Below are 144,179 nucleotides of genomic sequence, written 5' to 3'. Positions count from 1 at the left end.
CTTCTTGGCCTTAGTGTTATTGCTTCCTGGGGCTTGGCTCTAGGTGCCTCCAGCCATCCCCAAACTGCTCGATCCCATTACCAGCAGATGAGCAATGCTGAGGAGCAGCCGGCTGTGGGTTTTATTTTGTTAAATAGACAGGATGGTGCAGGATTGGAGATGGCTGGTTTTCAAATACTCTAGTTTCTGCCCACCATCCTAGGCAGCTAAGACACACCACCACAATGCTATCACACGCTTAGTAGCATTTGTTTCTTTTTTCCTACTCCCCCTTTATCTGTGATTGTTACTAAGAAAACTCTCTCTCTTCATCCTTCACTTTCTTCTTTCCTTAGTCACTAGTACTGAGGTTTTCTCTGTTTGTTCCTCAGGTTCCCCGGTCTGTCTGCAGTGAGAGTTGTACCCCTGGATACAGAAAGGCTGCTAGAGAGGGGGAGCCCGTGTGCTGCTTTGACTGTGTCCCATGTGCACAAGGAGAAATCAGCAATGTCACAGGTGGGCGTGGATTTTGAATGATATTATTGTCCCACAAATTATATGTTAATTATATAGGCTGCATATTTGTTTTGCCTCCTAGCAAGTGTTGGTTCTTGAATGGGGCACAGGGCACTAGGAGCAAGTGTTAAACCTGTATATGGAAAGCCCTTACATGATCTTGACTGAGAGCTGCAGTGGCTATTTCTTTGCTTGAGCCTCATGTGCGTATGTTGCAGAGGACCTCACATTGATCCCCATTATAGCTAGACTGCTAGGATAAGTGTTCTTGGCTATAGAGGCCTACCCGTGTTGTATCGGTGTCCTCTTTTAATTCATGAAAGGTTTTCATAACAGAGATACACATGGGAAGCTGGCATTACCTGCCACTGTGATCTTCTAAAGGTGCCATGGACAATGAATACCATCTGTGTCCTGTGCTTCGATTTGTCTCAATGTAGTGACAACCATCACCATGTGCTCAATGACCCACTTACCATTGTGCATCTTACATGAAATGTAATTGTAGTTTTATAAGTTTAAAGTATTTGCATGAATTCAATTATAGTTTCAACAATCTCTGTGAGTTATATACTAAGATGTTGGATGGATAGGTGGGCAGCTTTGGACACTTGGGTGCTGCACCATCACTACATTCTAATGGCAATAAACTGATGCAATGCTTTGCATCACCGTACACTGATTCGCATCGCTTTGCACAATGTGCAAACCTTAATACATAACCTCCATAGATCTCTAATTGATGTCCATAAAGTTCCCTTGGAAAGTTTGTCCTAACATTAGCTTCCTGAGACGTCCAAAGAGATGGTGGTTTGTAGGAGGATTACCTGGGTGTTCATTACTTAGAGGTCAATGGTTTAGCCGTACATTGAGCCAGCTACAGAGCTCCAACAGCAGCCCAGAGAGACTCTGCCACATTCCTCTGACTCCCAAGTGACCTGACTGCTGGCCACCAGCAGCTAGAGCACGTGCAAATGAAGTTGTAGGTTGGGGCTGTAATTATATTTTAGGAAGTTTGGCATAATATTTAGGCTTCTCCAGAATTTCGGGATATGTAATTGCCACACTGGGGTAGAAGGAGTTTTCCAAACCGGTACAACAGCAACTTAGAGTGGCTTGAACACACGCCAATGATGTTGTGGTTGGTCATAAGTAGGGCTTCCGGTTTTATGGTATTTATTTTTTTGACATTTCTGTCTGTATTTATCCATATTTGTTTTGTGCTCATTTTATCTGTATTTATCCATATTTACTTTCGGTTTAGTTAAAAAACAAAGCTTAAACTGGTATATTTCCACATTTATTTAACGTATAAATAAGCACTCACGCCTGAATGCCTGCCGAGTTTCAGTGATATGAACAACTGCAGAACATAAATCAATGCCCTTATATGAGACTATGCCAAGTTCTTTTTAACCATGTGTATATCTACTGTTGTTTAAGCATCTTTACTAAACCTTATTTATTTTTTAAGTCCCTCACCTACTAATCCACACAGCTATTGGCCTGGCAGTCATGGTGGAGAGTATTGAGAATCACTCAAAAACCAACTCAATTTCTGTTTTTATTCACATTTAAAAATAAATACAGACAAGGAAATAGAGGGTATACTAGCAAGAACCTCGTTAAAATTATGGCCGTTTTAGGGGCAGGAAACTGCCGCTAAAATGGCGATAATGGACTTGCTAATATGCGTGATAGAATTCCAAAAGAAGCCCAGGTTAGATGTCCTGCATATTTAACCTGGGCTTCTATTGGAATTCTTTAACACATATTAGCAAGCCCATTATTGCCATTTTAGCTGCATTTTCCTGCCGCTAAAACGGCGATAATTTTAATGAGGTTCTTGCTTATATATCCCTAAATGTTTTTTGTCAGTAAAAACAGAAAACAGGGAGCCTTAGTCCTAGACTTATCTTCAGACCTTTCACTTAGGACTAAGGCCTGAAGATAAGTCTAAGTGAGAGACCGGCTGTAAACTTGGTACAGAATTTGTGAGAATCAAATTCTTCAATATGCCAAGATGATGGAGAATGACTTTTCCCACTTCATTTATGCTACGTAAAATCAAATGCAAGCCTGCCCCATGTAAGAAAAAATCCAAATTTACTCCACTGATTCCTTTACAAAATTACACTTTTTTGTTTTAATTGTGATCTGATTCTTGCCCCATCTTGAATTATTTTTCAAATATTACCTTTATATTTCTTCTGCGAAGAAGAAAATATCAATTTTTCATTCAAATGGAAGACACATTATTTGTTCAAATGACCATAAAATGAAGTGACTGCATCAAATATAGGTAGAGATTGGTGAACGGGGATGAGGCTGTGTTGCTGATGAGGTGGAGCTTCTCAGCCTGTGGCACGTGACCCATCGGGGAAAGACCATGCCTCTAGCAGTAATTGCTCCGGCAGGAGAGAATGGTGGCTTTTTGAATGCAACACACCAAAACTAGTCCAGCAGAGAGAGTAACTCCACTCAGTGGACTCCCCAGTTAGACCCCCTGGCTCACAGCAAGCATGCATAAGTCCAACAAAATGGATCTGGAATCTGTAAAGCAGTAGTGTTACTAACTTCTTGCGCATGTCAGGCAGCTGCTGATGGGCAAAGGAGCTCCACAGAAGACACACAAGCCTGGAACTGTGAATGCTACCACGTGACTGAAGTATGAGTACTCCCCAACATAGGCCACCTATACTCAGCAATTGGAAGCCATTCCCGAGGGGTCAAATTGTGAATGTGCTGAGCTGGCCAATCTTTTGGAGATAATATTTTGCTCTGATTTTAGTCCCAAAGATCCACACTCTCAGTGTAGAGGTTGCAAAAATGTTTCTCTCAGGTTAATACATTATTAAAAGGCTTGCTAGTATCAAGGACAATGAATGTGTATATCCTAAGAAAGAAAAATTGAATCCTATTATACCCCGATATAACAGGAATAAAATAATTTTCTACTTGCAAAATGTTTCCATGAACCATCTCTAGAGGAAGTATCCCATAACTGGGACTATGCCACTTGAAGAATATGAAAGCAATGAAGATATATGTATAGAAGCTTTTATACAAAGGGAGTACCCATCACTTAAATTAAGAACATCGAAAGAGAGAGGAAATAACATAAAACAAAACTGAACTATTAATAACCAATCAAGGTAAACAGAAAAAAAACATTATTGTAGCATAGAGATTGATAAGGAGACTCAATACCACGTCATGAAAGAAAAAATACTTCTTATCCTATGCCTAGGCATTATGATGAAGTCAATGGAATGAAACATGAATCTTTGAAATTTGTTGAACAAAGAGAAAGAGGAAGCATTGGATTGACTACGGCAGATAGAGTCACACCTTGCATCCTTATGTACATAATGCAGAAACTAAAATGGATGTCCAGTTAAAAAAAAGGAATTTATTTGGTAAAAGGGTATAACTACAATGGCTGAAATGAAAGTACCAAATAAAGGGGAATGGAATTAAGAAAAATTAAGTACTATTGATTAATGATAAAGTGATTATTACTTGCGTGGCTATTTAATATAGCAGAATTTAGAAACAATATTTCCCACAAACAATTAGGTTAATGCATCAAATCATAGACAATGGACTCAATGAACTGATTTTTAAGTGAAAATATTATATACATGCACACGTTTTTGGGGATGAAATCCGCTGGCACCTGTTTTGAATGACATTTTTGTATTGTTATTAAATAAAAAAGAAATTGTGATTTATTTCAGAGGTGGATTGATATTTTATTACTTTTGTGCCTGACAAGTACTTTGGAGAACGTTTGTAAAATATATTGTATTGAAGACTGTAAAAATGATTGTCAATATTTATTAATTATAAGTGAGGTCCTTGAAGCCCTAACAAGCTCGGGATAGGCACTTTATATGTGATTAAAAGACTACACATTATGCCTTGCATAGAAATTGAGTTACTGGTTGGGAGGAGTGAAACCTTACTCAAGCAGCAACTATAATTTCAGTCCAGGCGAAGTCACAAGCAAACCCCAAACTAGAAAATGTTTAACCTTCTGGTGACTTGGCACAAAAGCAATCAGGCTGAACCTAGAGGAAATGTTTAAAAGTATTTATGCAGCACTTTGATCTAGCGCTCCTGTAGAAGAACTGTCTCACAAACGCTATCTATCACCTCAATACTCACCATTAATTATGAAACACTCAAACAGGCCCATAACACCAAAGAGACAATTTTTGACCAACTGAATCATGTGGTCTGATTAATAAATTCTCTCACCTAATATTTACACTATTATATACAACTGCAGTTTATCATCTTTACCATAGTTTAAAACATTTATTATTTATTAAACAGATCACTAAGGCGATTGGATCAACTGATAGTAACTAGACCATGAATAAACAAGACCAGCTTGTCTTTTCGAATCTAATTTTTATTGACTTTATTTTTCATAAAGAAAGAGCATTTACGTTTTAGAATCTTTATTTTAAAAGCAAATAAGAAAGCAGCATTTTATTAGGAAATGAATTATTAAACTGATATTTATTAAAGCAAGATCAGAAACATGAAGTATTAGCAAATAACAGTTTCCATACCCTAATTCTATTTCCCTGTCTATTTCTCACTTCACCTGAAAAGGAAAATATCATTTAAAATCTGCTGTCCTTACGTGCGCCAAAAGTCCATCAGCACGTCATTCAGGAATCGGGAAGCAAGCTTTTTGCCCTGCTCATCATGTCAGGTTTTATACCTTTTCTCTATCTAAACTCTCTACATTCTACATTCTTTCAACAAAATCCAGACTTTTCATTGGCTGAGCCATGTCAGTCCACCGTTAGGTCATCTTCGAAATTTGACCAAGACTGGGCTTTTACATAAGCCCTATTGTTCATTCAATTTCACGTTTCTCCGTTTCCTCAGAAATGTTACATTTTTCGAGCTCAGAACATTACTTCCTAAACTTGGCAGACACATCTTCTTCCTGTTCTTGGGCCTTCTCTCCATGAGCACATTTTATTCAAGCAAAAGTCTTTTCTTTTTATTAATAATGTTTGTGCAGCAAAAATCTCCATTACGTAAATGCAAGGCTCCACTATGGACAAGTTTCACGTCTGTATCTCTGTCAGCCATATTTTCCCAAGCCACTTTTCAGGCCTCACTTTGGAAACTATTATTAAACAAACACAAGACATCAATTAATTAAAGAATTGATACCCATTCTGTTACCCGCCCCCCTTCTAATAATTAACCAGGTCAATTATGTTACCTAGCAGAAACAAAGTCAGGCAGCTTTTATAATTACTATTCCTCCAGGAACTGGCGAACTCCATGAGCTTTTGTCACAAAAGAACATAACATAAGCACATATAATAAGCACATGCCATTAGTTAAACAGCCGCATTTAATACTGACAAAGACAATAGACAAGGTTAGTTTATTATTTTCTTTTTTGCATTTGCAACATAAAGCACATTAGTTAATCCCATACGTAATGTTTTCAATTTTAAACTAAGTTGATTAATACTTTCACCACATGCTTATTAGTCAACTTATATATTATGGGAGGTTAACTTCACAGGTTAGAACAACATTTTGCTCTTCACCCTGCTCCATCAAGTCCCTCATCTGGTAATTTCAAAATCACCAAACAATACCCAAAAAATTATACATTTTTAACCCTTGAACATGTTTTGGACTTTCTTGATATTAGTATTTCTAAACCTTAGACTCATCTGTTTTTCTGCATGTTTCATATTGTGCTCTCCGAAACTCTTCTAATTCTATTTTCTTTCTCCTTTCTGAGTTTGTAAATTCTTTTCTGTTCTATTAAGTGTTTTCTTCTCTTGTGTATCATGCAACTAATTTTAAACAAAAGTGTTATTATAGCTATAACTATTAAAGGAAAAACTATTTTACCTATAATTGAACTACCAATCTCTTGAAACCAGCGTTTAATTGTTGCAAATCTTTTAGCCAAGCGCTTTGAAAAACTTTCATCTTCTATGGGTACTATCTCACTATGTAACTCAGTAATGTTTTTTATATACATCTCTATATTCTGACTCTTATCAGGAATATATGTGCAGCAATGTTGAACATGCAATATCCCACAGACTCCACCCTCTTTAGCTAGCAGAATGTCTACTGCAAGACGATTCTGCATTACCATGGATCTCATTTCAACAAGTTCTGGGTCAACTAATTGGAATCCACCTGCAGTATCTGTTGGCAATCTATCAATTATTGTGGACATCTTTCTAATTTGGTTTGCATTCAGGGTTATTCCTACCATAGGTATTAACGCACCAAATATGTCTCCCAAAATTTCTGAAAAGCTTTCTCTTCTAAATCTACTCAGGTGATTACCAATTTCAAATGAACCCTTTGCATTTCTATCTACATGAAAATTTTTGGGAAAAACGAAACCTACAAAACATGTCCCGTACCAGTGGTCAGGAAGACTGTAATAAGCTTTATCCCCACAAATGAAATAAATAAATGGAAAAATTGGATCTTTACCTCCTTTAATCCCCAACCCCCTACAATACGATAGGTATCTTCACATTGACTTGCACCAACAAAGTAATTTTCAAATTGGGTATTATCTCTCCTTATACAAAGTTTTCCACTAACAGGTTTATCTATGTGAATTGCGACATTTACATTTCCACCATTTAACTTTTCATCTTCCAACTGCCAAAATTTAGACTTTGTCTGTTTCGTCATCTCATTTCGCTTATAAATTGCCCTCCTCTCTTCCACCACATTTAAAAATGTTTTCTCTTCTGTTCTCAATTTACATGTTAGATTATTCTTAAAAGCATTCTCATAAGTAAGTTCACTAGTCACTAAGAAAAATTCCCTCATCTGTTTAGCATCCTTCACTTTATTCAAGCTTTTTACAATTTTTAAATTTGCAAAAATCTCATCAAAGTCAGAATAATAATATTCGAGACGTCCAGTTTAATAAAACAAACTAGCTATTACACTACATGTCACACCGTAAGTAAGAGGAAGCATATTATATGTCACAGAAGTTGGTAATTTCATACATACATAACAATCTTTTGCATTCATCACCTTAACGTATTCAGATAAAAGTCTTGAAAAAGTATTTCTAGAAAAATCTCCCACAGATCTAAATTGATGAATCTCTGGTTTATGTACAATGACCTTATTAGGGTCATCAATTTTGTCATGATTGACCACAGCTTTACTAGTCATATTAGCTTTATACATCTCTTTATCTATTCCAAAAGGAAAAATGACAGCTAAAATTAACCAAAACTAAAATTATCAAAATTACACATATTAAAGACAATTTGCAACATCTTTTGAGAATTGAGCATGTCGAATTATTATTATAAGAAGGCATCTTTACTAAAAAATAAAAATTGAAAAATCACTAAATATACCCCGTATTTTTTTTTAATATCAGATAACTTTGTTTTCTAACAGCTTTTCTTCGACCTTATGTCATACATCAAATGTGTTTTTAAGCTAACACAATTTCTTCGACCTTGTGTCTCCTAACACAATTTTTTCGACCTTGTGTCACTTCAAGGAAAATCAATCATTGTCACTTTCATCGCGTAATTAATCTGACTACTACTAATTTCTATTAATGGTGGGATCACTATGTAGGACCACTCAGGTGACTTATACTTCTGATTTGGTTTTATTGTTCGCTTTGGCCTATTACTGATCACTTCTATTCTTTTCTCTGTTTGCTTTTTCTTATTCAAGTCTTCTTCTTTTTGACTTGTAATCTCATTCACCTGCTCTTTTGCTCTATTCACTAATTTGAATTTCAGGCCTTCGTTTTCACTTGGCCAATTGTCTCCTTTTCTTGTTAACCTCATTTTTGGCTCTGTCAGGTTATATTCTACTCTCCAAGCTCTTTTCCTTGATCTTTTCACTTTTGATTCATCTCCACTGTCATCTGTTTCACTTTCTGTGTTATCAGCTGATTCATTAATTATCCGTTTTTCTGCATCAGATTCTTCTTCAGATTCAGGTACTTCTTTACTCAGCAGTTTCACTTTGTTAGGAACAGCATCCTTATAGCTGGTACTTGGAATTTCTTCTTCTTCTTCGATTACTTCCAATCCACCAGTTTCAGAATTTTCGTTCCTTCTTCCAAAGTTTCCAATCTGCTTTTCAATACTCTCCTGATCTTGATTTTGAATCACTTCGTGTTCAGTTTGCTCTTCTGCTACTTGGTCTAGAAGATCATTTTCATTTTCTTCTTCGGAATCTTGTATCACAACTTTATTATTCTCTTCATTCAATGCTTCATTCGCATTTGAATCTTCCAGATCTCGACTTTTTTGTCGATCTTCAGTATCTGGATTTCTCTCGGGTTCTTCTTCTGAATCTGAATCAGCTGTTGTATCACCTTCTTTGTCAGGATTTTCAGGTGGAGGGACTCGTATGGTATGACTAGCATGGATCCATCTTTTCAGTCCCCTACACTTTATTGCATTTGTTGTGACCAGTATCACCTGTCTTGCCTTTTGCCACCTTGGTACCAGGCAATTCCTTCTTCAATGTACCTTTGTGCTCACCCAGTCTCCTGGCAATAGATCATGAGCCTGTTCTTTCTCTTTTGAAAGTACTTCAGTTCCTACCTGGTGGAACACAGAAGTCACCACGTCAGATAGATTTTTGCAATAATCCATAATGGCACTATCATTTATGCTCAGTAGTTTATCAACTGGAAGAAATGCTTTTCTCATGACCCTTCCCATTAAGATTTTGTGGGGACTCAAACCTGTTTTTCTGTCTGGAATGCTTCTCAAAGTCATCAAAACAAGTGGAAGTGCATCTGTCCACTTCATTCCTTTTGCTAAACACATCTTAGCTAACCTGTTTTTTATCGTACCATTCACTTGCTCAACAACTCCTGATGCCTCTGGTCTGTAGGCACAAAGCAATTTTTGCTTTATTCCTAGTGCTTCACAAATCAGTTTTAGCAATCTGTTTTCAAAATGTGTGCCACGATCTGTCTCAATCGACACTGGAAAACCATACCTTGGTATGAGTTCTCTCAAAAGAAATTTTGCCACAGTAATTGAATGATTGTGACATGTTGGAAAAGCTTCCACCCATCTTGAAAACAAACAGACTATCACCAATACATATTTGAGTTTGTTTAGAGGTGGCATTTCAATGAAATCAATCTGTATTCTGGTAAATGGACCACCCTCCCGTCCTATGGTTCCCATGCTTACAACAGTCTTTCTGTTTGGGTTAATCTGTTGGCATATAAGGCATCTCTGGCAAAAAGACTCTGCAATTATTCAGAATTTTGGATTGTACCAAGTTTGCCTAAACAATCTAATCATAGAGTCTCTTCCGATATGTCCTGGACCATGGTACATGCGTGCCATGTCAGAAATCATGCTGTCTGGCATTACTGGTCTGTCATCTTTGTAAACCCAGATCTCATCTTCCTCTCTTTGCCTGCAACCTGCTTTTAGCCATGTGTCTTTTTCCTCATCACTTGCCTCATCTTGTAACTGTTTTACTCCTTGCCAAGTTTCAACTACAGATATTAGCATAAGTGAGTTCAAAACATGTTCATTATTTTTTTCCCGATTTACAAACACATTTTGTCTTGCGCAAAATTTTGCTATTGCATCAGCATATGCATTTCCCAAAGTTATATAATCCACTCCCTTTTTGTGGGCTGTGCATTTCACCACAGCAATCTTTTCTGGAAGCTGAATTCCGTCTATTAGTCTTTTAATCAACTGAGCATTTCTTATTGGTGATCCTGCAGAAGTTAAATAACCTCTTTGAGACCAAAGCTGGCCATAGTCATGGACTACGCCATAACCATACTGACTATCAGTCACTATAGTAATCTTCTGATCTTTTCCCAGTTCACATGTACGAATAAAAGCAATTAATTCTGCCACTTGAGCTGAACAAATTCCTTTGAGGCTGGAAGCTTCAATTACATCTGCAACAGTGCACACTGAATATGCTGCAATCAGAACACCATCATCTGTTCTTAAGCATGAACCATCAACAAACAAAACAAGATCTGATTCAGGCAACGGGACATCCTTAATATCCTGCCTTGGTTTTGTACAATACTCTAATACATCCAGGCATTCATGATCAACCTCATCTCTGACTTCTGTTTCAGTAGTGTCAGGTAGTAATGTGGAAGGATTTAAATTCACACATCTCGAAATTGAAACGTTATCTGATCCCAGAATAACTTTTTCATATTTTGACAACCTGTTGTTTGTCAAATGCTGTGTTTTGCTTCTGGTGAGGAGAATCTCAACTGAATGTGGGACGTAAACTTTAACTGGAAATCCCATTATTATTCCTTCACTTTGTTCCAAACTCACACTTGTTGCAGCTACTGCTTTTAAGCAACCTGGTAATGCTTTTGCAACAGGGTCAAGAACAGCTGAGAAATATGCTATTGGCTTTCTCAGTCTTCCATGTCTTTGAATCAGAACTGATAATGCACAACCTTCTCTCTCACTGCAATACAGCTCAAACTCTTTTTCGTAATCAGGCATTCCCAATGCTGGAGCTTCACAAAAACTTCTCTTTAACTGTTCAAAAAGCCTCTAATTCAGTTTTTGTTAATTTAATTGGGTCTTTTATGTCTGCTTTTGTCAGTCTCTGCAGTGGTTTTGCAATTACTGAAAATCCACTAATCCATTGCCGACAATAACCTACCATTCCTAGAAACATTCTAACCTGTCTCTGTGTTTTTGCAGGTTGCATTGCTTGAATCATTTTTATTCTTTCTGTTGTCACTTGTCTGATTCCTTTTGCAATTCTGTGACCAAGATATTTTACTGCTTGTTTGCAAAACTGTAATTTTGCAGGTGACACTTTATGTCCCTAATCTGCCAGGTGATTTAAAAGAGTAATGGTATCTGTTACGCAGTTATCTCTTGTTTTTGCGGCTACAAGGAGATCATCAATATACTGCACTAACGTAGATCTTCCAGGTAATTCTAGATCTTCCAAGGATTTCTTTAGCAACTGAATAAAAATAGACAGACTCTCAGTGTACCCTTGTGGGATTCTACACCATGCTAATATGCGCTCTTTGAACCGGAACGCAAAAATGTGTTGGCTTTATGGATGCAATGGAACATTAAAGAATGCATTGCATAGATCAATAACTGTATACCATTCTGCATCATGCGGAATCTGATATAAAATTATCGCTGGGTTTGGTACAACTGGACAACATGGGACAACAATTTTGTTTACCTTTCTCAGGTCCTGAACAATTCTGAAGGTACCATTTGGCTTTTTAATTCCAGTAATCGGTGAGTTGCATGGGCTACTCTCGATTTCTCCTAGAACTCCTTGTTTTATAAATTTTTCTATTACAGGAGTAACTCCTTCAATCACTTCTGGTTTCATCTTATACTGAGGAATCTTTGGGTAATCTGCTCCTTGTTTTACTGTTATTTGTACTGGATCTACATTTTTCATTAAACCCATTTCATCTCCAGTGAAGTCCCATATTTTAACATTCACTGTGTCTTTTAATTCTTCAGGCAAATTATTTTTATCAAACACAGGAAATAATTTGCTTTCTTCTGCCTCAACCATTGACATTGTTAATGTGTAAAGTCCATCCTCTTCTAAAGTTTAGAGGTCTATACCATCCGGTGAGCAGTATATTTTGCAATTCATCTTGCATAGAATATCCCTTCCTAATAGATTTACAAGACTGCTATAACAAACTACACATCTATGCATGTCCTTAAATTTACAGGTTTCAACTTCAACTGGTTCAGTTAAATCTGTTTTAATTTGCTGATTAGCTACACCTACTACTTGGATCTTGTCACCAGAGAGAGGCAGGTTTTCTTTTTCCACTGATGTAACAGTAGAACGGGTAGCACCTGTATCCACTAGGAAAGTAATTTCTACATCATTCACTTTACCATTTACAATGGACCAGATTGATCTACCTCAAGAGTGGCTCCAAGCACACACTCTTCCTCCTCTCTCAGGCACCGTCAGAAGTAATCCTCAGATTCGCTCTCATCCTTTTTCATCCAAAATTGTTGAGACACATTTGACAGATTCACTCTCGGTGATCTGTTTACCTGTTCACCTCCGCAGAATCCTGTTTCTGTATTGTGTCTCTGCACATTTACACAGTTTGGAAGTGGCGATTGTGGTATCTGACTTTGCTGATTCACTATGTGTCGCTGTAGCTGTTGCTGCTCATTTATCTCATTCTGCATCTGTGGATTTATTTTTTACAAAATTTCTGGGTGGATTTTTACACTCAAGCTTCCAGTGTCCAATTTCGCCGCAATTAAAACATGGGAGTTTCTTTTTTAACTCTTCGATGCTTCCCATCAATTTTGGTTTATTATAATTACCTTTAGATTTCCCTTGATTCTGATCAACATTTTTGTTCGAATTTGCTATTTGCTGTTCAGCCACTTTTACCTGTGCCCACATAGCTTTTTCTTTCTGCTTCTTTTGTTTCACATCTAATTCATCACTGCATTATTTTGCTTTTCTCAAAATATCATCCACTGTGAGTGACTGCCAGTCAACAATTCCAGATCTTATCATCTCACCAATTTCAGGTCTTAAGCCATATACAAATCTGTATATGAAATGGCTCATATCCTTTTCACTTAAATGCTCATAACCACTGTATTGTTTAAATACCAGAAGTAATCTTTCATAGAATGAATGCACTGGTTCTTTCGGCTCTTGGGTTGTTCTGTCTATTTGAACCCAATATACTTCTTTTGGGGGAATCAAGTTTTTCAAAAACACAATTACTTTATCATACATTTTCATTACATTTGGTGAAGGAGCTCCTGTTACCTTATCTCGAGAGGGTTCTCTCTAGGCCAATCTATGGAAATTTTACATTCCGTCCACAGATCTGATGGGACAACTATGTCAAAGAATCCTTCAAGATCAACCCACAGGACTTTTGAAACTTTCACAAATCTGTCTACCTGACGATACTATTCTACAGGTTTTTCTCTTGATCGGGGAAAATCATTGGTGAACATTAGAATGTCCTGCCTTGTCCAAGGAACATGCACATAACCTCCTCCTGCTATTTCTCTCATTGGAAACGCTTTTGCCTCTTTTTCTTTGTCTCTGATAGGGAAAGCTAGGGTTATTGTGTCTTCATCTTTCTTCTTTGCCCATTTTGCTCTCCATTTACTTAATTCACCCCATTTTCTCAGGATCACAATTAAATCTTTTATATGAGTTATTCTTCCTGCATTATTCAAATTTTCAATGTCTTTTTCAGAAAAATCCACTCTAGAATTTCTCTGCAAACTCTTCTGCTTGCTTAAATCTATTTCTAATTCAAAAGCCATTTCCTCTAATTGGTCATATTTGTTTATCGTTTTCCATGTTATGCTTTTGCAAATGAATAATAATTCATCATCCTGATGTGCTTTTAATCTGTCAGTTCCAATTGTTCCAATTATTAATTCCTCTATGTCTGCTTTCAATTTTGCAACATCAAGTAATTTACATTCTGGGGTTTGCGTTAAATCTATTTTACTCAAACTTGTTACCGGAGATCCGGAATCAGAATCTGCACCAGTTGGGGTTTTACATGACAAACTTTGATTAAAAGTTAAGTCTGGCATCATCATTTTTTCTCGATGTATTTCGCCTAAATCTGAATAAAAATTTTCAGTCACTTTCTGTATTTCTGAATTTAATGGAACAGATAAAGCTGAATGTCTAATTTCTTTTTGATCAAACACTGGGAGAACAGGTCCAATTGTTACAGGCACTGTTACTGCTTCCATGCTTTTAGTTAACTGCTGTATTCATTCATTCGCAGAATGAATGTATTCTGAAGTATCTGGCAATCCCTCATGTCTTTCTGTTCTATTTCCATTTCTTGGGGTTTAATTTCTTTGAACAGGAGTTTCAGTGAAATTACTATCTTCTCCTGATATATTCGAATTACATCCTGTTTCTATCCTCTCAGGTGTTTTTCTGTTGCCCTGATTTGTCTCTGGAGATGTCTCTACTCTTTCAGGCGTTCTTTTAAAATTCAGATTTGTTTCGGGAGATGTCTCATTAATTATTTCCCTTGAAGGGGCACTTGGAGAAGTCCATATACCATCTGGTTGATAAGGTGGTGGCTTTCAGGTATAAATTTCTTCTATACCGCATCTTCCGAATCACTTTCCTCTCTAACATGTTTTTTTCTTTTGGGAACCCTTTTTACCAGATGTCTCATCAATTAGTCTCACTGGGTACAAACCATCACACATGTCTGCCTTTCTCCATCGACGCATTCTATCCTCATGTGTCTCTCTCTCAAAACCTAATCCTGTTTGCTTTGGTATGCCCCTACTTTCTTGTTCTTATTCAAACATTTCATCCTCCCATTCAATTAAAGCTTCAAATTGAGTAAGTCTAGGCTTTGGTACAAGTTTCATCATCCTTTCTCTTAAGTTTCTCAAGACCGCTATGTTAAATGATCCATCTTCTGGCCATGCTAAAATACCATCATTTTCAGTATATTTCATCCAATTCTCAATTCAAAGACAAGTACGGTAACCATATTCACCTAACATATAAGCTGCTGGTGTTTTATACTTATGAATTAATCTTCCGTTTCGCGTTGACATTTAACATTTTTCTTGTCAGGTTTAATTTTATTTTTCAACTTCTGAAACCATGTAAGTTTCTTTTTTCCTTTAATGCAATAATAATCCATGTCTTTTAAACAAATTTTTCCTGCTTTGGTAAAGATCGTAATAACTTTCTTGTTATTCCGCCACACCAACCAATCCTTGCGCGAAACTCACTAACTAACCAGTCAGGTTAAGCTACGTCACTGTTCTGCTCAACCAATAGAATTACTGTTTTTCAGGATAAGCCAATCAGCTGTAAGCTCATTTTGTCACGTGAACTATTCTGTGCCCGAATACTGTGACATATGTTAGCCAATCACAGCGCGACTCTTGTGACGTATGCTACCGCTGCAGCTTCTGTCTCTCCCTTCGCTCCTTACACTGACACCTCCTTTACAAAAAATGTTCACAGCGCCATATTTACAAACCTTTCGATTGAATTCAGTTAGTAACACCACAAAAACAAACTATTTGTCTGTTTCACTAAATAAAGTGATAGCTTTTCAAACAATCAAGTATTCTTTTGCGTGAAATAGACGACGCTATTTTCACAGAATATTTAAATTCGTAGATAAAGGAAGGCTACTTTACCCATTCATTTACGCACATTCATACGGAAAGGATCCCTAACCATTCATACACAAATCTTTAGTAGGACTTCAACCTACTAACAGAAATACTCATTCGCCAGTAAGATAGACGACGCTTCCTTACCCTTCACTCAAGCTTAGATAAATTCTACTCTTTTCACAGTGAGTTTTAAAACAGGACAGAAGTATCCCTATACTCGAAAGCTACGATTTCATAGACAATCCTCGCTATACATTCTACCTTTCACACCTAAAATCCCTAAACTTATGCTGTACGTCCACAACACTTGTGACATACGACGATACCACTATTTGGAAACAGAACAAATGCACTGTGTAACTTCACCTGTCACACTACTCAGGCCGGCACAACTAGGAGTTTTCACACTGCTGGAAAAAACCTTTCGACTACATGTAACAACTGAACAAACTTAACATGTTTTAGACATGTATCCTATGTATTTCCATGTAACATGTCAGTTACCATAGTAACCAAACTCTGCTACCAAGTAATTGATCCAGCGCTCCTGTAGAAAAACTGTCTCACAAACGCTATCTATCACCTCAATACTCACCATTAATTATGAAATACTCAAACAGGCCCTTAACACCAAAGAGACAATTTTTGAGCAACTGAATCATGTGGTCTATTAATAAATTCTCTCACCTAATATTTACACTATTATATACAACTGCAGTTTATCATCTTTACCATAGTTTAAAACATTTATTATTTATTAAACAGTTCACTAAGGCGATTGGATCAACTGATAGTAACTAGACCATGAATAAACAAGACCAGCTTGTCTTTTCATTTACGTTTTAGAATCTGTATTTTAAAAGCAAATAAGAAAGCAGCATTTTATTAGGAAATGAATTATTAAACTGACATTTATTAAAGCAAGATCAGAAACATGAAGTATTAGCAAATAACAGTTTCCATACCCTAATTCTATTTCCCTGTCTATTTCTCACTTCACCTGAAAAGGAAAATATCATTTAAAATCTGCTGTCCTTACGTGCGCCAAAAGTCCATCAGCACGTCATTCAGGAATCGGGAAGCAAGCTTTTTGCCCTGCTCATGATGTCAGGTTTTATACCTTTTCTCTATCTAAACTCTCTAGATTCTACATTCTTTCAACAAAATCCTGACTTTTCATTGGCTGAGCCATGTCAGTCTACCGTTAGGTCATCTTCGAAATAAGCCCTATTGTTCATTCAATTTCACGTTTCTCCATTTCCCAGAAATGTTACATTTTTTGAGCTCAGAACATTACTTCCTAAACTTGGCAGACACATCTTCTTCCTGTCCTTGGGCCTTCTCTCCATGAGCACATTTTATTCAAGCAAAAGTCTTTTCTTTTTATTAATAATGTTTGTGCAGCAAACATCTCCATTACGTAAATGCAAGGCTCCACTATGGACAAGTTTCACGTCTGTATCTCTGTCAGCCATATTTTCCCAAGCCACTTTTCAGGCCTCACTTTGGAAACTATTATTAAACAAACACAAGACATCAATTAATTAAAGAATTGAGACCCATTCTGTTACCCGCCCCCCTTCTAATAATTAATTGGGTTAATTATGTTACCTAGCAGAAGCACAGTCAGGCAGCTTTTATAATTACTATTCCTCCAGGAACTGGCAAACTCCATGAGCTTTTGTCACAAAAGGACATAACATAAGCACATATAATAAGCACATGCCATTAGTTAAACAGCCTCATTTAATACTGACAAAGACAATAGACAAGGTTAGTTTATTATCAAGTCAAGTCAAGTCAATGCAAGCTTTATTCGATTAATTAAAATCATAAAAGCAATTCCATCACATATATAAAAAAGGCAATTCATGTGTTAAAAACAATTCATGTATAAAAACAGTTATTACATTTAAAAAGAGCATTTAAGAGAACAATTTCATATATTTACATAGGATAGAGCGTTTCATCGGTAGAACTAATGGATAGTAATTATTAACACATATCATAGAACTTTTAGCCTCAGTTTTTCAGACTTAATACGCATAGCAGCAACCAAGGAACTTGCGACCCCAAATATTACTCTGGTGCTGCTCAAGAGCTGTAGGTAACGGAGAGCGGGCCGGACTTGTGTGAACCCTGCTTCTTTCAAAATAGGTAATAAAAACTGTTTCCTACATTCCTCATAATGGCCACAGAACATAATAAAGTGCATCAGTGTCTGTTCGGAGAAACTATCACAGCTACAGGGGATAGATGGATCTGATTTCCCCCATACTGGATAGTTCCCCAAGGAATACTGGATGATATTAAGTCTAAATCTCACAAGGAGATTACGATGGAAGGGCCGGGTCACAATATTCAGATAGGGTTCCAATTTAGGGGTAGTCTGAAGTATGTAATTAGCTCTAACTCCCGTTTTTGGACCTCTATTTCCTCCCGTTCCATCTCCACACGTCCCAAAAAGTTGTTCTTAATCCACAGTACGTCACCCTTCTTGATGGTACTCGGGGCAAAGTATAGTTCAGGCCTCCCCAGTTTACAAAGAGTGTTTTTAATGTAAACCAACCATGGGATTTTATTGACTTTATCCAGTGCTATACTGTTTTAAGGATAGAATGGTTTAAGCTAATTTCAGGGTTCAGCCAGGTCTTGGCCCAACAGGTCAGAGGTGCTAGCTGTAACTGGTCACTGATGAAGCCAAGACCCAGCTCTGTATGGAATGAGAGTACTAGGGTTAATTGGGGGACCACTAGCAGGGATCTAAGGAACTTATTTTTCGCCACCTGGAGTTTGCCTTGTGGTAGATAACCCCATAGGGAAGCACCATACTTTGCTATTGAAAGGCTTTTTGACTTATAAACTGTCAACAGTGCTTCTACTGGGCGCGATCCCAGTTGTTTTGCAAAGCTCAGTAAAGCAGAAGTTGATCTGGTGACAGCTAAGCCTTTGGCATTTAATTGTGGCCTCCAAGTGCCCCTTTCGTCAAATATGACGCCCAAGTAGGTAAAAACCGGGACCCTGGAGATTTCTTTGCCGTTGCATAGAAACTTTCTTATCTTTACAGTTTTTGGGCGTTTCCCTGCAACCATAACGTGTGATTTTTTGTTATTTATCTGTAGATCCAGGGAGGTCATAAATACCCCAAAATCGTCCAAGAGTCTCTGCAGACCTACCCTGGTGCGGGCCAGCAGTGTTAGGGGTGTTCTGATCTGACCACATTCATGAGTGTTCAACGTAGATTCCTCAGGGCTGCGTAGAGTGCTCCTTTCCGCATTCGTTATTGTACCCCTGAGATCTTTTGCTGACATTCCCTAATTCTCTTACTGCATTATGTTACAGTATTTTGAGACGCTCCCTAACTAGCAGAAAAGAGAGTTTCACCCGCGAATCCTTGCTGGGCTTACTGCTTGGTTAGTGACCACTCCCCCTCTACTCAGCGTCCTGCTCCGTGAGGTTCCCGTAGCGTTCATGGATCCTGTCTGCCTTCACGTTCCCGTTTTGCTCCTTTTCTGAACTTGTGGTATTTGCCCTTGATTACCTGTTATGTTCCCGGTATTCCTTTTCCTTACCCGTATCCTTCCCATTACCTGAACCTCCCGCCCTTTTCAGAAGCCTTGCTTCCAACCAGCTTCTCCTTTCCCGGCACCTCCTTCCCCGGTGCCTTTCTCTCCCTTCCGCATTGTTTACCTGCCGGTCATTCACTCCCCGTTTCTGTTAGTGAGACTGGCGCTTCAGCCCTGATTTTCTCGCCGTTCCTCTCTGACGTTTAATTGCAGAGTGAACAGAGGGATTCCATGTGTGTTTGTTTATGTGCTCCACTCCGGCTTCAGTTTACGAGTGGAACGCTTGTACGTCTTTCTTGCATTGTATTGTTGTATGTACACCCGCTCCGCTCCGTCATAAGTTTAAGAGTCGGACGTGGTGTGTGTATTGTGTGTATTGTTTGTGTTGTGTGTTATTTGTTCCTCACTCCGCTCTGTCTTAAGTTTATGAGCTGGAAGTGGGAGTTTGCCGTGTCACTTTGTCTTTAGCTCTATAAGTGATACAAGCTTGTCAACAGCTGCTCGTGTGGCCCAGTCTTGTTCTGTCTTAAGTTTAGGAGCAGGACTGGAATTGTATACATTCTTCCTTGGAGATATCTTTGCTGGTAGTTATCCAGGTTCCCTTCTGTACCTCCTGGGTTTTGAATTGACTACTAGCTTAAAGCCCTGACGCTCACCTTTTGAGGTAAGTGGAATGCTATGTTGAACACTTATGTATTAACCCTGTAAACTACTGGTGAGGTTAGTATTGTTGTACGTTTATTTTCCAGCCATCTCCTGCCATCGAGACTGCAGCTACATCGTCCTTGCTGGGTGAGAGTGGTATACTCCCTGGGAAAATTCCCCCCACACTTTTTGGTAGCAACTGACTTTGAGCGAGTTATCTCTTCTCGCTTAGGTCGTTGCTGTCTGGAAGTGTGTGGGACATTCATCTTTGCTCCTGTGGATAAACATCCTCCTCTACAGGGGGGGATCCGTGACAAGCAGTACCGCGTCATCCTCGCAGAGGAGTACCGGCACCGTGTACTTCCCCACGCGTGGGACGTCAGATGAGGACCCCTTCAAGGTTGATTCAAGGGAATTTATGTATAAGGTGAATAGGAGGGGTGCCAAGATACACCCCTGCCTTACGCCTCGTTTTGATCTAAAAAAGCTAGTAGTTCCACCCTCTCTGTTGGTTCTAATAGTGGCACGCAGATCTTGATGCAATGCCGCTAAATAGTTTACTAAAGTCAGGTCTATCCGTATGTTGATTAAAACCGCCCAGAGTTTGGTGCGATTGACCAAATCAAAGGCCGATGATAAGTCCATAAAGGCCATATATAACAGACCCTCCTTAGCCAAGGTGTATTTGCTAATTAACATGTGGAGGTTGAGGCATTGATCGAGAGTACCCCTTTTGGCCCTAAACCCGTATTGTAATTCAGAAAGGACCCTCCTCTCTTCCAGGTGTTCACTGAGTCTCTGCAGAATGACTCTGCCCAAGATTTTGACGGCAGAGTCAATCAGAGAGATCGGCCTGTAACAGGCAGGGACAGTTCTTGAGCCTTTTTTTTTTAAACGGGTATTATAGACCGTCTGGGCCCGAAGCCTTATTTTTCGTCATCTCTACAATAGCCCTTTGTACCTCTGCCTCATTAAATCGCGGAAGGGGGGCTACACCATTGTCTGTGGGAACCGACATTGATATATGATCCTCCGCACTATTGTATATTTTGCTGAAATGGGCAACCCATGTCTCATCAGGGATCACAGAGTCCATCACCATGTTGTTTGTATCAGCAAAATAGGGGTGGTTAATTACAGCCCAAAATTTAGAACTATCTCTAAGTACATCAATTGACATAAGAATTTCCCATGCCTCATTTTTATGCAATTTTTACGATTAGCTATGGTAAGTTTGTAATTTTTTCTAAGTACAGCCACTAGCTCCTGATTTCTTGATTTTTGTTTTAGTGCATACATTAGTTCTTTATGAGCTTTTGAACATGTCTCATCAAACTACCTTGGTTGGTTGGACCATCCCTTTTCTTGTTACACTTTAGGTCAAGTCTGACTTGAGCGCAGATATTTGTAAAGGAATTTATGACCTCTTTCCCATCCGCCAAATTATCTAGGCATATTACCATGTCCTCTTTTACTTTGTGCTCTAACTCCTGCATAAAAGTGTCTGGGACCACCTTGGCCCAATTGAGCCTCCTCCCCAAGTCTTTAGGAACAAGTTTGTCGAAATTACATTCCTCATTTTCCTTCTGGCTGTGTGCAGCCCCCCCCTTGTGTAAGGACAAAATCAGAGGGTTGTGGTCGCTGAAGGCCGAGACTACGACCTCAAAAGAGGAACCCGCGTGAACTATGCCAGGGGAAACAAAAATATAATCAATTACTGTCTCTGCCTCTCTACGTATGAAAGTCGGGGCCCTTTCCTCCCCTCCACTTCCCTCAACTTCGTATAAGTTAATGTTTGCAAGGAGTTCTTCCAGCAACTCACCTTGAGGCGATTGTTCGAAGTGAGTGGAGATTGAGCCAGGTGGGCCTATGTGATGTTTAACCAGACAATCCCAGGCACAGGGGTGTATGTTAAAGTCACCCATTAGGATTATATCGAATAAAGCATTTTGTGTTGACTTATAAACTTCTAAAAAGGAAGCCAGTGTATTCAGGTGTATATTTTGTGTATCCTTCTCTGGCGAGTTATAAAAGTTCAGAATTAAAATCTTTGGGTATTTAGGACGGATCCATTCTAATCCTTGTAAATTTACTGAATTAATCCCCAATTTGGTAAATGAGCCTGGGAGTCTAAGTGAATTTAGAATGCATAAGCCACCTTTAGGTCTCCCTCCCAGACCAGGGGTGGCCTTAACTTGGAAACTACAATAACCATCAAAATAAAATAGATCACTTGTGTCTCAGGTCTCTTGTAAAGCAATAATCTCATGTTGTGCCACAAAATGTAACCATCTGTCATCCTTTACTTTCTTACTCAGCCCCGCCACATTCCAGCTAAATATTTTGTAGGAGGGGTGGCATAGTAGCTGCTTATTCTGCTCATTATTGGGCATGTTAACAGTATCAATGGGTAGTTGTCAATCATTAATGTTCAGACTCGATAAGACAGAAAATCTATTTGTTAGTGTTAGTTCTGATTTGGGTCCTACACCAGTCTTGTCGGTCGTGACCGTTTTTACTGCCCTCAAGGAGGCCTGTTGAAATTGATACGAATAGCGTTTTGTGTTGTTAACATTCAGGGTAGAACAATGAGTCAGAGGAACTATAGGCAAACATGCTAGGGGTTGTGGGAAAGAGGGTGGAGGATAAAAGTACCCCAGAGGAAGTGGCCTGATACCATGACCATCAAGCTCTGAGCCATCCCATAACAAAGTGTCCACAATATTTGCTCTATTAAAATTAACAACGACACAATCTGCTGGAATGGTCTTTTTCTGTTTCCCCACCCACTCAACCCTTCTGGCCGTAATAATACTCGAGGCAATATCAATGCTCCCACTGCTAAACTGTGAGCACCACCTTCTAGTTCTGTCCAGAAGTTAATTCTCATTTTCCACGACACCATTTTTTAGGGATGGAATTCCAGACAGAATTACCACTAAAGGAGCAGCTTGCGGGGGAAGATGTAATGTGGGTAATTTTGAGGTATGGAGATCATGAGTGTGTCGATCTTTGCCTGGGGACCTTGATTGTATAACCTCAACGGGTAAGAGATGTCGTTGAACCCCCAGGGTTGATTTCATCCTCATTTCTTGATGTCTAGATCTTTCTGAATTACTCTGCATGTCCTCACCCAGGGGGGAATCCGTATCTATTTCCTGACTGGTCGCCCTAGTTTGGTTTGCACATATGGCACTGCCTTCATTGGAACCTGTAAGACGAGCCCTCAGATCCTTCAGGAATTTGTCAATGTTTTTGCATTTCTTAACAATATTTAAGACACAAAGATTCAAAGAGTCCACTAGATCCTTGCCAATTTTCACAAGTACAGGCTCCAGATGAGATTCAATTAGTTCCTCCATCAACTCCAATACATTAGTTGGGAGGCCAAGGTTCGATGTTGTAGCCACACCCCCTTTGGTCTGGTTAAGGGGTTTCTTCCTTTTAGTACCTTTACTAGTCGCTTTTGTGTTTTCATCGTGTATCCTCGTCACCCCCGAGCTGGCTCTCTGAGAAGTGTCTGCAGAGACCGGGTTATCCGGGACAACCTGAAGCGGGTTAACTACAGTAAAGTCTGGCTCTAAGGGGATGGGGGGTGCAATACTTGGAGATGTCTCAACATTCAAAGTGGACACTGTGTCTGTAAGTAAATCAAGTCCCAATTCCTTCTCTACGTTAGCAATTTGGTCGTTTAATGTCCCCACAGTAGAAGTTAAATAAGAAATAATAGTCTCCGATTTTTGGGGCACCTTGGCCATCTTACCTTCCCCTTCACTGGAGTTTAGTTTGCGCTTCCCCATCCTGCTGCCAAGGGGGGTGGCCCGACCCGACCTCTGCTGGCCCCTGATGGCCACAGATGGCCCGCCCTCTGCCCGGGCTCAGCCCGGCGCCGCCCGCGCGCGTCCCGCGGGACGGGAGGCGTGCCCTTCTCTGAATGCGCCGCAGGGCGCGTTGTTGACGTTGCTCCCGCTGCGCCTGACCCGGGGCTGCTGGGAGTTGTGGTTCAGCCCCTTAGTGGGACCGGCGTGCTTGTCTCTGGGCCGTTTCCCTCACGGCACAGTGCGCGAAGATGGAGGATAAGCCGTTGCCCTCACGGCAGGGGAGGAAAGGAAAGTGCAGGTATGACAGCCGTTCCCCTCACGGCGCGATGTGTTCTTTGCATTTGCAACATAAAGCACGTTAGTTAATCCCGAGTGTAATGTTTGCAATTTTAAACTAAGTTGATTAAAACTTTCACCACATGCTTATTAGTCAAGTTATATATTATGGGAGGTTAACTTCACAGGTTAGAACAAAATGTTGTTCTTCACCCTGCTCCATCAACTTCAAACAGACTAAAGTGAAACAAAAACCCAATAAAAATGCCACACCAATTTACCAATTTACAAGAGTGAAATTGAATACATTATTTTGGACCAGTGCAACAAAACGCAACCAGTAAAACCGGAGATATGCAATTTTAAAGATTTAAGTGAAAATAGTGCCTACAAGCACCAAATTCCAACTGTGGTTATTAGGTTGCACCAGCAAAACCAAAGGGGATGATGGACGGAGTGTTGAACATTGCAAGCACTCACCCCCAGTCAGCTGATCTGGGTTTAATCAATTATCATTCTTTGGCTCACTCCGCCAGCCCAGTTCAGAATTGCCCATATGCAAATCAGTCTGACCCTGTGCTTCATGGAAACAGTCCAGCCCGAACTGCCAAGCCATGTCTTCCCTGGACCAGAAACAAGCATCCTGCGACCGGTTTCTGGCTAATCAGCCGTCATCAGGCAGGCTAGCTTGAATCCAGTGGTAAAGTGAGCAAGGGACCCACGTCTGGGCATACCCTGCCAATTAGAGCGAACAAAGCAAAACCAAAGGGGATGATAGACGGAGTGTTGAACATTGCAACTCCTCAACCCCAGTCAACTGATCTGGGTTTAATCCATCATCATTTTTTAGCTCACTCTGCCACCTCTGTTCAGACATGGCCATATGCAAATCAGTCTGCACCAGACCTGGACAAAGCCACAATTTCAGGCCAACTGCAATGGAGCATGGGCTGGATACATGAGCCTAGTTAGTTCTGCTGCATAAAGTACCTTTAATATTGGCTGCATGGCATTGAGAAATCCCACCTCATGGATGCATTGTGCAGAACCTGGTCCGATTAGATGCAGCAGTGATGCGAAGTCCAGAGTTGATGATGTGTAGTACAGCGGTGGTTCAGAGGAAGCCATCGGCGAGGCTTGCTATGCAAGGTCCTTTGCTTGGTGACCGCTCAGCTCTCCTCAGGGCATGGTCGCTCCACCCTCTGCTGCCGCTCCTGCCTGCCTTGCCTTGCCGCCTCCTGCCTGCAGTTTCCTTCGAGCGCCGCCCGCAGCTCCTGGGATCCCTGCTGCCCGCAGACCCTTGGATTTCCCGCCGCTGCCTCTCTGCGGCCCCGCCCCCCTGCGACTCCATTCGCCGCCCCGCTCCCGCCACCCAGCTGCTCCTCCCTCCCGGCTCCTCACTTATGACGCCCCCTGAGCGACCGCGCAGCGGACGCGTGCAGCGGGAGCACCGATTGAGCGCCGAAGGTGCGCCAAAGGTAAGTCCGTCTGCGCCCGTCCGTGCCTAGACCGCGCCCAGTGCCAGGACCCCTGGCCCCCGCCGAAGCAAGACGACCCGACGGACCTACGATGCCGCAACACTCAACGCACTCAACACTGGCCGGAACCCTGCCTGCTACCGAGCCACCCCGAGACGCAACCACGGACCCATCGCCTGCCAAGCCTGCCGTTTCTCCTGCTACCGGACCTGCACGGCCCCCGCCAAGCCCTGCACCAGCAGCAACCACCTGAAGTGCATCCTGCTCAACACCCGCTCCATCCACAGGCACGCCGTAGAACTCTGGGACCTGCTCGACACGACAGCACCGGACGTCGCCTTCCTCACCGAAACCTGGATGAATGCCTACTCAGCGCCCGACATCGCCATAGCCACCCCGGACGGATACAAGATCACCCGGAAGGACCGCGTCAACCAGACGGGAGGAGGCATCGCCATCGTACACAAGAACACCATCCGCATCCCAACTAACTCCGACGAAACCTTCACCGCCACTGAACACCTGCACTTCCAGATTTACACTGACCCCAAGACCACCCACCGCGGCACCCTCATCTACAGACCACCGGGACCACGACCACAATTCAGCGAAGACATCGCAGACTTCATCAGCCCGCACGCCCTTCCCTCCGCCAACTACATCCTCCTAGGAGACCTCAACTTTCCCCTGGAGAACAACAACGACAGAAACACCAACGCCCTGCTGGACAACCTCGCCAACCTCGGACTCAAGCAGCTAGTGAACACCCCCACCCACTACGCCGGCCACACGCTTGACCCAGTCTTCTCATCCAGCAAGCACATCTCCTTCAGCCACGCCACCGGACTCCACTGGACCGACCACAGCTGCGTCCACTTCAGCTTAAAAAAAACTACGACCCACCACCACCCGCAACAGGTCCCCCGCCGATGCTGGAGCAAGATCACCGCCGAGCAGCTCACCGCCTCCCTCAGCCAGAACACTCCCACCAGCACAACGGACCCCAACGAAGCAGCCAGCAACCTCACCAAGTGGCTGACCGCCTGCGCCGATGACCTCGCACCACTAAAGAACCCTCCCAGCAGACACGGCAGCAAGAAAACCCCCTGGTTCACTGACAAACTCAAGGAATCCAAGAAGAACTGCCGCACCCTCGAGAAAGCCTGGCGGCTTGACCACACCACAGACAACAGGACCGCCCTCAAGCACGCCATCCGCAAACACCATCAGCTGATACGCGCCACCAAGAAGACGGCACTCAAAGAACGACTGGACAACAACACCCATGCCAACAAGGAACTCTTCAGCATCGTCAAAGAGTTCTCCAACCCCAGCGCCGGAAACAACGACATCACTCCCTCGCAAGACCTCTGCAACTCACTCGCCTCGTTCTTCCACCGCAAGATCGCCGACATACACAACAGCTTCGACGCACAGACCACGCACCCTACCACCGAACCAACGCCCGCCACCACCACCCTCTGCAACTGGACCCCGATCAGCACCGAAGACACCACCCGCACGATGAACTCCATCCACTCCGGATCACCAACCGACCTGTGCCCACACCACGTCTTCAACAAAGCCGACGCCACCATCGCACCCCATCTCCGAGACACCATCAACTCCTCCTTTCACACAGCCACCTTCCCGGAGAGCTGGAAGCACGCCGAGCTGACCGCCCTCCTGAAGAAACCAACGGCGGACCCCACCGACCTCAAGAACTACCGTCCCATCTCACTCCTTCCTTTTCTGGCCAAAGTCATCGAGAAGACCGTCAACAAACAGCTGGCCGCCTTCCTCGAGACGAACGGATCCCTCGACCCCTCACAGTCCGGGTTTCGGGTCAACCACAGCACCGAGACCGCCCTGATCGCAGCCACCGACAACATCAGAACCCTGATCGACAACGGGGAAACAGCGGCCCTCATCCTCCTGGACCTCTCTGCGGCATTCAACAGCGTCTGCCACCGAACTCTAGTGAAGCGCCTCAGCAACATCGGAATTTGAGAAAAAGCACTGGAATGGATCATCTCGTTCCTCACCGGAAGAACCCAGAGAGTCCCCCTCCCTCCGTTCAGATCAGAGGCCACCGAAGTCATCTGCGGCGTACCACAAGGATCTTCACTCAGCCCAACCCTCTTCAATGGCTACATGAGCCCCCTCGCAGCCATCGCACGCCAGCACAACCTCAACATCATCTCCTACGCCGCTGACACCCAGCTCATCCTCTCCCTCACCAGCGACCCCACCACCGCCAGAGCCAACCTACACGAAGGGATGAAAAACGTTGCCGACTGGATGAGGAACAGCCACCTTAAACTGAACTCGGACAAGACGGAAGTCCTCATCCTGGGATCATCACCCTCCGCCTGGGACGACTTCTGGTGGCCCCCGGCCCTGGGCTTCATCCTGGACTCCTCCCTGTCAATGACCAGACAAGTCAACGCCGTCTCATCCTCGTGCTACAACACCCTGCGCATGCTCCGCAAGATCTTCAGATGGATCCCGACGGAAACCAGGAAGACCGTCACCCAGGCACTCGTCACCAGCCGACTGGACTACGGGAACACCCTCTACGCCGGAACCACAGCAAAACTTCAAAAAAGACTCCAACGCATCCAGAACGCCTCCGCCCGACTCATCCTCAACATCTCCCGACACAGCCACATCACCGAACACCTGAGAGACCTGCACTGGCTCCTCATCAGCAAGAGAATCACGTTCAGACTCCTCACCCACGCACACAAGGCTCTCCACCACCTGGGCCCCAAGTACTTCAACGACCGCATGACCTTCTACACGCCCACCCGCCAGCTACGATCGACCGGCCACGCACTCGCCACCATACCACGCACCTGCAGAGCCACCGCCGGAGGAAGATCCTTCTCCTACCTGGCGGCCAAGACGTGGAACTCCCTCCCCACCCACCTTCGGCGAACCCAAGACCATCTTGCCTTCAGGAAGCAGCTCAAGACCTGGCTGTTCGAGCAGTAACTTTCCCCTCCCCCAGCGCCTTGAGACCCTCCCGGGTGAGTAGTGCGCTATACAAATGACGTGATGGATTTATTGATTGAAGGTCCTGCATCGTTGTCATGGATGCCTTAGACAGAGGCTTGCAATGCAAAGACCTGCGTTGGGGATGCACTGTGCAGTGATTGTTCCAAGGATCTGTGGGCTGTGATGAGAGGTCATGCTTCAGGAATGCATTGCGTAGCAGCATTTCTGATGTAAAGCTGTAAGGAGATGCAGTGCGGTTCATTGTTTCTGCCCAAGAGACAACTACTGGACAAGCTGGGCACTGTCAGTCCCACTTCCAAGAGCCCGGCACTAATGTAGCACGAATTGGGGACAAGACTCAAAGCTTGCTGAGACCAGGTGCTGGGTACAAGGTGATTGAAGCCTTTTCTGTCCCTGATGCTCTGATCAGCCCTTGGAGACAGTCTGATGGTCCTGAGTTCAAGATGTAGGTCCAGTCCTTTTCACTTGGGATGCAGGTAGGAGAATAGAAGTATAGTTGGGCAGCGGAGTAGCAGTCCTTCTCACAGCAAAGCAGCACAGTAGTGCTTCTGTGTCTTCTACAGGTTCAGAGGTGTAATGAAGAGTTGCATCTGAGGGGCATATATTTACACTTGGTGCCAGCTTTGTAGTGAAGGGTCCGGAGTGTTCCACACCCATAGGTGTTTGGAATTTCCTTCCTTTCTGCCCTGGCCCTAACATGTCTGGGGGCACTAGACTAGTGTGAAACATTTTGTGAGTGTGCACAGGCAGAGTCTTTATGAAGTGCAAGTGTGGTATGTGACAGCACCCCCTCATCAAACAAGAGATGGCCAATCTTTACAACATCTATTTTCTCTTTGTCTCACTGTCTGGGAAAAATACACCAAGGCCAACTGAGCGCTACACCTAGACCAGTGACCCTGGATGCAGGCATCAAATTGTAGGGATAAGAAAATAGCAAACACAACAAGATGATTGGAGAGTGAATGTTTTACAATGTTTGGCATTCCGTCCATCAATTGTCCTTTTTGCATTTGTCACCGCGAGTAGGACAGGTATGCCCAGATGTGGATTCAAGCTAGTCTGGCTTATGAGGGGTGATACCCCGAAACCAGTCCTAGAATGCTTGCTTCAGGTCCAGGGAGGACCTGGCATGGCAGTTTGGGGTGGATAGCGCCCATGAGGATCAGGGTCAAGACTCATTTGCAGATTGATTGAATTAAACTAGAATGCAATGGTGGTCAAAAAAAGGATGGATTTGGACCATATCTCCACACTGGGGGTGAATGTTTGACATTGTTTATCATTCCGTCCATCAACTGTTCTTTTTGCAGGGGATAAGAAAATGCCAACTTTCAAAAAGTAGCTTTTTCAAAATGGTGACTTAAAATCTGACTTTATTACCATTAAAGAAGTTTTAAAATGTCAATTCTGTAAATACAAAACCCGACATTCCTACCTGATTCCAATTGAAAGTTACTACTTATTAAACGTAATAAGGAAAAATGGGGGAGGTAGGTCTTGCTGTGTTGAAAAACGACCTGAATAATTTTTTACTATCAGGACATGTAAAACTCAAAAGTACATGCCCAACGGTTTAAAAATGCTTCAAACTCCCCTATGGGCTATCTAGTGCCTACCCTAGGGGGAACTTCTATCTATTATTAAGAAAGGTTTAGGCCTGGTTAAGGTTTATAATGCCAGGTCGAAATTGCAATTTAAAACTGCATACATAGGCTGCCATGGCAGTGCTGAGACACATTCAACAGGCTACTTAAGTGGTTGCACAGTTAGTGCTGCAGGTACACCAGTACCATTTAATTCACAGGCCCTGGGTACAGGTAGTCACACTTTACTTGGAAGATAAAAGTAAATTAAATATGCCAATTGGGTTTAGACTAATGTTATCATGTTTTAGGATGTAAGCACAGTGCCTTTGAGCACCGGTTAGCAGTGGTGAGGTTAGCAAAAACGAGATTGGCAAAAATGAAGGATTAAAAAATTCAACAATAATTCCAAAAGCCTTATATAAGTTTGGCACAAAGTCCACAGATAGTGTGCTTGAGAAACTCACTTAGTGAACCTGAGCAAGTGATAGATTCTGATAGGCAAAAATGACAGATTGTGCATTCATTGGTATGTTCAATAAAACTGAAATTTTTTGCACTATCTGCTTATTATTGCATGGTCAAATAATGTAAAACTAATGAGACTAGTCTAACTAGTGACATCACCCCAGAGAAAGTACTGTCTAATAATGGGCAAACAATATGACTGATGTGACTAGCTCAAACACTTTGAATCCCTTGGTATCCACTTTTTGGAAAAAGGTGCCATAATCATGTATTTTCCACTAAAAGCAATTTATTTTTATTTATTTTTGTTTATTTATAAAGTTTTATATAGCGCGAACATGACCCAAGAGGGTATCAGAGCGCTTTACATTTAGGATTTTTGCGTTACAAGTTACATCAGACACAAGAGCATAGTAAGGTACTGTGCACATAAACAATGTTTCAATATTTCATAGGTGGGAGGGGAGGAAGGAGTAATAGCGGGGAGACGAGGAGGAACCATGCCCAATGTCCGGCTGGGTTGGTGAAGGTCAAGGGGGAAACCAGGGCCAATCTCCTCATTAGCTGTCAATCAGCTCCACCTGTCATCAGCCATGTTGCTCAGGTCTCAGAGTTCAGGAAAAAACAGCTTTTAGTTTATTTGATTTGCGACGGTTATATAGCGCTATCTAAACGCGGAGGTATTAGAGCGCTTAACCAGGGGAACGTTGCATTAGAAGGTACATAAAAAGGATTATAATGCGCTGGCTATACCCGTAGGCATCAGAGTGCTATAACAGAGGAACATTGCGTTACAAATTACATCAGTTGCAATGACGGAATAATGTACAGTAAACAAACAACGAGGTTGAGAGAATTCCTAGGAAAGGAGGGGAGGAAGGAGCCATAGCAGGGAGACAAGGAAGAACTGTGTCCAATGTCCGGCTGGGTAGGTGACGGTCAAGGGGGAAACCAGGGCCAATCTTCTCATTAGTTGTCTAGCAACTCTATCGGGCATCAGCCATGGTGCTCGGGTCTCAACATTTGGGAAAAACAGATTAGAATAGATGTATAGGCTACGAGGATAGAAATAAAAGAAGAAGGTGGGGGGAGGGCATAGAAACAAGCCAGAGAGGGAGCTGAAGACACAGCGGGGAGACAAGGTGAACTATGCCCAATGTCCGGCTGGGTAGGTGATGGTCAAGGGGATGAAGCTGGGGCCAATCTCTTCTACAGCTATATAACAGCACCACCAGGCATCAGCCATGTTGCTCAGGTCTCAGCAGTCGGGAAAAACAAGAATAATCAATTTGAAGTAGGTATATTACCTACAGTTGCATAGTCAAATATAGAATACCAAGTCCCCAATAGAGGATAGAGGAGAGGCCACCCTGCTGGGACTCCACGCACAGGGAAACATCCCCGCTGGATGATGTGACTGCTTAAATCCACATGTAGGCGGAGATGGCGACGCTTGGTGTAGTCCAGCTAGGTAAGCTCAGTATCTGAGAAGGAACTGTGGTATTTCATAGTTGCTGCCGGAGAAACAAACAAACAAAGACAGCGAAGGCCGCTATTTTAAAGTCAGGCATGTCATGACCGGGCCTATGTAAATCCCTGTGTAAGCGTAGATGAGGTGGATAGGTCTCCACCATGATGAAGCCCTGCTTTTGAGAGACCACAGAAGGCCCGAATGCTAAACTGGTGCCGAGTGGGGCAGAAGCAGTTGGACTCAATCTTTCTCTGCAAAAGCACCACTGAATTTTGTCCAGAGGAAGGGAGCACAGGACACCGGAGCCCCCCCACAGCCCATACCGGTCACCAGGGGTCCCTGGGGTAGAATAGCAATTGCTCACTGCCGGTTATCCCTCGGTGAGTGAAAGCAACGGCGGTCACCGCATGCAGCCAGCGCCCCGTCCTCACTTCTAGGAGCCCATTCATCAAGGGCAAGGCCTGGTGAATTTCCTTCATCACATTCTGGTAAAAATCCTTCTGCCACTGATCTAAAGTCTTCCATTCCTCTTCGGAGACAGGCAGAGACATCCCGGAATTTTATCTGCTCCTCTTTTAAAGGCCAATGTGACATTTCGTCCCTCCGTCGCGGAGGCTCCTCGATAGCGGGTGCGAGACAGTGAACGGGGAGCGTCTCGACGCGCAGGCTCCAGGAGCTAGGCTTGGCAGAGAACTGGAGACACGGCACAGCACCCTGGGGAGCGGGGTGCTGCCAACACTAATACCCTCAGCACGAGTTTGCCAATATATTCCACAATAAGTCCTCACCAAAGCTCGTCAAGCACTGTTGGAGAGGGGCGCCGAATTGAAAGTAGGCCGGCAGGATGTAGAAAAGGCAAAGATGCAGGAAAAGTAAAGAACTTACTTCAAGATCTACAGGAAAAAGACATGCTTAGAATTTTGCCCTTACAAACTAAGAGCACTACGTCTAGAATGAACAAAGAAACATAACAGCTTGGAGGCCCACAACCAGCTCTCTAGAATTTCAATTAGCCGAGAGACCTCAATCGAGAACAGAACTTTACCCTTCTGCCTCTTCAGATCATCTTAACAGGGAGACCTTGGCCCAGATGCTTCCTTCAAATCTCAAAACCCAGTCCTACCTCACATCTAGGTATCTATGGACTAATAAATAAAATATTCATCAAATAACAGCAAACAAACTGATCTGAAAAGGCAAGACATAGTTTTGTACTAAATAATGGAATAATCTTTAACCCAGTGCATGGAAGGCACCATCAGGGTACATTGACTGGTCCTGACTCAGAAGAAAGAGTACAATACCCCAAATACTGCATGTGCTCAGGGCAGTGTTTTGGTGCAAATTCAGTGCCATGAAGAACAAAGGAAGTGCTGTAATGCAATACAATATGATCGTTTGTAAATATGGTGCCCGAATCACAAAGGTAAACTGAGACAAAAGTCTAACGGCCAGATTCATCAAAGTAAAATCAGCTCGCAAAGGGCCAGATTCTGAGAATCCGGCCCTTTGCGGGTGCTATTTTTGCATTTGGTATTCATCATCCCAAATGCAAAAATCGCAATTACAGAACTCGCTAAATTGCGAAGAATCGCATTGAAGCAATCTCAATTAGAGATTCCTTAAATGCTATTCATGAACCTTTAAAAAATTGCAAATTCGCAATTTGGTGCCGCTATTTACCACGAAGTGTAACCTCGTGGTAAATAGCGAAAACTTAGAAAAATGCACTTTAGTGCATTTTTCTAAGTTGTATGTTACACACACACATGTCCTACATGTCCTTTGGACACCCTGGCACCCCTGAAATCGCATCCTTATTTGCGATTCGCTAATTGCTAATCGCAAATAAGGATTGACTCCCCATTCATTCCTATGGGCCTTTAGGCCCATAGGAATGAATAGGAAATCACATCCTTATTTGCGATTCGCAATTTGCGAATCGCAAATAAGGAAGCTGTAGAAATCGCAAAAAATATTGCGATTTCTACATGAATCCCGTTTTGCGCGCCTGTAATAGCGATTCCTTAATAATCGCTAATACAGACTCGCAAAGGGGGACTTTGATGAATCTATATGTAAATTTACTACTCGTAAATGCCGTCTGTAAATAACGAAAGTCATAAAGTTGGATTTTAATCTCAGTTTACCTTTGTGAATCTGGTCCTTAGTCTTTAAAGGTCTGCACCAGTGTTATTGGCCTAAGCTGAAGTCAAGAGAAAATAAGAAGGGAGCTGGACTTTGATTAGCATGCAGTCTACTGCAGGGGGCTATAATTCCATTAGAACATTTCACCCTACGAAGGCAGCGAGTCCTCATTTAAAAAAGCTTATAAATAAGACACACTCCCATGGTGTAAAAACTCCCCCTCTTTTCCATGACATTGATTCAGACAAATCATGTAAGTTACTGCCTGGACCGCGCACACTGCCATACCATGTCCTGGCAATAACTGACATTCATGGACTGGACCAATGTCACCGAAGGAAAGAGACAGCAAAGCCTCCAAAAACCCAGCTCTCTCTTGTCTCTTGTTGACAAACTTCTTTGTTTCTTTTGATGAGGCAGCGGAAGAGAGTGGATCTGCAGAGGTCCATCCTCTCACAGCTGATGCTGCCTATAGTAGGCCCTGCAGGAGGAGGGGGTGTGCCTCTGCTGACTTCACAGCTTCTGTCTCTCTCCCTGCAACACCAACAATCCACATACCAGCGGGCAGATTTACAAGCACCCAGTGCCACCAGTACGTCACTTTTTGTGTCGTTCCGGTGGCGCATGTTACTGCTCCATATTTACAAGGGCAGGAAAAGCCACCCTGCATGGCTTTTCCTGTCCCTGTAAATATAGACTCTTTACACGAAGCACTTTGAGGGACAGGGGTGTTCCATGGGTGTTGTTGTGGGTGTTCCCACGCAGCAACCATGGAACCAGACACATTTCCAGATTTATGAGGAATCGTAAATCTGGAAATGTGTCTGAATGCTACACCACCCTAGCGGTGGCGTAGCGAGGCCCAACGAGGAGAAATGTTTTCATTTCTCCTCGTTTTTTCCTCTTTCAATGCGCAGGTGTGACAGCACACATTGAAAGAGAAAAATGCCTGTAGTGATTGTATTTGTGCAGGAAGGTGCCCCTTCCTGCACAAAAACAATCTCCCCATGACGCAGCCACCCTTGCACCATGGTGCAAGGGTTCCTGCGCCGGCGCATGGCAGCAGTTTGTGCGCAAGTGCAGAGGAGAGCACAGGAATGCAGCATATTATTGTAAATATGTCACATTCCTGTACTTCGGAAGTGCCGCAGCCTGGCACAGCCAAAGGGCGCCTTGCATTGTGGTGCTGCAGCACTTCCTTGTAAATCTGCCCCCAGGGGCAGAGGCTGATAGGAGGCAGAGGCTGTGGATTAGGACATTGCAGTGCTGATGGCAGCAGGTCTGAACCAGCGCTTATAGCTCACTGCCGCGCCATAGATTTCAACAGAGCTCTCAACATTCTATTCTGGGAGCTCAGGTTGAGGCTCTTTTTAAGCATAAAGTGCAAGGAGACAAGCTCTCCACTTGGGGTTAAAATCGCACTTGTAAAGTGCATTAACCAATCCATCACCAAGTTTGAATTTCTTGTTTGGTGAGGAGAAGAGGAATATTTTTTGGGGCCATACAATCTTCAGTGCCTGCTTCTTATTTGGACATTTTCTTCTGTGGAGAAAACAAGGTTCAAGAGTCCTCTTTTGTTGTGTGCAACCTTCCAGTTTTGTACATATGGCATATGGCATAGTGGCATATTGCAAAATGTTTGGGCCCCTCTACATAATGTAAGAAGGGACCCCGAGTCTTCTATGTCTCGCAAATGTTCTTAGGCTTTGGGTAGAATGGGGGCCCCTGAATGGTTTGGGGTCCCCCTCAAGATAGGGCAACCTCCTGATCCATAGGAGGGGGGGTCTGTCTTTTGCCCTTGGTATTCTGAGAGGTCAAAGTTGTACAGGAGCACTGACTGGTTTGATGAGGCTGGCTCCTCTTGGGAGCTCCATTTCTGGTTAAAATTCCCTCGGAGGAAGATCTTAGAGTAGTCAAAGAATATTTGAATACATTTCCGTTTCTGCCCCGGGGAGGCAGACGATGTGAACTCTTCTGGCTGCTGAATTATTTGCTTTTCTAACCTATATGTGCTTTTAGCTGTGTTTTCGTATAAGCGCTGTGTAAATGATTTGCTGTGAATTCTTTTCCAATGTATGCGATCACATATTAAATTTTAATTATTTATTGTTTAAGAGACAAGATCTCAAATAAACAGATATATTCAGGCTGATAGTGAGATACTGAAAACTCTTCTGGAAGTTGAGCCTCTAATTGTGACTGAAAAATAATCTGCAGGCTAAACCAGATAAAAGCCTGGCACCACCTTCCCAGGCACCAATGAAGATTGCTTTGAATTGTTTTTATCAAAACATGTCTAAGCTAGTTTTAATCCTTTTTCAGATATGATCTCCTGCACAAAATGTCCAGACAGCGAGTGGTCCAATGAAGAACGAGATCAATGCATTGAAAAGGTTGTGGAATTCCTGACATTGGAGGAGCCATTGGGTCTAACTCTCACAATATCTGCTTCCTCAATGACCTTCCTCACAGCTTCAGTGCTTCTAGTTTTCATTAAGTACCAAAATACTCCCATTGTCAAGGCCAACAACCGTGGTCTCAGTTACCTGCTCCTCATCGCCCTCATGCTCTGCTTCCTCTGCTCCCTCATCTTCATTGGCCGCCCCAGGAGGCTCACCTGCATGCTGAGGCAGACGGTTTTTGGGGTAATTTTTTCCATCAGTGTCTCCTGTATTCTGGCAAAAACTGTAATTGTTTTTCTTGCTTTCATGGCAACAAACCCAAGAAGCTTTGCAAGAAAGTGGTTAGGTTTAAAGACTCCAAGCACTATTGTTTTATTCTGCTCATTGATACAAACTTTAATCTGTGTTGTGTGGATAATTATTTCACCCCCTTACCCAGAACTAAACAAAGTGTCTTATATTAACAAGGTAATTTTTGAGTGTAATGAAGGAGACACCATCTTCTTCTATTGCATGCTGGGATACATGGGCCTCCTGGCCACAGTCAGCTTTATGGTGGCCTTTCTCTCAAGGAATCTGCCTGGAAGCTTCAACGAGGCCAAGCTGATCACCTTCAGTATGCTGGTGTTTGTCAGTGTGTGGATCTCCTTCATCCCTGCGTACCTGAGCACGCGGGGGAAGTACATGGTGGCGGTGGAGGTGTTTGCCATCCTGTGCTCCAGTACTGGGCTGCTGGGGTGTATATTCTTTCCCAAGTGCTATATCATTCTGTTCAGGCCTGATATGAATTCCAAGCAACGTGTTGTTGGCAAAGTCCACTTTGGTAATAAAAGGATTTAATGAGAGTAACTCATTAGTTGTATTTATGTATATATGCATTAGAGGTACTATATTGCATGGACTGCACCGTACATGCAAAAAAACAGGAATTTAAATATATTCCCAATTCCTGCATACATAGTGAGACCAAGCCTATGAGCAACATGCTTTTTAAGGCATGGTAAAGAAGAACTCATGCTGATCAATGTAGCTGCCAATATTGCAAAGACAGACTCCACAAAGGGTATGCAGTAATAATGAAGCACTAGGCAATGCAAGAAACAACATAGACTGACATGGTGTGGTAAGGAAAAATAGGTCTGGAGCTGAAAGTGGCATTTAGATTGTGAAGTACCAGGAAAGTGACAAACACAGATCGTATGACACTTTAGTGAAGGGGTTGTCCTATCCCTGTGTATGATTATTAAACTGTCTTTCAGTAAGTGTTTCAAAAGGAGCAGAGGTGGCACCAGTCTTGTTTCTGTCAACAGGATATTACAAATCATAGGGACATCCATATTATGGTGTCATTCCATATTATAGGTACATTCCATATCACACTGTAATTTTGTCCTTCAACCAGAAGTCATCTATCTTGAGGGTGCCTTTGACTCTAAGACTTTGTGTGCCAGTGGAGAGCTGCTGTTATTTTGGCAAGGCACGGTGGTGTATAAATGTACTGCTGTCAGATGTGTTGTCTGGGAATATGATATGCCTCCTATGATAGCCATTTAAGTGACACTAGCTAATAAGAGCTATAATCAATTTGGGGAACATTAGCCACCTAATGTGCTGAAGGGTGCAGTTCTAAGAGGTTCTGTCATGTTATTTTTAAGGTCATTTATGAATCCATCCCTGCAGTCGAGTATGAGAGTACCAGGGACTGGGCCGAAGTTTTAAGGCTGTCATTGACGATGAAAGGCTACATTGTCAAAGAGACTTAGCGGGTTAAGTAGAGTTTTGCAGACATATCTAAAAGTTTATTTATTTGAAAAGTGTTATAAAGCGCGAACAAGACCCAAAGGGGTATCAGAGCGCCGTACAAAGTTGGTGGAAGCCAGGGTATGAGCATAATGGGATAAGTGAAGTTACAGCGTGTGGGACAACATTCAAGTAAAAGATTAGTGGGGTATCAACAGTGCCATAGAACACCCAGTGTAAAACATCATACAATAGCCATCTAGGACTGGATCAAAGAGAGGTAAAAATATACAAAAAGGCATCAGTGTAATACTACAAGATTTAGGTGATTACAAAACAGAGGAGCATGATCACAGGAATAGGGAGTTAACGTTCGTTTATTAGTAGTCATTTGACCAGTTTTTTAAAGGAAGTAGTGGAAGAATTGCATCGGATCTCAGATGGCAAGGAGTTCCAGATTCTCGGAGCAAGACCGGTGAAAGCACTGTTGTAAGATCTTTTCTTTTTGAATCTTGGGTGTTTCAAAAGAAGGGTGGATGTACTTCTGAGGTTCCGGCTGGAGCCTGTTAGCTCAAGCTTATTTGCTAGGAAGTATGGGGTATTGTGGTGTATGGCTTTATGAGTCAGACAAGCAATTTTAAGTCGGATTCTACCTTCAATCGATAGCCAATTTAGTTGCAGCAGGTTGGGGGAAATGTGATCATATTTTCTCGAGCCCGTTGTAAGTCTAGCCAATGCTTTCAAGGTAGCTCTGAGTGGGGCCAAGCTAGCTTTGGGCAGTCTAGTGAGGGTCACCAGCCCATTTTCCAATCTAGGGATAATCAGGGATTGTTCCATTTACAATTAAGAGGGTCATCTGCCTTATTTAAAATCTATGCTCCTTCAGCACTAGCTAGAATGTGTACACCATAAATTGGGTAGTCATTGCATATGCCGATTTTTAGTGTATGTCCTGGATCACCAAACCATGAAAAACCTTCTTCGTTGGTAAAAGGCACAGAGACTTCAGGATGGGGCACTCATCGAGTAAAAACTGTAAGGAGCCAAGTTAACTGCTAGGGAACTCAAGTTGTTTTTGTGAAGGATTGTAAGTCATCTGTCATCAAGTTTTCATTACCTTTTTGGTTGGTGAGGAACATGTAAATTCTGTTTTGATGCCATTCAAGCTCAAATATCTGTATCTTCTTTAGGCATGCCTTATTTTACACTGCCATTGTCTTTTGTGAAAAAACACAAGTACCATTGCTTTCCGTTGTTGTGTGACCTTCGTGTGTTGCAAGACGTTATGGTTGTCCAGGAAGATTGAGAGATTTGATGAGTCTGGGATTTTTAGGGAGCACCATTTCATATTAAAATGCACTACAAAGATAATCTCTGAATAGCCAAAGCAGTATTTAATACATGTATTTTGTTTACCCATCTACTGGTAAAAGGTGTGAATCTTGTAGAGGATCAAGTGTTAATTTGCAAGCCAATGAGAAGTTCTTGAGAATGGTGCTAGGCATGAAGTTCTTGCTAATTTTATCCTCCTCGCCGATTCAAATAATGTTGTAATAGCTTGATTCAAGAGTGTCTGAGAGAGGTTGAGAAGCCTCGTTTAACCAAGCTGTTACATGCACATGTGCGCATTTTATGTAATTGCGCATTTTTAATTGCAGCTTATCCTCGTCATGAAGGTCATACGAGCCAGACCTCTTCTAGCTCGTGCCACTCTCATTGTTGGCAAATGCAAAAACAACTGTTGATGGACAGGATGCAGAACAATGTCATACATTCACCCAAGTACAGAGATCTGGGCCTAAATCCATCGTTTTTATGCACACCATGCCATTCCAGTTTGAACCCAGCCTTTTGCAAATCAGCCTTGACCCTGTGCCCCACGGAAACAGTCCAGCCCGAACTGCCAAGCCAGGTCCTCCCTGGACTGGAAACAAGCATCCTAGGACCAGTTTCGGGCTCTCAGCCCTCATCAGCCAGGATAGCTTGATTCCAGTGGCATGGAGAGCACGGGACTCACGTCTGAGCATACCCATCCCACTCGGGGTGACAAATGTTGGTGCAGCGTTGCCAGGCATTCGGTTACGTGTGACATAGGTTTTTGTATGTTGCGTTGGCGGATGAACAGCTGGCTTGGGGGAGCTAGGGGAGGATGCAGGTATTGAAATGGTGCCTGCTGTAAATATGTTGCGAGACCGACGGTTACCGGCATTCAATGCTGGGACCGCAAACTGTTCCTTCTGCTCACCTGATCGGAATAATGATTTCTCTTGGAATCCACCCATGGCTTACCTGGAGTCTTCTTTTCTGTATACTTGACTTGACCAGATGTTGTTTCTTTAATGCCTTTTCCTACACAAGTCTTGGGGAACGATTAGGGATCCAGATTATCTACTATCACACTTCTATTTGAGGGGACAGATTTGTAGTTTAGCATAGCACATTTCAAAGAAATGTAATCTGTTTCTAGATCTGGTGTCAACCAAGTTTTTTTGGATTTAGCAAAATTATATAACTATATTATACTTACTTATAAGGGCTTTTAGCCAGCTAGCTACATCCATTTGTCTGTTGTTTTGTCATTCACATTTTCGTCCACCAACAACACTATACAGCATGGAGTCAAGCTAGCCGGGCTGATGAGAGGTGTTACCTCGGTCAGGTCCTCGGATGCTTGATTCCGGTCTGGGAAAGATATGGCTGTGTAGTTCGGACTGGACTGTTCCCATGGGCACAGGGTCAGAGCTGATTTGCATAAAGCCATTATCTAACCCAGGGTGGTGTGGAGTGCAAAAAACGATGGATTTAGGCCCAGATCCTTGTACTGGGGTGAATGTAAGACTTTGATCTACATTCTGTCCATCAAATAGTTTTTTGTAATTTTCTCCCTGAATGTACTGGGGAAGCTCAGACGTGGGTCCCAGAGCCTCCACACCACTGGAGTCAAGCTAGCCGGGCTGATGAGAGGTGTTACCTCGAAACCGGTCCGGTCCTCGGATGCTTGATTCCGGTCTGGGAAAGATATGGCTGTGTAGTCCGGACTGGACTGTTCCCATGGGGCACAGGGTCAGAGCTGATTTGCATAAAGCCATTATCTAACCCAGGGTGGTGTGGAGTGCAAAAAACGATGGATTTAGGCCCAGATCCTTGTACTGGGGTGAATGTAAGACATTGATCTACATTCTGTCCATCAAATTGTTTTTTGTGGTTTTGAGTAAGGCGGAGGTGAGTGGGAAGTGAGTTCCAGGTCTTGGCAGCCAGGAAGGAGAAGGATCTGCCACCCATGGTGGATCTTCGGATGCGCGGAACTGCGGCGAGGGCTTGATTGGACGATCTTAGTTGGCGGGTGGGTGTGTAGAAGGACAGTCGAGTGTTGAGGCATTCGGGTCCTAGATTGTAGAGGGCCTTGTGTGCGTGGGTGAGAAGACGGAACGTAATTCTCTTGTTGATGGGAAGCCAGTGGAGGTCTTTTTAGGTGTCCGGTGATGTGATCTTGGCGAGGTATGTCCAATATGAGTCTCGCTGATGCGTTTTGGATGCGTTGGAGTTTTTTTTGTAATTTTGCTGTGATTCCGGCGTAAAGTGTGTTACCGTAATCCAGTCGACTCGTGACCAGTGCGTGGGTGACAGTCTTTCTTGTCTCGAGGGGGATCCAGCAGAAGATTTTTTTGAAAATGCGAAGTACGTTGTATCAGGAGGATGAGACTGCGTTGACTTGTCTGGACATCGAGAGAGAGGAGTCTAGGATGAAGCCAAGGTTACGTGCGTGGTCTGTGGGAGTGGGTGCTGTGCCCAGAGCGGAAGGCCACCAAGAGTCATCCCAGGCAGAGGGGGAAGATCCTAGGATGAGCACCTCCGTTTTGTCTGAGTTGAGTTTTAGGCGGCTCTGTTTCATCCATTTGGCTACTTCTTTCATGCCTTCATGAAGGTTGGTTTTGGCGGTGTTAGGGTCTTTGGTGAGGGAAAGGATTAACTGGGTGTCGTCGGCGTAAGAGATGATGTTGAGGTTGTGTAGGCGTGCGATGGATGTGAGTGGGCTCATGTAAACGTTGAAGAGGGTGGGACTGAGTGATGATCCTTGTGGTACTCCGCAGATGACTTCAGTGGCCTCCGAGTTGAATGGGGGAAGTCGGACTCTTTGAGTTCTCCCGGCGAGGAAGGAGATGATCCAGCCCAAGGCTTTTCCTTGTATGCCGATGTTGCTGAGGCGTTGTATGAGGGTGCTGTGGCAGACTGTGTCGAAAGCGGCGGATAGGTCGAGTAGAATGAGGGCTGCTGTTTCTCCGTTATCCAGTAGTGTTCAGATGTCGTCTGTCGCTGCAATGAGGGCGGTTTCGGTGCTGTGTTTGGCTAGAAATCCGGATTGAGAGGGATCGAGGGAGTTGTTGAATTCAAGGAAGGCGGCGAGCTGGCTGTTGACGGCTTTCTCAATGACTTTGGCGGGGAAAGGGAGGAGGGATATGGGTCAGTAGCTTTCAAGTTCAGAGGGGTCTGCTGTGGGTTTCTTCAAGAGGGGGCTGAGTTCGGCGTGTTTCCAGCTTTCTGGGAAGGTGGCAGAGTTGAACGAGCAGTTGATGACATCACGGAGATGGGGTGCGATGATGGAGTCAGCTTTGTTGAAGATGTGGTGGGGGCAGGGGTCGGTTGGCGAGCCCGAGTGGATTGAGTTCATTAGGCGGATGGTGTCTTCAGTGGTGATTGGGTTCCAGGCGCTAAGGTTGTTAGTTGGTGGTGTAGGATCAGAGGGGGTGGGGAGGGTTGATCACTGGGAGAGTTCTCGAAGCTGTTGTGAATGTCGGCAATTTTGTTGTAGAAGAAGGAGGATAACGCATCTCAGAGGTCTTGGGAGGGAGTGATGTTGTTAGATGCTGCGGTGGGGTTGGTGAATTCTTTGACGATGTTGAAAAGTTCCTTGCTGTTGTGGGTGTTGTTGTCGAGACGATCCTTGAATGCTGATTTCTTGGTGGATCGAATCAGTTGGTGGTGTTTGCGGGTGGCTGCCTTGAGGGTGGCCATGCTGTCTGTGGTTGGGTTTTTTCTCCATGTTTTCTCCAGGGTGCGGCATAGCTTCTTGAATTTTTTGAGGTCATCATTGAACCAGGGGGCCTTTTTTCTGTCTGATTTGATCTGGTGTTTTTCAGGGGTGCTAATTCGTCAGCACTGTGGGTGATCCATTGCTTGAGATTGGTGGCCGCTTGGTTTGGGTCCAATGAGAAGGTGGGAGGGTTTTGGTTGAGTGATGTGAGGAGTTGGTCGGAGGTGATTTTGTTCCAGTTTCTCAGAGGAATAGGTTGTGGGCGGTTGTGGGTCAAGGTGGTTTTGTAGCTGAAATGAACACAGCTGTGGTCCGTCCAATGGAGAGCTGTGGTGCGATCGAAGGAAATGTGCTTGCTGGAGGTGAAGATAGGGTCGAGCGTGCGTCCGGCAACATGGGTAGGGGTGTCAACAAGTTGTTTGAGTCCGAGATTGGCCAGGTTGTCCAGAAGGGTGGTGGTGTTGCTGTCGTGTTTGTTTTCAAGGTGGTAGTTGAGGTCTCCTAAAAGAATGTAGTTCTAGGAGGCGAGGGCATGTGGGTTGATGAAGTCAGTGATGTCATCGCTGAATTGAGTGCGGGTTCCTGGAGGCCTGTAGATGAGGGTGCCTCAAAGTGTGTCCTACGGTCGGTGTGGATCTGAAAGTGGAGATGTTCGGCGGTTGCAAGATTATCGTCGGAGCTGGTCGTGATTTTGATGGTGTTCCTATGGATAATGGCGATGCCTCCTCCTGTTTGATTGGTGCGGTCTTTTCGGATAATCTTGTAAGCGTCCGGTATGGCTATGGCGATGTCGGGTGCTGAGGAGGTGTTCATCCATGTTTCTGTGAGGAAGGCGACGTCCGGTGAAGCAGTGTCGAGTAGGTTCCAGACTTCAGTTGTGTGTCTGTGGACCGAGCGGGTGTTCAGCAGGATGCACTTCAGGTGTTTAGAATCGGAGCTGTGTTTGGAGGAAGTGGATTTGGTGTGGGTTCTGAGGCAGTTAAACTTGCAGGAGAGGCAGGCGAATGGGCCGTGGGTGCGTCCTGGGGTGGCTTCGCAGCATTGTGGTGTGCGCCCGGGGTTGAGGGCGAGGAGAGTTGCGGTATCATATGTTACTCTAGTGGTGTCTGTGAGACAAAGGAGTTGCGGTATCATATGTTACTCTGGTCTCTGTGAGACAAAGGAGTCTGCTAGGTGGGCCCCATGTTTCCTAGCAGATGCATGCACTAGCAGTTCCTCCAGAAAATGCCTCCTGCTATGTTTGCCTTTCGAAGGGTATGAACAGAACTGAAATACATTAGTTTATATAATGCACAAGTGTGCATGGGGCTTTCAGTGCATGCGTAGTACAGTGATCATTATTGAAACTCAAAACAGCTGCTCCTAAGAACATCAGTAGGCCAAAAATGTAGGCTCTATTTGAATGCCAGCACCACACATGTATGTGCTACTCAGAGATTAATTTACTGGACTGTGTTCCATTAGTACTGGAATTTCAGTATTGATGGTTGTAGATAATGGGGCGCATGTGTGTCTGTTTTTTCCCTATCCACTATGGCACCCTTTTTGATATTTAAAGGAAATCAAGCTTTAACAAACATGTCTCTTTTTGTACCCAAAAATTGACATTTCTAAAATTGCTGTTTTTTACTCATTACCCTTTCACAGCACGTGATTGCACAAATGATAGTAGTGATATAATATATCATGATTTATGGACCCGTTACAAGATTGCCCCTTATTGTTTTTTCATTCGGACAGAATTTGACTGACTTCTGGCCTCAGAACAGCTCCCCCACATACAGGCGCAGCAAAGGGTCTACAAACCAGACTCTTTATTACTTGGAAGTTTTTAGCAAGATTTGCAGAGGTACTAATTATAGTGTTTTATTTGTTACACTTTGCAAAGTCCACTACATTTTGACAAAGGTCCATAGGATGATTTGGAAAGGTGAGCAGTGCTGTGTTCTATTGTGGCTCAGCTGTCTCCATCAGCTGTATTCCAAATGACAACTGCCTTGGTTGACATTCAGAAAGTGCTGCTGCACTGACTGTTCACTCCCACTAGAGGGAGTTGGAACACAATATATCCAGAGCCCATTTAGCTTGCTCAGCTACTTTATGGATTTTGTCTATAATTAAAGTAAATTCAAGGATCAAAATGTGGTGCAGGTTTAGGTCTTGCTGGGACAAAGCATGCAGTGTTGCTTGCAAAATCTAATGTAAATAAAGAAGGACTTAGAAAAGTTCTAGAGCCCGCCCATTGCTTACCATTGGTTGGCTTTGATGTTACTCTCATTTCCTCACTTCTCACTGGTCGGTGCTTCTTGTTTCACTTTTTCGTCTTACATTTGTCCGTTCTGTGGAGAATGGACGAAGAACAGTGACCTGTCGGCTGCCAATGTCCTTCTACTGGCAGCACACCTATGGAGATATGTTATTAAAAAAACCCTTGTTGCACTTCATAGGAACACTTGTGTTTGCACTCCATCTCCCCATCTCTCATGTTCCTTGCTTGCTTGCCCTCCTTTCACTATATGTCATTTTGTGTGACCCTCTCAACACCTCCTGTCCCGTGTTGTGGTTTTGAGCCTCAGAGGTTATGGTAGAAGATTTCAAACATGGTGGTCACTATTGCTGCTTTCACACATCCACCCTCCTGTGTTCTAGCCCCCTATACTGCCAGAAAAAAGCATTGGCAAAGCCAATCTATCTCACTTATGTGACATATTGGGGCTTTCTATGTTTTTAGCCATGCTGCTAAAACTTTTTAAATAATGCTATAATGATTCTAATGCAAGAATGCTATGACAGTCAGCATTGGCTGCTTCATAGTGCTTTGTTTTCTTTACTTTCAACCAAGCTGCACAGCGGTCATGCTGCTGTGAAACATGGCTACAAACATTGACAAAGCCACTATGTCACATTTGCCCACTTGTGTCCTCTTCTCGTGCTGGTGCCTGCTGAAAATAATGACTCCGCTACTTACTGGTAAGCTGTATTACTCTGAATCAGTTCAGTTCATTACGCTTTATTTCAACAGCTTGTGTCATAAAAGCTAAAAAGAACGTACATAGTAAAGTACAATTAAGAATATAAGAAATGAGCAATTCATACAACACATGTCACAGTAGGCATACAGGATCTTCCTTCCACAAGACTGTGGCTTCTACAACAAACTGCTTATACGATAGTATCATTTTAAACCAGTATGTGAAATTTGCATAAGGTGCTCGGTACAACTACTGGCGCCAACTAAAGTTAGAAATGTATGGACCGGTGAAAGAATACCATGCCCATTTAACATGAGCCGGTTAACCCCTTCTATGCTCATGACGAGCTCAGCTCGTCATGAGTTACGCCTCTCGTACACTCATGACGAGCTGAGCTTCTCATGTAACGCGGGTTTTTCAAAAACCCAGCGCACAGCGGGAAAACCACTAGCACACAAGGTGTTAAAGATAATACACCATACAAACTCTCTTACAATGAGAGAATTACTCTGAGTCGTGATCTCATATTCTTCATAAAGTCATAATCTTCCTCAGCACAGCGCCTACTTAACAAGCTACTCTGTGGCACATGCCCAGTACACATGTCCCCACAAACATGGCTCCACTAGAAGTAGATCATACCATCCCTCCATAGGCAGAGGCTAACGAGTGCTTCCTGTGATATAAAAGTAAAATAATAAGAATATTAATCAATGTTCTCGTCTTTTGTGTCAATGGGAGGGAAGCGGGCGAACGTAGGACTGTGATGGGGAAGTCTGTGGCTCAAGGTAATGAAGCTTACAGGTAAGTAACCGAGTCATTAACTAACTCTTCTGTCTTCCTCACGACAGTTCTTACTAAATGAGCATATACGATAGCAAAGAAAAGAAGGATTAACACAATGGTTGTATGCGACACCAAGCAAATTTATTTGCACAAATTTGCACAAATGAAACCCCAACCAATGGACTAATGGACAGCAGAAAGGACAGCAGAACCAAAAGAAGACAGCAAAAGATCTATAATGAATTTGAAGGTAGGTGGGCCCAAATCATAAAGATAAACTTACACTTTTGAGTAACTTTACTTCTTTTCAGTATTCACAATGGTAAGTTACTACTAGTAAAGTTAGACTTGCGGTCTAAGTTTACATTTGTAATTACCAAAAAGTATCAAAGTGAACATGTTGGTCTAAGCTCACCTTTGTGAATACCGAAAAGTAGTAAACTTACACAAAAGTGTACGTCTACCTTTGTGAATTGGGCCCAATGTGTCCAGGCTCCATTGAAAGCTGCTCAAAAGACAGAAACCTCTCTCCTGGGGTGTCCCTGAACATTAGAGGGCAGAGCAACTTAAGCTTTTGATGGGCTATGGCAATCACTGTCTCAACCAACAACTAAGAGTGGAAAAGTAACAAATAGAAAATCTTATTTCCTGAAGGAAGCTGTTCTCTCCAAATAGATGGTGAGAACCCTAACCAGATGTAGGAAAGGCTGTAAGATATCCTGATGAGAAGAAAGTGCAGGGAAAAAGGCAGGAAGGACCAGACCTTCAGAGAGATGAGGGAAGAAGACTTTCAGAAGGAAGGAAGGCCTAAATCTAAGCACTACTTTGTCCTGGAAACATTTTAAATATAGTTCATGAAATAGGAGAACACTAATCTCTCCTAGCTTCCGACCTCAAGTTATAGTCTTGAGACATAATACTTTTAAGGTTAATCATGTCAAGGAAGCTGTTTGATTAAAAAGGGGAATCCTCTCCCTTTCTCTTCATTCTCTTTTTCTTTTTCTTCTTCTTTTCCCTCTGTTCAAAATTTTCCAAAAATTCTCCTGCTATGAAGTATAGTTTTTATTTATAGGATATTGTATCTCTTTGCCTTTGCTATGCATTCCAAGTTGTTATTTTTTCCTATTTCCTGCTAATATTTTGTAATGATGTTTTACATTGTTCTTATCCTTTCAATAAAGCATTTTAAACAAAAAAAAAGGGGAATCCTGCAGGACGATCAATACTAAGGCAGTTCCCACGGGGGTGTGCAGGAGTATGGACCACTGGTCTTGGTATGCGAAAGCTCCTTATAAATGAGAGGAAAAAGTGGACAAGCATTGGCATAGCCAATAGGTCAAGCCTTTGGGACCTTCTAAGTGTTTAGCCAGAGAAATTGATTTTGCCTATGTCTTCACGCTGTGCTGTCCAGAAGTCGGCAGCATGCCGAAAAGTTATAATAAAGAAGTGCTAGAAGCATTTATGTTATTTTATATATGACCAAGAAAGGATTATGTACAACTGAACGACCATATTAAAAAAGTATGAAGAGTAAATAATGTCTTGAGTTTTTTTTTTCCCTTTCAATGCTGGTAACTTCTATCTGTCTGTCCCAAAGATTGCTTGTTATGCTTTTTTTGTTATGGGGGCATAAATACCAGGAGGGTGAAGGTTGGGAAATAGTACCTGCATAATAGTCAGTGAGAGAGACAGTAAGTTAGTCAGTCAGTCCATGAGAGAGTTAGTTAGTTAGTCAGTCAGTGAGAGTCAGTCAGTCAGAGAGTCAGTGAGAGAGTCTGTCAGTCAGTGTGAGAGTGAGAGAGTCAGTCAGTCAGTGAGAGACAGAGTGAGAGAGTCAGTCAGTCACTCACTCAGTTAGAGAGTCAGTCAGTGAGATAGAGAGTAAGTCAGTGAGAGAGAGAGAGAGAGAGAGAGAGAGAGAGAGAGTCAGTCAGTCAGAGATTCAGTGAGAGAGTCAGTCAGTGAGAGAGTGAGAGCGTCAGTCAGTCAGTGAGAGAGAGAGTGAGAGAGTCAGTCAGTCAATGAGAGATAGAGTGAGAGAGTCAGTCAGTAAGTCACTCAGTGAGAGAGTCAGTCAGTCAGTCAGTGAGAGAGAGAGAGAGTCAGTCAGTCAGAGATTCAGTGAGAGCGTCAGTCAGTCAGTGAGAGAGAGAGTGAGAGAATCAGTCAGTCAGTGAGAGACAGAGTGAGAGAGTCAGTTAGTCAGTCACTCAGTGAGAGAGTCAGTCAGTCAGTGAGAGAGACTGAGTCGGACAGTGAGAAAGAGTGAGAGAGTCAGCAGGAAAAGAGAGAATCAGTCAGTGAGAGAGAGAGAGAGAGTCAGATAGTCAGTGAGAGACCGAGTGAGAGAGTCAGTCAGTCCCTCAGTGAGAGAGTCAGTCAGTCAGTGAGAGAGAGAGTGAGAGAGTCAGTCAGTCAGTGAGAGACAGAGTGAGAGAGTCAGTCAGTCCCTCAGTGAGAGAGTCAGTCAGTCAGTCAGTGAGAGAGAGAGAGAGCCAGTCAGTCAGAGATTCAGTGAGAGAGTGAGAGTGTCAGTCAGTCAGTAAGAGAGAGAGTGAGAGAGTCAGTCAGTCAGTGAGAGACAGAGGGAGAGAGTCAGTCAGTCAGTCACTCAGTGAGAGAGTCAGTCAGTCAATCAGTGAGAGAGAGTGAGTCAGTCAGTGAGAAAGAGTGAGAGAGTCAGGGAGGGAGAGAATCAGTCAGTGAGAGAGAGAGAGTCATATAGTCAGTCAGAGAGAGAGAGTGAGAGAGTCATTCAGTGAGAGAGAGTGAGACTGTCTTAATGACTGCGCTTAAAGTAAAGTCCCAATTAAGGTAAAAAAAAAACAAAATTAGCTTGACTTGGGTACTTTATTTGTTTAAGTTGTTGCAGCTATTCATGATTGTATTCTTGAAAAAACTGTAAATTAATCAATCATTTTTTGGTATAATTGAAATGCTGCGCCTCTGTTTATTTCGGTCCTTTGGGGTCGCAATATTAGATATCTTAGCAAATGACGTGGAGGGCTGCGTTGGAATCAAGAAAATTTAAAATGAGAAACAAGAATATCAATGGTTGTTTTCAATGACAATAATGCTAGGAGGCTCGAGACAAGAGCTGCCACGTGCTTCTGAGGGCCAATAACTGTAGCCTGTATTATATTTGCATTGCAACAGAAATTGTGTGAAAACTATGCGGTGCAACTCATGTAGACCACCTATTTCTGTGCAAGAGGAGAAAGTCTAATTGTTGGACTGACATATTGGAACCACACTCCTGCCAAGGAGGAAGTGCATTTTGTCAAACTTCTCAAGGTGGAGATGCAATGTTTTCAGAGCCAGAAACGAATAATTCAAACATCGTGTGCATATCACGAGAATAGTCCGCATACAAACGAGATAACAGGAGTAGACACATTTCAAGTGAATTGGAGAACCGGGCGGCGTTTCAAAAGGATTTTGATGAAAAGAAAAAAATACATTGATAGAAACTCCTGCAGATTGAGGGGTGGCTGACGTGAGAACAATATCGCGAGGAGAAAGAGGAAGGCTCAAAGGGAAGGATGAACCTTTTTTTCATGGAAGAGTGAAGATGAATGGATGGTGATAAGGTGTAATAATTTTATCCCAGAACCTCTCGCTCCTTGGGCGACTCTACAATAAAGTTATTAGCATGAGCTCTTAACAAGAGCGCGTCATCTTAAAGCAGCCACAGGGCCTTCGCCACATCTGCACTGTATGTATGACCTCTCCTTTTGAATCTGTGATACCAGCCACCCCCACCCCTTGGGTCACAGTTTTCTTTTGTGGTGCCTTCAGTCACAATTGGACATGAATTAGTCAGCCAGGGAGAGAGAGACATTAGTGTGGATGGTCCATCATTTGGTGAAGCCGGTCACCTCCTCTGTGGAGGACGCTCAAAAGTCACTGATTCTGCAGTCACTGAGAGAGGGGAAACAAAGCCATGAGATTTGGAAACAAAGGAGAAGGGGCTTGTGCAGGGCAGGAGCCTCACCCCTCCCTCGACTCACAGCGCAAGAGCGACGGAAGGTGAAGTCTTTAGAGGATTTTCCCGAGAAGTTCTGACTTCTTCGATGCCCCCTCGCCCTTCTCCCCCCAGAGGGTTCTGCTCATAAAATCTTCCACAGTCACTGCTGGCAATGAAGCAGGTAGGAGGGGGGCCTCGGGAGGATGTGTCTTGAGAGGAAATTAAACTGCGGCAAGGTGAACAGAGGAGCCCCGGGGAGTGACTGACCGAACACTCCCTCTAGCACCGCTTCGATTATCTTTTGGGGGGCGGGCCGTGGTGAGCCACTGCTGGAGGGACACGTAACACTGGAGATGTTCTTGGCCATTGACGCGGAATTTGAGTGAGTACTCTGATGGAGGGAGAAGCGCAGCAGGGTCTGAGGGCAGAGCATGGGAGGAGCTGGAATGATCGCCTGCAGAAGAAATAACACCCACGAAAAGACACGCTGAATGCGAGATCTTCGCTGTAGATGTACTGGCAGAAGCTATTTCAGGAATCTCATTGTAAACAGAAGAGAAGTTGCCGACAGAGTTGATGCAAGTTAAAAGTCCCCTGACAGGGCAGACACGCCAAAACTTGGACTTGGGCAAGCTGACGAGGAAGAAGTTGAAGTAACAAGCCCGGGAGTGGTGCGCGTGTGCTGCCGCTGCATGCAAAAACCAGATGGCACACTGCGCGCCACTGCGTGTAACCGCAAGCCGTAGGCCGTGGGTGGCTACAATTCCTGACATAGGTGGGGCATGCACCTGCCTTTGCCCAAATGCGTGCTGCCTTCGCACTCAAAGATCAACAGATAGAAAGCAAAAAAAAAACACACGCACAGATTGTTTCCAAGAGGTCATTTTTCTTGAGCAGTACATGCGCACTGTGCTAGGCTCAAACTAAAAATGAATTTACCCCTGATAGCTTAAAACTCTGGCCATTAGCTATGCAGAGTAAAAAGTGGTAAAACCAGGCGAAACCCATCTATTAGAAACTCCCCAATATTGTGTCCCTCACAAGAGAGAGGCAGAAGGTCACTGGAGTAATAGCTTTTGGTGAATTTACACAATGCCTCTCAGGGATCTTGAGGGCTTTTAGCCCTTCTCGAGTTCTGGATGGAGATGTCAATTTCGGAAAAACCTTGAGATTTCAACCTCTGCCTCCTAATGCTAAGGTAATAAGTGTCTGATTTAGATCTTGGTGGACGGCTTACTCCGTCACAACGGTGATGGATATTCCGCCTGCCGAAATATCAATTCCATTATATCCTATGGGATTTATATTTTAGCCGACGGGATATCCATCACTGTTGTGACTGTCTAACCTGTCGCCGAGATCTAAATCAGGTCCTGAGTCTTAAAATATCACTTGAATCAGCCAAGATACAAGAAAAAAAGAGCTAATGTCTTCCCAGAGGATATATAAGCGCTATTCAAAGTCCATCAGAAATTACTCTGAAAAATAGAATCAATATAAAAACTAACACAAAGAGAATAGAGGTCTCATAGAAGTTAAGTGAGCATCCCTGGCCTGCAATGCAGAAACAAAAAAAAAACGCATTAGTCGCACACAAAACTAACCCTGGGCGTAGTACTACGTTCTGAGGTTCCGTGACAATTAAAGTGGTGCTTTCGACTCGTTCGAATATGGACGAGTTTGGTATCTATGAACCGCAAATGATGAGTTTAGTGGGTGTACGCGTTTTCGCTACGCTGGCCTGAACCGTTTGTCTCATTCGTGGGTTTCTTCATCTGAACCCACGGGTTCCATTTTAGATACAGCATCCATTTTGTTTCTTGCCCTCAAGTAGTCAGCGAACGGACACTGTCTGCTTGGTGACCCTGGGATTCCCAAGCTCTTGCGGAAGACACGTGTTCCTTTGAGGGTGTCTTTATGACGAGGGGGATGACACAGCAAAGGCAGATGGCCCCGCTCGAGGCTCATCTTGCCGTGCCGGTCTATTGTTTCAGCCGTGCATGCATTAGGCATGAATCCTTTGATCCTGCAATCGTGTTTCCGATATCACCCCCCTACACTCTTTTCAATCTGTTGACTATCTTTGTCTTTCCTTGCACCTGTTTCTGTCTCTTCCTTAAACTCGTTTACAGCCGGAATGGAATGTACTTAAGGATGAGAAACGTACTTTTACAGTTGGGAACCGGCGATGCTACTGTAATTATGTTCCGGGACCCTGAATACATGAAAGCGACCCTTTTGAAGTTTACTGTGGGAACTGAGTTGTAACCTTTTGTTCGCCATGTTGTGCTATGACAGAAATATGTATAAAAGGAGCGATCCACAGTTGCAATTTGAAGCAGTCTCCTAGAACCTACATGCGTTGTACTTCTTGTGACTTCTGTGTTCCCTGCAGTAAATAAACCTCGATCTTTGACGCCGAAGGAAGTGTCCCGTGTCTCTGTAATTTGTACGCCAGAACAGGTAACCCACAAAGGTTTCAGGTGTTGTCCCCTGGCACCACTGGGCCTTAGAATAGCCCAGTCCTTCAGTTGGCGCCCAACGTGGGGCGACATCAGCGGTACCGGTCCAAAGCCCGACGATCGTGAGGAACTTCGTGTGAAATCTCCGAGGAAAGGTGCACCCCGCTTCATCGATCCTGTTGTCGAAATAAGTGGTCCGAAGACTTTTCCCGCGAAGATTCCCGCCTCCTGACGGCTGCGACGGACTGATGCCCTGACTGTCGACCTGTTTTGGCGCCTGGCGTAGTCCTTTGTACGGAGAGACGATAGACGGGCCTTCCTGGTGATGCCATTGTTCTTTCAGTTAAGTATTTGAGGGTCACTCCCAGAATCCTTGGTCTTTGTTGTTGACACTTGGTTGTTTGCATGGTTCCATTGCATTTGTGGTTCTTAGTTGTTGGTTCTTAGTTGTTGGGTTTTATTTGACGATTGCAATTGCCAAAAACCGAGGGTCTTGCATTTTTTGCGAGGACATCGTAATTCAATAACCCTTGAAGTTTGTGAAACTCGGTTAGTGTGCGCGATGCCTGGCCGTAGTACTTTGTTTAGTTGCTTTAAAAAGTGTGCTGCGGATTCCCGATTGGAGGACTCATGTCCGATACCTCCAGTTGGAACTCCGATTTATGAGCTCTATAGTCGCCATGGAGTGGGTCCTATCATATATAATGATTATTGGATCCGTTACACGAAACATGATGGTGTCCTTAGTTGGCCACCTCATGGTAGTTTCGAAACTGCAATTTTAGATAATCTTGAAGCTAAATTGTTTAAAAAGAAATCAAGGCCGGCCATGTTTGATTCCTTTCGGTTGTGGCGCAAAGAAGCCAAGCAGAAAGAAATCAAGCAGATTAAGAAAAATAAGAGAGAAGGTATCGTTACGGTGATGAGAAATGCAGAGCAGTTTCAGTGAGACAAAGAGGAGAAGGAAAAGGAAGTTTTTGCTAGACTACATCATATGGCGGTGGATAAATGTTATCCGGTTTTGCCGTCGAGTTCTGATAAAAAGGGAGAAGAAGCGGTAGAGGACCCTTGCTGTCCTATCTACTGAAATCACCACCTCTATACGCACAGGATACTACAGCTCCTGTGGTTCCTCCTGCTCTCTTGTCTACTCCTACTGCTCCTACGTTCAGTCCTCATGTTGTTGCCCCTGTACTTTTCTCCTGTTCTCCTTCTGTTCGTCGTCGCATACCTAATGCTGTTGCTAATATTTACTCTCCTTTTGGACCGATCCTTGGGTCCGATGTTTCCGATGGCCCTCAACAACGAAGTCAAATCCCTGGTGGTAGGGAGAGTGATACGTTAATAACAATGACGCGTAAGTGGATTAGGCATTCTGCTAAATACACCACGCGCATAGTTTTTGACACGTTCTCTCAATTTAATGAGCCCACACAACGATTTGCGTTTGAGGAAATGTGTAAATCCCTAAGAGAGGAGTGGGATGATGGTGAGGTAAACAATATACCATCTGAAATGACTGAACTCCAGAATCAGTTTTCGAATGGTATGATTGTGGGTGGTAATGTTCGACGTGCTTTAGAGCGCCTCCTATCTTTCCAATCTACAGTACAACCTCGGGCATTGTTTAATGACGAAACTGAGGAGTGGATGACAACACCTGGTCAGTATCCCATGCGAGAAGTCCCCCAGTGTACATGCCAGGTAACCCCGGTGCTAACCCTCCGATTTTGCCACACTTCCAGAGAGTTTGGATACACCTCCCATGGAAGCGGTCAGAAGTTTTACAGGTAAAGCAAACTTTGCCTGACCCCCGCAAAAATCCGGCAGGTTATTACAAAGAATTATCCCAATTAGTGGATGCTACTATCATGAATCTTGCAGATATAGACATGTTGTTCGGTAATGTAGTACCTCAACCAATTTGGGCAAAAATCCGTCAAGAAAATCACATAGCCGAATTGGGCGGTGATTGGGCTGCTCTTGCGGCGGCCGACGGACGACAAGTTGGTGGGGCCAAGCCTGAACAGCTTATTGAGAATCTGCCCCAGAGGATTATTACGCTAATGAAGACACTTATGCCAGCAATGAGAGTTAATTTGGATAAATTGTCCGCGGGCAAGCAAAAGAAGGACGAGAGTGTCTCCGATTTCTTTACGAGATTTGAAGAGGCATTCATCGATCACAGTGGTCAGGATATGAGCACTGAGGGAGGTCAGCGGTTGTTCGTAGATAAATTTGTATCGAATTTGTTGCCTGACCTTAGCAACAAATTGAAAAATTCTGAGAGTTCGTGGGCTGTTTCTACCTCTGCTCAGATATTAGCCACGGCTCAATATTACGAAAATAGGGAGAAGGAGGAAAATGATCGTGCGGATAAGAAAACAAAGGATCTCAAAACAAAAGTTCTGTTACAGCAGGCGTATCCTCCGCGCTCAAATCAGAATGCCTCTCAGCAACAGAATAGATCGCAATCGCAATCTTTTAGGTCACAGTCGCGTAATGACTCTTCCACGCCGAGGTCTATGCTCGGATATAATCAATGTGCATACTGTAGAGGTGAGGGCCATTTAAAGTTTGATTGTCCGGTTTTGCGCGACCGAAATAGTGGTGGTTCGGCTAGAGGAGGTCGCAGTGGTCCTCAACAGGCATCACGTGGTAGAGGTCGCGGTGTCGCTCAATATCAGAATGAGCGCTCTAATAATTCATCTGATTCTAATAATTGCTTTGACCAGCGCGATTCATCGTCCGGTAGATCTGCGCAGTATCATGTAGATGACTATTACGTCGAGCATGACATTGATGCTGACGGTAATTACTAGGACAGCCATAGACAAAGAGAGGGAGTAGTATCAGTTCCGGTTGATCAGAGAGGGCCTTACGTTGCAGTTGCCACATCGGGCGTAGTTGAGCCTTTTCTGTTGGACACTGGTGCAGCGAAAAGTTCCATCATGCATTCGAAACTCCCTGGCACACCTTTGTCTGGCTTAATGAATGTTTCCGTTGGATTCTCTGGCGCCCCCGTTAGCAATCTGGTTTCTAGCCCTTTGCCCCTCTCAATTGGGCCACGTGAGCTGGAAGCTCCGTTGATTTTGACTACTGGTTGTGGTGAGAATCTTTTGGGCCTGGATCTGCTGAAACGGTTATATGCGACCCTGTACTGTTCTCCTGCGGGAGTGGAGCTTACGTTGGGTCAGAGAGTGATCTCTCCTATGTACTTGTCAACTGATAAGCTCCCACCGGAATTGAGTTCTCTTCCTGAGTCTTTGTGGGCAACAGGTCCCAATGACGTGGGCCTGCTTGATATCTCACCTTATGTTGTCCAATTGAAATCAAATGTGCGATTGCCACGTATTCCCCAGTATCGTATCTCTCTTGATGGTGAACGAGCGTTGTTAACAATCATCTATGACTTGATCAAGAAAGATGTTATCGAGGAAACTCGGGGAAACGTGTGTAATAGTCCTGTGTTACCTATTTTGAAACGCACTGATCCATCCAAGCCTCCTGTCTATCGTTTTGTTATTGATTTACGGGAGGTGAACAAAATTGTGATTCCACAATTTCCTGTGGTGCCTGACATTACGGCTTTACTGACTCTGATTCCAGCTTCTGCTTCTTGGTTCTCAGTGATCGATCTGAAGAATGCTTTCTTTAGCATTCCGATTGCTGAGGAAAGCAGAGATCTATTCGATTTCTCATTAGGTGGTCGCAGCTTTAGGTTTAAACGCGCTCCTCAGGGCTACTGTGAGAGTCCATCGATATACAGCCAAGCCCTGAAGAGTCAACTCGATGCGTTTGTATTACCGGTTGGTGCGGCCTTGATCCAATATGTTGATGACTTACTGGTGGCTGCTGACACAAAAGAGATCTGCAAAACTGCTATGGTATCGCTGTTACAGCATCTCTGTGATTTACATCACAAGGTGTCACCTTCTAAACTGCAATATTGTTGTCAAGAAGTAACCTATCTAGGTCACTTATTGTCAAAGGAGGGAAGAAGGTTGACCCCAGAGGGAATTGCAGCGATTGCTCGAATGACTGTGCCAACAACTCAGAGAGATGTGCGTGCCTTTTTAGGTATCACGTCATACTGCAGGCAATAGATTCCAAATTTTTCATTGCTAGAGAAGCCATTGGTAGCCCTCACGTGCAAGGATGTTCCAACTCCTTTGCCATGGACTGAAGAGTGTCAGAAAAGTTTTTCTGAATTGCGTGATGCGTTGTGTTCGGCCCCTGTGTTAGGTACTCCTGATTACAGTAAGCCGTTTACACTATACATTCACGAGAGAGAAGGTTGTGCGTTAAGTGTTTTGATGCAACAATTTGGTGGTAAGCAGCGTCCGTGTGAATATTTTTCCTCGACCTTGGACCCAGTAGCTAGAGCATTGCCGAGTTGTCTAAGAGCGACAGCGGCAGCTGCGGTGTCCATCCGACAATCTGCAGGACTGGTCATGGATAATATGCTTACGGTGATGGTTCAGCATGCAGTTGACACTCTCTTGAATCGTACAAAAACCCAACACTTGACGAGTGCAAGGTTGTCTGGTTATGAGTTGACGCTTTTGGCAAGTCATATACAAATAAAGCGCTGCAATGTACTAAACCCGGCGACATTACTGCCGACTAATATGGAATCAGATGATGTACCACCACATGATTGCTATTTGCGAACTGAGGAAGAAACGAAGGGTCGTGTTGACCTACAAAACACTCCATTGACAGATCCCGATGGTACCTTGTATGTTGATGGTTCATGTTTTAAGTTGCCGAATGGTGATGTGACGACTGCGTATGCTGTGGTGACGTTGAGTACGGTTGTGGAAACTGCGAGATTGAGCCAGAAGTCCGCGCAGGCGGCAGAGTTGATTGCGTTGACGAGAGCGTGTGTTTTATCGAAGGGAAAGCGAGTGAATGTGTTTACTGATAGCCAGTACGCATTTGGCGTTGCACATAGCTTTGGTCGTTTGTGGAGAGAAAGAGGATTTATGACATCGCATGGCACAAAGATCCAACACGGACAGCTCGTGAACGATCTTTTGGACGCACTTACATTGCCTAAGCAGGTGGCGATTATTAAATGCAGCGCGCACCGAAAGGTTACGGATGATGTTGGTCGTGGTAACGCATTTGCGGATGAGATTGCTAAAGAGACAGCTAAAAACCTTGCAACCCGAATGTACGTTACGAGTTCGGTAAGGTGGCCGACAGAGACTCAATCAATCAATCAAGGCATTTATAGAGCGCACTACTTACCCGTAGGGTCTCAAGGCGCTTAGGGGGGGGGGGGTGCCGTTACTGCTCGAACAGCCAGGTCTTGAGCTTCTTCCTGAAGGAGAGGTGGTCTTGGGTCAGGCGCAGGTCGGTCGGGAGGGAGTTCCAGGTCTTGGCAGCCAGGTAGGAGAAGGACCTTCCTCCTGTTGTCGCTCTTCGGATGCGGGGGACGGCGGCGAGGGCGTGGCTGGCTGATCGGAGGTGGCGTTTGGGAGCGAAGAAGTTGATTCGGTTGTTGAGGTAGCTCGGGCCTTGATCGTGTAGGGCTTTGTGTGCGTGGGTGAGGAGACAGAAGGTGATTCTTTTGTTGACGGGGAGCCAATGCAGGTCTCTCAGATGTCCGGAGATGTGGCTGTTTCGTGGGATGTCGAGGATGAGTCTGGCTGAGGCGTTCTGGATCCGCTGGAGTCTCTTCTGGAGCTTGGCGGTGGTTCCGGCGTATAGGGCGTTGCCGTAGTCCAGTCGGCGGGTGACGAGGGCCTGGGTGACAGTCTTCCTGGTCTCAGTGGGGATCCACCAGAAGATCTTCCGTAGCATGCGCAGGATGTTGAAGCACGACGAGGAGACGGCGTTGACTTGTCTGGTCATGGTGAGGGAGGAGTCCAGGATGAAGCCCAGGTTGCGTGCGTGGTCCGTCGGTTTGGGTGCGGTGCCCAGGGCGGGGGGCCACCAGGAGTCGTCCCAGGCGGAGGGCGAGGAGCCCAGGATGAGGACCTCCGTCTTGTCTGAGTTCAGTTTCAGGCGGCTGGTCGTCATCCACTCGGCTACATCTTTCATCCCTTCATGCAGGTTGGCTCTGGCGGCGGCGGGGTCGTTGGTCAGGGAGAGGATCAGCTGGGTGTCGTCGGCGTAGGAGATTATGTTGAGGTTGTGTTGGCGTGCGATGGCCACGAGGGGGCTCATGTAGACGTTGAAGAGGGTGGGGCTCAGTGAGGATCCTTGGGGGACGCCGCAGATGACTTCGGTGGCCTCTGACTTGTACGGTGGTAGGCGGACTCTCTGTGTTCTTCCGCTGAGGAAGGAGACAATCCATTCCAGTGCCTTCTCCTGGAGAGCGTGAAAGCGATTCAGAATGAGGCCACCAAAACTGAAAAGACTAAATGGAAAGAAAGCACGGGAAAGTTAGACGCGCACGGATGTTGGATTGATTTGTCGGAAAGTCAGAGATGGATGTTGCCGGATGCATATGTGCTAGCCGTTGTGACTATGGCTCACGGCTTGTCACATATTAGCGCGAAAGGTATCTGTAAGTTGCTGTCCCCCGTATGGAAGAATGATGGTATTGCTAAGTGTGCTGAGAGAGTGGTTAAGAATTGTATGGTATGTATGATGTACAATCCCGGCAAGGGCACCCCTACTCCACCTGGCCATTTTGCTCCTCCTACATGTCCCTTTGAGGTTATTCAACTGGACTTCATCCATATGGAGAGATGTAATAACCTGAAGTACGTTTTAGTTGTGGTTTGTGCGTTCTCTAGATGGATTGAGGCCTATCCTCTCAAAGATAATACTGCCCTGTCCACAGCGAAAGTCCTACTGAAGGAATACTTTCCTCTGTATGGAATGCCACGGATTGTATGGTCGGATAACGGAAGTGAGTTTGTGGGGAGTGTGATGCAGAGTGTGTGTAAGGGCCTTGGAATTCGGCAAAAATTCCACAGTGCCAATCATCCCCAGTCAGCAGGTTTAGTTGAAGGGTACAATGGTACTCTGAAACTGAAACTTGCTAAAATCCAAGCAACGACTGGTTTGCCATGGCCTGATGCCTTGCCTCTGGCTCTCTTGTCAACCAGGGCGACTGTACACTCTCGAGTAGGGCTTAGCCCATATGAGATTGTGTTCGGCCGTCCTGCGAATGTTTGGGGAGTCCCTAGGCCTAAGGCCTTCGATAGTCTTGAATATCCAATGTTAATTGATTATCTTCATGATCTGACTGCTAAACTGAGGTTAATTCATCAACAGGTCTTTGAAGCACTGCCGGCACAGACAGAGGGTCCTGGACATCGGCTCCAACCGGGTGACTGGGTGGTTACCCGTAATTTTGGCCGGAAGCGAAATTTGGAGCCGAGATTTGTGGGACCGTTTCAGGTTCTCCTTGCCACAAGAACTGCAGTTCGTCTGGAAGGCCGGAAAAATTGGGTGCATGCCACCCACACCAAAAAGGTGCCTATACCTTTACCAGCAGATTCGTGGGGGAGGACTGGCATTGGTGCAACGGAAACAGAAACTTCAGCAAAATTTGTGCCGTTCAGTGATGCTCAACCTGTAGTAGACACTTCATTGCAGTCAGATACCTTTGTTGAACCTTTGTCATTGGAAAACTCAAGACTTGAACTTTCTTTAGATCGACAGGACTCTGTTCCGCAACCTGAACAATTATTCAAAGAACAGACTCGTCCTGGAAGAAGCAGATATTTTCTTCGTTTTCACAACAAAGACTAATAAAATACTTTTTGCCTTTTTTTCCCCTTTTTGAATCCATATTACCCCTTACTGTCATTTTGAATATTATGAACAATTGTAGCCTCTATTGATTTTTGAGTTCTTTTCCACGTGTGTTTTTCCACAGCTAGGAGATATTGTATTATATTTGAATGCTTGATTAAAGAAAACCTTACATCCGGGTTGACCGTAGGGCCGTGCGGGTACTTCCTTCTTTTTAGCAGGTTCCTGACACTAGGTCGGTACTTTTGTCGATTCCTGGGAACCCCTGGGGATTGATAATCGCTACTCAGAACGAAGTGCGTCAAGAACGTTGCGGACGGTTTTTAGAGGATGGAATTCTCAAAGTTGTCGGAAGTGGAGAAGACTCTAGCGCAAAGATCGACACTATACAGGGTTGTACGAACTAAATGCTTTCTGTTTCAGGTGTTCCTGCTGTTCTTGACTGTTTCCATGTTATTGGTGGGTGGAGTGTATTTCGGAATACAATCGTTATTGCCTTCTGCTCTACCTACTTTTTCTTCTGAACCAAAATCTATTCCCACCATTTCTCCACATTCCTTTCATCCTCTGCCCCAACACGAACAGGTTAGACGTGCGGAATTTATGAATAACTCCTTTGTTCAGCTACTTCATCAGCATCAGTTGGTGATGAATACTACCAACTGTTGGGTGTGTGGGTTAATGCCACATACCATGGATAAGGGAATTCTGTATTTGGTCCTTCCTTACAGTTCCCAGGGGTCAGCTCGAGCATTCCAAACTATGTTTCGTAGCGCACTAGATTCCTACCTAATCGAGAGCCACGCACTGCAGATCATGGTCCCGGCCCGTACCACAAGCCTTTGGCAAGAGCGATTGCTGACTTAGATAGAGATATTTTTGACGCATCGCTTATTCCAGAGGAAGAGGTGCGAGCATACAAGGATCTGAGTGAGGCTGAGTATAGTATGTCAGTGGGTGATAGACAGCTTAAAAGCTCGTCTCCGATTTGGATCGTACCCCATCTCGGTAATTTCTGCTTGAAAGGTCTTGGCCGAAGCCCGCGAGCTCAGCTTGGGAGGAGTGCTTGCACTGAAACGTATGTTTTACCAACGTCCTCTTCCCCTGTTCTTTTGACTGCCAAGGGTACATACTTTGTATGTTACGACCGCGCATATACATGGTTGCCCCGTGACTTCTCGGGCACCTGTTATATTGCGAATCTGTTGCCACCGACTTTCACAGTTGCCTCGGACTATCACAAGACTAGAGTTGTGAGAGGCGTTATTAGCGAAGAAGACACTGCCGGTCAAGAAGCAGGAGACTTCTTTAAGGGTTTCCTGCCGTTTTGGGGACCTATGATCAATAGTAGGAACCTGAGACAGTTGACTTGTGTGGTGGAATCAACTGCTAATATAACTGCAAGTGCTCTTGGTAATCTGACAGCAGAGCTTCAGGCGGACAGGCTTATGACGTTGCAAAACCGTATGGTTTTAGACGTTGTTCTTGCAGATAGAGGTGGTGTATGTAAGGTGATCCATTCGAGTTGCTGCATTTCATCCCTGATAACGCTCCAACCGTCTATCAAGCCATCTCGAAGTTGCATAGGATCTCTGAGTCCATACACGTGGACGTAGGTGATTGGATGCTACTAGGATGGTTTTGGGGCCTGATGTCGACGTGGGGTTGGAAGATTCTGATGATCCTTGGGGTTGTTGTAGCATTTCTGTTCACGTGTTGTCTTTGCGTACAGTGTGGTCGTGCCTTATGTGGCCTTTGTGCTTCAACGTATATAAGACGGCCATCTGTTACCAAGGAAGCATTGCTGGATAGAATGATGTTGCAGCAACATCTGAATGATCTGATGAATATCGAGATCGATTCTGATATCGACTAGTGCTTGCCTACATGAGGGCAAAAGGAGCGTCTGAGGTTCCGTGACAATTAAAGTGGTGCTTTCGACTCATTCGAATATGGACGAGTTTGGTATCTATGAACCGCAAATGATGAGTTTAGTGGGTGTACGCGTTTTCGCTACGCTGGCCTGAACCGTTTGTCACATTTGTGGGTTTCTTCATCTGCACCCACGGGTTCCATTTTAGATACAGCATCCATTTTGTTTCTTGCCCTCAAGTAGTCAGCGAACGGACACTGTCCACTTCGTGACCCTGGGATTCCCAAGCTCTTGCGGAAGACACGTGTTCCTTTGAGGGTGTCTTTATGACGAGGGGGATGACACAGCAAAGGCAGATGGCCCCGCTCGAGGCTCATATTGCCGTGCCGGTCTATTGTTTCAGCCGTGCATGCATTAGGCATGAATCCTTTGATCCTGCAATCGTGTTTCCGATGTCACCCCCCTACACTCTTTTCAATCTGTTGACTATCTTTGTCTTTCCTTGCACCTGTTTCTGTCTCTTCCTTAAACTTGTTTACAGCCGGAATGGAATGTACTTAATGATGAGAAACGTACTTTTACAGTTGGGAACCGGCGATGCTACTGTAATTATGTTCCGGGACCCTGAATACATGAAAGCGACCCTTTTGAAGTTTACTGTGGGAACTGAGTTGTAACCTTTTGTTCGCCATGTTGTGCTATGACAGAAATATGTATAAAAGGAGCGATCCACAGTTGCAATTTGAAGCAGTCTCCTAGAACCTACATGCGTTGTACTTCTTGTGACTTCTGTGTTCCCTGCAGTAAATAAACCTCGATCTTTGATGCCGAAGGAAGTGTCCCGTGTCTCTGTAATTTGTACGCCAGAACAGGTAACCCACGAAGGTTTCAGGTGTTGTCCCCTGGCACCGCTGGGCCTTAGAATAGCCCAGTCCTTCAGTTCCGCTCGCGGAGCGTGCATAGTTTGCGCTACAAAACACTACGCAATTTCACCTAGCACAGTGCAAAAACACGTAGCAGGCATTTTTTGCTTGCTCGCGGTCCTCAACGTCAAGTTGGCGATCGTTATGGAGCAAAATAAACATTCCGGCGAGACTTTTTCCTCTTTTGCGATCAGCAACATCAAGTTGCCGATCGCGAGCGTAGAAAATAAAACTCCCAGATTCTCAACACGGGGAGGTTAGGTTTCTCATTGCGAGTGGTCATGTATGCTCGCGACTGCTCGCGATGAGAAATTACCAGTCCGCATTGAGAAAGCTGGCACTCGAGTACAAATCTACCCGAGTGGCAGAAATTGACTGCTTGCACTGTGCAAGATGCAGTTTACAATGATTGCACAGTGTGGACAAGCATCCAGCACTGTGCATTCAGTGCGAACAGCATTTCCCCACTGCAGTACGCAGTTCGCGTAGCTATGTGTAGTGTGCGTAGTGCACTTTGCGTAGCTATGCATAGCGCTACTATGCAAACTACGCCCAGGGTTACGTGACGACACGAGTCTCCAAGGGCTAAAATGAAATTATTAATTTACATTAAAATAGAGGAAATGCTCCTAACAACTGCCTGAAGCACAGTAACAAATTCCAAAAGCAGAAAAAGTGGTCAATATTGTGACAAGGAACCCAATACGTGGTGCATACGTTTTTATTAAATGCTAAAGTGGCTTCATTACATATCCTGATACTCAGGAGAGTAAATATTGGTTTTAAACCTCAGTCTCATGCAGTCCGGACCTTCGCAAATGCATAAAACAAGGTCAAGTGTTTCTATCTTAACAAAGCAGATCCTGGAGAGACAAGATGGGGCAGATTTATCATTCTTTCACGCAGCGCAATGCAGCATGTCTACATTCCCTAGCTTTTATTTTGACCGCTAGGTTGTGCTCTGGTCTGCCACCCTCACAGTATGCAATGGCAAAATGTCTTTTCGACAAATATCGAATCTGCAAGATCATTATATTTCAATAATGATTCCTTAATTTGTGCAAGGAGTGAGGCTTTAGGGGCGCTCGCATATTCCCCTTCTAGGTGTAGCAGGGGGGTTTTAGTTATGGTCTGTTGGCCTCGGATATCGTTCAGTATCCCCGCTATTGTGCTAATGCATGTACCACGGATCGTGGCTTTCAAGGCCTCCCAGAGGGTTGCTGCACTTTCTACAGATCCCTTGTTCTGTGTGAAATAGTGGACAATGGCTCAGCGGATGGTGCCTGTAAAGTGGGTCCAGTAGCTCCTCGTAACAAAACCGCCAGGTAAATTGCCGGCTAACAGTTTGTGGGATGCGCAATTCAATCTTGACTGGGTTGCGGTCAGATAGCGATCTTTGTAGCCCCTCTATATCCAAGACCCAGGTTGTCGCATTCTCACTCCTTATCCAATGATCTAGTCGCGACCAGCTACCATGTGCCGTTGAACGTTTCTTGGAAACCACCGCTGCGTGACATGTCCCCGTTTCCCCGTTTCAGGACTTCGCATCACAATCCCTCATTAATGGCATCCCAGACAACAATGCAGTAATTCACATCGCAAGCCTTGTCAAGGGCCTCATCAGAACTGCCACTGCACAATGCATCTCCAATGCAGGACCTTGCATCCCAACCCTTAGCCTCTCAGAACCGCTTCTACAAGAAGCATCCTCCATTTGGGATCTCCCAATGCTCCGTAACCAGGATTTAAATTACTTTGTTCAGTGAGCCTGACTAGGTCTCTGTATCTGGCCTGCACTCCCTCGAGGTTAGCCTGAATATATGACTTTGACCTGGTCCAGTACAACCAAATAACTTTGTTTCTTGGTGCTTTTAGGCACTATTTTCACTTAAAGTTTCTTAATTACATATTTCAGCTTCTATTGATAGATTGGTTTTCTTTTTGGTCTAAAAAATGTATTACATTTTACTTGATTTTCTAAGTTGGTGCGTAATTATTCTGGTGTTATGTTTTCACTATATTATTGCCTGAAATGCTGCATAAATACTTTACATCTTGCCTCTAAGTTAAGCCTGAATGCTTTGTACCAAGCTACCAGAGGGTGGAGTACAGTCTAATATTGGGTGTGCTTGTGTTTCACCCTGATAAGAATTGTGGTTGCTGCACCCCCTCAACCAGTAACCCAATTTCCTGCACCAGGTCTTCAAGGATGATGTATTGATTTTTAATGTGGGTAGCATGGAGCATGTTTGACAGACTGGATGGGTCTCAAAATGTTGCACAGTAATAGTTGAGATTGAAAAGTGATACATGTGTCTTTGTAGCAGATAAAATTGAATATTTTGGACATGTGTTGACTCAAAAGGGAATTACACCGATGGGTGCTCTAGTGAAGGCTCCCAAAAGTTTGTACAGGAAGGGTCATGTTGAGTCTGGAGCAGTGAAAAATCAATTTGTAGATAAAGTAGTACCTTTGTCAAGGTTGCTCAGGAAGAAGGTTAAGTTTGGGTGGGGTGAGGAACAAGAGTTGTTGCTTAATAGGATTAGAGAGGAATTGTGCAGGGTTTCCAATTTAAGTAGATTGATGCCAAACAATATGCAGTACATCACTGTTGATGCAAGTGACAAGGTTGTGGTAGCAGTAGTACCATAAGTCCATAATTAGTGTATGATGGTGAAAAACAATGGAGTATTGACCTTGATTGTGGAAAGATGGCCTAAAGGCTAATTCAGATATAGAAAACGAACTTCTAACATGTATATGACCTGTCAACAGGTTCAACAGCTATATCTCGAGCAAAAGCAGTACCATGAACATTGATTGCAAACCTCCTTTGTTCGTTTTGAGTCGGGCCAATGTGCATTCTCAATAAAACCACACCAAGATTTCTAAGGCTGAGTATCAAACTTTTGCAATATATTGAAATGCCATATCTGCCTGGCGGTAAAAATAAGAGAGTTGATTGTGTGTCCAACCTTTCAATCAAAAGTGCACAATAGCTTGTCTGTTGTTAAGTTATCAAAAAGTTATTTGTGAGTGAAGGTCCTCCTAGTGAACTGGTATCTGACAGCTTCTTACAATTTGTGTCATGTAAGATGAAGAACATTTTGAATATTTTTGGGTGAGAAGTTGTGTGGGACTGCCATTGAGCAACAGGTTCAATGTGGAGGAGTGCATGCGAGAAACGTTGATGGCATATAGCACTATGCCTCATTCCTCAGACAAATTTTATTCTTTTCATCCTCTTAGAGGCAGGATTTTCTTTTGAGTTGGTCGCTTCTTGGTTGCCGGAAATTGCTGGACATTGTGAGAAGTTTGTATCACAGGAAATCATAAGAATGTGGCAGTAGTACGGTGGGAAAACAAGCTTGCTATGATGACAAACACTGTATATAAGAGTTGAAGGTGTGTGTTGGAATTTGGGTTAGAATAAAGCTGCCTGAAATTGATCCAGATGAGAGGTCACTGTCTTGATTCTTTGGATAGGGTTGTGGAGATTTCCATGTCAGCTGTGTGGTTGGTATCTAGCAAATAGTGGACTATGTGTAGGATTGCAGAAGTAAAAAATTGCTGTGAACTACAGGGTGGTATTTCGAATGTTGATTCAAGAGTTGAGCAGTATAAAGAGGGGAACATGAAATGCAAAGATCTGCAAAAGACTCTTAGCAGCAGTTTCAGAGTGCATTTTCTGAAACAGGACAAACAGTAGTATCTACCGCTGATATCCACTGGAGCAAGATGTGCTCTGGTGGTGTTTGTCACGTTGGCCATCTCCAAAAGGATACCCCTTGGAGAAAGTACTGTGTTTGAGTTACACTTGTATTATGATTTTTTTCTATTCATGTTTTATTCATATAGGGTGTGTATGTGAGGGGGAAGATGTGTTATGCCTTAGTTTCAGGTCAAGTGTGTGTAGAATGTTCTTTTGTCGTAGTTGGTAGAATTTTGCCAAGGGAGGGTGTTGCTTTGGTGATTGACTAGTGATCTTCTAGTCAATTGGTTGCAGCTGCGAGTCCAGACTAAACATACTTCATATTTACCTGATGTGGTGATTGGATATTGGACAGATTTTCACAAATCCAGAAATTTAAGATGCATTCGTAATTGAGCCATTAGTGTTTTCTTTGATATGAAGAATGAGGCTGTGGGGAGCTGTTGAGTGGGCCACCTAGTGAATTTGATGATTTCACAGTCTTGAGAAAGAGATTTAGGGCTTGGGGCTTAGAGCTGTTAGGTGATACTAGGAAAAATTCAGAGGTAGGTTAGATAGGCATTGGGCTATTGTTTTACTCTCATCCAGACTATCAATATTGAAATGCAGTTATGCATCATCCACATACAGTGAGGAAGTTTCTACCTACATTTCCCACACACCCACAGGTCCAACAAAGAATCTGAATAATAGACAAGTCATAACAGTTTCTTGTGGTACTCCAGGTGGAACGTCTCAGTGATGGGATAGGGGATCACAAGTTTTAATGCTCTATGTTCTTTTAGGAATTGCATGAACTGATTCAGAAAATGCCCTTCCCTTTCTATCCTATTGCATAATGTCTGTACAATTGTAGCCAATGTTACTGAAATATGCAAATAGGTCAAAGAGTACCAGCATGTAGTATTTGCCTTCATCCAATATCTGCAGAGTCATGCGTGATCTTGAGCATGGAGGTTTCTCTCCTGTGACCACATCTGAAACCAGACTGGATTTCTGATGTATATTGTTTAGCTGGATGGATACAGATTTTGTTTATATCTGTAACTGTCAAGGTAGTCATGGCCATCTTGTAATCTTCTTTTTGTAAAGCATAGGAGACAAATCATTACAAAATTGTCACTCTGCCCTGGGGCGCATGCTTGTTCGACTACTGTTGGATTTGCTGTGAGTTGCTGTTAGAATGCTGGAGATTGCTGGGGCAAATCAGTGGTGTGGGGTGGACATTTTTAGGGTATGGAAAAAAGATAAAAATCTATGTAATTCTCATAAAAATGGGGCTTATTTATGAGAAGGCTGTGTCGTTTGCACCATGCAAAGTGGCACATATGTGATGCAAACCTCTAAGTCAGATTGGTGAAACCACTTTGCATGGCTCTGAGCAGCTTAAAAAATTTGGAGTAATGCAACGCAGCACAAATTGCTGTGTTGTGTTACTCTGCTCTGGGAAGGCATTGCATGGGTGTTCCCATGCAACTCCCATGGATTTTGACGCATTCTCCAGATTTATAGGAAGCCATCAAAATCTTACACCTCCCAAGAGGAATATCCCTCCCAGGAGTGGTTTTGTGTAGGAATGTGTCTCTTCCTGCTAAAACAAATTCTGCATGCAACGCCCGCATTGGCACTAGGCAATTTTATGTTTTATGTTTTTATTGTTTTTGTCAACCACCTACACAGCTAAATGACACGATTTGGGTGCAATGCATTGGAGGAATGGTAGTTGAAATACATGATTTTGAAATAGTGAGCAGCAAACAAAGGGATTCTTATTCAGTTTTTTTTTCTCTTGAGAGATGTTAATTCCATTACTTCTACAGTCCTTTGGACCTACACACCTGCGTGTTTCTATAATAGCCAAAATTAACATTTAACATTTGTCAGCAAAGAGGAAAACATAATGCACGTCCCTGCATATCCCACTGAAGGAATAGCATAAAACAATGTTATTCATTCAACACTTCTATTGTCAAAATGTGCTTTCCTCACAAGGATCAGCCTTGTATTCATGTCTGGTCTCAACAGAATAATATAACACTTGGGAAAGAATATACATCCGAGCAGTGCAGCACTGGAGCACAGGATGGCAAACACCTCCACCGCCACCATGTACTTCCCCCGTGTGCTCATATACGCCGGGATGAAGGAGATCCACACACTGACAAACACCAGCATACTGAAGGTGATCAGCTTGGCCTCGTTGAAGCTCCCAGGCAGATTCCTCGCGAGAAAGGCCACTATAAAGCTGACTGTGGACAGGAGGCCCAGGTATCCCAGCATGCAGTAGAAGAAGATGGTGTCTCCTTCATTACATTCAAAGATTATTTTCTCTTTATAAGACTTCATGTTAAGTTCTGGAAATGGAGGAGACTTTAGCATCCAGACTGCACAGATAAAGACTTGCACCAGAGAACAGAAGAAGATTATACAGCTCGGGGTCTTTGTCCCCAGCCACTTCCTGGCAGAGCTGTTGGGATGAGATGCCTTGAAGGCAATAACAACAATTACAGTTTTGGCCAAAACAGAGGAGACACTGATAGAAAAAATGACCCCAAAGACAGTCTGTCGGAGCATGCAGGTGATACTTATAGGGCGGCCAATGAAGATGAGGGAGCAGAGGAAGCAGAGCATGAGTGAGACAAGGAGCAGGTAACTGAGCCCACGGTTGTTGGCTTTAACAATAGGAGTGTCTTGATACCTTATGAAGATACTCAGGATAGAAGCAGTGATGATAACCATAAAGGTAGTAGAGATGGCAAGTATTACACCCAGCGGCTCTTCATAGGAGAGAAATTCAATAGACTTTTCAATGCATTGGGTGTGTCTTGCATTGGGCCATTCACTGTCAGGACATTTTAGGCACTGTACTGCATCTGACAAGAGAATAGGAGATTATTTTTAATTTTCATTGTAGGTCTTGTTAGCATATTTAAAGATTCTACAGATTGAAAAGAAACATATTGGATTGCAGAAGCCTTAAGACAAGATTGGCAAAATGTTTTCCTGTGTGTAAGACTGACATACACATGGGGAAAGTGAAAACTCTGCACATAAAATCTAATCCTAATTCACAAAGGCTGGACTGGTCAGAGTTGGTTTGTGCAAAGGTGCCAACTATCACAGCTGTTCACAAAGGTAAGTTACACTTGTGAGTTATTTGCATGTGTAATTATGGGTCATATTAGCTAGGAGTAGAAATATTTATCGCAAAACACGCTTAGCGCGTTCATTTTTATCGCTGCCTATCGCTGGATGTTAGTGGAGAAAACATGCTATTAGCAACTTTTTTCTCCATTGTGCTAAAATATCCAGCGATAGCGGCGAAATGTGTGAATATCACTGGAAATCCAGCAATATTCACACATTAATGCCAATGGGGGCATAACCTGACAATCCATTTCCCATTGGATAAACAGATAAGTCATGTTTTTACCAGGCGTTAGATCATAGCTGTTATTTTTATTGCTTCGCCTGCCTTGCTAATAGGCAATAGCTGTGTTAGCGACTGCTTTCAGTTGCTAACAGTTTGGGTATGCCCACTTTGCATGTCATTAGCGATAAATATCGCTGACATGCAAAGCGGGCCCCAAACCGGTTGCTATCGCCTCAAAGCTGTCGCTAACTGCTGTTAGCGACAGCTTACTGATAGGGCGATAAAAATATCACCGCTTTAGCAGCAAAAAGTGCCACCTAAGCGGCAATATGGCCCTTGCTAATATGCCCCTATATTCTTACACTTTTGAGTACCTTTACTACTTTTGGCTATTCACAAAATCCAAGCAGAAAGTTACTCAAAAATCCAACTCAATGAATGTAAGTTACTACCAAAAAACAACAGTTCTAAGACTAGCACTACACATGACCAACCCCTGGTTCTGCAAAACTCACATTCAAAAAATGGTTGAGGTTATGTCTTAAATATAAACCACATTGAAAATAATGTTAATATAAATCAAATTATTTATTATAAATAAATTGAATTTAATGTAAAGTACATTTTTTTGAGTTAATTAGAAAATGATTTTATATTCTTTTTTGCATTCTTATTTTAATACAGCAATGCATCTTATTAAAATATAATAAAATTACTTTGTATTAGTTTCATACAACAATTTTAATAATTATTAATGCATAATAAAAAATTTAATTTTTAAAAATGCATTGGGACTTTATTTGTAGTGGGATGCTTGGGAATGAGATGAGATCACATGAACAGTAGCTTTCCATGTGAAGGAAAACAAAACATTTTAGTGAAATTTTCCAAATTCCATAACACTTAGCATGTAGGTGCTATGCCATGCAAATAATACACACATGTTCCACATAAATATAATAGGAGAAATAGGCCTATGCCAGAAACCTTACTAAAACTATACATTTCAATCACGTGCTACAGAATTATGTGAATCAGGTAAAAGTATATTTATTGTGTATAAGCATCCATTTCAGTATATAGAGAATTACGATCCTTGCGAAAATTGGGCCCTCAGGTTGTAGCATTGGAATACATATCCTATACAGCTTTATGTTAGATTCTATATGTGTTTGGGCTCCAGAACTGAATCCGGGGCCATTGAGGGTCTGAGGGTGGGGGTTTGATATGTGGACGTTCATGCTTTTCGAACGTGTCTGGGGCTGCAATAAAAGCTAGTCACACTACAACCCTGGTAGTGTGTGTAAAGTATTTATTAATCCCATCCTTGGTGACAAGGATGGGATTAACAGTATCAGCCCTAAATGTGTAATCACAAGCTGAAGTGTATTGACACTGCACATTATCAGCTATGAGCTCAGCTGAGAAAGTGCAGTTAAGTGCAGTAAAACATGAATCTTGGGTGAAATCTACTCGTCGGTTGAGAATGGGCATGTTTGCCAATGGCTGGAGATTGTGAAGTTGTATTTGGATTTATCCGTTACCTCTAATGGCCATCAAAATCCTGACACTGCTTAAGCTCCTGTCTGCATTCCAAGCTTGTGCTTCTCTCTGCGTTCCAACGCAGATCATTTTACATATCAGTGACGTCATTACGCAATGTATGTGCAGGAGCGCAATATACACCAGTCACGGGCAGTGATGTCAGTACGTAAGAGATTAGGAATTTGTTTGCAGTGAAATATATATTTATTTCATTATAACCTGCCCAACAGCAGGAAGCCTGCCATTTGTATGGTGGAATAATATATATTTTTTTGCATTATATACAGCTCAACAGTGTGAGGTTTGTATGATACTTATTGGCAGTGTTAGGCCCATCAGCAGGCACATATACTCATTTGCATGGCGGGACAAACGTATCTCCAAAAACACAAATTGGAACTGTATAGTTACTCAATTTTAACAGTATACGTATGACTTGAATGTTTTAAATTTGTGGAGCCAACAAGCATTATTACCGGTGAAGGATGAACCTACAAAACAATGGCAAGAGTGAAAGGAGTACTTTTGCATTTATACGGCAACATTCGATGAAGATGATTTTATTCTTGAAACAACTGCTGGGCTCTCTATGTCCTGATGGTTTAAAAACATGCAATCAAATTGAGAAAAAAACAAGACATGTGTATGGATGTATTTTTTCCATGCAATAGAAGACCTTGATATTTTCACCAGTAGTTTGTGTTGCTGTGGATGGTTATACATTTTTTCAAAGAAAACAAGGGAAATGTGAGTGTGGATGAGTATGTTTGCCCATCTCATGCTCTTGCTATGACTTGCTGATTTAGCACATTGCACGATGAATCAATAGGTGACCAGATTATTATGCATGCTAGCAATCCTGATATACAAGACCAACTGTAGGTTAATGGTGAACCGCCACTGAAGGAGGGGGTGGCTCTAGTTAGAAAAGCAGAACGTACGGCATGGTGTGCGAAAGCTGTAGTTGATGAGATGCAGGAAGCCAACTTAGTCAATAAAGTCTCAGCTTCTAAGAGTAGGAGGTGTAAAAACAATGACACATGAGTATAGGGAAGTAAACCCACAGATATGCTGGAGAGTAAACAAGTAGCCACAGGTCCTAGATGGTGTGGCCGTTTGGATCACTTCGCGCTCTACAAGAAATGCCCTGCAACAATCCAAAAGTGTTCTGTTTGTGGCATATTAGGTCACTTTGCTAAGGTATGCAAAAAAATAAAATAAACCAAATGTGAAATGCATTCAGAAGGATGAAAATTCAGATTCTCATAAGCAATAAAATACAGATGTGAACTATGTTTTCTATATCTGGAATGATTTTCTGGCTGTCAACCAAATCAGTAGATGGAAGCCCAGTTGTGAATTAAGAGTCGGTGATGTGATGGTGAATGTAGTAGCGGATTTGAGCTCACCATTTACCATAGCAAGGGAGGATGTATGGAAGGACTTGTTTATGGAAAAGAAGGGTATGCATCTGGAGAAAGCTGATGCTGTTGTACAGAGCTACACTGGAGATAATATTGAATTTATCAGCCCTAGGTAACTGGATTTTTAATTTAAGAGGAGAAAGTGAATTGTAATTTGTATCTATCAAAGAAGGGATCATTTTATTTAGGATGGGCAAACCAAGGTGAGCTGGAAATATTTGTAAATTCTAATTGTCTGGAGCCCATTTGTACAGTGAAGGAATATAATGGTCCCGGACAGAAATGACTAGAAATGTTCCCTGAGGTGTCTATGGGGAAAGTGGGATTGCTTAATTAGTTTATCCATAAAATTGAACTGAAATCATCTGCTAAACCCTATATGCATAAAGTTAGATACATTCTGATATCCATTAAAGAGGAAGTTTCACAAGAATTATGTAAATTAGTAAATGATGATTGAACAGGTGGAGTCTGCACAGTGGGTTTTTCCTTTGGTGGGGGTATGGCACCCCAATGGGAAAGTGAGGTTAGGTGTTGAATGATGAGTATCCTCTTCTCAGGATTAATGAAATGTTTTCTGCCACCAATGATGTATGTTGGTTTTTCTACTCAATATTTATAATCGCCATACCACCAGATACCATCATACCTTGATAGTAGGAGTCTAACAACATTCATTACACCATTTGGGTGTTTTCATTTCACATAAGTACCATTCGGCCTAGCTTCTACCAAATCAATGTTTAAAAGACTCAGAAGTAACATTTTCAGTAGAATGTCTAGAGTAATATTGTTCCATAATGACATCCTTGTGATGGGTAAAACTAGAAGTGAATATGATGATAAGTTGAGACAGGTGTTGGAAATACTTAAGCACAAGGGGTTAGCAGTTGAATTCAGCAATGGCAAATTTGCCCAAGAGGAAGTCACATATCATGGTCACATCTTTATTATGAGGGGTATTAAACGCAAGTGGGAGTTTGTGAATGCTATTCAGAATGCCTCAGCCCCAATAGCGAGGGATGACTTATGAGCCTTTTGTGAGAAATGTTTCAGAAAAAACATGTCTTTGGTCAATTGTTTAAAATCAGAACTACATTTGATTCGTCAAAGGATTGTCGAACTGTTTTTACAAATTTCAAGAATGAAATCAGCAATGCACCATTTATTAAAGGGGTTGATCCTGAAAACATTACCATAATAGATGAAAGCAACAAAGGCTTGGTGTCAGTTCTATCTCTGAGTGATGAATATTGCAAATAATGGGTGGTAGCATATGATTCACATGAATTATTTCCAGCCGAAGAAAAGTATTCAGTAATTGAATGAGACTTTAGCATGTGTATGGGATTAAGATAATTTCCCCCAATTTGGGTGTGGATTTCCCACACAATTAAGATAGGATCCCAAACTTGTGACCACAGTTTTAATGACAGTGTGTTTACAAAATGATTCACCTAGATTTTCATTAATGTCAGTGAAATTGTTAGATTTTAAATATGAAGTACATTATTAACCTGGAGTAAAACACAGAGTTGTGGATTTCCTCAGTAGGATACTATTACGTGAGAATAATGAAGTGCTGTTCGATGAAGGAAGTGTGGCTGGATTATTTGATGAAGGAAAAATGTGTATTGAGATGAGTGAATGGAAGGAATGTGTGAACAAGGATGTGTCTATAAACACTTTTTAGAAATTTATGAACAAACATTGGCCAGGGAAAAGACTTGGACAAAAATTAAAACCTTTGCTGGGAAATGAGAAACATGTTAAATGAAGAAAATTATATGTTGTTCAGATGTGGATTTGTGTCATGAGGGACATTTGGGTATATTAAAAACCAAACAAAGTGTAAATAATTTATATTGGTGGCCAGGTGAGGATTAGAAGATAGAGATTAAAATACGAGAATGCGTAGATTGAAATAATTTAGTTAAGTGTCAAAAAACATTTAGACCTGCATTGTCAGCAATTGCTTCTCCTAATATGGCTTCAGAAAGAATCAGGATTAATATTGTGAGGACAGAGAAATAGTAGATCATTTTTCAAAATGGCCTAAGGTAGAGATTGTGAGAAAGACTGATTGTGAGAATTTTGTAAAATTTCTTGACAGAATATTAATGAGGGAAGGTTTATACAAGCGAATTGATTCTGACAACAAATAACAGTTTGTGTCGGAGATGTTGGCAAATGTTTTGAAAAGAAATGGCATTGTGCATAAAACTACTTAGTTCTGAACAACAGAGATTTTAAAATTAATTTGGGGATGTAGAATCACTCCGAGTATTGTAACAGAAAAAAAGTCTTTGCTGAAGATAGCTACTTTTGTCTTGTCTGTGTTGAGCTTGAGGCAGTTGGCTTTCATTCATCAGGTAACTTTGTTCATGCAGGTGAAGAAATTGACCTGGATTTTTGGCGTCTTGTCAGGGAGAGCATGAGCTTGGTGTCACCAGAACAGGATATCATGTTGATTGTGTTTGCGTGGATGATGCTTATGAGTAGAATCATGTAGGAATTGAGTCAGACTCAGTAAAGACCCTTAGAGAAGAGTTTGACTACATCCAAGATGAAGGGGGGCAGGCTGATGGACTGGGAGCTGCCTGTCAGGAAGGAGTAAATATATCATAGTGTGGGACACTGGATGCTGGCTTCATGTAGACATTGGCTAAGGATGGGGTGGGAGACAGTGTCAAAGGCTGCATAAGGATATAGCACAAGGGCTGCAGTGTCACCTCTGTCCAAAGTCATCCAGATGTTGTCCTTGGCAGATATGATTGCGGTCTCTGTACTGTGGTTGGTCTCTGTATTGTGGTGGGTGGCTAGGTATTTACTATCTTTCCATGACTTTTGCCGGGTAGGGTAGCACAGAGGGCATTTAATACTCCTATTTCTATGTGTTATGCTTGAGTTGTAAAACACTAGTAAAAGCAATGAAAGAAATAGAGGGAAAATGTGAAATAGCAACCCACCTGTACCAATGCTGATTTCCCCTTGAGAACAGGGGATGCAGTCGAAGCAGCACACAGGCTCCCCCTCTCTGGCAGCTTTTCTGTACCCAGGTGGGCAGCTCTCACTGCAGATGGAGCTTGGGACCTACAACAGAAAGGAGAGGCTTATGAAGAACGAAGAGCAAAGATATATATAAAAAGCTATTTCAAAGAAAGTTGAGGTCCTGTGGTCAACACCGAGTAAATACTTCATCACAATGCGCTCCACTGATCGCACAGCTGGAGACTCCAATGGCAATGAAAATGCTTCCTCTCTCTATGATAGGTGGGCACAAGATGAAAAAGATCAAGAGAAAGTAGAGAAGAGAGGGCATGGCTTTGATGGCAAGAAGAATGGCAGTGGGTTGACGTTATTCTGAGCCGTGCCTCAGTAGCTTTGTTTCAGGTTCTCTCCGACTGCCTGTCTGATGCCCAGCCACTGTAGAAGAATTCTTTTTAAGATCTAGGAACCATAAGGCATGACTCCTTGTGTATCCTGCTGGCCTGTTTATGGTGCATTTCTTTTATAAGTCATGCGTGCCTCACCTCAGTATTGCGGCGTCCATTTTCTTCTTTTCAAGACCTGATATTGCCTCGAACAGGCCCTGTGATTGAGTTTCTCTTGTTTCTAATAAGGCATTTCTGCATTTTCTCACCAGCATGGTCTTCATATTTCAACACAGAGGTTTGGTTTTATCACAACACTGCTCCCGCCTATTACTGCCTAGCTGCTAATTTTGACTGATATTTCAGGCTACACTATTTCAGCCTTACCACACCCATTGCTGACCTCAGATCATTAAATATTTGTGACTGAATATTCTGAATTCTTTCAAAATGCATAGGACTTAAATATTTGTGGTGGTGGGACTATATTTACATCTCCTCTTTGATATTGCTCCTTCATATATGAGGATACTGAGGAAGCATTAACTCTATCATAATTTACACATTGCTCATCATTTTGACTGTACAGCGAAACAAATAATGAAATCAATGGCAAATTATTCATCATCTGCAAACATACCTACCATTGTTCCTGAGCTTCATTCTCCTGCCCTCAACTGATAAATTGTCTTTCTCCATATCTATGGATATTTTTTAGAGGAAATATGGGCCCTACAACACTTTACAGAGAAAACTAATGTGAGGATACAGAATTTAGATACAAAGTTGTCTTTCATCGAATCTCAAATTGTGGAAGCTGAGCAAAGAATTAGTGATCTTAAGAATGAAACTTTTAAGATACTTGGCATGCAAAGTGAGAATAACTTACTTAACCAGCATGCCAAAGACCATGAAAACAGAAATAGGTTCAATAATCTTCACATTTATGGTTTACCTTCAAATGACGAGGGCAAAGATTGAGTTTTCTTCTTCACCACTTTCTTTGCATAGATTTCTAATCTTTCAACGTTGTCCAAACTCAACATCCAACAAGCTCATAGACTTGGTTATACATTTCTACTTCACAGTTAGACCTGGCATCCTTGGCATGGTTTCCCCTGTCTTTTTGCCTCAGCTTCCTGTATTTTTGACTCTATACTAGACTTCTTTTATGCTGGTTTTTGTACTCCGGGCTCTTTACCACTGCTGATCAGTGTAAAAGTGCAGATGCGCCCTGTGTAAACTGGAATTATGATTGGTTAAGCATGGTTGGCATATCTGATTTACTAGTAAATTCCTAGTACAGTGCACTGTGTGTGCCCAGGGCCTGTAAATCAAATGCTACTAGTGGGCCTGCAGCACTGATTGTGCCACCCACATGAGAAGCCATGCAAACTGCAGTGTATGTGTATGCAGTTTTAAACTGCCATTTTGACCTGGCAAGTGCCCCCATATGCCAGGCTCAAACGTTCCCTTTTATTCCAAGTAAGGCACTCCTATGTTAGGCCCAAGGTATCCCCATGGGCAGGGTGCAGTGTATGCAAAAGGTAAGACATGTACTGGTATGTTTTACATGTCCTGATAGTGAAATACTGGCAATCTTGTTTTTCACTATTGCAAGGACTATCTCTCCCTTAGGTTATCATTGGAGCTACCTTGTAACATCTTAAAAGTGTAACTTTCAATTGGAAAAAGATAAAGATTTGGAGTGTGTTTGGCTCCCAGAACTCAGAAGTTAAAAATAAATCTTTTAGTGAAGTTGGTTTTTAAATTGTTTATTTGAAAATGCCACTTGCTTTAACTATTCTGTGTAGGCCTGGGTGGTAAATTCCGTTCTGCTCGCGGAATTTGGGTAATATTGTGCGAAATTGCCCAAAATTCTGCGTTCTGCAATTTTGCGAAATCTTTTGCTTGTTTGCGTTCTCAAAATGCGTGTTCATAGATATTTACCCTGAGCACGCAAACAGCGATTGCAAACAGTAAAAAAGCATCGCGAACAAGCAATTCCGTGCGTTTGCGGAATTTCTGCGTGTTCGCTGAGATTTTTTACTGTTTCGCGGAGATTTGTGTAACGCGATTACTCAAATTCCGCCCACCCCTAATTCTGTGTCTCTGCCTGCCTGTGTAATCAACATCTGGTTTAGACTGACTGTGCTGTTTGTGCATTTGTTCTAGACAGTCACACAAAGGGAGCTCTGATGTGCCCTGCATATCATGATGGTCCATCACCAGGCTAATGGGAGGAGTTGTCACTGCCGCCTGACTAGGGCTGTGGCTTTCTACTCTCAATGCAGTCTCCACCCCTCTGTAGTGTGTCTAGAGTGAAGGCAGGGCAAGGCAGGCTCTTCTTCTTTATTTGGCAGGAAGAGTTATACAGCACAAACTAGACCTGAACGAGTCAGAGCGCTTTACTTGAGCACCAGTTACGTTACAGATGGACATAATAATTTTTGTTAGGGACGGGGAGATTTAGAGATTTGCCGAGAATCACAGGATGTTCAGCGTCCCTGCTGAGACTCAAATCCTGTTCCCCAGCTACGAGGTTGATCACCCTATCCATTAGGCCACATCCTCCATTTTGAGGACAACAAAGACTTTTCTTTTGAAATATGACTACTTCTAAAGCCAATAAGCGTATAAGTATAAGACCTGTAAGACAATATTTTAGAACACTTCTGGACAGAGGACTCTGCCAAGAAGAGGAGCTGAAGAGCTGCCAGGGAGAGTACTACCCCTTTGCTGTGTGTTGCTTTTCTGGGTTGGCCTGAAGTTGTTGCTTCAGTCTTTGGGCAGAAAAAGCACTGGACTTTGCTTTTGAGTCCTGCTTTTCGAAGGTTTTATAAGGGCTTATGTGTGCTAGGCTCCTGTTGGAAGTCTCGGGCCATCAAAGACTTCACCAGCACCTCTGAACTCCTCTGCGGGGAGTTCTGACCTGCCAAGTAGTGCCAATTCCAGTTCTGGGCCTTTGGATGTGCCTACCATGCAAAGAAGAGAAGAAAATCCATGCATTGCACCTGTTTTCCCAATGCAGCATGGCCGTGCAGGAGAAGAATCGATTCATTGCTGCAGTGGGGCAGAAGAATCCACGTTAGTGCCTGCTGTGTGGCTGAAATACCGCTGCAGCCCGAGTCCTGTGCACCCTGTTTTCAACGTCTGAGACACCGGCTCTGAATGTGCGGCTGGAGAAATCGACGCATCACCAGATCTCGGATAGTAGAATCAATGCAGCACCTGTTTTATTCAAACCTACCTTTGAACAGTAGCCCATTATTGGAGCATTGGGATTAGAACCACCTAAACGCACAAAGTGGGAAAATCCTGTAGAGTTTTGGATGTGTTGTGAATGTAATGTATATCTGTGTATGAGTGGTATGTGTGGGTTGTTTCTACCTGGGTATGAATAGGTTTTATGTGCGGAAATTTCTTTTTTGTATATATTATGAATATGTATTTTTATAAAGATGCTAAATGAATTAAATTAATGAATCAAGATTCAGCAAAAATAAATAAAAAAGTTGAAATGACTATGTTGTAAAATGTTACTGTATTTTCAGTTCACTAGCCCAGTATGAAATGTATTGTGAAGTAATAGGAAATACCATCTAGGTCAGTAGGGAGTTTATTTTTTGTAGTTCATTGTTGTTTTCCCCTCTTTTCCCTGGCCTTGTTAAAGTATTTTCTATTGAGGGGGTCCCAGTATTTGTTGCATAGCACCTGTTTCATCGCCACCGCATCGAACCCAACATGTCCAGATTTTCTATGCATTGCACCTGTGTGCCAAGTCTGCATCAACGCTGTGCTACAGTAAGCAACCGAGGCTGCATGTCTGAAGAACCGATGCATCACCTCCCCTCGGAGTAAGAATCCAATGCACCACCTCCTCTCACAATAAGAAACTGACGTATCACCTCTGCTGCATAGTACTTCCAAACTGATGCATCACCTCCCCTGGGAGAAAGGAACCAACGCATCACCTTCCCTGAGTGTAACAAACTAATGCATTGCTTTGCTTTTCGAGCACCCCACCGCCCCTGCACCTGTTTTTGCCTTTGCTTTTGACACATCCCAGATACCTTCTGCTAATAAAAGACACATCGATAGTTTTATATGGACTGAACTGTTTAAACCTTTTTAAAGTAATATCTTGATGTTTGTATGTTGGATTTTAGTCATTTTGGTATTGTTTTGATTAGATAAATATTGACTGTTTTTCTAAATTGGTGTGGTGTCATTTTATGGTGTTTTCACTTTGTTACTGTATGTGTGCGCAAATGCTTTACACATTGCCTCTGTAGTTTAGCCTGACTGCTCTGAGCCAAGCTACCATAGGGGTAGCAATGGCAAACCTAAGTGTGTACTTTACTCATACTGACTAGAGTAAGGGTTCCTGCTTGTACAGGGTGCAAACCAAATGACAACCATAAACTCAATTTCTAAGATTCACCTAAACCTATCATGTTTTGAAACACAACGATTTTCTCAATGTATCACAAGCTACAAAAACAAATCTTGTAATATGGTTATAATTTATTTTTTACACAAGATGTTGTCAAGTCTACTGCTGAAAATAGAAAAAATTATTTTCTCTCCAACCAGCTCTGAGGAATACGGTAGCTCATTTTGGTTTGCTTCATCCACGAGCTTTCAAATTCACTTATAAGTATTTGACTTACTATGTCTTCTTTTATTTAACATGCAATTTGTTATCAGTTTTACATATGCTGATGTTTTTGAGAGGTATTATGTCATATTGTTAATCCACTTTTATTTTCACACATTTAATCATTCTTCTCATTAGAGTTTGTTTATTATCCTCTTGTTAATACCCTGTTGTTCATGGTTGCGTGACATGATCAGCTACTCAAGTCGGTCCTCATAATGTGCTGTAACCATCCCCTACCGTTGTTTACCATTAAAAACAAGCATTCCTCTCAATCCCCATGCATATGACTTGTACTGTCTTCTAATTCATACTTTCATGGTCCTTTTTTTTCTTTTTTTACTAAGCCCTATCCCTATTCCTCCCCTTCCTTTCCCTTGTTTTTAGTTTCCTTTTGCAACAACCTTTGAATATCTATGTACTTATTATGGATAAGTAATCTATTTTAACCTGTTTCCAATTGTATAATTCAGACTTATTATTTGGAATTTGAGAGGTTTGGATGATCCTATTAAACAACAAAGAATTTTCTCTCAATTGGTGAGAAATGTGTGCTATTATTATTTTGATAAGCATAAAGATGTTTCTGTTCTTTTAGAAGACACTGATAATGAGTTTCTGAGCCTTCTATTACTGGGTCTGTAAGTGGGTGTATGAGTGGCCGCATGGGTGTGCAAGTGGCTTTAAGGGTATGTGAGTTAGTATTTGAATAGTTTTCTGGGTGAGTGAGAGTGCATGAGTGGCTTTATGGTCTTGTGAGTGGGTGTGTAAGTCATTTGGTGGGTGTGTGGCTGGGTGTATGAGTGGCTATATGGGTCTGTGAGTGAGTGTGTTAGTGTGAGTGAATGTGAGAGTGGCTGAATGGGTGTGTGAGAGGGTGTCTGAGTGTGTGTGTGGGTGTGCCAGTAGCTGTGGGAGTAATTGGCCAGAAATAAACCTCATCTGCCTCTTTAACTAACAAAAGTACACAGTTTTGCACAAAATGTCTACCAAACCGGAGTACTTTCTACTCGTTAAATAGTAAGTGCTTCCTTGTTAGGTAATAACTAGTGCATATTCTACACTACAGCTGCATAATGCACCACAATAAAAAGTCTTCTGTGACCTTTTGTGCATGCAATTTAGGTAATGTGATTGTTCCTTGAGCCTCTTGATCCACAAATCTGTGATAACATGAATCTACGTTTAGAGAAGAGGACAAGACTACACAGAGGGTAATCTCCACCAAACAAGGTTACTTCCTCCTAACTCTTTGAGGTAAGTTCTTTATTTGGTGGTGATGTCCTCAAAATTCCTCTGCATCAAGAATATGTCTACAAAATTGGTGGGAAACATGTTGCGAGGACTTTTAGTAAACATTCCATCAACGTGGGAAAAGGTGGGAAGACCTAATGGTGTTTTGCTCTTTCTGTGTGCATTGCAGAATGGGGCACAGATAGAAACAACAAAAACAAAGAGAAAATAATTTCTTCTGATTGTGCCAGTTTAACACCAGGTTTTGCCTGGTCTTATTTTTGGCACTTTCCCATATTTAAGTCACCCTTGTAAATAGGGCCAATGTCAAAAAGCAATGGGTGTTGTGGCATACTGCCCATTGCAACACCCATTGCCCGCCTCTTTCATTCTAAGTGCTGCATCAAGAGGAGCATTATTTACAGTATTCAGTCCACAGAGATCTTCATGTATTGATACCAAAGTCCATCAGTGCTTGCTTCACAAACCTCCTTAATTACTGTATTCTCGAGTGTCACTCACCAACTCGCGGTCAAGTCTTAGTTATGAGCCTACTACTCCCTTGAGGCCGAGGAGCACATCCAGAGGAGTACACAGCTAAAGTTTGAAGATCTGGTTCATTGATGACCCTTGAATAGAAACTCTTTCTGGTCTTGGAGGAGTTAATAGATTTAATCTTGTGAATTCCCAACCAAAACAGGGCTGTCGCACTTCCTTCTTTTGTCCTGAAGCAGACCCTACTTGATATATATATATATAAAGGCGGCTTGGGCTGAGCAAGATTCAAAATTGATGGCATGGAAGAGTGGTGATTTGATTTCTAATGATGAATTTAGTTTTTTGAAAAAGGAACATCCTGTGATTCCGCCATTTTACTGAATTCCAAAAATTCACAAGAATATTGAGACACCGCCTGGTAGGCCTATAATTCCAGCCATCAACAGTTCGACCGAGAACATCTCTAAATATATTAGAGCAGAACTATTTTTTATTTAACAATCAGGTATTCCAACAAATAAGGGGTGTGGCTATGGGTGCTTGCTTCTCTCCCAGCTTCGCATGTTTACACATGGGGCTGTGGGAGGAGCAGGTCCTCATGGATCAACATGAGGACACTATGTCAAACAATGTAGTGTTATACCTGAGGTATATTGATGATCTATTTATTGTTTGGAAGGGGTCTCAAAGTAGTGCTGAGACCTTTGTAGATGAATTGAACAATAACAATTTCAATCTGCAATTTACATCGGAAATTAATAAGAAATCAGTATGTTTCCTCGATGTCGAGGTGTTTGTTGACAATAACAGCTTAGCCACTAGATTGCACAGGAAAGCAACCGCGGAAATACGGTGCTACACGGGGCCAGTCAACATCCCCACCATCTTATCCGCAGCATCCCCTATGGGGAGATGCTGCGCTTGAGACGGATTTGCAGTTCTGAGTCAGATTGTGTTTGGGCCCAAGAGGCAAGCAAGTGGCGGTTTTTGGAAAGGGGTTATTCTTAGGAGACAATTGATAAAGCTATTGCTCGTACGAGAATGGTTACGAGACAACAGGCTTTAATCCCCAAGACCAATACCGTCAAATCTGAGGCCGCCACAACAGAAATTCAATCAAGAGTCATTCTAACTTACAATAAACAACATTCAGAGACCAGGAAAATCTTTTAAAGAAATTGGAATTTGGTGAGGGGGGGTCCTGTGATAGGCAGTTTGGTGGCTAACAAACCAGAACTGACTTTTAGAAAATCTCCCTCTATGGCCAATGCTTTGGTCAGTAACAGTCTTGACACCACGATTTCAGGAACTTGGATGGCTTTAAGCAAAGGCTTTAAGAAATGTTCATCATGTAATGCCTGTCATTTTGGCTGTAACAAGACCCACTATTCTAGTCCATTTAAGAGCAAACCAATAACCATCAATAAGTGACTGACTTGCAAAACTGAATATGAGGTCTACGTGCTGCAGTGTCCGTGTGGGCTAAGATATGGAGGCAGCACCACAAACTGATCCTGCAGCACATTAGAGCCATTTCAGGAAAAGACCAGGCTTACCATGTGGCGCGTCACTTCGAGCTAAAACATAATAGTGACCCTTAATATCTCCAATATTTTTTGATAGATACCATCTTACCTTTAAAACGTGGAGGAGACAGGAAAGCTAGACTGCGTCTCCTTGAGACAAGTTATATATTAGAGTTAGACAGCAAGAGCCCAGGGGGTCTTAACGCCAGTGCAGATTTATACACCTGTCTTTAAATCAAATTGACTGATTCTGAAATTCATTAACTTTGAGGGGTTGCGATTAGGCCATGAAGGCATGCCTGGAAAGCTGGTTAGGGTGTGACCATGTAACAACTAGGAGAATGCAACAATTTTTTGTTATATTTCCTAGAAAACTTTGTCTTTTCAATAACAATGTTGTATGGTTAATCACAGATCAACATATTTTCAGTACTGTAGGGTTTTATGATTTTTACGCACTTGCACAAATTAACTTATTATATGTCATCTACAGCACCCAAGGAGGGCAATGTATGAGGTTTAAAATATAAGAATTTATCAGGTGTTGCTCATAGTTTGAATTGGCCCACTGGGGCTTAATTATAAAGGAGAAAAAATTGCTTGCTTGTGTGGCATTTCAAACAATTAGCTGACATAAGTTGTTAAAAGGAAAAAATACGCGTTAACTAAATGTTTTACTTGAATGGACCCACTTTGATATATTGATATATTTATTTATTATCATGTAAATAGGCATGCATATAATGTATATATATGTATTTAATAATTTTTACAGAAGAGATATTTATACATATTTTTATATTGTGATCAAATTGATTTTTAGGCACTATGTCTTATATATCATCCATATGCCACAAAATGCATCAATTTTTTTACTCTCCATTATGAATTTGTAATGAGCAGCCTGTTCGCGCACTTTTTTGCAAATGCGTCATGGCGGATTGCTGGCTAAAGCACTGAGAAAAGCACCAGTCCCTGTCGTTTTTTCGGGAAGGAAAGAGGGTGAATGTCGAGATATATATATATTACCTACTGGCGGTCGACAGTAGGTAGTTATAGTTAGGATTGGCTACCATAGGAAATCCGCAACATTCTATTGGGAATAACTCTGGCGCCGGTTGAGGAATTTGTGTGTAATTTTCCCAAACTTTGGCCAGCTCTGCTCCGCTCCTTCCCTGAAAGTTTCGGGGGGATTCGTGAAGTGAGGGCTGAGAAAAAAGGGGGTCCCAAAACGTGTTTTCCCATGTTAATTTCCATAGGACGGTCTGACAAGTCTACAGCCCGAACCGCTGAATGGAATTACGCCAAACTTGGCAAAATTGTAGGGACTGGTACGCAGATGTGCCTTTGCGATATTTGGTGGAAATTGCTCCAGTGGTTTTTTAGAAAATTAACTTCAAAAACACATATATATCTATAGGTGCGCTCCGTGCGCTCACTGGTACACGTACCAGGGAGTGCACCCGGCGCGCCACAGGAGTGTGCAAGCGGAAAGGTGATTGGCTGTTGGTTGTCTTTCAACATTCTAAACAGTCTGGAGAGTCCACCATCTTGTGTCTCGGTAGAATCGAGACACAAGAGATGAAAAAGAAAGTGGGAAATAATTAAAAGGGGGCAGAGTAGAAACCCTTGATCCCCTAGTTTTTCTGAGGGGGGCCTAGAAGGACCATGAAGGGCAAAAAAACCATTTTTTTTTAATATTTTCGCGGGGTATGCGCTGGATGCGTTCCCGGGTACGCTCTCCGGTACGCGCACCCTGAGCGCACCACGGGGAAAAACTCTTTTTCATTTTTTTAAGAATACAGCTCTTTGATGAGAATTGGAGGTAGTTCTGAAAAGAACTTTTTTTTTTCTTCTTTTTTCTTTTTTTTGAACAAAAACAAAAACAGGGAATGGGAAACTGCTCAACGGGAGCAAAATAAAAAAATCTAAATTAGGGCTGGGGATGGCAGCGGTGGTTCTCTATAGCTTGAACCATGAGCATAACACTTTGTTCCCCATAACAAAGTAGCTGATCACATTTTAAGCATTTAATTGTTGCTTCATTAAAAGCAGGCTGAATATTAGGGATCAGCTGGTCTGGTCGCCCCCTCACTGATGATGCAGTTGCTCCTCCAGTTGAGGTAGAAGCACCGTCCCCTGGAGCCTCTTGTGCCAGAGCCCTGACACTCTCTTGGGCATAGTTCTGCGGGTGCCTCCTCTTGAAGTGCCGGATCATAGTTGAATTTCCAAAGGAATATTTTTTGGATGGGTCACCCCGTGACAGGACAGTTTGACAAATTCGACACTCCACTTTTGGAGCATTTAATTTTTTTTGGTCTGCTGGTATTGAAAACAATTTCTAGATAAAATGCTCCTTTTTTTTAGGCTGTGGAACCTCTTCATCTAAAAATCTATCTGGGTCATCACTGCTGCTGGATTCTCTGGTAGCCCTGATATTCAAACAAAGATTAAGCAGCAAAAAGACAGGTCTTGCAGTCACAAAAGTGAAAGAAGAAGTGAAGGAAATGGGTGAGGATTTCATTCTTTGTAAAAAAAAAACTGTTAGCAACCAATAAAAAGTGTTATTTTAAGGTCATATGACTTGACGCGCTTACGCTGCGCGCTCCGGAGCGCTTCCGGGGGCGCTTACGAGGCGCGAACGTAGGCGCTTCCGTTGGCGCTTGCGCGGCGCGCTTGAGTGACGATTTGCTAGCTGTACGGAAATGCAAAATCATTTTCATTTCATAAATTAAAAATACTGCTTTTTTAAGTATGGTACTCGAAAGAGCTCACCGGAGCGCGCACTGGGAGCGCTACAAGACAAAATGATACGGGTAAGCTCACCGGTGCGCGCACCCTGAGCGCACCAGGAAAATATGATAAAAAAAATATATACATTGAACAAATAATTTTTTTATAAAAAAAAAATAATAGTTATAAAAAACAGCTAAAAAAAAAGCGTAGGTTACAAAGTCGATATACAAAGGAATTAGCTTTTAAAAAAACTATGAAATTCAGTAAAAAAAAGTTTTAGGGGCTCATTAGGATTGCGGAAGGACTTGAGTCCGTCCGCGACCCCAGAGTAGGAGGGAACGTCCGCATGGGCAGCGGCGTTCCCTCCGTGCAGATTAGGATGTGACCATCAGGGTGGCGGTCACATCCTCTGTCTTTAACATTGCGGCAGGTGCAGCTTCAAGCTGCACCCGCCGCAATGTTAAAAATGCATACATTGCATTTGTATGCAGAAAGCGGCATGCACCGCGCGGTGCCTGCCGATTTCTGCATACAAATGCGGGGGGGTACCATGGGTACCCCACATGTGCACCCCCCAACCCTCCTTCACCCAGGGGGCCCGCAATGGGCCCCCGAAGTCAAAGTCCATATGCTTTTCTTTGGCAGAAAAGCCGCCGTGAAAAAGCATCTCTTTTACACTATCCTAATATGGCTGGCGGTGTCTGACAGACACCGCCAGCCATGTTACAGTTTTTCCGCCGCAGTTGTAAGTGGCGGACTGAAACCAGGACCCACCAGCCATCCTAATGTGGCGGTGGGTCTTTGGTGGGTCCGCAGAGGATTTTCCACATCCTCCGGGCCAGCGGTGGCTTCTGCCGGCCCGGAGGATGCGGAAAATCCTCCATCCTAATCAGCCCCATAGTTAGCAGTACATTTTACTCATACAAAACCATTGAAATTCCCACGTTATAGTTAGTTGGACTCACTATAACTCGCGCGCCCGCAATCCACTGCTATTGATGTCACATATTACATCATTCATGACATGGTCAGTGACATCACTGATGACATCTCAAATGACATCACTGATGACATCACTGATGACATCTCACATAACATCACTGATGACATCACTGATGACATCATCCATGTGATAATACAATACACCTCCTCACACTCTAATCTAACCTATGATACACCCAGTGTAAAATACAAACTACCATTCCTAAAACTATTGACACAGTAAAACCACTTACCACATACACACTCACTGATTTCTAGGTCTACGCACACATCCACTCATTCACCCATACAATCTTTCATACATACAGTCACTCATCAATACAAGACCAACATATGCACTCATATACCTATAGGGAGACTCACACACTGCCACTCATCCATGGAGTTACTCACACACCTAGTCAGTCATGTAAAGAATCAATCACACTCCCATTTCCACAACTATACAGTTATACACACAAAACCTTCCTTATTTAAACATAGACTAGCACATACTTACTATCTTTTACAATCACTGATACAAGTACATATTGATAGATGCAGTCACTTATGCAATCACAGGCTGTTATATATAGTCATTTATGTATGACAACTCTCACATGCACTGTGTTTTACATTTGTACTTACTTGGACATGTAGCACTGAGATATCCATTCACTCACCAACACACAAATGCACACAGTCAACCGCCCATATAGCTGTTTCCACGTGCACTCTTGAACTCATACACCTAGTGAATCAACTGCTCACACATCTATGCACAGAGTCACACACCTCCCAGCCACCCACACACACACTCAGTCTCCCATTCAAATACTTGGGCAACCAATCAATAACCCATATAGCCACTCATATAGCTACTGATCAACACATGCAGCAGCTTACACAACAACAAACATACTGATGCACAAATTCAGACATTTTAGTCACTAACCCATGCATTTAGTAAGACCCAGTTAATCACTCACTCATACAGTCAGTCACGCACCTACTAAATCCTTCATCCAGACACTTATACATCCACTCATTCTTCAATATGTAAAACATATTTAAACTTTACAGAAACACACAGTCACTGGATGATGTCATCAGTGATGTCAAATGAGATGTCATCAGTGGTGTCATCAATGATGTCATTTGAGATGTCATCAGTGATGTCATCAGTGATGTCACTGACCATGTCATGAATGGTGTAATATGTGACATCATCAGCAGTGGATTGCAGGTGCGCGAAATATAGTTAGTACAACTAACTATATAGGAGCAATTTCAATGTTTTTTTTAAATGCTAATTCCTAACTATATAAGGCCTGAAACCTATGATTTTTTTATATGAATATATATATATATATATATATATATATATATATATATATATATATATATATATATATATATATATATATATATATATATATATATATATAGACACACATATATACAGGGTTGAAATGTCGACGTACAACCATCTCATGTCCTGGCTCACTATAGCGATTATTTTAAAGAATAGGACTAGCTAAAGTGAAAGACCTGAAAAGGATGGAGAGTTTATGTTATTGTCTTGTTTATTATTTGAAAGGTCACCCCTATACACTATATGTCACTATATGTCACCACAGTCACCTATTGAATTGTCTGTGCATTTGTTATTGTGTTTTCTTTGTCAGAGAGCCCCCATTGGTATTATCCGTTTATATAAAATTATTTTACACAATTGGCTAGAAAAATAGAGCAACAAAACAAATAATTTAATAAATATATATATATATTTTAGATTAAAACTAACTGAGGTGTGGTACATTTATTAATGTCTAGTACAACATCACTATTGAAATAAACAGCTTCTGAACCAGTACCCCTTGGTGCTTACCCACTTGTAGCTTTATAACAATTAACCCAGGTTCTGAGGGATACAAGGTGACCCCATTGACCTTAAAGCACCTACTAGAATCAGCAGTGTTCTAATATTAGCAATAAAAGTTTACGTAAATAATGCCATGCTCATATTATTGGCAATTAAACATTTGTAAATAATGCCAGTTGGCCCTAGGTATATATGAATACAAAATACATAAAACATATATAAAACATATACATAAACATATGTATAAAATTATAAACTTTGTTGTAATGGTCCTAAATTCAAAGTTGGTTGGCCGCATAAGCATAGTCTCTATTTTGAAAAATATGAAATGGTCTCAGGTAGTCAACAGTTTGCACTGATTAAAATGTTAAGTTAATGGTATGTTATGCCTGAATTGACTGGATTAATTTTTTACTTTTGTATTCTAGAACAAACAACAGTTTTTATGTAAAAATCTGTAAATGAATGTGTCCTGAAGAAGGCGGGGATTTGAGTCTAAGATCCGGCGAAACGCTGTATCAACATTTTTTATACAGGGATACGTTATACTATGTATTAGGTTTTTTAAATATATAGTTTTGGACATTTTCTATAATGCGATAAGACATAGGGGCCTATTACAATGTCAGTCGGAAAGCATTCTGACCAATTCGGTCTCGGAAATGTTCTGACCGAATGGAATTCGCGGAGTCGGACCGACCGATTACGATGATTCCGAACACCGTTGGGTCGGACTCCCATTGACTTCAATGGGAGCTTGTGTTCCTGACCGACTACACAGGCTCCCATTGAAGAAAGGAGGGGGTGGGGGAAATTGGGCACCCTGTGGTGAGTACCCCATGGTGCCTGCCACACTGTGCATTGTTGCAAAGAGGGATCCCATGGGTACCGCCACAGGCCCCCAAAGTTGGATTCTGGCAGCTGATCCATGTTGTAACAACTGATTTGGAAAGGCTTTCGAATCTGACATAGTAATACGTCGGTAGGAAACCCAGTCCGTAGAACTGTACGAGTTGGCTCTGACAGACTCGGTTTCTCCGAATGCCATTCGGAACCGAGTTGGATCTGACTAGAAAATTCTGAACAGTTTTCAACCATCGTAATCAGTCGGTCAGAAGGGGTTCCAAGTCGTTTGAAAAGGGGTGTTCCGAATCAGATTCGGGCATACCAAAGCCATTCAAAGCCTTTCCAGCTGCCATCGTAATAAGGTCCATATTATGTATTAGTTGTTTTTTTTCAAATAACTGTATCTGTTTACAATTATTTGCATATGTTTACAACTTATGATATACTGTGGAGGCTGAAAAATTGTGAATTGGCTGTATGTATACTGTAAATTGCTGAATAAGGATTTTTTTTATATATTGTTGAGAGATTGATTATGAGTATGAGTTTTTTCAGATTTTAGATTTTACGGAGTTGTTTTATATTATATGTTCATCAATATGTACATTGTAGATATAATGATATGCACTTTAAATAATGTAAACCTATAGCTTTTTATAGATAAAGGATACAGTAATAATTGGTAACGAATAGTGGGAAGAAAATGTATTCAGTGCTTTCTGAGTAACTTAACGATTCGTGCATGTGGAGTGGAGCACAAAAGGGAAATTTGTTTGGTCTTTCTACCCAGTCCCTTTTGTCTGTAGAAGGGTGACTGTCTGATTTTTCCAGGGAAAAGTATGGAGCCAGCAAGGGACCTTCTCAGGGTTCAAAATTCAAATTTCTCCCCGATCTGAGATTTGCTGCCAAAAGTCTACAGCTTTACTAAAGCCTCATCCAGCGGCTATCTGATGACGTGGAGCCCTCTTTAGACAGAGCCTGCTGCCTTGCCAACTTAGGATGTTTTACTTCTATTTCAGAAACTAAGTCTGAAGAAAAGAAAGAACGCTCTTGTCTTGGAAAGTCACTACAGAAGAGATTGGGCGCCAATAAATCAACAATGCATTAACCTCCACCAAGGATTTTAGACGTGCAGTTGTAGAGAAAACACACTGTCCATCAGCCTGTAAAATGGTGTGTGCACCATTCAATACTGCTAACTTGGACAGGGCAGGACCAAATCGGCAGATCCTTCTAGTTGATTTGGCGCATTCGCATACTCAGAAACAATTAATAGGGAGAACCGTGGAAACTGCTTTCAGCCCAGGATTCAACAAGAATGAGCCCACTCGTCTTGGACAGTCACAACAGAAGAGATTGCACTCCAATTAAATAAATTTGAAATGAATTGAATTTGTAAGGTGCACAACTACCCTGAGGGGTTTCCCAGCGCCGGCCAGATAAGAGAGCTGAGAAAAACTAGCCAGAAAACTAAGGGGTCATTTAGGATGGCGGTGAATCCGCATCCTCCGGGCCGGCGGAAGCCACTGCCGGCCTGGAGGATTCGGATTCACCACTGTGGACCTCCAAAACACCACCAGCCACATTAGGATGGCGGCGGTATCAGCGGCGGACGGCAAGTCCGTCCGCCGCTGATCCGTGGGATGTTGTCCGCAATTTGGTGGTGGTGTCTACAAGACACCGCCAGTCAAATTACAAAGGGTGAAGAAACATGCTTTTCCGCCGTGGAAAAGCATGTGGACCTTTGCTTCTGGGGGCCCATTGCGGGCCCCCAGGGTGTTGGGGGGTGGGGGTGCACATGGGGGGTACCTATGCTACCCCCCTGCATATGCATGCACAAAGCGGCAGGCACCGCACGGTGCCTGCCACTTTGTGCATGCATATGCAAAGCATGTAATTTTAACCTTGCGGCAGGCGCTGCTTCAAGCAGCACCCGCCGCAAGGTTACAGATACTGGATGTGACCGCCAGGGTGGCGGTCACATCCTAATTTGCACGGAGGGACCGCCGCTGCCCCTGTGGACGGTCCCTCCACCTCGGGGTGGCCGAGGGACGCAGGTCCGTCCGCCATCCTAATGAGGCCCTAAGTATTGAAGTGCCAAATCTTGAAACATTTGTGGAATGGGCTGTAAACGGTTTCCTCACGAAGTGAGAAAGGTAGCGAGCTCAACAAGGTAGGTCCTAAATAAGAAAAGTGTCAAGAATTCCTGTCATGCGAGGGGAGGAAAACGGACTACATATCCCAGGATGCTTAGCGGTTGAGAGGTTATGTAAACAGGAGAGCTGTTACATAACTCAAGGAAAACACGCCCTTATGTAAACAGGAGAGCTGTTACATAACTCAAGGAAAACACGCCCTTATGTAAAAAGGAGAGCTGTTACATAACTCAAGGAAAACACGCCCTATAAAGGGAGGAACCGGGAGGTACAACGCTGTCGGATATTGTGTTTACACCGACGTACCTGCTTCGTGAAGAGCAGAGTTCCGGAGTGGTGCTCCAGTAAGGCAAGAACGGAGGTAGGTCGAGTCGTTACTCCCTGGGCCGTGTCTTGCCCCATCGTCACCTGTGAAGGACCCGGAAGCTCTACCGGTCAACCATTGAGCTTCGCTTTTTGACTCGGCTGAGTCAAAGCGCAGTGGCGCTTATGCTGGTTGGAGTCGTAACTCCTAGCCCGACCAGAGATACAGGGACTGCCAGCTGTAACGCACACCAGGAGGTGTTTGCCGCGTTACAGACTCGGAAGTCCACAGGATCGATCGAGCGGCTGCTCTCGGTTCAGTCTTCTTGCTTTTGATTGGGGTATCGGTGACGCATCACCAGGAGGTGACTCCGCGTCCCGGTGCAGTCTGAGGAAGAGGTTGAGCAGCTGCTCCCTTCAGGTAGAGACCCCGGCTGGGTGTTTCCCTGACTCCTCGATTCTCCCCAACACTCTTTGTGCCCCTCACAGCCTACCGATTGGCATTGTCGGCCATTTCATTTCTGCCCTCTGTTGGCATACGCCGGGATCGGCGTATATGCAGAGGACGGTTAGGACCATCCGTGCTGTGGGCTGGTAACGTACTTAGCCTGGAGGATTCCAGTGACTATAACTTTTGTTTACTCTTTGTATTATTTGTGCCTTCATTAAAATAACTAACCCTTCACAAGTGGTTGCGTCCTCATTATCGTGTCTGTTAAACGATCCTGAGACGTTCAGGGCGTTACAAAAAGGACGGGCAGCGCATGGGGGAGACATTTAATTTAGGGACAGAGAACCTCATCTGATTAGTAGATCGAAGGAGACGCGGGGGTTGGTGAAGCTAAGCTAAGCCTAATTTTATAGACAGATAGATAGATAAACAAGCTTTATTCGATTTCTATTTAAGAGAATCATAAAAGCACATAAAAATGAACCATACATGTTACATTATCATCATCTCATTATTTCACGAATCTCTCTTAAAAAACCTTACATCACTTGCTTACATCTCGTTATAATAGCTGGACTATTAGGCAGTTTAGCCATCATAGTATTATTGATTTCCTTCATTTTACAATGCTTTTCAGAAACATTAATAAAATCCATATCAAATAATAAAATATGCGGGGTTGGTAAAGCTAAGCTAACTTTTCTAGATATTTGGGGACCACTCCAGTTTTGATTTTGGACATAAAGCAGAGGGCCTTACATTTTATACGGTTCTCCACCTTCAGCCAATGAAGGCTCCGGATGAAGATTTAGGCACCTGACATAATAGTCTAGCCGCCGCATTATGCGCCACTTGAAGTCTTTGGATTATAGCTTGCTTGGAGCCCAGGTAGATATCATTGCCATAGACTAAGCTGGCAGTGACTATGAAATGGACTTCCGTTTTTTGAGCAGAGAGGGGAATCATCCATAAGATGTTTTTCAGCAAATGGCAGATAGCCTAGTGACTTGTTGCTTCACTGAAAGATGCTCGTCAATGATGAAACCCAGATTATGGACATGGTGTACCGACAAAGGCAGCGTATCCAATTCAGGGGGCAAGTGTTGAGGACCCCATAGATCATGTTCCTTTCCTAAAATCATAACTTCAGTCTTTCCAAAGTTCAGTTCGAGTGGATTGTATTGCATCCAAGATGCAACTTTACTCAGACCTGACTGTAAGGCTGAGGGGTCAGACCCCTTAGCCGAGGAAAGCAAAAAAATTATCTGAGTGTCGTCAGCATAGGAAAAGAGGGAGAGACTAGCATCTTCTACAACATCCGCGGACTGACACACATATTAAAAAGCTGAGGGCTCAGCACCGACCATTGAGAAACCCCTTAAGGGGACGAACAGGAGTTGGAATTCGCTGACGCAGAAACAACCTGAAAGGTTTGGTCAGCTAAAAAAGATGCAATCCACTGCAAAGCTAATCCAGCTAGGCCCACTGCCTGCAAGCATCTCAACAAGACAGAATTATATACTGTGTAAAAAGTGGCGCAGAGGTCCAATAATATAAGGGCCACGGTTCCACCCTCATCTAACCTGTGTAGTATCATTTCAGTCCCTCCAAGAAGAGTAGTTTTTGTGGAGAAACCCGCTCTAAAACCTGATTGAGAGGGGTGAAGGGTGTTGTGGGATTTCACAAATGCAGTCAATTGGTCATTTAAATGCTTTTCCAGAATTTTGGAAAAGGCCAGGAGCAGTGAAATGGGGCGGTAGTTAGATGGCTTAGTAGGGTCAGCATTGGCCTTCTTAAAAAGAGGGAGGATTATGGCATGTTTCCATTCCTGAGGAACAACGCTCCCCGACAGGGAGATGTTAAGGAGATCCATGAATATGGCGAGTACAACTATTTGATCACATGAAAGGGAAGTAAATCCAGAGGAGACCCCGATTTCTTGTTTGCCAAGAGTTGGCCAAAGGAACTAGGCTCAAGGATCCAAGTTTCCAGTTTATTGGGAGAGGGACTTTTAACATGTGACACTGGTTTGAGAGTGTTTACTAAGCAGTGCAGAATGTATTTGTTCAACTTTATCATTGAAGTAGAGGGCAAGTTCTTCACATCGTGTGCCAGTAAGAGCAGGGGGGGTAGTCTAAGTTTCTGCACCGGAGAGTTCTTTTACTACCTTAAAAAGTGTTTTCAAGCAATTTTGGGACTGAGAGATTTTATGAGTAAAGAACTCAGCCTGAATTACTTTACAAAGAGTGTGGTATTCCTTGAGGGCTTTTTTTATATGCTACTTTATCTCCTTCAAGATAATGTTTCCTCTAGCATCTTTCAAGGAATTTACATTTAGATTTTTCACTTTTCAGATCCTTAGAAAACCAGGGAGTGGGTGGCAGTTGTCTTTTTACACGCTTGTTCGATATAGGGATGCAAGTGTGTACTGTTAGAACAATCCAATTTTGAATGATACCAAGATCAGTAACAGTAATCTGTTCTGCCACTGGTTTGCTATCAACTAACAATTTATTTAGAGCTGAGACATCAAGTTGGGCACAATTTCGCATTTGTTGATCAGTTACCAGGCAAGATGCTGAAGGGTAAAAAGCCACTTTCAATGAGAAAGCTACAGCAACATGATCCGACCAACATAAGGGAAGCGCAGGGACACAGCTAAGATCAAGTCAATTGGAAAAAATAGGATCTAACAGATGGCCCCGTACATGGGTAGGACCTTAATTGCATAGATGATTGTTCATAGCTTCTAACTCACCAATGAGTGACAAACTCATGGTACATTTTGAAGGGAAATAAACAATGCATTCACCTCTACCAAGGATTTTAGACTGTTTCTCAATGTGCAGTTGTAGAGAAAACACACTGTCCTTCAGCACGGACAATGGAGGGAACGCAGTTGTATACTACTAATGATGACGGTAGGGGGCAAAGGGGAAGAGTTTGTAGTTGACTTGGTACCATTTTTTTTACAGGGAAGGCCCTCAGGACCCTTATTCCCCAGGGCTGTGTTCTTTTTTTCCAAGGAGAGAAGGACCCAATAGCTCCCCTTCCTAAGCCATGTGGAACCCATTCCAAGTTTAATATAGTTGGGTGCCTTGACGCCCACCCATGGCACCCACCATACACAATGTTGGGGACTGAGGAGAGAGTTCCTGGGCCACCGTGGCCTCAGCTGGCTCCCTTCATAATGCAGGAGCCGACATTGTTGCAGCTCAGCTCGTCATGAGGTACACCTCTCGTACGGGCTGAGCTCGTCATGAACCGCGGTATTTACAAAACTTCAGCGCACAGCGGGAAAAGCCGCCGTGCGCATGAGTTTAAAAGGGAGGACTATAACGCCAACCACACAGTGACTACAGAGATCTTCATCATTGAACTAGATGAGGAAACCTTGGAGAAAGCCAGAGCTGCCAGAAAAGCAGAAGAATCTTTGCAGTTAGAGACACCCTCAAATTCCCTAAAATCCCCATGAATTTAAAGCAACGGGAGAGAAGACAGGTAAATGAAGGGAGCGGAAGATGGACAGAGGAAGAAAGGCTGGGAGAATGTGAATGGGCGACATTGGAAGAGCTGTTGGGAACTGGAAGTTACAGAAACAGCAGATAGAGAAAAAAGATAGAGGATGGTGAACAGAAAGAGACCGAGGGGTAGGAAATAGATGAATATAAAGCAATGGGGAAGGAGAGCAATTCAAAATAAATAGAACTAGTGGGAGAAAATTTAGAAGACACGTGTAAAGGAGAATAAGAGTGTGGGAAAGATGAAATTAGCACAGGACTGGGTGGGTGGAAGCAGGAGAAACAGCAGCTGCAAGTTAGAGACAGAGATGTAAATTATTCAAAGTGGGGAAAATACAGGGATTAGTAAAGGAGAGTGACATGAATAGATTGGGCAAGTATGAAATCAGTGAGGGGACGGCAGCATACGAGTAAGAGAGGGGTGAGAAAGAGAGGATAAAAAGAGAAGGAGCAAAAGAGAGGGTGAAAGAGATAGCAAGAGGAAATTAATGAGCACCTGGCAAAGAGAGATAAAAAAGGGAGAAAAAGCAAAAAAAAGATAGATAGAAATGCAGGCTACCAAGTAGTTCCCTCTCATCCTGTGTATTGTGAACTCACCTTAGAGAATCCATCGCTCCAAAGGATGGCGCTCACGTTAATGGTTATCTTTCTGTCCTCTGGGGCCATTGTGTCTATGGTCCCCACTTTCAGTGCCTGGAATTCCTCCTTCTGTGATATCTGAATATTGAGTATATCGAAGGGGGCAGGGGAGTCTCCATGCTCATCAAACAAGATTTTATCCCCTGTGTCCATCTTAACATGCAGATGTTTCAGATAATGAAGGATCTATGGAAAGAAATATTGGAAAAAGGAGAATAAAAAACTCATCCTCTCCCACGTTGTCTCATTTTCTCTTATACTACATTGAATTGCAAACTGATGTTGAGAACTCACCTGCAAGAACCTAATGAAAAATAGGGCTAGATTCATCAAACATGACACTTATCTCTTTTGCGGGAAAAAAATGGTGCAGTGTTGCACAACCTTTTTTCCCACGATCTGCTTACATTTATGACGCATTGTCATGTGAGCGCGCTGCTTGCGATGTGACACAGCACTTTGTGACATAAACTGTCACTGCCTCATGCAAAGTGTCATTGTATCAGGCAAAGTGTAATTACATTACACTACCTTTAATAAGTGCATCAAAGAGTGGTGCAAGGTTTCCCAATTGTTCCAAGAAGAGGGGAAGCTAGGATGAGAGGTTTTTAAAAGTGATTTGTTTTTACATTATAAGACCACATTTGCAATAAGCTTGCAAGAGAATTTGTAGAGCGAAGAGAAAAAAAGGTACATACAAACCGTGGCAAATATTAGCATCTCAACATGGCTATAAAAAAGTCATGTGTATCAGCATTGATGTGTGATGTTACAATGCATAAGGAAGTTATTAAGGGGCTGATTTGTCAAAGGCTTGTGCAACGCATCGCAGCATGACACCTTGCTCTGCTGTGATGCATGAAAGGGAGAGGGCAGAAATGCATCATATTCAACATTATATGGCGTATTCCTGTCTTCCCCTTGCACTGGCACAAAATGTGCTGCTGTCAATGTACACCAAGAACGGTGCAGGCCCAACAGCAGCAATACCAGTAAATGCAATGTTGATGAACGCCATAAACTGTGCACACATAACAATGTGAAAACTAGTAAAAGCAATGTCGATGTACGCTATGACAACTATATGCACAATAATGAGAATGTCGGCAAATATGATATCAATCACTGCCATGGTTTGTGCACAAGTAGCAACGAGCTCCTATCACTGCTGTCGAATTCACTCAAGATGACCTCCTAAATAACCCTGAGTTAGATATACGTGGTCAACAGGCCCTGTGAACCAAACCCAGGCCTACCGATTATTAGGTCACAGGTGGAGTTATGGTTATAATCAGCCTGAAGACAAATGGACAACCAGAGAAAACCCTGAACAATTCCACAGAAAGCCAGCTAGATTACAGACAGTTCCAAGAATTTGGCCCCAATGAAACACGTTTGGCCAAATGCTCAAGTTACCAAAATAAAGTTAGATGTCACATATATCTAGGAATACTCAGCCAATCAGAACACAGCATGCAAACCACATGTAGTGTGTGGTGTCTTGATGTCATGTCTGGAATCAGGAAGGCTGTGCGCTCGTGATTCCAGAGATGACAGTTAAGACCCAGGCTCTTCGTACAGACGTGTCCTTCATTGCTCTTTAAAAATTGGACATAATTCACTCACCACTCGAGTGCCTTGTCAGGATCTTCATATTGGCGATGAGGATGGGATTATGTGGGATGATAAATGTAAGGAGGAATTTAAAATGTTAAAGAAAAGTATTATTTCAGGACCTGCTTTAGCAACTTTTGACACGGCATGCAGTTCTGTCATTGTTACCGATGCCAGCAATGCAGAGATTGGTGCAGTATTGATGCAAAACCAGAAAGGTCAGTTAGCCACTATTGGTTTTGCATCCAGACCATTAAGAGGCGCTGAGTGCAAGTATTCCACTTGCGAAAAGGAAACTTTAGCTTGTTGGTGGGGAATTGAGTATTTCCGCAAATATGTTTATGGTACCACTTTCAAAGTCAGGAGTGATCATAGACCCTTAGTTGATTTGTTCACCACAAAGGGTTGTGGAAAAGCAACTTCAAGGATTGCAAGATGGCAATACAAATTACAAGACTTTCACTTCAAGGTTGAGTATATTCCTGGCGTAAGAAATATATTAGCTGATTGCTTATCAAGGTTACCTGCTCCTGATGACCATATTGTAGAAGATGATACTGATTTAGAAAGTTTGGTCAAATGCTCAAGTTACCAAAATAAAGTTAGATGCCACATATATCTAGGAATACTCAGCCAATCAGAACACAGCATGCAAACCACATGTAGTGATCATGCACTCATCATGCCAGACATCTGTACACATACACACTGGAAAACCAAGTGAGAGGGACCCCTTTTACAACAAAGGAATAGGGTTCCGTTTTAGACACTATAAATGCCAATATATCTTTTGGTGGACTATATGTTACACACTACTCATCATATTTATCCAGACCGCATATGTCACTTCATACAAAAATAGCACCAAGGGGGATATATCAACTTTTGCTGAATACAGTGCGCCACCAGGCAGATTTAATATAAATCTTTACCAATACGTTTATTAAAATCATTCAAAAGCTTTTTAGCAATTCATTACAATAAAAACCGATGTCCAAGTTAATCTAATCCCATATACTGCATACATATACACAATAGTAATGCCCTACACAAATTACATATTCAAAAATCACGGTTTGATCAAAGAAAGGGAATAAAAAAGATAGAAACAAAAGAGAGTTTTTAAAAAGACAATTCGCTTTGTCATCAATAAAGCCTATCCGTGACGAGATGGCTTTAAGGCTGGAACTCGATATGTTGAAGATTATTTTAAATTTGTTGTGCCAGTCGACAACACAGATTAGGGGTAAGGGCGTCGCGTTTTTCGATGGTATCGCCCTGGTTAAACCATCTTTATCAAGACTGTAATCTTAACTCTCGTATTGCATATATAAAACCAATCAATGTTATACACCAGCATATAAAATATATAAATATGTAATTACCACAAAATATTAAAAACTATAAACATTATAGGACATATTGTTTGCTATCTAGACATAAAATATTACCAACAACTACATAAAATTACTAAACATATATTCACCATTTGCACGTTTAATTTTTTATATACATTCAATAAGTCCAAGTTTTTAGCAAAATAATTAAAATCCCTGAGTAAAATCCAACATTGTGCTTTCGGGCATCCCCACATGGCAAAGATTCATAGGCACCCTCACGTGGTAAACTTGCACACATCCACAACCATACTCCATCTCATCCTTACCCAAAGTGGATTCTAAAAAATGTGGTGGAGTCATAAAATGATTAAAAACCCTATCTCTCACCAAAATAATAAATATGTGGAACCAAATCTCACCTCCTGCACTAGACCTTTTAAGCTGTATTGATACTACATTGGAAAGTTTGTGTAAAATGTAGAAACACATACTCATCACCTTTCAAGAAAAAAAGGAAAAATATCTGCTTTTTAGGCTGGTCACTATCTCATGAATATTGTTTTCTTGTTGTTTTGTATCATAACAGTATGGGTGTATAAACATATACGAGGAAGAATTTTATTTTAAAAACCAATACAATTTATAGTGTTTACATTTCTTTATTCAGCAGATTTGCTCAGTATTAAACTTTTGATGTGCCATTTGCATTATTTTCAACATAGGTTGCACATGTGTATTTAATGCAAAAAATCAAAAAAAGTCTTACACCAGTTCACATGCTTTCTTATGAATGAAGAAAAATGAATGAATGAAGAAAAATGAATGAATGAAGAAAAAAGCTTCAAAACGCTATATTCTCTCCTACACACACTCACTGCCACTATCAGCTATCCATCATACCACCACTCCCATCTCTCATTCACAATTACACTCCCCCTTCATATCCCTACCTCATACTCCCTTTCTCATATCCAAACTGCCTACTAGCACATACTACCTACCCTTACATCCTCGTATTTGTTATAACTCCACGTCACCCCCAAATAACCCTCCCACCACTCCCTCTAACTCTCTCATCCTCGCATTTACACTACTATATCAGTCTATCACACACAAACCCACCATTTATCTTATTATTTCACTTCAGAACAATATCCACAGTTACAATACAATAACTTTCAAATAATAACAAACAAACACTCTTCTCCTCTTCTTTCAGTATCTTCTACATATACACCCGCAGCCTCTTTGTACATCTATAAAAATTCTCTCCCCTTCTATCTCTTATTCGCACACACTTTTTATACTACTTTATCTACTATTCATTCACCACTTTATACAGAAACTACCTAACCCTCTCCTTCTTACTTTATATTTTATACATCTCTAACCCCTCACTATTCATCATATAATATCTGTACAATCTTTACAATAGACAAATACACTACGCACCACACAATTCCAAACCACAGAATTCGAGCAATTGATATTTCCAATTCAAGCACCACATAATTCCACACAAACAAAATACATCCACTCCATAACAACTAACCATAACTAAAAAAAAGAAAATCATTTACAAACCCTACAACTCTATTTAACAAATGCAAGACTGATTGCATTGCAAAAGCTTGTTGATATATATGGTGGACACAGTCCAGCATAATTAAGCACTATAATTTTAATATTTGAATGATATGAGTTTATCACAGGTGCATAACACAACCGAATGGGGCCCCTGTGCATATATTTATATGGGTGCTTTGTTTGCAATAGAGGTGAGCTGCAGCTGTTGGTGGAACTAACTTTACATGTTTGCAGTACATTGAACCAAGAACATAAATACATTGGGCTAGTTGGTAGAATCCCTACATCACCTATATCAGTTCATATCCAAGTTTTGGAAACCACCAGGTGAAGTGTTGTAGTTTTCACAATGGCATTCAGAAGAGATGTTAGAAATGGAGAATGTGATCTCTGTGATATGCCTTCCACTTTTGTACATGCTTTGAAGAGATCCTGAGCCAGGTAGATGCAACACCAGCAAGAGCTTCACATGGGGTCCTAAGGCATGTGACAAGGCAGCTTTGGGCTCAAAATTGTCCTGATGTTTCGAAAAGTGCCAATATCATGTCTCTGTTAAGTCAGTACCATGTTATCACATCTCCATCTCTTTGCTCAACGGGTGTGTCTTCTGCATCTCTTGAGTTGATACAGTTGCAGACAGTGTTGCAGAATAACTATTTGCATGGTTTGTGTGTAATGGGGTCTTTCACATACTTGTATACATATGTGTGGTCTTTTATATACTCATGGTGGTAGCAATTATTTGGGATCCTACTCAAACTCACGTTTTTTTCAGACTAAATAAATATTTTCTGCTACAGTGAATCACTGCTAGAAAACAGTTAATCATTTTGCATGAGTTATTCATTGTTTCTCCAATAGGTTTGATCTTACAAGCCCACCTTCCATACATTAAAATGATCTTGTCATCCAGTATGACACAATGCAGCTTTTCGCACTATATACAGGTTAAAAAAATCATATAATTCCTATATTGCGATATTTAGTAACTACTGCTTTAAGAAATGCATATGTTTGCAGGATGCAAAAATGATGCAGTTGCTAGTAGGCCCAGTTAATACATTAAGGGACCCACAAGTGTAGATGACGGTTCACAAACTATTGAAATGAAAGTGTGGCCATCATTTTATGATCTATATTAACTGCATACTGACTGCCCTTTATGGGCAGGAGGAGCATGAACTGCAGTGTCAAATAATACTTGTGGCAAAAGAGTGGCATGATGGTATGTCATGAGTGGAGTTGTATCTGAAAATACAGACTTCGGCCCATTTGCGACTGCAATAAAGGTCAACCCCCTGTACAAACCATCTTTTGCGAGTCGCTAACCTACTAGCGAGTAGCAAAATATTGTTTGCGACTCTCTATTAGGAAGGGGTGTGCCAAGGGTGTCCCTTCTTAATAGCGAGTCTCACACCTATGTATGGTTCTTTTGCGACCGCATTTGGAGTCGTAAAACACTCACAGTTTACCACCCTTTTTAAAAGGGTGGTAAGCCACTCGCAAACGGGAAGGAGTCCCCAGGGTACCTTTCCCCTTTGTGAATGAGTGCGAAAATATTTTTTAAGAGCAGGCAGTGGACCCAGGGACCACTGCCAGCCCTTAAAAATGAAACTGAAAAGTTTCATTTTTCTTTTTTAAATGAATCCTATTTTCCTTTAAGGAAACAGGGTGCATTTGAAAAAAAACCTGCTTCATTGAAAATGCAGTCACAGACATGGTTGTCTGCTGATCCCATCAGGTCACCATCCCAATGAGTGCTGGCCATTCCCAATGGCTTAGCAAATTGTGCTTGCCTCATGAATATTGATAAGGCATGCACTTTGCGACCCAATTGGGAATTGCAAACAGTGTCTGAGACACTTTGGTACATTGAATTTAGCGAGTCGCAAATTGTGAGTCGCAATTTGATACAATTTGTGACTAACTAAATGCAAGTATTGTACATCTGCCCCAAATGTTCTAACAGACAGGTTGAAAAATGGTCGCAAATTGTGTAGCAACTTTTTTATTCTTGAGATGTGACTGCTATTGTTGTTGCAAACTATTGTCAAAACTTTTACTAACTGTAGTTTGGTACGGGTTACAAAACCCATTTTGCAAGTTGGAAAAGTCTTTCTGACTCGCAAAATGAGTTTAATACATAGCTAAAAGCCATTTTGTGGTGAGATCTCAAAGTGCCATTGCACATCTGGCCCATAGACTCACACTGCCTAAATACCAACATTACATAAATGGATTATAATTTGAGGATTGCCCTATTTTTTTTTTATCCTAACTCTAGCCACACTCTGTTCTCATAGCTTTTGGTGCTAGGCTATTTTATTATTGTAATTTCAATCATAGCACATGGAGAGAGTGTGTTAAGTCCATTATGGTTAGGAACCAGAATTATTTAGGCAGACTATGAGTGGAGGATTTTAAAAAGCTTTTTGAGCTTGGAATCTATTTTTTTGCAAAATATTTTAGTAGTCTATGTTTGCTTGTCAATATTTCATTGTCATGCCATTTTCCTCTAGCAAGTATTGCGCTCATAATACTATGTATGGAGGTGCACAAGTTATTTTAAGTTTTTGGTGGCGCTCAAAGTATAACTTTAAGTTTTAACTATAACTTTAAAATTTCGAAGATTTGTGTAGTTTAACTTGGTTTTGTATACAAATAAATAATTAAGTTTTCTTAAGTATAACTTATTCCCAACCTTAGGGTTTTGCATTGAATTTGGGTGTTTAATTTTAATTAGAAAAATGTTTTTTTTATTGTTAGCCAGCTGACATAAAAAAGAATAAAAAAAAGACATAGATAGTTTCATACATGTACAAAAAGACATCAAAATAAATGTGTTATATAGCAAATGAATTAATATATGGAGACAATAAGAGAATTCCTAATTCATAATCAAACTATAAACATAATTTTCTTCTTTACAAAAAGGAGGAAATTAACAATTGTGCTACATTGAGCAAGATTTTACTCTAAAAAGGTGCCCCAGTTTCTGCTAAATTTGATCAGTGAGCGTGTTCCCCTAAGATTTGCTAAGGCTAGCTCCATGGCATGTATCTCTGTTGCCCACCAGTTCCAAACCGTCGGTGGTTCCGTACCGGTCCAGGCCCTGGCTAGGGTTAATTTGGCACAGGACATAAGTATAGTAACTAAGGCAGATTGTGGAGACGACAGGGGGTAAGAGTCTAGTAGAACCGAGGCAGCAGTGATGGTAGGTAGCGAAATGTTCTTTAGTCTCAGAACATTCTGTATGTCCCCCCAAAAGGTCTTGAGTTTGGGGCATGAGAACAACATGTGTACTAGATTGGCTGCATCGGCTAAGCATTTAGGGCATTTAGTGCGATGACTATAGGAGGCGTTAGGGGACCATCTAGAAATTCTTTCCGGGGTGTAGTAGAGCATGCAGGTTGTTCTGAATTGTTGTAGCCTAAGGCTAGATGACCATACAAGATTGTTGATATTAGCCAAAGAGTGCTCAATTTGATTTGGGGTAATATTTAAGCCTAGTTGAGTGCCCCACTTCGCAGCCAGTTTGTCACCATCATTCACTTTAAAATTGCTAAGTGATTTATATGCCTCACTTATAACTGATTTATTCTTGTTTGAATATAAACAAGTCCATACATCGCATTCAGTGATGTTTTGGATCTTTTTTTTGTTAATCAAACAATCGTGCATCTGTAGATGTTTGTATCTTGTGGCTTCCGGTAAGTCATATGTCTGTTTGAGCGTATTAAATTCCAAACACCCCTGCATGCCGTACAGATCCGCCAAAACCTTAATCCCAAGCACCGCCCAATTATGAGTAATATTATCCGTGAAGATAGCCGGGAGACCTGGGTTACCCCTTAGCGGGAGTTTCGGGTGAAAAAAAGTTGTTTTGCAGAATGTTAGTACATTGCCCCAGATCCTAACACTGTCTCTAGCGGTCTTAAATCTCACCCTCTTGTAATAGATCGGGTCATTAACTCTAAGCAAAAACAGATGTGAGTCTTGTTTCAACATAAAAAAGTGAAAAAAAAGATCTCTATCTCCGTGCAGTAAGGAACGTAAACGTGTAAAGAACGCAGACCAAAAATACTATTTAAAATCTGGAAAGTTCAGCCCTCCCTTATTTGTATTATTTTGTAACAATTTTAATGACCTTCTCGCCTTTTTATAGCTCCATATAAAGCTACTCAGTACTCCATCTAGATGTTGAAAGAACTGATTATTTAGTGCCAGTGGGATGGATCGGAATAGATAAACAAACTTTGGCAAAACCTTCATCTTTATGAGATTGATTCTACTAATCAAGTTCAGGGGCAATCTGTTCCACTTTTTTAATAGTAGAATAGTTTGTTTGATCAGTTCGTTGTAATTTATATTGTTAATATCTTGTAATTTGGCCGTTATTTTGACCCCTAAGTAGGTAGCATCTTTACAGATCTCGGGGACAGCCACAGTAGGGGAGTAGTTGGCTATGACTTGTGTCTTCTGTGGATTAAGCTTATAGCCAGACACCTTCCCGAATTTCCCAGCCTCTATAGAGATCCCTTTCAGCCCTTCGGCGATGTCGGAGGTATAAACGGCAATGTCGTCCGCATAAGCTGTCATTTTCAGCTCCTGTGAGCCGGATTTAAAAGGTTCAATCAGGATTTGGGAGTGAAGGGCAAGCAAAAAAGGTTCTAACGAAAGGGCAAATAAAAGGGGTGAGAGGGGGCAGCCTTGACGGGTCCCACGCATAATTGGAAATTCTGAAGAGGTCAAGCCCCCGTAGCTAATGCAGGCGGTAGGCTTGTCATAGAGTGCCCGTATACCCTTCAGGAAGTTCCCCCCGAAACCCATTTTAGACAGCGCACTCCAGAGATAGTCCCACCCCACTCAGTCAAAAGCTTTTTCAGCATCTAATAAGATCATGCCGAGTGGGGTCGACTCAGTCTCCGCAACATCAAACGCCGTAATGGCCATGTTTACATGTGTCGTAGTATCTCTACCGGAGATAAACCCGTGTTGTTGTGGGTTAACAATTTGGGGCATGACTGGGGCTAGTCTGAGTGCCATCATTTTGGCGAATATTTTCGCATCAGTATTTATCAGGGAGATCGGTCGATATGACCCTCTCTCCTCCTTGGGCTTATCTTTCTTTAAAAAGAAAAATATTTTTGTCCTATTCCAGGATTTGGGAGCCGTTCCGTTTAACCCAATAGATTGCAAAACTTCCAGAAGTAGCTGTTCCAATTCCATTCTACAGGCTTTATAGAGTTCCAAAGGTATAGTATCCTCTCCTGCCGCTTTTCCGATAGGTAGGGAATTGATGGCCTGGTGTAATTCTGTCAGCGTTATATCGTCGGACAATGAGCCCATGCCTGATATGTTCTCTGTACTCATTGAGTATTCTTCAACATATTCCCGAATTAAATCATGGTTTACAGGGTTATCTGGGGTATATAGATTTCTATAGTAATCGGCAAATTGCTCAAGTATATCTTGTGGCTGGTTGTATAGTTTGTTCCCATGCCCCCGAATATTAGAGATTAGGGTGTCTGCTCTATCTTCGGCAACTTTATAAGCTAGGATTTTGCCGATTTTATCCCCCCCCTCATATTGTGCAATTTTGAATTTATGAATCTTTGCGCTGCTTTTTTGAATGAAATTAGATTTTATGTCATTTTTAAGCGCACTGAGTTTAAGGCTGATTTCTATAATTGTTGGGAGATTGAGCTGAAGCGCTGTGGCCAGCAGTTCTTCTTGTTTAGTTATGCTTGCTAATAGCATGATCTTGTGCTGCCTTCATTCTGCGTTTTGCCTGATCACGTAAGCCTGCGTAAAACCCCTGATACTAGCCTTGCAGACATACCATACCATACAACAACCAGTTGAGTTCTTATTAATATTTATGAATTCATTGAGATGGACTTTGAGATGCGTCATATAGGTTAAGTCTGAAATTAAGTGTCTAGGAAAAGAGAATGGTCTAGGGGGTGTCCTGATGCTTGGTGTATCAAATATCAGTATTAATGCATTATGGTCAGAAGTTATTCGGGGGCATAAAATCATAGAGCCGGTTTGCAGTAAATTATCTGTAACTAATGCTATGTCTAATCTGGTACACACCTTGTGGGGCGCTGAGTAATATGTATACCCTGGTGTTTTTGGGTACAGATGTCTCCAAGCGTCTTCAATATTATGAGTCCGACATAAGTCCAATATAGATGTCCTGGTCTTATGCATCCTCTGATGAGCATACGGCTTAGTTGTGTCAATTTTAAAGTCCATGATGCAATTAAAATCCCCCATTATAATAATTTCCCCCTCCCAGTCCAAAAGTTTCATATTTAATTGGTCGAAATACATTGGTTCATCTAGGTTTGAGCCATAAACCACGCACAGAACATATTTGTTGTTTTCATAGTTGATTTGCGCAATAGCCCATCTGCTGTCCTTATCGTGGGCAGTTTGCATTACTTCAACCCTAAATCGCCTATCCTTGAGGATAGCTACCCCTCTTGTGGGTCTCCCAAAGGTAGATCAGACCAAAATGTCATACCCCATTTGACTTAATATCTTCCTATCCTTCCATATAATGTGAGTTTCTGACAATAAACAAAAATGGGGATTATGTAGTCTTAGCTCTTCTGACACCAAGGATCTTTTGTTTTTACTGTTAAGCCCCGCTACGTTCCAAGCTAGACATTTTATTACATGCATTTAAAAACTAACAGACAAATTAAGCCCCTCTTCAGATAGTCAAATAATAGGTCTTGGTCCCTCAAACACCTAACACAACCAATAAACCATACAATAAACAGTGATTTGATGTCTTTATCATATTCTTCATCACATTTTCCCCTGTCAGCCAGCAAACAGATTTTATGTGGTTCCCCCCCCCCAACTCCCCTTGCCCCCAACCTGCGGAGAAGGGGTCCCGCCCCCCTCCCACCCCTCTGGCTCTCACCCCAGCCGGGGAAGAACCACCCTCCAGCTAAGGCTGCCGTAGGTGAGGCAGCTCGTGTGGTGGATCACCCTGAGGCTCCTGCCCCCCCCTTATCAAACATCATTGTGCATACTAAGCAAAAATTAAAGAAGAATGGAACTCCATAAAGATTTGTCACATACTAAGGGGAGACCCTCTATTAAGCCCTCTAAACTAATTTCAGTTCCTAAAAAAAAGAGAAAAAAGATACTTTCCCTTTCTTCTTCTTACTTTCCCCTTTTCTTTCCCTTTTTCCCCTCTCCCTTCTTTATGTGTTTGTGCCCCCCATCCTCGCTTTTGATTAATCACCACCCTTGGGGCTAATTGTATTTATTTTAAGTCTGACTCTGGCTCTGACTAGAACTGATACTAGAGAGATATGCCTCTGCTTCCTTAACGTCATTAAAGGTATGTGTCCGCCCGTTTCTCATAACCTTAAGGCGGGCGGGTTCTTGGAGGAACACCTGCCCTTCACAGGCCTTAATGGGATCCATAAATTTACGGAGCTGCCACCTCCTATACATGGTGTCCCTACTAAGATCTGATCGTACAAAAAACGAAAACTCCCCTATAGCTATTGGAGAGTTAGGGCGGGCTCTCTGCCAGACCGCCTGATGTGAAAGAAAGTTGCCAAAATAAATTAGAAAGGGACGTGGGAACTGATTTTCTCTATTTCTTTGAAACAAAGGTAGACGGTGAGCCCGCTGAATTTGTGAGTCCCAGTCCCAATCTGCCAGGTCAGGAAAAGCCTTCTGGAGCATCCCTACAATGTACGCCCTGGGGTCTGAGCCCTCTGATCTCTCCGGAATACCAAAAAGTCTTAAATTAGAACGCCTCTGCCTATTTTCCAAATCCTCGACCTTTAACTGTAATGCAGTCAGCTGATCATCGTGCTTTTCCACTGCTCCTGCTATTTTAGTGGTTGACTCCTCCACCTGTACCACCCGTTGCTGTAACTCCGTGGTTTCTTGTGAGATCTCCCCGATTTTAGTAGTAAGATCGCATAGAGAGGATTGCATCTTGTTGTTGTCCTCCCTAAGTTGGAGATAGTACTCCTGTGCTTCTGCTCGTTGGTTACTCAACTGCTTACTCAGAATCATTAGTATTTCATCCAGAGAGGAGGTGTTGGCTACTTCCGTTCTTGAGTCTTGAATCGGTAATCCCTCATCTGGTGGGTTGCCCCTGTTTTTTGCCCTAACAGATGAAGAGGAGGCTGGAGCAGAGCCGGAGGGTAACTCCTCCAAAGAAGGAGAGCTGGCTATTGTGTGGGCGGTTAGTTGAATGTTAGGGTGCAAAACGTCATTTGTATAAGCTTTTGTTAGCTCCGAAGTATCAGACGGAGCAGGCACATTCCCCTGCTCTTGAAACTGTGCTTCTTCTGTCAAGTCCTCAAGGGAAGTATTATCAGGGTCAGTTAACGTGCTCTTATCCGGGGAGATCAATACTGGTATAGAGTCTGTGGGGCTTGCTCCTGATAGCCTTAGCGTCATGGTTTTGACCAAGCCCTTCGCTTCAATCCATTTTCTGAGTGGACTTTTGTTCTTCCTTAAAGCTAAATTATTGTTTGGCTTTAACCGTTTAGAGATAGCGCCAGCCTTGCTACCTCTCCTTGCCTTTTGTTTGCCCTTAGCCTTATATAATGTTTTTCATGCGAATAATTCTTTTTAATAGTTTTTTGATACTGCTGTACTTTTGAGTTAGCTCAATGTTCAGTACATATTTTAGCCACCCCTGTGTGATCTATTTGCTTTCAATAGCGGTACCGCAATTGTACTGCAGTACCTCTGATACATTTTAAATTAATATTCACACCAGAATTATTTGTATTCAAAGTATGGATCTAGGGTTTGATGGTTACTTTTGTTTTGTAATGGTGAATGTGTTTGTAGGTTGAGTTTGTGCACAATATGACTATTGCAATATTTTCAAGATACTACTGTGGTACTTTTGCTTTTATAAAGCAGAATTTCATTTGCTTACAGTTCTGTCAATTGAAGGAAACAGGAAGTGAATACCCCTTACCCACATTCAATCTAATTCATTCTGAGGAGAAAGTTGTGCTCCTTTAACCCTTTCGCTGCTGATGACGATCTCAGCTCGCCATCACCCACGGGTGTCGTGTGCTGATTAACGGTGGGCGGCCAGCTACGCTCCGTCTGCGGAGTGTGCGTAGTGCCACCTACTCCGCATTTTGCGGAGCTGGCGGAGCCAGGCGGCACTACGCACGCTCCGCAGACGGAGCGTAGCTGGCCGCCACCCGCCTCCCTCCCGCCCTCCCTAAATACTTTGAAATAAAAGAATCAAATAATTTAAAAAGCACTTACCTTGCCGCCGCTGCCCGCCGCGTCCCCGGGGCTCACTATCTTCCGTCTTCCGTCATCTATACTAATGCGCATGCGCGGGCGGCCGCGCATGCGCATTTTCACGAGAAAATCGCTATTTGCACGGCGCAAAATAAGGACAACTCAAAGCAGGTGGTAACCATGAAAGCCATTGAAAAAAAATTTCAAAAAACCGTTGTCCTATCACCAACAGGTACTGGCCTGACCAATCACACATAAGGACCATCAGCAGCAGCAGCATTAGGAGTCCCACAATGCCAGGAATGTACATGGTGGTGAGGCGTCGCAGGCTACAGCGATTAGCATGGAGGAGACGCAGGATCCAGGACAGGATATTCCGCCAGCGGGTCACCTTGCTGGGCCAAACCAGAGAGCAGATATATGCTAAATACAGGCTGAATGGGGAAATGATAATGCAGCTAATACAGGACCTTGACCCCCTGATGCAGCACCCAACAAACCACACCAATGCGGTGCCTACACATGTGCAGGTATTGTGTAGCCTGCACCTCCTGGCCTCCGGAAGCTTCCAGGGGGTAGTAGCGGCTGCTGGGGGAATATCCCAGCCCACCATGTCACGCTGCCTCAACAGTTTTGTTGACGCCATGCTCACCCAGCTACACCGTCACATCAAATTCCCCGCCAGCCAACAGGAATTGGACATGACAAAGCTACAATTCTACAATGTAGCCCATTTTCCACATGTGCTCGGATGTATAGACTGTACCCACGTCGCCATCTGCCCACCAGCTGGCATGGAGTACATGTTCCGCAATAGAAAGTGCTACCACTCCCTCAACATCCAGATGGTCTGCAATGCCAAGACATACATCACTGACATCGTCTCACGGTACCCAGGGAGTACCCATGACTCCTTCATTTTCCGGCACAGCGGACTCCACACACGACTGGTCAGGGGAGAGTTTGGGGAAGGACACCTACTTGGTAAGTACACTTTGATTGAAATGTCACATTGCAAAGAAGTAACAGCGCAGCACAGGCAATCACCATCTGCTCCTCTCATTCAGGTGACAGTGGCTACGCCCTCCGTGAATACCTCCTGACCCCATACCTCAACCCTGCTACACCCCAGCAACGGCGCTACAATATTGCTCACATACGGACAAGGAATTGCATAGAAAGGACATTTGGCCTGCTCAAGAGCAGGTTCCGCATACTGCACAAGACAGGTGGGGCCATGTATTACAGTCCTGCAAAGTGCTGCCGCATAGTGGCTGTCTGCGCAATACTACATAACATTGCAACCAAGCGCCGGATACCTGTTGACATCTCTGGCAGTGAATCTGAGGGGGACAACCGGCCACCTGCACATGCGCGCCATGCACAAGGGGAGAACCCAGCAGAAGGGCACAGACGTCGCAACCACATCACAGTGAACAGTTTCTAGTACAACCACTGCCATCACCCCACAAATCAACAATGCATGCAAAATGTAATGATGACACAACGCTAATGTGTGTAGGAAAATAAATGTATTTGTTAAATGCACAAAATGATATATGAGGGTCTGTGCCAAAGTTCAAAATAAAAGGACGTGTTCAATTCACAAAATGAAATATAAGGGTCTGTGCCAAAGTTCAAAATAAAAGTATGTGTTCTATTCACAAAATTAAATATAAGGGTCTGTGCCAAAGTTCAAAATAAAAGTACGTGTTCTATTCACAAAATTAAATATAAGGGTCTGTGCCAAATTAGTCCCACAAACAGTATTACGCCATACTGCTGTGCATGGCAGGCTTGCCCTCAGCCTGTGCCAGTGGTGATTACAGTTCTCTAGGTGTGCCTAGGGCGTGTTCCTCCATAACGCCTCTGAGGGGCTTCCTCCTCCGGGGCGTCAGGCAATGGGGGGGTCCTGGTGCTGCGGGTGGGTAGTGGGGCCTGTGAGGCTGATTGTGAGCTCAGGCTGGACGCCCCCTCACTCGCATCATCACCCCCCACAACAGATGGAATAGGTGGAGGGTGAAGAGCCACGACAGCCGTGGTGAGGGTCTCCAGCACCCTCGTCATGTCCACACTGCACTGGATGACAGTGTGCTGCTGTGTCAGACAGCGCCGCACCAATAGGGATGTGGCATTTGCCGACACATAGCTTGCCCTGCTGTAGGTGCCAAGCTGGGTCAACAGTTGGCGGTGGTGCCGGCGTTGCCCACCGCACATTCTAATCAAGGCACGGGTGTTGGCCTCCACGGCTGCAGCAATGCGGGCCATTCCATCGCCCACACCGGCCAGGTCGGCCCTCATGCCTTCAATGTGGGTAGCAACACATGCCATGTTGCGGCCAATGTTGTGTAGTTGGAGCTGAATTGCTCCCTGCTGCCGTGCCTGGCGCTGGTGTATGCGCAGCATCCGTCGCTCGATGCTGAGCCACGCCAGTCCATCACCATTGGCCCGCCTGGTAGCAGCTGCGGAGCGCTGGCGTGACCTGCCACGCCTGCCCTGCTGGCCTGATTGTGAGGCTGAGGGCTGAGTGGACAGTGGCGCAGCCCCGGATGTTGAGGCGCCAGCTGCTGGGGGTAAGGCCACCGGTGTTGCAGGTGTGCTCGTCGCAGGGGGTGTGCCTGCTGGTGTGGCAGTAGCAGTCGCTGCAGGGGCCACAGGAGTGACTGACCTGGCTGCAGCTCTGGGAGGAGCAGCGGTGGCAGGGGGCACAATGGGGGCTGCCATGGCAGCGGATGAGGGCGCTGCAGCAGTTGCAGGTGGGACGCTGCTGGTGGTAGTTGCTGGTGGTGCAGTTGCAGCGGAAGGGGCTGGTGCCTGGGTAGGTGTTGGCACCTCCACCTCCAGGACGCTGCCGTCGATCACCAGCCTGTCACTGTCACTGGTATCGCCACCTGTGGGGGTAAGTGGAGGACCATTAGTTGTATGCATCTGGCAGACGTGCAGTTGCTACATGCATGCTGGGTGACATTCCCTGAATGGAAGTGGCTTTGTGTGCATTGGGACCTGACTGGCTGCATTGTGGTACTACAACATTGTGGCCAGACTACATCTCCCACAATGCTTCAGGACATTCCTTGATGTGCAACTATGACATGCCTATGGGACATTGGGGGAGCCTATGTGGTCATGGACATCCATAGGGGGCAGGGTCGCAGTCGCATGCCACTTACCTTGGGTGTCTTGTGTGGGGACGGATGAGTCCAGTGCAGTGAAACCCACACAGGCCTCCCTCTCCAGGGTGTTTTCAACCTGGTCCTCCAGGGCGGTGTTCGGTGGTACCGTCGGACCTCCTCCTCCTGTGCCCGAGGACTCCCCAAGGCGCGCCGCCACCTTCTCCTTGGCACGGCCTCGGAGGTCGTACCACCGCTTTTTAAGTTCTTCCAGGGACCTGGCCGCCACTCCCACCGAGTTTACTGCTGACGCTATCCCCTGCCATATGCGCCTCTTCTCCATTTCTGGGACCCTCCTGGAATTGGCACCGAACAGTTGGTCGTGGTTAGCCACAACACCCTCGATAAGGTGCTCCAGCTCCTGCTCGGAGAATTTGAGCTTTCGCTTTCTCCCAGACGAGCTGCTGGTCCCAGGTGCAGCTTCCTCAGCCATGGTATGGGTTGTGGCTCTGTGGATCACTCTACTAGCCAAGATGTGCAGCAGCTCTCCTATGTGCTCCCTGTCTCTGTGCCTCAATGTGCAAAATGGTGCTGGGAACCGGCAGCTTCCTGGTTGTGATGTCATCACTGGGCTCGAAATGCGACTTCCCGTTTTCCCGATCTCGCGAGTTTGCGATCTCGCAAATAGCGATATCGCTAATAGCGATATCGCTATTTGCGAGATCGCAGTCCAGCCGCGGGTAGGCCGAAATTGCGATTAATCTGCGATTAATCGCAATTTCAATCGGATCGCTATCGGATTTTGCGATCGCGTGCGAATCGCTTTTTTTAATCGCAATTCTTCATGAATTCGGATTTGCGATTTCTGAATAGCGATTCGCTATTTTTCGCTATTTCAGAATCGCAAATGCCGATTTTCATGAATATGGCGGATAGTTACTCTAAGCGAAAGCTTTTGGGGATGAACCTTTCAGGAAGGCGGCCTGACTGCAGCCTACTAGATCTTAAATAATTTTCTGATTATGTCTTTTGCAAAGCTCATAATTTCCCCCTTGTTTGATTGAATCTGAAAATGTGACAAGGCAAACCAGGATAAAAGAGCAAGCTAAGCTTAAAAGCAATGCTTTGAATTGTTTTTTAATCAATGCTCAGTCTCTTGTTAAACACAAGCTAGAATTTTTTGAGGTTGAAGTCATATACTTCACATCTAGCATTTTTGACTGAATCATGGCAACAAGATACCTCCAACCCTGATTTAGCTTTAGTGCTGCAGGTAAGTTATGCCATTAGCAGACACGATAGGCGAGCTTAATATGTGATCCTTTTTCTTTCACAATTTGTGAAGCTCTTTCCTTTAAGTGTAAGGTCACAGATAGCAACATCACTCATGGACCTTTGATCTACAGGCTCCCTGGACCGAAGGCCACTTTTTTGATGATATGTGCAATTATAGTGACATCACGGTCCAATATTCAAATTATACCATTCTAAGTGACTTTAACCTTCACTTAGGAGACCTGAATGATCATGATGCTTCTTTGCTAAACTCTATGTTGTTTTAAGAAAGTAAAAGATAGTACTCATACAGCTGGTCATATTTAAAGATGGAATGTTTTCAAAGAATCTCAACCTTTATTGTAATAATGATCTGGTCAGAACATGCAGAGGTCTAGTTTAGTCTCAATATCCACATACCATCTTTTGACTTGAAATCAGTAGTGGAATGTAAATCTCCTCAACTATAGAATGAGATAAATAAATAGTCCCTGGCGCAGAGCCTTGAGTTGACGAAACCTGATTTGGCCAGCAAAGCCAAATGCAGTAGCTACAAAATACCATGAGTGTTTAAAATCGGAATTTTTGAAACATGCCCCTGTAAAAATAGTTAATTTTAATAAAAAAATGGCTCCCTGGCCCTTGGTTTTCTCCAGCTTTTATAGTTATGAGACAAAAAATGTCATAGACTAGAGGAAGTTTAGTGACATGACTATAGAGAGTCAGATAAAAGCGTTCATAGGAAAGCCATAGGCAATTATAAAGAACTAATTGTCCAGGAAAGGACCAAATATTACATGGATAAAATTGAATTAGCATCAAACTCCTCCGAATAACTTTTTAAGATAGTTCAATCTCTTTCATGCTGCTCCCTTTCTCTTAGTCATCCTCCGAGCCTGGACGTCTGTGATAGGTTGGCAGACTTCTTTAAACACAAGGTTGAGATGGTGTATAGGGAATCAGATTCTGCCTGTTCCTTGAGAGCCCCTGATCCTGGAATCAGAGTTTGTTAATTTTACATTTCTGACTACTGACCAAACAACTAAATTTATTTGTCAGGTAAAATCCAGAGTGCCTTCATATCCTTGTCCACCCAAGATAGTACAAGACATCGTAGTCAATGTTGCGCCTGTTTTGAGTGCATTGTTGAATGTTATAATTACATCAGGGACCATTCCATCTGAGTGGAAAGAGGTTTCCATTCTACCTTTGTTAAAAAACCCACACTAGATTCTACAGAGAAGAGGAAATACCGCCCTATTTTGCAGCTTCCTTTTTCTGCTAAGCTCCTTGAAAAGCATATTAATACCTAGTTATCTGGAAGCAAATGATGTACTGGATAATGCATAATACGGTTTCAGGACTGGTTTTAGTACTGAGACAGCTTTAATTACTGTCTCAGAAAAGATTAGAGGTATTAAAGACAGTGGCGGGAGAGCAGCGGTGGTCCTTCTGGATCTTTCCCCCGCTTTTGATACGGTGTGCCATGAGGTTCTGCTGGAACGTTTGACTGAAATTTGGATAGGTTGTTCAGCACATTACCTTATTGCTTTTTTTAAATGATAGAGAGTAGACAGTGGCCCTTGGGATTTTCATTCGAAAGCTTTTTGTATCCCTTGGGGAGTTCCCAAGGGGTCATCGCTCAGCCCCACGCTCCTTAACATTTATGTTGCGTTAATGGCTAAGCAGATCCACTCCTATAGTTTAGTGACAGTATCAGATGGTGATGATACCCAGATTGTGTTTTGGTCCCTGGCAATGTGGAGGAGGTGGCAGACAGATTTAACTAGTGCATGAATGCTAATATTAATTGGATGACCACCAATTGTTTGAAAATAAACTCCAATAAAAAGGAGGTATTTTTGGATAGGAGTCCAGTTTGTGGGGTCATTCATGGTGGCCTCAAAGTGTAAGTTCGATTCTGGAGCCTGTGACCAAAGTGAGAAACTTTGGTGTATGTTGTATGCTGATCTCTCCTTTAGGAAGCATATAAAAAAGTGGTTAGTTACCACCTGTTGTTTTCTAATTAGGTCTCTGAAGAAGGTGCTACCCTTAGTTCCCTTCAAGGACCTAAAGACTGTAGTTTTCACCCTTGTCCTTTCCAGGTCTGATTATTGCAATGCCCTGTATATGGGCTTGCAATAATCAGCTTTCAAAAAGCTTCAAACACTGCTGAATGCAGGTGCTCATGTCTTAATGAAGCTTTCCAAATACATGTCAGTGTACCCTAAAGGAGTTTCACTGGCTCCCTTTCCAAAGCACTCTGCCCAGCTCACAAAACACTGTAAGGAGGCAGACCTAATGGTTTCACAAGAAAAATGAGGTGGTACTGAACTAATAGAAATCTTAGATCTGCTGCATCATTCTAATCGGCGTATCTTTCGGAAACAGCTGAAAGCTTGGTTGTTTCCTCTGTCTCTATCTTTTTAATGGGTCGTGCTCCCGGCTGTTTGTCTCAGTTGATGTTTCCGATTCTTATCGTCAAGACACCCTTCAGTCATCGCAACACAACAGTGTCAACGGTGCGCCAAAGGCGTTGCAAGTTATTCTCTGATATAGGGTTAGTCATTGAGGATTTGATAGTTGGGAGTAAATTTAACATAATTGCCAAATGTTCAGATCAGGTAAGCTGGCGTGACCTGCTGGATTGCTGAAAAGTGTTGTCAGTGAAAATGCCATCGAGTAGATGTCCTGGCATGTGGGTTGGCCCCTAACCACCTGTTCAAGGCCTATACTAGTCATTAGGTTAACAAGATCCGTCAAGTCCTTGTCTGATGTATTGTCAAAGTGAAAATTAAAGTCTCCAAGAACTGAGTAATCTGAAGAATTTACCTTGGACTCCATCAGTTGACTAAACGCATGAGTAAAGCTTGCTTACAGCCTGGGGGACGGTAAATAAGGAGTCTGTTCATTAACCTTGCATTCCATCAGTTGACTACAAGTGCAATTAAAGCTTGCTGTAGGGCCTGGGGGATGGTAAATAAGAAAACTGTTACAGAGATGTTCGCCAAGTGAAGTAGTGAAGTAGTGTGGCTCACTGTGTGGCTCACTGGTTAGAGGCGGCAGACCCGAGAGCAGAGGACGGCCCGGGACCAGGGTTCGATTCCTGGCGCGGCAGGTTTCTGGACCAGGGTCGCGGACTCGATAATTCTCTCGCCTCGGTGCCCACTCTGATCAGCGATCACACTCGGCAACTCTGGGCATTAGCTTGCCTCATCTTCACTAATGGCCCCACCAGACCGCCGGGGATGCCTGGTCTCACCCTGGAGATACCCATTAAGGGACCATCTCTCAGGGAAGCCAGGAAGGGTTTCGCAGCGGTCGAAGCGCCTTGGGACCTTCCGGGTAAGTAGTGCGCTATATAAATGCCTATACATTTACATTTACAAGTGTGATTCAGGTGCCAGGCACCTCCTGATAAGAGCACGCTTGTGCTTAAAAAGAAATCAAGGGACTGAATGCCATTGACCAAATCAGCCTCCAATTGAGCTGTGCGGATGCGCTGGAGAACAGTTTTTATAGCCCGGCATGAGGGAGTGTGCCGGGAGGTGTGGTAGTCGGTGCTGTCTGGTGCTAGTACAGAGGAAAACAGAGCAGGTATTATAAATTAATAGCAAGGGTGAAGCAAGCCCTATTTCACCTCCCAAGGTTGTGACATGGGTGTTGCTGTTGGTGTTTCCATCCAACACCCATGTCCACTGATGCATTTACAGATTTACAAGTAATCGTAAATCTGGCAATGTGTCGTAGTAAGATGGAATGTGGGGAAATGTTTTAATTTCTCCTTGGATTTTTCCTCCTTCAATGTGTGCTGTATTCTACAATGCACACATTGGAATGGGAAATCACCTCAATTGATTTTTTTGTGCAGGAAGGTGCAAGGGTGCCTGCGTCAGCCCAGGTGGAAGCACAGAGATGCAACATATTGTTGCAAATATGTTGCATCCCTGTTCTTCAAAACTAATGCAGAGCGGCACTGCATTAGTTTCTTGTAAATCTGCTATATAGTTGCAATTGTAGTGTGGTTTGTGGTGCTACAAAATGTACTACAAAGTGAAGTTTGTGAATCTGTTTTGACCCAGGTATAAGGAAATGTGGATATAGTATCACAGAAAATGGATTAATATAATGAAAGGTATAATTTATATCTTGTAAAATCTGCCCATCATGAGGCACATTCAGCTATTTATCTTGCATTCTACAAACACAATATATAGCTGAGAAATCAGTTTTAGAATATGATTAAATCTCAAGTTTTAGGTTCATCATAGTTCAAGTGAGACAATGGATTGTGTTACCTGCCATGGTCGGATGTCATTTACACCAGCACAGGCTTCTTTCATGAAAGGTCTTTGCCCAATTTTGCAGGAAAGTAGAACATTCAATGCATGAGCAATGGCAAACACAGCTTTATAACTGTGGTATGTGTAGCTCAGATCGTTCAGATCAAATAAGGAAATTGCATTTTCATCCATCATACTTTCTTGGGAACAAGGTACTAATTGCATTCCAGGTGTACCAATTGGTCCCATGAGTGTGGTACTATTCGCGTTGTCCTCTAGCCAGGTACAGTTGAAGGCATTCTCCCAGAAGAGTCTGATAAAAATATCACCAGAAGACGTGCTAGGATTGAGGCGGTGAAGAAACCCTTGGAACCCTGGCATGCTGCCTGTGTAAGGCTTGAGAACTAAAGCCCCATTTAATACTTTCCAAGCTTTTCCTGCAAAGAATCCGGGAGACATACCAGAGGATGTTGAAAATACCAAGATCTTTCCACTAACATTCTGCTCATAAAGAATTTCCAATAACACCTTCACATGAAGCTCAGCACCGACAAATATAATCGCCTTTACAGAATGTTGTTGTATTATTTCAGCCACTTGGAATACCCTCTCCCTCGAGTATCGCAGGTGAATCCTCTCCACGTAGGCCACGCAGCCACCATCCGCCTCGATCTCCATCCGTATGGCCTGACCACCCTGCAAACCAATCTCATCATCAGAAATGATCATTCCCACCCAGGTCCAACCAAAATGCCCCATTAAACGTGCCAGGGCGATATTTGTGAGAGCGTTGCCAGAGATGGTGCGTAGAAAGGATGGGAACTGTAGCTTGTCACTCAGAATGGAGGTTACCGCTGAATGGCTGATCTATTAGAATTGAAGAAGGTTTACTTTTATCAAAAGTAAACATCAACTTGACATTTATCTATTCAATAGCAGCAAGCAAACTGTGAGGAGTATTCGCTTTTTGGCTACTCCATGCTCACAATACAAATATTTACAAGCTGCATTGATTGCATAATTATACACAAAGCACCAATAGTACATTTGGGTGTGTTCCTCATATTTTAGTTTGTTGGCTATACCAATGACAGCAATAATGTATTTCTGATGGTTAAAGGTTAGTTTGAGAGCAAAAATGACCTACAAGGGGCTTCGAGGGCGAAGATGGCGGACGCGGCTCAGTAGAGCTCCTGCCAGCCCGTTCTTTATCCGCTCACTTATCCTGGCCCTACCTCTTCTTCCCCCATCTCAGCTAGTGCAGGAGTTCCCTGGAGTCCAGAGGGTCCCGGTGGTGTGCTTCATCGAGCTCCGGGCGCCCGCTGGCGCGATCATCGAGGGCCGTCCGTTCTGGGCCTACCTGCCGCGTGGTGAGCCGGGGCCTCGATTTTTCACCCCTCCGCTGGTGACGCCACGGGACCGGCGGAGTCTCGGTCGGCTTGGCCCGAGTGGCCGGGGCGGAGTCACTGGAGCCGGAGTCATGGGCTCGTGACCGTGCCCGGCGGAGAGTGGTCCCGGCTCGTCGGTGGCGGGGACCTACAACGTATCCTGAGTGCCCAGTCTTGTCTCTGGCTGGGCTGCGGCGGGGCCCGGAGACGGAGGACCCGGCGGTTGGTCCTAGCCCGGTAGCCCCGGCGCCACGGGGGACGGACGAGTCCCCCCCCTCACTCCAAGGTTTGCTTCCTCTCCCGACGACGTGGGACGGCCTGCACCTGTACCTGTCCCGCCAGTGATCCGTAGCGGCCTTTCCATCGGTCCGCCCCGTCGGCGGCCATGACGAGGGGCAAGGGCGGCCACACAGCGGCCACAACGGGGCCCATGGACAAGTTTGCCGGCCCGGGGAATGGTGCTGGAGCGGCCGGAGGGAGTCAGACGGCCGGCCCGGACAATGCAGCGTTGCTCACGGCCATCACGCAATCCCGGGACATGCTGGACGCTAAGATCGGCGCGGTGGGCGCCGACGTGATGTTGCTGCGCCAAGACCTCCGCAATGCGGTGGCCCGCATCACGGAGACGGAAACCCGGGTCACGACGGTGGAAGGCGATGTGGGTGCCCTGAAGAAGAGAGTCGCCGACCTGGAGCAGACGCAGCGGGGCCTGGCGCTCCGGGTGGAGGATGCCGAAGGACGGGCACGGCGAAACAACCTCCGCTTTGTGGGCTTTCCAGAGGGGTGCGAGAAGGGGCCTATGGACGTCTTCCTTTCCCGGTGGCTGGAGAGCTGGCTGCCCCCGGACGTCCTCTCGAACTGTTTTGTGGTGGAGCGAGCCCATCGGGCCCTGATACAAAAGCCTCCGGCTGGAGAGCGGCCTCGCCCGATCATAGCCCGGATCCTGAACTACCACGACAGAGATGTCATCCTCCGGGAGGCGAGGCTCAAGGACACCCTGCAATTCGACAATTGCAAAATCATGATTTTCCCTGACTATACAAAGCTGGTACAACAGCAGCGTCACTCCTTTCTGGCAGCCAAGGCCAGACTCCGGGGCCTGAAACTCCAGTATTCCCTGCTATACCCGGCCCGCCTTCGGGTCATTTTCAACTCACGGACTCACTTCTTTGATACTCCGGAGGCCGTCTTTGCTTGGACCGACGAGGCGGTCCGGCTTCGCCCACATGTTCAGCCGGGGCTCCACGCCGGCTCTTCCCGCAGTTCTTCTCAGGAGCGGGGCGATCAGCCGGCCAAAGGGAAGCGGCACCGCAAGTCCCGATCGAGGCGGAGGTCCCTGTCTCGGGACCCTCTTTTGGGCGACACGCAGCCGGAGACAGATCATTCTGGCGGGGGGTCGTGACATACAACGGCTGACCCTTCTGCTGCAATCTACTTTTCGTCTGGGGTCCCATGCTGACACGGCGGAGCGCTGTTCAACGATCCAGGTCGGATCTGGTGCGGTATTACTTGGCCTTTACGGGCCTTAGCTGGACTTATGTGGACCAATGCACTGTATATGCGTTGTTATTGCTGATGTTTATTGATGGAAGTGGGGGGGGGGTGGGCATATTCGGTGGGCTGCCTCCTGCTGTTGGGGTCGGGGAGGTTCGTGTTTTGGGGTGTGTGCTTGGTTAGTTCTTGAGGGGTAAGTGGGATCCATTGGTATGCCTAGCTTTTGGTGCTCTGTTTTGTGCCTTAACTACAGTATGCCGCGACAGGTACTTCATTGTTTCTTGAGGTATTGGGGTGGGGGTGGGGGGTCGGGGTTGGTTTGGGGGTGTGTTGGGGAGTCTGGCTGTGTGGGGGGTGTGGGAATGGGGGTGCTGTTCTTTGGGGTGCACGTGATCTATCTAACCTATGCTGTTGTGGGGGGTTGGGGCCTGGGCCGGGGGCCGGGGTGTTTGGGGTTTGCTATATCGGGATGATGGCTGATGTCCCTGGCTGGGCGCCTTCTGGTGCCGCTATGCGCATTCTTAGCTGGAATGTCCGGGGTCTCTTGGATAAGATAAAACGGGGGGCGGTACTGCGTTGGGCCAAAAGGGATCTTGCAGACGTGCTCATGCTCCAAGAAACGCACATGCTTGGTACGAAGGCCCTGAGTCTCCAGCGCTTTGGTTTCCACCAGGTGTTCCATGCCGGGTTTGCCAGGGGCTCCAGGGGGGTGGCGATTCTTGTTCATAGGCGCCTGGCGTACACGCACGAGCGCCAGTGGCTAGACCCTCAGGGGCGCTTCGTGTTCATCCAAGGGAGAGTTGGTGTGGAGCCGGTGGTGTTTGGGTGTGTGTATGCTCCCCCCCCTCTGCAATGGGCTCTGGCTGAACGGTTATTTGCTCTGTGGGCTGACCTCCCTGATTCTTTGGCGGTGATTGGTGGCGATTGGAACGATGTGATAAATGTGGCCGTGGACCGGCAGCGGAGTCTTGGGGTGGCGCCTATCCCCGCTCCTACGCGTCTGGGCGCTATGTTGGATGTATTGGGTTGGGCTGATGTATGGCGGCATCTGCACGCGGAGCGCCGCGAGTACACCTACGTCTCAGCGGTACATGGCTCCCTCTCGCGCCTAGACTATGTCTTCGTCCCACGGGCCTACCTTGCCAGAGTGAAAGGGGCGGCGATACGGCCTCGCGGGCTCTCCGACCATTCCCCGGTGGCGGTCCAGATAGACTTGCATAGACCGCGTCAGCCCTTCCGCTGGCGGATGTCCACGTGGCATCTGCAGCGGCCTGACTACTCCCAACATATTCGTGGCGCTATTGCCCAGTACTGGCAGGATAATCTAGGTGTGGGGGTGGACGCAGTTACAGTTTGGGAAGCCATGAAGCCCACGCTGCGGGGCATCGATCTAGCGTGGTGCTCGTCGGCTCGCCGGGCGCGGTTGGAGGGCATAGCAGCGGCGGCGGAACGGGTGGAGGAGCTGGAGGCGCGCCACAGAACTGCGGCGGATGACATCTCCCTGCGACAGCCTCTGCAGGCGCAGCAGACGCACTCTGCAATCTTGTTGGGTGAGGCTCGACAAGCGTGGCTGGCCACCCGTAGCCGGGTGTATCAGTGGGGCGACAAATCGTGCAAGATGCTTCATCGACTCTGTCAACAAACCTTGCAGCCTCTTACACTCCCAGGCCTTGTGGACGCTGCGGGCGTGGCTATCACGGACCCGGCTACCCTGGCCGCTAGCTTTGCGCATTACTATAGGGGTCAGTACGCCTCCCGGGAGGCTCTGGCTCCCGCCGCCATAGCCGACTATCTTGCCTCGGTCCCCCCGGCCGCGGTGTCGGATGAGGTGCGGGACGCTCTGGACCTCCCCCTGACGGCGGAGGAACTTGGGGACGCGCTGGGTCAACTGAATGTGGGCAAAGCGCCTGGACCAAGCGGCTTCCCCAGTGAGTTCTATCGCAAATTCCATCTGCAGCTGGGGCCACATTACCTACGTGCTTTGGAGGCAGCGCGTGGGCAGGGCCGCCTCCCGCCGGACTGGCGGCATGCTGAGATCGTTGTGTTCCAGAAGCCGGGGCGACCCCCGGACCGCCACGACTCCTACCGGCCCATTTCCCTTATTAACTTCGAGGCCAAGCTCTTGGCCAAAGCCCTCGCGAACCGCCTGCTTCCGCATATCACTGCCCTCGTACATCCTGATCAAGCTGGCTTTATGCCACGCCGGGCAACGCGGCACAACATTCGGCGGGCGCAGGCGGCGATTGATGCTATCGATGCCTCGGAGGACCGGGCGGCGTTGTTGCTGGCCGACATAGACAGCGCCTTTGACTCAGTCAGTTGGACCTTCCTATTCACCCTTCTACCGCTGCTGAACCTTGGCCCGACCTTCATCTCCTACGTCCGCTTGCTCTACACGGAGGTTACCGCCTCGGTGCGGATATCGGGGGCGGCCTCGGCACGATTCCCGGTTACCCGAGGCACACGTCAGGGGTGTCCGCTTTCTCCCTACCTATTTGCGCTGGCCATGGAGCCGCTGGCGGCTAGGGTCCGTGCTGACGCGCTGTACCGGGGCTTCGTCTGGGGCTCGGACCACACGGACCGCATTGCTTTATATGCGGACGACGTGCTCTTCTTTATGACCGACCTCCGAGTTACTGGCCCCCGGGTTCTGGAGTTGATGCGTGGCTTCGGCCAGGCGTCGGGACTCTATCTTAACCCGCGCAAATCGACTCTCTGGGTGCTGGGTGAGGGTACGGTGGACCTTCCATGGGCAGCCTCCCTCCGGATGGCAGTGGAGGGGGTGAAGTACCTGGGAGTCTTTCTCTCTGCCTCGCCTACGGTGGCGTGGGCCCGGAACATTCAGCCGGTCTGGGACCGGGTCCAGCTGGACATCAAAACATGGACACGTATGCCTCTTAACATATATGGCCGGTCGGCCATTTTCAAAATGGTGGCCTTGCCTCGTCTTCTTTACCAGCTACAGAACCATCCCTACCCGATTGACCAGCAGTGGTTTCGCAGTGTAGATTCAGTGTTGGGCAGGTTCTTGTGGGCCGGAGGCGCCTCTAGAGTGGCACTCCGTACGTGCTTCCTCTCTACCTACTGCGGAGGCTTGGCTACCGCGGATATGCTGTCCTACTATCAGGCCTCTCATCTCCTGGTGCTCAATGAGTGGTGGTATGGGGACCGTGGTGACCCGGCCTATGCTCTGGAGCACACTCTAATGGACGGCGCCTCTCTCCACACTCTGCTGTACTCGGCTGGGAGGAGACGGCGGCTCCCACGCGTGACCCAGTTAGTGTTTGCCGTTTGGCGGAAGGCTCTACACCGCATGGGGTGGTGGGGCAAACTTACGGCGGAGACTCCGCTGTGGCGTAACGGCCTGCTGCCGGCGCTGGCGTCGCTGCAGGGCTTTGACGGCTGGGACGCAATCGGGATTTCGTCCCTGGGGCATGTCCTCTCCGGCACCACTCTTAAGTCCTTCCAAGAGCTCAGCACTGAGTTTGACATGCCCAGGACCCAGTTCTTTCGCTACCTCCAGCTCCGCCACGCCCTTACTCCTAGCCTGGTAGGGCTGGAGCAACTCCCGGACTTCAGTCCCATAGAAGCAAAGCTGTTTATGGGTGACTTGGGCGATAAAAAAGTCTCCCAGATCTACCGATCCCTGGTCACGCACTGCTCCCCCTCGCTCCTGACACTGAAGGCCCTATGGGAAGCCGATGTTGGTCCCTTGGACGAAGACGACTGGCGCGAAGCCCTGGAATCCCCCCGGGGGACGGCCATTGCAGTCCGCCTCCGCTTCATACAATTTAAATATCTGCACCGAGCTTATTTTACGAGGGAGCGGCTGTGGCGGGCGGGGCTGATTGCCAACCCGGAGTGTCTGAGGTGTGGTTCGGAGAGGGGCACCCTCTTTCATACTGTATGGTCTTGTGAGCGGTTGACTCGGTTTTGGGCGGGGGTTTGGGGTTGCCTGTCTGAGGTGTTAGGATGGGCGTTGCCCCGTACGCCCCGGTTGGGCCTTTTGCATGTGTTGGAGAACATTGGGGGCAACGTATACAAGCGCCATCTACTGCTGTTGGGACTGGTGGTGGCAAAGAGAGACCTGGCGCAGGCCTGGAAAAGCGAACGGGCCCCTCCCCTTAGTGCATGGAGGGCAGGCCTGGACTTCATCATGGGCCTGGAGCAGCCTGTTTTCGAGGCTCGGGGGTGCCCCCGCAAACATTTTAAAATATGGAAGCGATGGGCGGACTATAGGGGCCTCCCCCTCGACCCCCCTATGGACATGGACGATGCACTGCCTCGAGGTGTGGACCCAGCACCTTAGGCCGCTGACCGGCCCCGCATATATCCCTCTCCTATTCTGGTTGCTTAATGGTCACGTGCACGGGGTTAGGGTGGGATAAGGGGTGGGCTGTAGTTGGGGAATGGGGGGGAGTTCTGGGGGTTGGTGGGTGGCTGTGTGTTCCGAATATCTTGAAAATTGCTGTATAAGGGGGTTCGATGCTATGCCATAAATGTGCCTTTTCATACTTGCTGTTGACAGTCTCCTCCTGATTGTGGAGGGCTGTGCCTGCACTTGCTTGAACCTCTAATAAAAATGGTTTTGAAAAAAATGACCTACAAGGAGTCTATAAGAATGTGCATTGGCAATCATACACATTTGTCATCGTTATGTTTTTATTTATAGCATTTATAGGACGCACAATCATCCCTGAAGGGATATCCTGGTGTTAGGTGATATTTAGAAAGAATACTGTAAACATGTGGAGTTAAAAATAGCAAATACCTACTTACCTGTTTGTACCTTCCTTACATTTTGATCCTTGATATTATGTCCACACAATGTTCATATTTCGAATATTCTGTCAGTGATCTGTGCTAGAAAGAGCCAACCTACCTGAATCCCCCTCCAAGTGCCCCCTGGCACATAAAATCAAAGAGGGAATCACCACATGTTCAGCAACTTGGTAAAATGTCAGTAGATCAGAAGTAGAATGCAAGCAGAGAGGGAGGGCATTCCATTAGAGGGCAGCCAGGTAGGAAAAATGGGGGACCACCCATACCATTAAATAGGAAGGACACTCATTCCACCAAATAAGGACATCAATTGTTTAAGTAGTTGAAATATGGAGGATTTGACAAAACTAGAAATGTGTGTTAATAATATCCTCTAGATATTGCACGTATTTTTGTGGTACTAGATCATTCTGTAGTAGAGAAAATACTCAGAACTCAGGAAACGTACTCCAAAATAAAAATCCACAATGTGATACGCGTACTTTCAGGGCATCTCAATTAATGTACTTTGTTGTGAAGGGAAGTAGGGATTTTTTTTAAATGTATTATATTCATGTAGTGCTTTTATAATTTACTTAACAAGTTCTAAACAACAATATAATTAGATGAATGTAGTGATAGTGACCTCAGATGGCACTTGAGACAAGAGGTAGGTACTAACACGACTGCAAAAACCGATTTGCATTCGTAATAGATCCCAAAAAGGATTTTGAATTAGGTCTGCATTAAAAAAGTAAATCAAACACAATACAAATCAATTGTAAATCTGGGCCTTTGTCAGGAGTTTTCTAGCAAACATAAGTTCAGTCGATAATCTACCAGTAGTGCTGTGTGGTGTATCTCTGTAATCACCCAAAGTCTTATAAGAAATTTTGGATATGGAAGACTCAATTGCTTTGGCTATTGGGAGTGTGTTGGAACTGTCCCTCTCTGTGTCTCCAAACCTTTTGCCTTCAATCGTCTTTATTTTCTGATTTTTTTATTTTTTTATTAATGACTTCATGCACTTTACTACACTGGTGGGTGCTCTCTCCCCAAAATATGGTAAAATTGGCCAATGAGAAGAGGTAGCTTACAGGATTCACCCGATAGGGTTGTGCTGTGAAAAATACCATGGCCAGGAAGCCATAAACCTCTGAAGTTTATAAGAAGAAATAGACAGCACAAGGTGATCCCTGTTGACTGATCCAGACCCAGCAGCAATTGCAAAGATGTAGAATACCTAACCCTGGATCCAGTAGTCATCATTCCGCTGTAGACACTAAGACATCAGCTAGGTCGTTCTATATCTGTTCACTGATACCACATGCAGTAGGTGCAGACAGACTGTACTTATCCCAAGACGTAGTGCCCGAAAAAGCAAAATACCTTTTCCACGTATACCTATGCAGAATCAGGGCCAAATTCCAACCCAACAAGGTTGAACCCCACAAACTAAAAGTAAATCTGACCCATTACAAGATCAACCCAATGGCTCTAAACCTTTTCACCAAGCCTAGTGATATCCAAACTTAACTAGACAGGATGCACAGGAAGGGCACCATAAGGTAGGATACTGTTTGGCTCCTGGATTTCCCATAATAGAGATTATTGGAGGTAGCAAACCGCCCCACTCAAAGCACAAACAAATCCACACCTGCCTCCATTTGCAGTCCAAGGCTGGCCCTTTGCGTTTATGGGGCAGTCTTCTTCAATAAGTTGACACCAGACATGGAGTGGGCAGTTTGATGATTCAAAGGGAAATGGGTTTCTTAAGGGCGGGTTTAACAAAATCATAGATACTTCATGTCAGGAAATCTGGGCTAGCGAGGTGTGTGGATACACTTAGTTAGAAGCGAAGGGGCAACCCCTAATTGTAAGGAAACTTAAACTGTATTGGTTATGTTTCAGAGGTGAAGGAACGCTTTCACTGGGAAAACTGTTGCACGATCGTGCACCTGATGGAAGTGCAATTGGGCACCTCCATGCTGATCAATATGTCCTGGCAGCGCGGTGAGTTTGCCTACACTTAGCTTGTCCCTGGATGGTGCAGAATTTGTTCCCTCATAACCATACACACCCGGTCCTGGTCATTCCTGGAGAAGGACTATCATATTTGTACCAGCACCAGCTAAGGAAAAAGACAACCTTGCTGCACAGAGCTCTTGAAAAAGGAACTGGAGACTGTTTTGGCTGGGCTCAGTACAAGGACATTCCAGGATAATTCAGACTGTTCTCTGGCTCACACGCATCAGCAGGAGGGTACATACCCTTCTTCACAGCACAGTTGAAAGGGAATGCCCGCAGACTCAAAATCACCTGATTGAAAATGTTTAAAATGATAAATAGCACTGAGCTTGGCCTTAATTCAATCAAGGAAGGACAGAGAGCAATTTGCCTCATGGTGATGCAGCATCGATATTTGTTAGACCTAATGACAGCGATGGAGGGATGGCTGTGTGCCAAAATTGGTGCAAACTGATGCACGTTTATCACTGGTAATACCCTGGACAATGGGACACTGACCCTTGTAATCCAAGCACTGCACTGTTTACAAAGAGATATGCATGAGGAGGAAGGTGCCCCTGAGCAGGAGTGGTTCTCTAATTGGTTCTCCTGGCTCCCATGGTGGCTTTCTGGTCTGTGTTCATCATTACTACCAGTTTTTATTGTGTTCTTAGTTTGTTATGGTTTCCTGCAATTGGGGCTTTCCTACTGTAAAAATGCAGTTTTCAAATTGGGTAGAATTCAAGTATCTAAGAAAGTAGTAATTGTCAAAAAACAAAGAACAACAGGTCCCCAATAAAAAACTGTCATGAAGTATAGGTTAGATAGTGTACTAGAAAATTCAACTAGAAGAGGGAATTTTAATATTATATTTGAAAAGAACTTGGCATCTAACGTACCAGATCCTGGATCATGTCTCCTATTCTGAAATGCTTGATTTTCTGACTATGCTTGTCTACACAGATGCACATTTCACCTCCTTCATGGTATTTATGGACAAGCACATTGGGTCATACCAAGGGTGTGGGGCTATAACTTGGCTTGATACTGTCCTGTTTTATCGAGTTGTCTTTTTCATCCTCTACTTGTCTTTAAAAATTGAAAGGTGTGCAGTGGAAAGGCTGTGGAACAGGTTCACCCCTTTTGTCAATGGGCAGGGGAACTCGTTGATTGATCAGTTTGCTAAGGCCCTTGCGTAGGTCATGAATCATTGTCATTTCAATTACATAAATGTCACTGTCAATGGAAAGAGGCTGATGAGTGAATGTGGGAAACTGGGTTAATGGATGTGGGAGGTGAAATGCTACTCAAGCAGCAATCACAATTCTTGTCAGGGTGAAATACAAGCAAACTCCAAATTACCCTTGGCTTAACCCTATGACAGCATGGCACAAAAGCCGTCAGCCCTTAAACAGAAATAAACTGAAAACATAACACAAGAAAATTCCCTCCAATCACCGCCATGAAATGTGTGTATATAAGTAAACTTGTAATATGCTTGGCGGGGTAACAAAGGCCCCACCAGGTATACTGCAGCCTCAAGACCACCGTGCCACTATAGTGGTGGTCCCAGGGTGCTCCGACCACCCTGCTCATATTAGGGCAGTCGGGAGACCACCACCACTGCGCCCGGGGACTCTAGCAGTCTGTGGACCGCAAGACTTGTAATAACCCCCTAAAACTTTTTGCTCTATGCAGAGATAACTTGCACTTGTGAGCAAGTTACATGTGTAGGTTTACACTTACACTTTTGAGTACCTTTACTGCTTTTGGCTATTTGCCATTAAAAGTGCAAAGTTACTCAAAAGTGTAAACTTACATGCCTCCCCCATGAAACATTGGGTGGAGCAAAATTTACAAGTGTAAGTTACTATTGCAAAAAAAGAGAAGTAGTATGTTAAGAACCGCTCCTGACCAACCACTGATTGTTAAACACTCTCCCATAGAAAATAATGGCAGCAGGGACTTAAAATAGAACCCAAAAGGAAATAATGGACAGTTAAGTAAATGTATTTTGACCTTTTATCTGTACACATAAGACACTGAATGCTAAATAATGTAAATCTAATTGCAAATAATTAATATATATTGATAAATGTGTTGTAATTTAGAAATAAATGAAACTTTAATTGAAAAAATAATTCTACGCAATTTTTAACACATAATACATACATATAAATATTTTACCCTCAGTGAGGTTTTTGCAATAAATCTTAAAAAATTAAAAAAGTTGGTAAGTAAAACAATTTTCATGTTAAATATTAAGTAAATAATTGTATATATTTTGTTTAAATGTAGGACAAAATAAAACATGCTATGGAACTAGTAACTTAATTGTAATTTAAAATGTAATTATTTGAATATAGTCAATTCAATTGCAGTTGATTTTCCAAAGTTTGAATAAACAAAAAACCTACCAAAAGGCAATACAAAGTATATTTTTTATTGTGTATTGAATAATACTAAAAAAGATGGATCGAATTAATTGAAAGTAATTTCAATATAGTTAATAAAAAGTGATGGTATTTAATTTGTAATTGATAATTTTGAAAACAAATATTGTATTTTTAAATACTTTTTTTGCATTAAAATAAATGTATCTATATTTTTAACTTGCCTAATAATGTAATTTACCTTTATTTCCAATGGGGTTATATTTTAAGTCCCTACCTCCATTATTTTCTATGGGAGTGTGTTGCTGTAGCAGTGGTTGGCCATGAGTGATGCTGGACTGCTCTATTGAGTCATTTTTTGGCTATAAACACTTTAGATGTGCAGTTTGTGAACAGCACTAGGTTTACTCTTTCGTGGGTGGGTATATGTTCCTCTCTATACCTCTCGTTAACCTTCCTAAACACCTTGTTAGTCCTCTTTAAACCCCTCTCTCCATGGTAAGCATGCCCCTTTTTTCAGCCTTCCGCCCGTTCCCTTCAGCAATTACCATTAAGGTGCCGATTACGGTTTCGGCCGCAAAGCATTTCGACTTAATCAATTCTGAAATGCTTTCTGCATGACTCGGATCGAGGGAGACTACCCATGCAATTGAATGCATCCAGATGCTTCCAGATACGATTCAGTTGGACTCCCATTGACTTCAATGGAAGCCTGTGTTCCGAACGAGAACACAGGCTCTCATTGAAGAAAGGGGTGGCTTGTGGAAATATTTAACCCTGTGGTGGGCACCCCTTGGCGCCTGCTAGACTGTGCATGGTTGCGAAGAGGATACCCTCACGGGCCCAGTTCAGAGGGCCCTGGGTGAAGGGGGACCTGCTACATACCCCCAAAGACAGATTCCGACAGCCATTTCGGGGAAAACGAATCGAAACGGCTGTCCAAATCTGTCACCGTAATTGCTTGCACTGAAACTGTGTCCATAGAGCTGTAGGATGCGGCTCCAAAATACTGCCCTGTCCCAAAGCCTCTCCAAACTGATTCGGACAGTCCTAGCTGTTTACGGGCATTGTGATCAGTCGTTCATAATAGGGTGCGATCTGGTCAGAAAAAAGGGTTACGAAATGAATTCGGCAAACCCCAATTGGATTAAGAGCCCTTCCAAAGGGATCGTAATCGTACTCTAAGAGGAAAACTTACATGTGTAAGGATCTCCCTATAGAAAAGATAAGAGGGGTGGAGGTGAAGATTTACACTCATAGGTTTTTGAATTGCGTTTGTAGTAAGTAAGTAATATAACTGTGGGCGGCTCTTAATAATGTGTTTGTGTGTCATAAACTTTGTACTCTAAGTAATATACTTAAATTTAGAATAACCACATCCATTTCTGACATTATTTTAAAAGGAACACTTAACCGCATCGCTGCGGCGGTTATTTTCGCGCTACGTGGCTTTTTTCTAAAAGCTGCGTTAGATGACGAGCTCAGCTCGTCATCCGCACACGCCCCCCGTGGCTGATGACGAGCTGAGCTCGCCATCAGCATCGAAGGGGTTAAAGGCCGGATGAGGATAAAAATTGATCCTCCAAATTTTCACTTCCAGTTTTCAATTAAACCCAAATGAACCATTTTGTTTGTTATCCCCATGCATGCTTTGGCATGCATAGTCGAAAAGCAGAGCAAATTGGCTGATCAGGATTGTTGAAAACAAATATAGAACAACACAGCCAAACCGTACTGTGTAGCCAAGAGGTTGTATATTTCCAAACAAATTTATTGTATTCTAGGAATGAATTTGTATTATTATATCAAAACACATGGCATCAAAGAGACATTCCATCAAAACAGTTAGTGCAAAAACATGAAAGAATCTATACAATATACACAAAAAATACTACAATTAAGGAAACATACACTTAAGGAAAACACTCAGGATTTTTGGTGACACCAACTACTATGCTTCAAGAACAAATTACATAGCACAATAGTTGCAATGTGTACAATTTTTACAATTTATGAGTGTAAAAAGCCAGTCCTTTGCTAAAAAACCAGTAAGACAGGCGGACCTGGAATGGATTTGCCTGCCTGTCTCAAAACACCTGTGGGTAGAGTTTTTTAGAATTGACAGGAAGGGCCCACATGAGTGGTCTAAATTAATCCCTAGCTGCACCCTTTGTTCTTGACACAGGCTGTTTTGTAAAAATTGTACACATTGCAACTATTGTGCTATGTAATTTGTTCTTGAAGCATAGTAGTTGGTGTCACCAAAAATCCTGAGTGTTTTCCTTAAGTGTATGTTTTCTTAATTGTAGTATTGTTTGTATATATTGTATAGATTCTTTCATGTTTTTGCACTAACTGTTTTGATGGAATGTCTCTTTGATGTCATGTGTTTTGATGAAACAATACAAATTCATTCCTAGAATACAATAAATTTGTTTGGAAATATACAACCTCTTGGCTACACAGTACCGTTTGGCTGTGTTGTTCTATAATTTGTTTTCAACAATCCTGATCAGCCAATTTGCTCTGTTTTTTGATTATTGAGGTCCAGGCTGATTAGTGGTAGGACCCTACACCTCTTTTTGTGCATAGTTTGGCATGCATAGTGGCGGTCATCTCGGAATGTTTTTGTTTCTTTAAGATACATTCTTCCAATATTCTGACTGTGCATACATAAGCATGCCTGATGGCCAATTTAGAAAGATTCTTCTTAAAGCATAAAACATCATTTATATTCTTGGAAAGGTTCCAAAACTATTTAAAGATGGTCACAAGCTAATGCACTGTGGGGTGTTGATGCAGTAGGAGGGTGCTAAAGGTGAATGCCATTCATAAATGAGCAGTGTGGAGAAAAAGTGGTGGCAGCAGGGAGAAATAGAGGCGGAGAAAAAGTAGCTCCTCATACACAGTGGATTGCAAGGTCTGATGGCAGTAGGGGAAAGATGAAGCCATCCAGTGTAAACATGGTGCCACCAAAATTCTCCTTCTGCTGGACAAACAAAATCATAGGGTGCAAAGGCATTGAATCAAGATGTGATATAGACAAGAAATGTGTGGATGAAAACTCAACTGTAAGTCTGTATGGATACAGCAGTTCTCCTTGTCATCAGTAAACATGACCTAAAAAATGTAATCTAAGTTTACCAGGGGAAGCTAGAGATTAACCAATAAAAAGAAATGAGGCTGGACACTAAAAGAAGCCTGGGTCTTTGGATGGAGACTAACAGAAACCTTCATAGACTGCTTTCCTAATACAAACAATACTAGCCCAGGTTGTAAAGATTCACTGGACACCTAGACAAGAAATCACACGTAACCATTATCAGTGGCTAAGGGTTATCTACAATAGCAACATGTGAACTTTGCAATAATAAAGACAATTAAGTTATAGCACAAAGAAATAAGGGGCATATTTACAAGGCACTTGTGCCACTGGAGAGTCACATTTTTATAAGGTCCATGGCACACAGTGCTGAGCCTTTTTTCAAGGCCATGCAAAGCCATTCTATACTGCTTTTCATGGACTTGTAAATATGGCCCTCTTTCACACTTTACTCTGCATGAAAGGGGTGTTTCATAGGTTTAACTGTGGATGTTCCCACCAACACCCATGGGTTCTGACGCATTCCCAGACTTAAAAGGTTTTGTAAACCTGGGAAAGAGTAGGACTCCAGAGGGAAGGAATGAAAGTGGTTCAACAAAGAGAAATAACAGTTTTCTCTTTTTAGGTGCATTCTAAGGCACACATAGATAGAAGAAAATGCCATCAATGAATATTTTTGTGCACTAAGGTGTCCCTTTCTGCTCAAAAACAATCATCTCTGCAATGCAGGCATCCTTGTACCATGATGGAAGGGTTCCAGCATTTTCTCTAGATAGCCAGTTTTGTGTCAGCGCAGAGGGAAGGACAAGGATGCTTTGTATTGCTGTAAATATGATGCATCCCTGCATTTTCTTAATGGCGCAGCTCAGCACAGCAAAATGGCTTGCAGCACTACGTCATTTTTTAGTGAATATGCCCCTACGTTTGCTTTGTGAGAATCAGAGGCTGCAGAGTTTGAAATATGTATTACAAAACAACAACAACAAGATCTCAAGACATGTCTTCACAGTTGTCCTGGGAGGTAACAGGTAGACAACACAGGGAGCAGAAGAGAACACTGCATCTAGCAGGTTCTGCAAAGATTAATGTACAGAATTTCCTGAAGGTGCTTTGATTAGGTAGCATTCCTCAGGTGCCACTGGCGAAAAAGGCTAAATCTGAGGAGTATCAGGCTCCTACAGTAAAAGCAAACCATTTTTCAGACACAGTAATGCAAACCCTGAATCACAAAGTTTGAATTTTAGGTTTGAGAACCAGTTCTAGCTTTACACATGCCTAGTGACTTGGTTAAGAGCCAATGTGCTTTGATCTAGGGTGGGTCCTGCCTCCTCCAATCATAAACCTGAAAATGTTCTATTTGAACCTGCAATAGTTGTCTCTGTATTTTCTAGAAATGTAGAACATTGCATTTTGGATGATGTAGTTTCTCTATGAACATGGCTAGACTGGAGAATCAAAAGCAGGCCTGGCATAGAGGCATACACTGGCCCCTCCCCCTTCGCCTCCTCATGAAATTCATTCCATTTCCCTGTCTCTATGATCACTTATTCTACATTCCCCCCTCCCTCTCATTCTCTCTCTGTTGAAGCCTCCGCGTGCCAACTGGAATCAACCTCTGTGACCTGCAGAAAGTGACAGAGGGAACAGGAGTGTTAGGTGTTATGTTATGTCATGTCATGTCATGTCATGCCAAGTTATGTTATGTAATGTTATGTTTTGTTATGTTATTTCAAGGTGCAGGACTGACCCTGGGGATTTCAGAACTGGCCTCCAAGAGCTCCGGCCCACCGGGAAAATGCCCGGTGGAATAAAAGGCCTGTCTGGCACGGTGCATGCACTGAAGTATAAACCACAGATTACAATTGCAGGGCTTGTAGTAGATCTAGGGCCTTATCCTAGTGGTCTTTTCTGGTAAATCGCAGAGACAAGCACCTGGTTTATGAGTCTGGAGCCTGCAAAGTGAATTATGTGAAAATATGAACGAGGGACAGATTATACGAGAGAAGACAGGAAGAATGAGTGAGGGAATGAGATAGAGAATGGAAACAGGCAAACACAACTAAGGAGGAAGAGAGAGTGAATAGTACAGAGAGTACCAAACTGAGTGAATAGGACGGAATGACAGAGGAAGAGATAATAAAAAAATAAGATAGATAGAAAGATAGAAAGATACATAGATAGATTGATAGATAGATAGATATATTAATAGATAGATAGATAGATAGATAGATAGATAGATAGGTAGGTAGGTAGATAGATAGATAGATAGATAGATAGATAGATAGATAGATAGATAGATAGATAGATAGATAGATAGATAGATAGATAGATAGATAGCTAGATAGATAGATAGATAGATAGATAGATAGACAGACAGACAGATAGATAGATAGATAGATAGATAGATAGATAGATAGATAGATAGATAGATAGATAGATAGATAGATAGATAGATAGATAGATAGATAGATAGATAGATAGATAGATAGATAGATAGATAGATAGATAGATAGATAGATAGATAGATAGATAGATAGATAGATAGATAGATAGATAGATAGATAGATAGATAGATAGATAGATACTACCTTCTATTGCCAGTGATAAACATAGGCTCAGAAAATGGTTCCTGGGATCATGGTTGAACATGGATGAAGGAATAGAAATTAGAGGGGGCTACCGCAAGCTGGCAGGCCACAAATCCTCTCAGTATTCAGAAATTCTCCTCTATATGTTGCATTTCTGTCAACAATCTGACCTGGGTGACTAGGTCAGTATTTCTTGAACTGTGGGTAACGATCTACTGGTGAGCCATGAAGAGATCTTTGGTGATTTTTAGTGGATTGTTAAAGTCCAAACAATGAATTAGGATGTCCTAAAATTCAGTGTTTCTTGTCACGTGTTGCACTTTGAAGACAGAGGTCAAATGTCAGGCAGTGCCTTCTGAAAAATTGCTGCTTATCTTTTAACATGGGGAATGGTGTTTACGAGCTCCTCTCACTTTGCAGTCAGAGAAAGAAAAGTAAATTGAATTGTGTGACAAAGTTGCGGGAGTACAGGGAGTGTGAAAGGAAAGGCTCTACGATGTTTTTGTAAAGTGACAAAATGTAACCACCAATAAATGAATTGTATGCTTTCAGCAGTTAGGAAAGCATTTGTTTTATACTGATGTGTGAGGGAGGATTTTAACCCCTTGCGTGCTCATGATGGCTCCACGTCGTCGTGAGCCACGGGAGGCGAATGCTCGTGACGGCATGGAACCGTCATGCCTCTTCCGTTCCTCCCACGCAGCACTAATTCCCTGCCTGTGCTGGCGAATTAACAGGCGGGCGTGGTCATGATGGAACCACGCTTTCACGTTGCTGTCGCCGTCATGAGCACTGAAGCGCCACGCTCACCCCCTATTCCCCCCGCACCATGGCAGAATTTGCGGCACAGGGAAGGGGTTAATAAGAAACTTTACTTGATGATGCACAAATGATAAATAATCTCTGAAACCTGATTTCCACGCATTGTCATTTGTGTACAAAATGTATCTGTAAACCTGTAAGTATGAACACATTTAGTGGCCATTTCTATGGAAAATATGCTGTCCGTAAATGACAGGTCGGTACAATATTCTGCGTTAGTTACATTAAAAAATCACCCACCTCATATCCGTTAAAGCTAGGTGGATCGCCAAGGATTGTCATTCTAAAAAGTGGGTCGTAGTTCTAAAAAGTTTGGGAAAAACTGTTCTAAGTGAACTGCAGACATCCACGTCTCACCATTATCTGATTCATATCATTTTTAGGGTACCTGAATGATGAAGCATTCCTGAACATGTGCAACATGATGGTTAGAGTAGTATGCATAATGGCATTGTCTTCTGTTTACCTGTGGGTAGTGAAGGACCCCCATGATCCTGGCCATTGGGACCGTTAAATATGACATGGTTTCTCCGATTATTCCAGCCAGTGGAGGGTGTGTGGTACAACTATATCCAGGAATTGGCCCCTTCTTCCTTGTGAGAAGCTCCAAGGTGGCCCGGATGGTTCTGATCTCAGACATGCAGGAATCGAAGATCCGGAAGCCCAAGGTGTGGTTGGGTAATAACTCAGGGGTCCGGTTAATCACATCTATGGCAAACACCATGGCTAGCACTGCACGGTAATTCCGAATATAGAAGCTGAAGCATAAGGCACAGTGTGTGATTCTGTGTTATCAAGCCTGAGCAGTAAAATATCAAGGTACTCAACAACATTTCTGCCACAAAAAGACAATAAAAGTAATTTAAACTCAAGTTAAGTTTCTTGCCTTGGAATTATGTTTATAAGTGTTTTTTTATATGGCATGAACCTTGCCGAAAGGCTAAGGCAGCCATATGCCTGTAAAGAAAATACATGTTGGTATAATCAGGGTGTTAACCTGGTTTTTTCATAGTAAAATATTAGCACTTTTAATAATATAGATACTATTTGTATAAGTAACAAAGGGAAAAAGAGACATCAAAGAGGCTGTAGGTAGGGTTTGCGGTATGACCATGCTCATCTAGCCCAAGACAGCACTGCTGAGTCTTCAGTATTTCACTACTTCTTTCTCAACGTAGTGAGATGGCATTTCAGCTAATTACAATATCATAACATAAAGGTTGAGAATTTAAGTTTCTTTACTTCAGTAATGCTGATTCTAGTGGATACTCTATCTACCCACAGATTTCTCACCTTTTAATTCCTTGCAGGCCCCAGACAGGATCTGGATAAGATCTCACAATAGTTTTTCCATACCAGCAGCAAGGGGTGAAGTCATTCTCCATTCTGACTCTTCCCCACCTCTAAAGAGAAGACACAAATCCATACATAGGCACTTACCTCACTTTTCCTCCTTTTCTCACACTCTTGGAGAGTGTTGCTGTCATGATTGGCAGTGAGTTAACCTATCTATGAAACTTACTATTCCTAAATGTCCCATGAGGAATCTGTAGGTAGCGTTGTCAAAGGTAATTAACTTATTCTTACTTCTACTTGCAGGGTTTTTGAACCAAAGTCTGCACCCAAACGGTGCTGTATCTGAGAAGTAAATTTACACCAGGGCATCCTGCAGGACATAGCAGGTGAAACGGCTTTACTTGAGGCCTTGAGTGTAAAAACTGTTCTGCCTGGTGAAAGCATGGATTGACGCCCACATAGTGGCTTGGTGTATCTCCAAAATAGGAAAACCCTGAGCCAGATCCATAGTTTCAGCCTTCACTCTGGTGGAATAAGCTCTGGGTATGCTTTTGGCCAAATCATAGCACAGCTTAATGTATAGAGCAGGTGTCTCCATCAGTCATTGTGAGCTACCTGTAGCTCATAGACACGCTCTGGGCAGTTGGCAGCCTTGAGTTAATTTTCAAATAAACACAGGTTCATATTTTCCTCTTAAAGTTAAGGGAAGGATTTGCTTATTTTACATTATGATCACCCGGCTGCAGATAGCAAGGCATGCTCAGTCAAATTTATGACCCACGGTGGGGCAGAGATGGAAGAACTGACGCACTGAAGTGTTTACCTCCTAAATAGGAGTTCTTGTCAAATCAATATTGGAGAGTGGGAGCAAAATTATGTTTTGAAGAGTTTAACTTAATGATTAAGCAAACTCTTCATTTCAGTGTTGCATTTACAAACAAAAGGCATCTTGCTCCCGGTGTCCATTAGCCACTGTGCCATACGTATAACTGAAAAATAGTCAATTTTAAGTGAAGAAACATATTTCTCTGAAACATTCTCTTAATGTTTTTCACCACCTTTAATTAAGCCAATTATGTCTTTATATTTAATGAAGCGTGTTTCTTCACTTTAAATTCCTCCAATTTAAACAAATGGCTGAATTTTTCTGTTACAAATATGTCACCGAATTTACAAGCCATAGGGTCTAAGATGACCGCTGTTTGTAAATGCAACTCTTTGAAATGTGAGAAAAGTGTATTCATTACTTTTTGGAATCCATATAAACATGAAGTTAATTCTTCATTTTAATTTTCTCCCATTTCAAAATGTTGCATTTTCACCCAGCTGGCATCGAGCTCCCAGTGGCTTGTAGACATGGTGTTATATTTATGACTGAAAAATATTGGCATTCTTTTTAGGTCAGAGACATTTAAACTGCAGAAACATATTCTATATATAAACATTTTTGCAGAACATTTTTCTGCACTATCTGTTACTTTAATTTAAAAAAATAGTTATATGTTTGTCTTATATATGAGACATGCCATAGATGGCAAAAAATATGTCCTGTGCCACAAGTAATTACGATATAGCTGTCCTTTACCCACACACATATATGACATTCATATGCACACATGTTCATACATCCCGAAAGACCACACTCTCACTGGCATACGTGGCAGCCTTGAAAGTGTGCCTCGAGTCAAAGTTTTTTGATCAAACCATAGTATCAGGCTTTATGGACATTAGGCTTAAAGCCAATTAGGCTGGCTGTGGGGGTGTCTGGTAACAATGCACAAGCGGTTTAGCCTTGACTAGCTCACAATGATTTTCACTGATCAAAAGTAGCTCTCATTACAGAAAATGTTGGGGTCTCCTGGTACAGGATAACCAAATGGGATGACATTGTTTTGACCGCCTTTCACATATTCCCTCCAGGAAATCAAATGAAACTGCTAGTCCTCAATACAGTCTCATTATGCCTATCCGTTTAGAAGCTAACTTGCCAGTAGTGGATCCAATTAATGGAATCTCTACTCCACCTTGGATGGGTGTGGTTAAGAATGTGGGAAGTGTAACAGACTGTCCCCATCGAAAAGTGGCATCAAGAAAAGATATCTGTGTTCTTAGAAAACATTTGTCCTGGGGAAAATGGTCCCACCTGGAGATTGAACCAACAAAGCCTGAAGCTCACTAGTGGGCTGTGCACAAGTAATTGCTGTGAGGAACACAGTTTTCAGAGTAAGATGCAAAGCAATCCATGTACTGGGAATTGTAAATGGCTCAAGCATCATAAAGGTCAGCACAATATTGATATCCCATTGTGGCATAATAAACGGAGCATATGAAAACATTTACAAAAGCTGATAAGTAACTTTTAACTGTGCCAACTACAAAACCCTTCCATGTCAGAGACAAACCAGACATCTGACCACTCGGCCTGCAAAGGGTCAACACACGACTCCTCACACCAGGTGAACAATTGGTACCAACCATCTGAATATATGAACTTGGTTGTTAGGGTAGTGAGTGACCACAATAACTTTTGCCGGGAGAACAAAATCTCTCATGTAGATCTTCTCAAATTCAATACTTGAAGGTGCAGAATGGGGGGGTTCGTATGTAGAGACTTATATTGTTTCTGGGACAGAATCCTCCCAAAGGTGAGGCCAAAGTGGAGAGCAAATGTTGAGTATCAGAAGGTCATAGATCCTGACTAGCACACCTGGTTTTCTTTAGAATATGTGGGATCAGAGACAACTGTGAAACAAATACAGAAGGACAAAGTCCCTCTGAAGGCAGAACATGGCCCAAGAGATCTTCAAAGTGTAAACAAAAAAGTGCAAAATGGCAAACACTGAGCATTTTGAGCAGTGGTGAAGAGGTCCACCAAGATGCACCTAACTGGGAGAAAAAGTCCTGAGCCACCTCTGGATGCAGATGTTACTCATAGGCAGCAC

At 43.5% G+C, this 144,179-nt stretch overlaps 2 protein-coding genes across 2 annotated transcripts in view; one reads left to right on the top strand and one right to left on the bottom strand.

Moving 5' to 3' along the window:
• The window catches only part of LOC147693331 (extracellular calcium-sensing receptor-like), a 93,147-nt gene extending 55,730 nt beyond the window's left edge, over positions 1-37,417 (top strand). Inside the window, exons 3-4 of the mRNA XM_086935935.1 lie at positions 372-495; positions 36,498-37,417. Of these exons, the coding sequence (XP_086792061.1) occupies positions 372-495; positions 36,498-37,417 (1,044 nt within the window). The remainder of the gene's footprint in view (positions 1-371; positions 496-36,497) is intronic.
• Positions 37,418-69,714: 32,297 nt separating this feature from the next.
• On the bottom strand, positions 69,715-122,114 carry LOC147693330 (extracellular calcium-sensing receptor-like). Its single transcript, XM_086935934.1, has 4 exons — positions 121,401-122,114; positions 98,874-99,101; positions 77,076-77,199; positions 69,715-70,637 (listed from the first exon to the last, which is right to left on the bottom strand). The coding sequence occupies exons 1-4, from the start codon at positions 122,112-122,114 to the stop codon at positions 69,715-69,717; spliced, it is 1,989 nt and encodes a 662-aa protein (XP_086792060.1).
• Positions 122,115-144,179: the final 22,065 nt, after the last annotated feature.

Source organism: Lissotriton vulgaris, chromosome 8, assembly GCF_964263255.1.
Source record: "Lissotriton vulgaris chromosome 8, aLisVul1.2, whole genome shotgun sequence".
In the NCBI taxonomy this organism is placed as follows: domain Eukaryota; kingdom Metazoa; phylum Chordata; class Amphibia; order Caudata; family Salamandridae; genus Lissotriton; species Lissotriton vulgaris.
Note: the sequence above shows the minus strand (reverse complement) of the source record. Positions and strands in the feature narration are given on the sequence as shown.

Bases quoted from the DNA above. Each gene is read 5' to 3' on its own strand.
- LOC147693330 (XM_086935934.1), bottom strand. From the start codon at position 122,114: ATGATCATTTCTGATGATGAGATTGGTTTGCAGGGTGGTCAGGCCATA. The intron at 99,102-121,400 runs GTAACACAATCC...TTCTTTCCATAG, and splicing joins ATGACATCCGACCATGGCAG to ATCCTTCATTATCTGAAACA. The intron at 70,638-77,075 runs GTGGGTTGCTAT...TTCTCTTGTCAG, and splicing joins GGAAATCAGCATTGGTACAG to ATGCAGTACAGTGCCTAAAA.